This window comes from Primulina eburnea, chromosome 13 (assembly GCF_022965805.1).
Source record: "Primulina eburnea isolate SZY01 chromosome 13, ASM2296580v1, whole genome shotgun sequence".
NCBI classification, from domain to species: Eukaryota; Viridiplantae; Streptophyta; class Magnoliopsida; order Lamiales; family Gesneriaceae; genus Primulina; species Primulina eburnea.
Window position 1 is genome coordinate 25,895,107 of NC_133113.1, and position 122,882 is coordinate 26,017,988.

The window sequence follows — 122,882 nt, forward strand, 5'->3', positions numbered from 1 at the left end:
CAGTAGGTAAGTGGGGTTGGGAATGGTTTTATCACCTTTTGTTGTTGTTGGAGGAGGACAGGAAGTGGTTCCATCAAGATAGCCAAGAAGACCCGATCCAAACCATAGAGCTTTGAATTGAGCTTTCAATGAAACATAATTGAGCGATGTGAGTTTAAGGGGAGCAGCCGCATTGATTGTGATTGAGCAGAATCGGAAGGGACAATAGAACTTGATGAAAAAGTGGATCATTATTAATATTTTTAAAACCTACAGTATATTTTCTACTTTATATAAGAAAAAATTGTTTGAATTTAATTTTTAAACTTCAAGTTAAATAAGCATATACGTTTTATAACAAAAAATAGTTCTAACTTTATTTTTTAAAACTTCAAGTTAAATGAACATATAAATATGTGATTAGTGGTTCAAAATTTTCACTTATCGAAAAATTAAGAAAGTAAGAAAATAAAATATAAATCAAACAAAGTGAAGAATTTTGTTTTCTGCCATAAATTTTTTTATTGAGCAATAAGCCTTTTATAAGCAAATACACCAACAAAAATAAGCATAAAAATAGTAGAAAAAATAGAACACAAAACCATTAAATAACAAATATACAAAAATAATTATTTCTTGTAATACTTTGTTACTAATAAATAATGACTAAGTGGACAAATCTTTAACAATTCAACACGATCTCTCTCTTAAATCGATAAGGTCAACATCTGTTTAATAAGAGAGTTCTCCCTCAAACTTGTTATGTGGTGTGCTAATATCAAGTAGCTCCCTTAGTTTCTGAAATGCGGGCAATTTGAAGGACTTCGTAAACATGCCAGCTACTTGGTTTTTACTTCTGTAATAGATGAGATCAATTGTTTCATTCGTTGTGAAGTTTCTTAAAAAATGTTATTTCACATCAATGTTCTTGATTCTTCTATGTAGGACTGGATTCTTTGACAGTTTAATGGCTGAAGTATTATCATAATAAATTGCAATAGGATCATGTTTCTTGAATTTAAGCTCTTCAATAAATTTTTTCAACCAAATTCTTGACATGCATATGAAGTTGCAGCAACAAATTCAGTTTCAATGGTTATAAAGTAACAATGATTATTTCTTCGAAGTCCATGGAACAACGGTGGAATCTAAGAGAAAACATATATAAAAATTCTTTTCTATCATCTCGATCTGTTGCATAATCACTATCACAAAAGCCACCAATCTGGTGGTTGTTCTCCTTTATTATAATAGAGACCAAGTTCATGTATTCGCTGCAAAAATCGTAAAATCCTCTTGGTGGCTAAAAAATGTATTTCGGTAGGATTCTCCACGTATCTGCTTATGACACTAAAAGAATACATAAATAATATATGGCCTTGTCACTATTAAATACATTAAGCTTCTTTGCTTTTTGAACACATTTCTTTTGGGAATTAAAAATCTCATAAGTAGATTGAACTACTTCAATACCAAGAAAATAATGCTTCTTGCCAATTTTTTAATTTCATTGATACATAACTATAAATTCTTTCAAATAAAAAAATTCGAATACTATTAATATTTTTTTTTATGTATTCTTTCACACGAAAAAGTGGATTGTTATTCATATTTTTTAAACCTATAATACCATTTCTATGTTTTATAACTAAAAATTATTTGGACTTAATTTTTTAAACTTAAAGTTAAATAAACATATATATTTTATGACAAAAAGTGATTCAAACTTTATTTTTTAAACTTCAAGTTAAATGAACATATAAATTTGTGATTAATGGTTTAGACTTGATATTTTAAAGTTCAAGTTAAATGGACATACAGATTTATGGTTAGTATTTTTTAACATGCATTATATTTCTATTTTTAAAACCAAAAATAGTTCGTAATTAAAATTAAATAAATATATAAAATTTATATTTATCTATAATATTCATCCATACATTGTTAGTTAGCTAATATTTGATTTGCAAATGATTTCAATCTATAAATTTAGTTTTATTTTAAATTAAAGTTAAATAAATAAAAATATGTTGTTATCTTATTTATATTTATCTATAATACTCATTCATACATTGTTAATTTGTTAATATTTGCTTTGCATATGATTTCAATTTATAAATTTAGCTAAATAAATATTTGTGGATGTTGGTATTTTATTATATTTGAAATAATTGTGAGGTCATGACGATGTGAATAATTTTAGTTATTTATTTTTTGTAATAATAATAATAATAATGTATTGTGATTTCGTCGACTTATTAAAATGGACATATAATGTGTTAGAGTAGATGCCCGTCGAGCCCAAGTGTTGGCTGAGAGTTTATGTTGAAATTCTATGTATAAACAATCTTTATTTTAATAATATTTAAAATTAATTTTTGGCACATCTTTATCTGTATACACATGCTTATTGTATAGATAAAGTTCTTGAATATATAAATAGTAGAAAGAAATATGAGATGCTCATATGATGATTATCACGAAACTCATATTTGCAATACTGTATATTCTAAACAAATATGAGATGCTCATATGATGATTATCATGAAACTCATATTTGCAATACTGTATATTCTAAACAGTTCCTAGTCGATTCAGCCGCCGTTAAGAAGGATAAAGGCCGCTCGAGTTTGAGACTAGTATCTGCGATGTGAGTACCATGTTTCATTGGTAAGGTTCATTGTGATGTCTGAGCATGCAGATAGGTGCTCCTTGTAGAGTGTACTGAACAACCCTCCATAAAGGACTTTTCAAGTGGTTCTCACTTATCGAATGGAAACGTCCTAGTTTATGGTTGTACACCATTAGTCTTTATGACCCGGAACAACATTGAAATTCTATATGCAAGCATTGTACTTTGACTTGTTTACTGACTCTCATTGGGTCATCAGGTGGCAAGGTTGGGAGTTTTGTCAAAACATATAGGAGTCGATGCATTATAGTCGGGGATTCACCACTTACCTTTAGGTATGAATATCTTATGTGATCTCATGTGTATGTAGTTTGAAATCTCTGATCAGAGTGTTGGTAGTAATTATGAAAAGGGTTTCATATATTACATCATCGATACAACTACGACATGATACATAGTATCGATTCTTTGACAGCTCTCGATATACCAATTGTTGTCGAATTGGTCAGGATATATGAGATGAAATGACCATATTGTACGCTAACTATAATAGATTGGTTCTTGCAGGCACTATCATTTGATACCTAGAGAATCATGTAAGCAATGCTGCTAGGCGTTTAACATTATTGGTTGGATACTATCAGACTTGAGTTCTGACGTTCTTATTATCAAGGAGCTGATAAGTAAGAATAGAGCATTTGGGGTATGCTCATATAAGGACATGTTTTGTCCTGAATCACATTGAAATGTGAACCCACGGCTAGTTGTATCATTGAACAACTGAGGGCAACACAAGTACTAGCTTTCTAGATCCCGTTGAGAAGAAAAAAATAGTTCAATATGTTGAACGGCTAATGAAGGATTTTATATGCGCTAACAAAAATAGAAGTATGACTTCTATAAGAGGATCATGGGGAATGTAACTTTTAATTTGTGGAAGTGTTTCTAAATTAAAAGTTGGTCAAATAAATAATGTATTTGAAATTTGTGATTTTCATAAACATTATTATGGATTAAATTAAATTAACTCAAGTGTTGAATTAATTAAACACAAGTTGACCTAGTAGAGTCCAAATAATTAATTAATTCAAGTGTTGAATTGACTAAATAACATTGGGCATTGTAGAGCCCAATTAGAAATAATTATTCAACTAATGGGATTGAATAAAATCAAGTAAAGTTTAAATGATCTCAAATGTGTTTGAGATATATAAATAAAAGTCAATGAGCCTTGTAATTGTTACAAGCCCAAACAAATTGCATGCTTTTTTAAACTTCTAGTTTAATAAAGTTAATTTATATGATTGATAGATTGATAAATCATTATACATTCTTTATTTCTTTAATTGATACATAATCATCCATTCTTTCAAAAAAATGTCGAATAGTATTAATATTTTTCACTTATTTTTTTATTATGCATTCTTTCACATTAAAAAGTGGATCACTATTAATATTTTTTAAACCTATAATATATTTTCTACGTTATATAACAAAAAATTATTTGTCTTAATTTTTTAAATTTCAAGTTATATAAACATAAACATTTTGTAACCAAAAATGGTTCGTGCTTTGTTTTTTAAACTTCAAGTTAAATGAGCATATAAATATGTGGTTAGTGTTTCAAACTTTTCACTGATAGAAAAATTAAGAGAAGTGATGGAATAAAATATAAATCAAACAAATAGACGAAATTTTGTTATATATTTTCTTTATTGAGCGATGAGCTTTTTATAGGTAAATACATAAACGGAAAGAACCATAAAAATAGTAACAATAATAAAACCATTAAATAATAAATATGAAAAAATAATTATTTCTTGTAATACTTTGTTACTAATAAAACATGACTAACAGATTTTATTTGACAAGACAGATAACTAAATATTTGGACAAATCTTTAACAATTCAACAATCTCTCCCTTAAATCGGTAAGGTCAACATCGGTTTAATAAGAGCACTCTCCCTCAAACTTGTTCTATAGTGTGCTAATATCAAGTAGCTTCCTTAGTTACTGAAATGCGGGCAATTTGAAGGACTTGGTAAACATGCTAGCTACTTGGTTATCACTTTTACAATGGATGAGATCAATTGTTTCATTCTTTATTAGATCTCTTAAAAAATGTTATTTCACATCAGTGTGCTTGATTCTTCTATGTAAGACTGGATTCTTTGACAGTTTTATGGCTTAACTATTATCATAATAAATTGCAATAGGATCATGATTCTTGAATTTAAGCTCTTCAAGAATTTTTTTCAATCAAATAGCTTGACATGCACATGAAGTTGCTACAACAAATTAAGCTTTTGTGGTTGATAAATAAACAATTGATTGCTTCTTCGAAGTCCATGGAATAGCTGTTGAATCTAAGAAGAAAGCATATCTTAAAGCTCTCTTTCTATCATCTTGATCTCTTGCATAATCACCATCACAAAAAGCCACCAAATCTGATTGTTCTCTTTTCTTATAGTAGAGATCAAGTTCACGTGTTCGTTGCAAATATCGTAAAATCCTCTTGGCAGCTAAAAGATGTATTTCTGTATGATTCTCCATGTATCTGGTTATGAGAATAAAATAAGATATAAATAATATCCGACCTTGTCGCTGTTAAATACATTAAGCTTCCAACAATTGCTTGTAAAGTGTGTTATCAATCTTTTTTCTTCACAATAATTGTTTAGCTTCAAACCACACTCTATGGGAATACTTGCATAATTGCATTTCTCCATCTTAAATATGCATAAAAAAAATTGAACATATTTCTTTTGGGAATTAAAAATCCCATAAGAAGATTGAATTACTTCAACACTAATAAATAATGCATCTTGCCAAGATCCGATATATCAAACTTAACCATCATGGACTCCTTAAAATTTTCAAACATAACACTATAATTACTCATGAATATAAGATCATCAACATATAACTAAACAATGAGAATTTTTCCTTCATATTCAAAATTTGTACAAAGTGTATACTCATATAGACATTTTTGAAAACTCACCTTAAAAAAATAAGCCCCACGCTCGTGGGACTTGCTTTAGCTCATACAAAGCTTTCTTCAGTTTATATATGTTATGCTCATTTCCAAGCTTAACTCCATGGAAGAACGTCGATTTCACATCCAATTAGAAGATAGATCATGAATATTGCGCTGCTAAGGGAATTATCAATCTGGTTTTATCATACCTTGCAACTGAAGCAAACATTTCTTTATAGTCAAGTCCAAATTCTTGTTTGTAACCTTTTGCTACCAATTGTACCTTGAATTTATCGAATTTTCCCGTTTCTTTCAATTTACTCTTATAAATCCACTTCACACTGATAGTTTTTTGACCTTTTGGAAGCTCAGTCAATTTCCAAGTTTTATTTTTCTCAATGGATGCAATTTCAACATCTATTGCCTTTCGCTATTTTGATTATTTGACAGCATCTTCGAAAGCTACTAGATCACAATATGAAAATAAAGCAAAATAAAAAAAAAAAGATCTTCAATTTAGTCAATACCAGTTATCTCATAATCTGTTATCCATGTCGGTCTTCTTCTAACTCGTTTAGATCTTTGTTCATTTTCTATCTCAATTACTGAAATGTGTTGATTGATTGTTGATTGTTGCTTTTTGTTTGTTCTACGCAGATTGTGCATTTTCCAAAGGATGATGCATTTCTTCTCAATTTTCTCTATCAAAATCAGCTTGAAATTTCAGTATAATAGTATTTTCATCATCAAAAAGCTACTGAACATCATGAATATTTTTTGGCATTGCAATAGCTGACTCTGCTTATTCTCGTGTTAATATTTATTTTGTTCAACTTTGAACACAAATCTTTTTCTGTGCATATATTTTACCTTACTGAATTGTATCTCAACTGAGTTGAAATAAAGTGATTGTATTTTGTTAGCCCAAACCAATCATGCCGAAAATTTTACTAGGTGTTCATTCACTCCCTCTAATTCCTGGATGGTTGTTTTTGCTTTCTATGCATATTGGTGGGGATGACTATATCTGGCCACGAGCGGTGTTGAGAGCTGCGTGAAATGAAAGAATGAAGCACATATTTATAATCAAATTTCGAAGTATGAAACCGCGTAAGAAAAATGCGTTTTTCCTTTTGAAATTTCGTTTGTCAATAATCTGCCAACCTTGTGCAAATTTCAAAGCATGCCTTAATGCATTTATTGTTTGTCTGCCAACTTTCTCTGACATGACTTTGCCGACACTAAAGCCTTTTGTTAAAACGTGTTTTACCATATAGCAACTTTGGTCCAAAAGTTAGATAGTATAAATAGACTAGTTAGGAGCTTTGTACTGTAATTTTCAAAACACTCGCATAATAAAATTTGGTTTCGTTCGTGGAAGTTGAGAGCACCATTTCTCAATATGGTATCAGAGCCACTAACTGCCGAGTTCTGAGATCTTCAGCTCGAGCTTCGTTCTCTTGATTTTACCAATCAATCGAAGTGGATCGATTATTCTTTCTCTTTTTTTTCGAGATTCTACTCCCAAAATTTTTTTTGTAAATGGCCTCTACTTCTGCTTCACCATGGGGATCGAACAACAATCCAATTGATACATATGATCCTCTGTATGTGAATCCATCTGATACTCCTGGTCTTAATCTGATCAATGAGCAGCTTATCGGCACTGATAATTATGGAATCTAGAGCCGAGCAATGGTTATTGCTTTGCGCGCCAAAAACAAATTAGCCTTCATTGATGGTAGCTACTCTCGACCTGCACCTGGAGCCAATACTATTTTACAGTGGGAGCGGTGCAATGCTATCGTATTGTCTTGGTTAATGAACACTGTATCGAAGGAAATATTTGGGGGCATTGTGTACTCCATTGATGCAGCCACTGTTTGGGAGGATCTACGAGAACGTTTTGCAAGGTGAATGGTTCCAGAATTTTTACATTACATCGGGAGATCGGACAATTGGTGCAAGGTAACAGCTCTATCTCTGTTTACTATTCGAAGCTTAGGCAGTTGTGGGATGAATTCGTGTCCTTAGTTGTCTTGCCAACATGCTCTTGTGAAGCGGCAAAGAAATATGTGGAATATATCCAACAACACAAACTGCTCCAGTTTCTAATGGGATTAAATGATAGCTATGTACACATTCGTAGTCAAGTTTTGATGATGAGTCCCCTTCCCGCTGTCGCTCAAGCATTTGTTATTGGTTCTCAAGAAGAATCACTCAGAAGTATATTAAGTCACATGCCATCTCAATCGGTAATTCCTTCTTCTGGTTTCTTCTCTACACAAGATAGGAGGCATGGCACTTTTCGATGTGAATATTGCAATATGTTGGGACATAATAAAGAGAATTGTTTTAAATTGGTTGGATATCCTCCTGGCCATAAACTGTATAAAGGGCCAACTAGAGGGCTAAATCAAAAAACCAATAAGGATTGGAATGACAAAGGAAAACCAATGGTGAGAGCAAATATTTCATTGACTCCACAAGCTATAGTTGATCAAATTGGCACACCTTCTAGCACTGGAACTGGAAATTTCTTCACTCCAGCTCAATATGCAGCTATACTTAAGATGCTTGAGAAGGAAAAACCAGCGGATGATTCAGGTGTAGCTTCGGCTAACATGGCAGGTAACAGCTCCTCTTTTGGCTCTAAGTGGGTAATTGATACAGGGGCCAACGATCACATGGTTGGTCATCACACCATGTTGCGTAATTCTTTGTCGTATGCTGATGCCACGGGGTCCATTCAACTGCCAAATGGTCATACCACCAAAATCACTCATGTAGGACCAGTTGACATAAACAATACCATCACCCTCGACCATGTCCTCTTTGTTCATGATTTCAAGCATAATCTTTTATCTGTTTCCAAATTTACAAAACAACATCACTGCTATGTCACCTTTTATCCCAGTTTTTGTGTGTTTCAGGACCTCGCAAATAGGAAAATAATGGGGATTGGTAAAGATGGGAATGTCTTATATCATCTATACGACTATACAACTCAAGCTTTCACTCCAAGGATATAGAGCGTCATTTCAGTTCTTTAAATAATTCTGTACATTTGTATCCTTCTTTGTTTTCAGCTATAAATAATCATGTTTGTCATGAAAATAATGAAACTCTTTGGCACCAAAGACTTGGCCACATTTCTATATCTCGAATGAAAATGCTTTGCTTCAAAGCGATCATTTGAATCCAGCGATATCTTCCAGTTACTTCACTTGGATGTATGGAGGCCATATAACACACCCACGTACAATGGAGAGCGTTATTTTCTCACCATAGTGGACGATTTTTCATGAGCCACTTGGGTCTATATCCTACACTAAAGCTTGATGTGCTCCCTACTTTCAAAGTTTTTTTGCTTCTCATTCAAAATCAATTCTCTGCCAGTGTCAAATTCATTCGGACTGACAATGCCACTAAATTTTTCCAGGCTGAATGCACTACCCTTCTCAATTCGTTAGGCATTATTCGCCAATCCTCTTGTCCTTACACTCCGCAGCAAAATGGCCTTGTGGAACGAAAGCACGGGCATAATCTAGAAGTGGCTCATGCTTTAAAACTTCAGGCTTCACTCCCACACATATATTGGGGTGATTGTGTTCTCACAACAGTGTATCTTATTAACTGTATCCCTACTCCCCTTCTTGCAAACCATTCTCCTTATGAGGCAATATTTCATCGCACACCTTCCAATTCTCATTTGCGGGTGCTAGGTTGTTTGTGCTATGCCTCGGTGTTGCGTCGTGGGGACAAGTTTTCTCCTTGAGCAACTGCATGCGTTTTCCTTGGCTATTTATCTACTCAAAAAGGTTATCGAGTTCAAGATATTGCCACTCATAAATTTGTTTCTCGAGATGTTAAGTTTCATGAGTCAATTTTTCCATTTTCTCATACCTCTCCTCCTTCATATATTTTTCTTTCTTTGCAAGCCTTGTCTCCTGAGGACATTTCTCTTCCTTCCTCTTCTATTCCTGCACACATTACATCCCCAGATGCTTCCCTACCACCACATATTCGAAGGACATCCAGAGAATCTCGTCCTCCCATTTGGACTCACGACTTTGTGTGTTCCTCCTCACACCACATGCATTTCTCTCCCCATTCCATCACAAATTCTGTTAATTACTCAAATATATCTTCCTCCCATAGAGTTTTTCTGTCACACATTTCTTCCATCAAGGAACCACATACCTACAAAGAGGCAGTACTTGATTCCAGTTGGCAAGAGGCTATGGCCCAAGAATTAGCGGCATGGGATTCTAACCACACATGGAATCTTGTTCCGCTGCCTCATGGTAAGCATCCTATTGGCAACAAATGGGTTTATAAGGTTAAATATCATGCTGATGGACGTGTTGACCATTTCAAAGCCCGCCTTTTGCAAAGGGCTATACCCAACTCCATGGAATTGTTTACCATGACATATTTTCAACGGTGACTAAGATTACTATTATCTGTTGCTTGCTTAGTGTTGCTGCCATTTATAATTGGCCTCTTTATCAAATGGACGTTACAAATGCTTTTCTCCAAGGGGATCTCGACGAGGAAATTTACATGTCCTTGCCTTAGGGTCTTCGAAGTCTAAGGGGGGATTCTACTAGCCTTCGAAGTGAGAGGGAGATAGTGTGCCGGGTAACAAAATCCTTATATGGTCTCAAGCAAGTTTCGAAACAATGGAACATGAAGTTTGCTCAACATATGAGGCATGCTGGTTTTAATCAATCATCACATGATCATTCCCTATTTGTGAAAGAGGAACATGACTTCATAACCATTTTATTGGTCTATGTTGATGATATATTTATAACTGGGAATCATGAGCCTTCAATATCGAGTCTAAAAGAGTATTTGCATTCGAAAATAAAGATAAAAGACTTGGGAAATCAATTCTTTATGTCAATTCAACATATTAATGAACACTATTTTTATAAGTTCATAATAAAATTTTATTAAAATGAACAATTTATGAAATACAATAATCATAATGGTTCAAGAAAAAAACAACAATTCATCTATTTTTACACATAAATATTGGCAATATAATAAATTCAAGATTGACCAATCATACCTTTAAATAGAAGAAATTTTTTTGAGAGAGAGAAGAACCCTAGAGATGGCTTGAGATAGAAGAGAGATATCATCTTTTTCAAAATAGAAAGTCCATCAAAATCTTTGGTATAGGTGGAAGAATATTTTATATTTTCTGCAATTGTACATAAAGCTTCAAGGTTTGTACATGAATAATAAAATAAAAATCCTTGAAAATCCATGGATTTTTTGGATACCTCTTGACTTTTGTAGAGTTTTAAAAAGTCAAGTTTGAATACCACATGACTTTTTAAAACTTTACCAAAATCCATGTTGAATACCACTAAACATATATTAAAGTATTTTCTGGAAATTGAAGTTGCTCGGTCAAAGGATGGAATCTGTTTGAATCAAAGGAAATATGCCTTGGAACTCATCTCAGAAGCAGGGCTTGCTGGTGCTAAGGTTTTTAACACGCCTATGGAGCAAAATCTGAAGCTAACTACAAAAGAATATGATGACAACATTGGACAAAAGATTTCACTTGATCCATTGCTCGACGATTCTGGTTCTTACCGTAGATTGATGGGAGGTTGATATGTCTTACAGTCACACGTCCAGATATATGTTTTACCGTACAGTTGCTGAGTCAATTCATGCATAACCCTAAAACATCTAAAATGGAAGCGGCTGTAAGAGTTTTGAGGTACTTGAAAGGTGCACCAGGACAGGGAATCCTACTTTCTTCCTAGAGTTCACTCTCCTTGACAGTATTTTGTGCTTTTGATTGGGGCACTTGTCCTATGAGTAGAAGATCAGCGACTGGTTATTGTATCAAGTTGGGTGAATCTCTGATATCTTGGAAAACCAAGAAACAGTCCATGGTTTCAAGATCCTCGGCAGAGGCCGAGTACAGGGCAATGGCAAACACAACTTGTGAAGTGGTTTGGATTGTTGAGATTTTGAGAAACATGGGAATGAAATTGAAGTTCCGGTAAAGCTATATTGTGACAACGTGGCAGCGTTACATATTGCGGCTAACCCATTGTATCACGAAAGAACAAAGCATATAGAAATCGATTGCCATCTAGTTCGAGAAAAGATTCGGGACAAGCTAATCGAGACATCATATATACCTACAGATCAACAACCAGCGGACTTGTTTACAAAAGCATTGAGCAAGAGCCAACATCAATATCTATCATGCAAGCTTGGAATACTTGATCTATTCCATGCTTGAGGGGGGTGTTAAAACGTGTTTTACCATATAGCAACTTTAGTCCAAAAGTTAGATAGTATAAATAGACTAGTTAGGAGCTTTGTACTCAAATTTTCAAATCATTTTTCACATAATAAAATTTGGTTTCGTTCGTGGAAGTTGAGAGCTCCATTTCTCAATACCTTTGTTTGCAAATACCATGATTTGGGCACATGATGTTTCCCTAGCTCGTGTATAAGAGTTTATATTCAGTATGATCGTGATTGCTCCTATGGCCATTTTGTCGTGGTTGCCTGGGACTCAAGCTATGCAAAACAGGATCGTGTTCAATGCAGACTTCAGTCGTGGTATGCATATAGCTATATGCTCCTGACAAGGAAACTAACTGTGGTTAAATTTGGTTAATGAATAATATCCACTGTAATATCAAGTGTACCAAATAAGGTTCTTAATTTGTGTTGCCACCCTTCACTTTTCTTCTTCTTGAGTAAGTACGGCTTAAATATGAAGAATTTACAACACACTCAACTTTGAGGACTTCAATAAAAAAAAAATGGATAAGCATACGAGTAAACAACCATATATGAACGAAATGCATGTATTGCTCTTTATGTCAATGGCTTGAAGAACTTGTTAAAGGGGAATCAATTAAGCAGGAAGTGTCTCACATCCCTGATGCATAGTAGTTGGTTCCACGAGCGGATTCACATTTTAGAGGAATGAATAGCAACCGATCGAGTGTCTTCTCTGGGCAAAACCGGATATCGCGACCGATACTAGCAAGGGAGGAGATTACACAAACAAAGCTTGGTATCCATGTAACGTTTACCAACAGCGCATTTATTGTCATCCTTTGTTCATTTCACAAGAACCGGAAGCATAGAAATAGTATCGCATCGGCCGACACAACAAATTTTTTTTTAATGAAATGAATCCATTAAAATAGGTAAAAAAATTGTCATTCATAATACAACTACGCTAGAAATTCCCAGGCTGACAGAACAATGTTGGACCGTCCCCACTTAGCACACTTGCTGTAGCTTGGTTGAGGCCACTGCGCCACTGCTGCCGAGGTAGAGTTGGTCACCCTGGCTGCATTAGTTTATGTTCAGTCGACTTATTTTACACATTAATTGTTCATTGATTCCTTATTAGCTTGCCTAATTTTGTGGTTTATTGTTCGTGTGGCCAAACTCGACTAATGTTTAAAAATAATACTCAACAGTTGCTAATTTTTTTTATTTTAAGAATAAGAATATTGCTTGCCTGAATCTTTTGATTCTAGAAGACACGTTGAATCAAGATTTTATGATATGCACCAACAATATTTTTCATGTTATATAATTTGAATTTTTTGAAAACTTAAATGAGATTGCACTACGATCAGGCCATTGAAATTTATGAATACCATTTCAGAGATCATATAATACATAGGAGTCAAAAAGCCTCCTAGATTTCTCCGAAGTTATCTTACAAGGAGTGGGCCGACAATTATTATTTAATGAGAAAAAGTTCTTGTTTCTCCCTGAAACTAACGGATCACGTTATCCAAGCACAACAATCGACAAAGCTGCATCGACTGATGGTTATTTTCTTACAACAATCCATGAGTCGGCCAAATTATAACATACCTGCATATAGCCATACAGCAGTCTTAAATATCTCGTGTTCCATAGTCTATGCAAGAAGTTTTCAGAGTTAATAGCGCCGCCCGCCTGCTGTGGAGAGGAGAACACGCATCGGCCTTTTCCCCTTCTTCCCTGACTCATTCGCCTTTTTCGAAGTATCCGGGCTTTCCACAGGCTTTGTTCTGGAGGTCACGTTGGCAAATGACAAACCTACAAGAGAAAGACCAGCCATCACTAAAACCAAAATAACTTCAAAAACTAATACTACAACACCATGTATCAACAATTAAGCAAAGTTCATGGCATGCCGAGTATCAAATAATTTTTAGCTGGCCGGCTTTGCTAGTATTAGGTCCAGTCAGACGTGAAAAATATCCCGCTCAGTTAAAACTGATCCAGATTGCATCAACCTGGTAAATTTTTTATAATTATATTTTATTAATTTTTTCAAGGGAAAATAAAAACTAAAATAGAAAAAGAGATGTGACAACTTGAAATTTTTTATGAAAAAAATCCTAGACGATAAAAAAAAATGCTAGACGACAAATTGTACTTTCTAAGTATACAAATTTAAAGGAAGTATACAGAGAACACAAATTTTCAATTCATTTTAGGCTAGCTGGGTCGGCAGAATTTAATTGGATCGGATTTCACCAGTTTGGATCTGAGTTATGAGGAAACAAGATTAATACCAGGCCATCAAATCATTACCAGTTGTACCGGTAGACGGATTGATCTTTGCATGAGAAGAAGGCGGGATTTCCTCTGCCTTCAGAGCTGGTGAATCATGTGCAGCAGCAAAACCAAGCCTTGTCACGCCTAAAAATGAAGGCCTCTCCCCAAAAGTTGGTGGGCTTGAGGACACCGCAGTGTGACTTCCCAAAGCTATAGCAGGCAAGCAAAAACAAGTGTATTTTAGATGAAACGCGGATTCCATACCGTTTTACACGAAGGCAAAAGGTAAGCGTCCTACTACAAGAGTCGGTAATACTAAAGAATACAACTCAAGAGAAAACATCATATTTCGACATTGTATAACTACTATAGAATAACAGCAACATGCAACACTATTTTTAAAGAACAAAAAGATCATATTCGATGAACAATAAATCATGATCAAGGAGTTTAATATTCAACACAGGTTTTTTTGTTTAAAAAATAATAACAACACTGGCAATTACTATAGAATGTCAAAAAGACTTGGTAATATTGCTAAAACAAAGAGTCAAGGCAATTGATAGATTCATATTCACTCATCAACTAGTAACAACAGAAAAATCTGAACACTGTCTAAAAGACTGAAACTGAATCTAAAAGCAACATACAAGATCTCGGAAACAAAATTTAAGATATACATCATACATTGGCAATGTAACGATCCAGCAAGATCACACTCACCTTCAAAGTCATCCAAGGAAAAACTAGGTGAAGCATCGTACGAATAACATGGCATGGGCAAAAACTGAGAACCAGCAGTTTCAGCCTCAATTTTGTCCTTGATTTCCTTGATAAAGAACAGTAAAGTCACATACAAGAATGCACAATACAATTGTTTAAACAAACTTCTGAAAGCAAACTCAGTATGTAAATCATGGGCCATGAACACGTTCCTAATCAGGTCGTAGTTTTATTCAACTACTTGATGGCTCAAGACCCCCTAAAACCAAGAAAGAAAAATCACAGTGGGATATGCTCACCAACATAATACTAGATACAAGATGATGCAGCTGTGTGAAACAGCAGAAAGCTCAAAATCCAACAAATTATTTCCCAGATGTGAATTATAGAATGTGATACCTTCCGAGCAATTCGTTTCCTCTGCTTTTCTCTATTCTTGATTTCATCCATAAATGGAAAAAGGGATTCAGGAGGCAGTATCTCACTCAGATCAATTTCACAAAGCTGTGAAAATATACCAAAAAAAGGCAGAATGATGCAACAAATCAAAACTTGACTGAAAATAAGTTGCTCAGAAAGGAAAGGTCGTAAGAAATAGAAAAAACGATTAAAGAAAATTTAGCGAGAAACAAGCTCTTCTCCTTGAGAATCAGGAGACAATAAAAATGCATTCTTGCCAAATACCTGAAATGTCGTTGTCAAGGAGAAATGGCTTAAGAAGCGATAGCGCCTTCTCATGACATCTGATTGTGTGATGGTCTCCATTTGTAAAATTTTCCCAGTGATTCTGAAAGAGTTATTGCCAAAATCATTATATGAGATATCGAAATCATATTCTTCATTACGGTCGTAGAACTCCAAGTTAACATCAAGACAATTAGATAAAGCTTTCAATTTCAGAAGTCCATCACCAAACTGAAGCGAGAAGAATATGAATGTCTCCAAAAAGATAACCATACCAATTTCTCTAGTTGGTAATGTATACAATGGTGAATGGTCAATAGTTAGAATGACAGCCACGCGAAGACTAATCTCGGTCATTAAAATACAACACAAAAACTTAAAGACAAAGTAATCACATCTAGCATCCGTGAATTATTGCAATGATAGAAACTAACACCACATTTTGGAAACACGATTAAGCCCTTGATCAGAGACCTTAAGCTAGACATAATTCTTCTGTCACGTGCTTATTCTGGCAGGAGTTTTTATTTTCTATGCCACTGAACCAAAAATTTAACTTGGGCAGATGCATTCCATATTAATGGTCACCGAATGGACAAGTACCTGTTTGGAAGCTTTTCATAGCTACCATAATGGTGTAGAAGACACTTCATGTTGAATGGATGAAGGATAAGGTGCTGACCATCATCAACCTAGAAATTTCAAAAAAGGCAGAAAGAAGAACATTAAAATGATATATCGGCATTCCTCCAGAACAAATAATTTTTCAGGATGACCAACAGATTAGAGATTGTGAGGCCTTCCCCATTTTAATTTTAGCTATCTATGCTGATAGATAACAGGTAGATTTCCCCAACAAGATAAAGAGTTTTTTGCAGAAATTTTCCATTCCATTCCAAAAACCATCAGAAGAATTTGATCAAATGACCTGGTAGAAATAATAAGAATCCTCGTCTATATTTCCCTTGAAGCCATTAGCGCACGTCTGAGAATTATTGTCATTACGTGAAGATGATGATCTGTTATGACCTTCAAATGACTCATAAACATCTGCTACTTGAGTTAAACAGTGCTCAGCGACCATAATTTCTTGAATTGCATGTCTAGATGACCTAGACTCATCACCAGTAGCAGAGACTGTTTCCCAGTCAAACTCACATGCACCATTACTAGGATAAGCATCTGAAGTTGGTGGAGGTTCACACAAAGTTGAATTAGTCTTATTGGAACTAGAAACATGATGTGCATTCCAGTACTTCTTTCTCTGTTCCAACTGCTTTATTGCAGCGCAAACATATGGAAGTTTCTCAATGTCATCAACTAGGCCAGAATCAGCTCTGGCTATCCACCTATCCAGATCTGACATCGACTCTCTAACAGACTGTTCCACATCAGAAGTCAAGGTAAACTTCGAGAAGGAATCTACCATATCCTTGTCAAAATTAACACTTACATTCTTGAAAGAAGTAGTATATGAATCCTTTCGACGGGTTAAGAGCACGAAATTTACTTTAGCATCGATGTTGTATTGCTTGACATTTGAAATGTGTATGGTGTACAAATCTTTCGAACTAATCATTGTGAAGCACAAAGGGCACCTTTTCAAGCATTCACCAATATGATCATCTTCACCCATGCACAAATATTGCAAAATGCAAGGGAAACAAAAAATATGACCACATGAGGTTATCTGTGGACACAAGGGATCATCCAAACATATGGGACACTGTACCGGAAGGAAAGTGCGGTACTTCAAGCAAATGATATCCTCCCAGTGCAACATTTTGTCAGGGTCCATTGACTTAGTTGCATATTTCCCAGAATCTAGAACCACAAACTTGTAATTTGCTTGAAAAAACAAATCCTTATTATAAGGTTTCCTCCTGTGTTGCCTTCGTGTAGGAGGGCACTTGGGCTGTGGACGAGAAGAAGTGATAGGATCATAATGAAAATTCAACAAATGATTACCACTGACCATATGCGATTTTCTACCAGATGAATGCCCAGTGCTACCCGGGGAACTAGTAGATGCAGCACCCTGATGATCTTTTGAGGTAACAGACTTTTCAGATGGTTTATCATGATGCTCTGACAATCTAACCCCTGCCCAAGAACCAGTCTTGGGTTGAAACGCTTTTCCAACGTTCCCGTGAACTGGACTTTTCGCATTGATATGTCTCTCCCTTCCTTTCACCTGAATGATAGAGAAACCAAAGAGCATGTATTCTCATTAAAAGAGAGAGAGAGAGAGAGAGAGAGAGAGAGAGAGAGAGAGAAACAAGCCTAATTTATTCATAAACAAGAAAATTTCTATTTTTACAAACAAACCGGCCATCGCATTACCTCTTTGGAAGAATCAGCTGAACAGCCTGAAGCAGGAACATCTTCTCCTGAAGAAAATGGGAGAACTTTATGGACTTCCGAAGGCGATAAACAAACCAAGAAGGTACAGAGAAAAACTCACTAAAAAAGACTTGATATGCTCCAAAGGAGCCAGGCTCAAAGTTTATTTTGAACAAGATCGTTTTAGCTTGATATGTTACCGTATTAAACCAAGGTTGAACACACTTATGTCTGGCTAATACGTAAATCTCAGCACTTTAACCAGAATGCTAAAATATTGAAAAAAAGACATTAAGTACACGAAAAAGCTCAATCTATGTTCTCTAAGAAAACGAAGTGATCTTCTATTTGATTCCAACAAAACTTTGAAAAATTCGAACTTTACAGTCGTAAATAAAACAAATAGTTGATGGGACCACTTCAATTAAAATGGAGCAGCCAAAATTCTTAAGGTCCGTCTCGTATCGAACAACAAAAATCAAAGTCAATCTGGTTTTCAATAATGCACAAACATTAAAAAAAGGGGGGTTTCGTTTCCCGGCACCGACACAAGTGAGTATTGATTGATTCGAGTAGACAAACCTGAGCGATGGCGCGGCGGCGGAGGGGAATCTGGCAGAGAAGAGGGAGGAGAGACGATTCCATGATTGGATTCTGGAAGAAACGATTGCGAAGAGGAAGCCGAGGAGGGGGTTGAAGCTTGAATTTGGCAGGGCAAGATGGACATCAAATCAATGAAGGTTTCGATGAATCTTGGTTTTCGGCCTCTCCCGTATCTTCCTTCCGACGATGATCCTCGATATGTTTTCTTTAATTATATTATATTATATATATATATTAGATACATACGTGAAATCATTATTCGTCGGCTCGTGCCACGGAGGAGATTTAACATCTTATCTTATCTTTATTTTTCAATTTATAATCTAATCTTTTTTCTAAAAAATTTGAAGTTAAAAAATATGGATATTCAATTTAGAATTTTATAAATTATATAAAAATTTAATGATATTCAAAATAATTTTTTGTAAAATTTTAAAAAATCATTTGATATTCAACTTTAATGTTAATAACTCCATAAAAATTTGAAAGTATTCAAGATTTCAAAAACATTTAGAGGTTCTAAAAATTTAATTAAAATACAAACATTAAAGTATGAATGGCAATTATAAAATGTCAAATGTTTTGTTGTCTCCAACCTAAATATTTGGTTGGACTTCTAAAACTTAATAATCTCTCCACTAGACCTGGTCACGAGTGATGGTCCAGGTCAAACAAACCCAGGGTTTAGGGTCGGGAAAATCTTGATTCTCAATCGTACCCTTATGACAGTTACAGTCTGGGTTCTGAATCCGGCGATTTGGGTCGGTTCCAGGTCCAAGTTTGGTTCCCTTATATTTTTTTAAAAAAAAAATTATTAATTGCTACATTTAAAGAAAAACAAAAAAAAATGGAATTCGTAAGCCTAATGAATGGAAACTAAGCAAGAAAATTGAGAAAAACTCAAAACGATGGCACCGGGACTCCAAGTTAGAACCCGAACTCAAAACTCGCAAAGAAGCTGCTCGAAAATTTTCAGGCAACATGGGCCTGGGTTTGAGTAAATGGCTGCTCTAGTGTGAGGGGCGCTGCTAGGAAAATCCAGAGTGTCGCCCCGACGTATGGTACACTTCCTGGATTTCAAAGGTAGTGAAGGGTGTGTTGGAGGGCCCCAACACCCAGCTCACTGTTTCATGATTTTGTATTCTTATTTTTAAATTCAAGGTATTACATACAATAAAAAAAAAAAAGTTATTTAAAAAAATTGCACTTATATAGTTATAACTATATAAGTTGCATATGTATTCTTTTTAGATGTTGAGAAATTAAAGTTTTCGTAGTTCGCTTCTTTTTATATATTACATTTAGGAGTGGCGGCTCAAACACTCACATTTTCTCCTTTCATTGTTCCGAATATTCCGTCAGCTTCGTCTTAGTCTTTTTCATCACTTTTAACATCTTATGCTCAGGTAACGGCTTTTGACCAATCATTGAGCAAACATTGCGCTTCCAAATTTTCATGTATTAAGCTAAAATGTTTCTCATCTAATGTATTTTCTTTGATACTGAAAGTTTGCACCACTGCAACCGTTGAAATAGGACAATCTATAATTTCTTTTGTTATTATAGACAAAATTGAAAATACATGTGTTTTTTGCGACCTACATCGCAATATGTCAAAGATGTCATTGTTTGCATCACTAAAACCAAAAGAAATGGTAAAATAATTCTCAAGTTCCTGACTAGAACTTGAGGATCCTCGTGGATGTTTCATTCGTTCTCTTAATAAAATGTGTTTTAGTAAGTTTAAAAGTGTTTTTACTAGTGGATTGTGGTTCACGTGGAACAATTTGTCCATTATATTTATTGTCATATTCATTATAAATATCATATAAATGAATTCTAATAATAAACAAAATTAATAAGTTAGATGGAACTGTTTTCGTAATAAGGTCTAAAGAATCATAATATAATGTTAGCATTTCTTTAAACCATCTAATATAAATACAAGATCTAAAACAAAAGCATATAAAAATATCAGGAATTTATAAAAAAAATAGTTATCTCATTTTGTTTTCATGATATAAATACATTTGACCAAAGCATCATCACTTGATTTAATATGTCACTAAAAATGCACGCAATGTTGCAACAATATGTTAAAACTAAATGAGAAACGGAGAATAAAAATTCGATAATTGATCAATATCATCATTAAACACTTTTAAAATTTCACAAATAGTAGTGTATAGATCCACCGATTTTCAGACAAATAAATAGCACAAGCTTGAATATGATAATAAATCTTGACATTCAAAAAAGATAATAACAATTTATATGTTGAATTTCAACGTGTTAGAACGTCCAGTGCAAACTGTTTAGGCCTCACACCATTGATTTTTGCAAAATGCGTCTCATTGTTTCATAACTTGAGGATATGTCGATAGATAATGATTGTGTTCCTAATTGATTTAATACGTGATTTTGAATTTTTTAGTTCATATTGAAATTGAACGCACAAATTTAAAATATTACATGTGCACCTAATATGAAAATATTTACCACATAGTAATAGTTTACATATTTTAATAAGCTCACTAACTCTAGAAGTATTTGAGCATTATCAAAATAAACTGAAAAAAGTTGTGAAGTTAAACTATATTATTCTAAGTTCAGAAACATTTTTTGTCGTATGTGATTTAAAATATCTATATGCAAACTATTTTTTTTTTTTAAATGTTCCAAAAATTTTCAATCCAATGACATGCAATACTCATATATAAACAAATTTTCCGATGATTATTCCAATATCCGAACACGAATAAATTTATTATCTAAACTAGAAAATTATTTAGTTAATTTTTTTTTTCAACAACTAATTTTTTAAGTGTGTCTTTTAGTGTATTTCGTGTGATACATTTAATAGAAGGATTTGCAATTATTGAAAGTTAATTTTCAATAATTTCTCACAAAATCTAAAAGAAAGTTGTTCAATTGCACAATATCTAGCAATTCTTCTCCAAATTTAGATTGAAAATATTTAAATATTTGATCATCGTTACCCATTTGAGACGAAAATGCCGGCATTTGAGTTTGAGATCAATCAATATCAATTTTCTCCATGTGACTTTTATCGATGTGCTGCATTAAAGTTTCATAGTCACCACTTTGTTGAAATTCTTAAGTTTTTGAAAAATATTTGCATTTGTCTTGCAAATCACCGAAGGGAAGCGTCAAATTTTCGAAATATTTGGTGAAGTTATGATATGTGTGGCTAGGCACTGCTCAAGTTTTAGATATTGTCGCATTGCTCATACTTTCTTGACTTGGATGATAATATGTTTGTCGGGCCGCCTCATGTTCTTGTTGCTCTTCATCGGGAAAAAAATCATAGTCGTCAACATTGAAAGAAGGAAAATTGCGATCCTCAAACTCTGGCATGATGATATTTCCCTTCCTTTACCACTACTATTTGAACAAGTCATTTGTATAAAATTAAAAATGAAGTACTTAGAAAAATAAATGAACGATTAAATAATCAATAATCAATATTTTGATAATAGAAAAATAAAGCTTGAATTGAGAAATAGAGATTGAGAATTTAAAGAGAATTGTGTGAAAAAAAATGAAATGGGTGGAGGTATTTATAGGGTTGAAGTCAAATCTTTTTCCTAAAAAATATCATTGGTCGACCCGATGAGTTGACTGTTGCACAACGATCAAATCATCATGGCCGTTGATCATCAATGATTACATCATCGTGGTCGTCCATTTTTAAAAAATAATTATTATTATTAAATATTGTCAACTCTGATGGGTCGACAAAGTTTAGAGCCCAAAACTATAACTGGGCCATCTTTGTAGTTTCAGGTCAAATCCTTTGACCATGATTCAGTCCAATAACCACCAAGTCTAACTCTCACTCTCTCTCCATCCTGCTCTCTCCCTCCCATTCAAATCATATTTCAATTTTTTTCTCATATCCTTCTTCTTATTATCTTTCAATCACATTTTTACATGTAACTTAGTCGATTTTTTTTTTCTCTTTAAAATTTATCTTTGTTGGGCTGATTCTGATAAAAATATTTTTAAAATTGTTAATTCAATAATTTCTTACAATTTTAAATCAAATCCAAATTTTTTAAAATTCATACATTTATCATTAAAAAATTTATATATTTTAACTTTTTTGAATTTTGGCCATTCGAATTTTTGAATTGATTTTGTGATTTTAATCTATAATATATAAGATTAATTTTAATATTCAATAATAATAATAAATTATCCAAGAAACTACAATGTCATATAATTTTTAAATAATTTAACTATGGCACAACAAAAATAATAAAAATAAAATTGTTATAATTTATTTAAAAAACAAATGAAAACATTATTTTAAGCTATAATTTATATAAGAATTTATCAAATGATTTTTTAATAATATATTAAATGTTAGGATCAGTGGAAGTGCTTGAGAGGTGTGAATAAACACTTTACAATTTTTTTAAAATTCGAATGACAAAACTCTTCTACATCTCTCATTCTTTTATTTTCATAAGGATTCTACTAAAAATACTTTGATATTTTCAAATATTGTGACTACTTATTTCAGCCGTACTTACTATTCACCTTACTGAAAATCTTAATACTCAACATCAATACAACTTAAACAAATTTGCACAGAAACATTCTTTCTGCCAGTTACAAATACTCACACCTTAAACAATAAAGATTTGATACAAGGTCATAAGTTTGGGACAAGATGTTAGAATCTAGAGACTGATTAGAAAAAGATTGAATAAACTAACTAAATTCTCAAAATAATTTGGTTGGGCGGAAAAACTGAAATTGTAATTTTATCAATTAGACTTCAGTAAACCATAAGAAGTTGTATATTATACGAAAATAGGCTCGCTGAATTGGTTGAACAATATAATTAGTTAGGCTTGAGAATAGTTAGACTATCAAAACTATATTAAATGCATAAAACAATTGTTTATGGAGGTAAGGAGAATTAAATACTTATACTACTTACATTCTTTTTTCACATAAGATTCCACTATAAGATTTTGGTGATTACGAATAATTTGTAGCAACTTGCTTCAGCAAAGCTTATTCTGGCCTACAGTGACTCCTACTTAACTCAACACTTGATCAATCTGAGACTCTTACTATCGATTTCAGGTATTTCAGAACAAAATACACTTAATTCAAATGATTATCTATGATGGAATACGAACAATTAAGCGTGTGCTTAAAAGAGCTCTTGTTTGTTGGAATCTGAAAGCTTTTAATCACAAAATGTACAAGATAGATAGAGCTTGATTGTGGATTGTAGAGTTGGAATGTCTGCGCGACTTATTTATTTATAGGTTTCCACCCAACAGTCAAATTTTGAATCTAATATTCCATATACAATAGCCGTTTTGCCATGTCATCGTCATTTTTGAAAAATCATTTGATAGTACATGAAAGTATTGACATTTTTAATGGTTCAAAAAAGTTGTTGAAATACAAAAGATTTTATCTGATATGTAAATTGAGCTCTGATTCTTCAAGACATTTTTCTGGATAATCTTCATAGAATTGTCCACTACGAGCTTGACTGATTCAGTTAGCTGAATAGTCAGCATTCCTTGTGAAACAACGATCTTCGAGCTTGATGTTCACTTTGGCTTGGGAAGCCATTTACTCATTTTGGTAATTATGAAATTAAATATTTTTATATTCTCTAAAATAGTTACTCTAAGTGGCTCAAACTTAATAATATAAAATAATATAGATTCATATAACTCACTTTTACTCTTTATAAATAATTTTATATTTATATTATTTTTCTTTCAGTTTAAATAAATTAATTAAATATTATAAAAATTATGTTGTATATATAATTATTTTGCTCATGCAGTTTCATTAATAAATTAATAACAGATGTAAATGAACGATATTTATTATTTTATATATACAAATTATTATGCTCTCACAAATAAAAAAATAATTAATAATAGATGTAAACGAAAATATAAATGATAATTTTATATGTTTTAAAAAATTACGATGACTCCGTCGAAGTCAAACAAATAATCAAACTTCACACAGTATAAGCTCGTAAAATTTATACACAAAATTTATTCATAAATCCCAACTTTTTCATTCAGGCGATCGATCGATTCTGTTGTGTTGTGTGTAATTTGGATTGTTTGATCGATCGAGGGAGTCAGAGGAGGAGATGTCGAGTACGTATAAAGGGGACTTCAGCAACAGGATAGATTACGTGTTCAAAATCGTGTTGATAGGCGATTCTGCGGTGGGGAAGTCTCAGATGCTTGCGCGATTTGCGAGGAATGAGTTCAATTTGGATTCTAAGGCCACAATTGGTGTCGAATTCCAGACGCGAACTCTTACGATCGATCATAAGAGCGTGAAAGCCCAGATTTGGGATACGGCCGGCCAAGAAAGGTACTGATGTATCTTGTCGCGCCTTCATTTTTTGTGCTTTCCGTCTTCTAAAATATGTTTTCGTTTTTGGGAAGCTGTGATCTTCTGTTGCTATGCCCTTTAGCTTGTGTTTTCCTTTAAACCATAATTTGGTTATGGAGCGTGAGTTATTGTGAGTTTATTGGTGGAATTGATTTGGTTTGAGTTGGTGCAATTCTATGTCTTTCATTTGGATTGATAATCATTTTTCGTCCTCAAATAACTGATCAGTTACATACATAGATTTACATGGAGCTGCCGGCAACATGGAAGTGACCATTTAAGTTCTTAAGTTTGTAGCAGTATAGTGTATGTACTTTCATGAGTACCTGACATCCCAAGATTTGTGAGATTTGGTTACAAGTTCCTTGGGTGGGTTTCCATCTAATTCATATTAGTTTTTTTCTTCTTCAGTGTAAACTTTTATTATTAATACTGATAAATTCTTTGTTTGTATTACATGTAACCATATATTTAATAGGACCGTGAATCTTTCAAAACAAAGTATAAATCCTAAAGATAGGGAGCGATTGATATGACGTGTGATGCTGGTTTTTGTTCAATGTTTTTTAGCTAGCGGGGGGATGAGGGATCTATTATTTGTAAAAAATTAGTGGGCCAAGTATGTCAGTTACTCAGTTATATGTTTGAAAATGCGAAGAAGCCAAGTGTTAGGATGCTGGAAAAGATTTGGAATAAAACTAATTCCACTTGAATGCATTTGCCTTATTTAGTAAAATTTAAGGATTAGTAGGAAATTTTTTCCTGACAAAATGAATAGAATTCGAATACTGAATATGTCAGCATTATTCTTTACTCCACAGTGTTATCAAGATTGATTGAAAGATTTCCACCCCTATGCTACATATTCTTCGCGGTCATTTTTATTCTTTTGTGCTTTAGCTTTTCTTACTCATTCGGAGTTTTCCATGCAGTAATTCCTTGACACAGTGTGCTATGAACTAGAAGGAACCGAAGCATTAGAAGTAGTACTGGAAACTGTTCTGCTTAAATTTGAATGGATCTTTCATCAAATTATCCAATTCTATAAGATAAATAATATGAATCCAACAATGCATTTCCATCCTATTTCTGAAGTATTCTAGACTCTTAGAAACTTTAGGCCGTCTGAATTCCTTGAACTTCCATTGCCTTTTGGTCTTAGCCTACGAACATGCCTTTCGGTCTCAACTTACGAAAATCGCTACCATCTTCCTGTTATGTTGTAATTTATTTCGCAAGATAAGACTCGAGTAATGATTTTCTGTTTAGCTGAATTTTGTGTTAGAATTGCCCAAGTGGCTGCTGACATCCATTTCCTTGCAAGTAACTATAAACTCGCTAATTCAAGCAATATGTTGCTTTAGAGGTTCTTTTCTCTTCTTGATTGGGCATGTAGGTTCTCTATGTTTTACCACAGGGGGTGTGAGATGCAGGCTTCAACTATCTTCTCTGTGATAAACTTATAATGAATGCTCTGGTTCTCTCTCCTCAGGGGAGTGAGGCTGAAGAATCTATATATTCTTAAATATTAAGGGAACCAATAATGCAATGATTGTACTCGATATTCCTCTCTGTTTCACTATTATTTCATTTCATCCTATAAAGTTATTTTCTTTCTTTTGCTATATAAAATGCGCCAATTTTATTTAGGATATATTAAGACCATAACTGTATCTTGGAACTGGACCCCTGAAATTGAAATGTTTCTTTTATATGCTACATACTATATAGTTTACGTCGAAGTTTGTAATTCCTCATATTGGTGTAATTTTTGCCTTATGTAGCTACCAACTAGATTTATGTGAGTTTGATGCTATAAAAGAAATGATTCCGGTTTGACAGTGGAAGACCATATAGAGCTTTGATGTCCTTGCTCACTCTTCTATTTATGATTTTTCTTTTCTATTTTACTACAATTTTCTTTTGCAATTATCCTCCCTCCATTTTGGAGAGTGAAGACTATTGGTTGTTTCTCTCATACGCTAATTCTTCCACTCATGTCCGAAAAATGGATGACTTTAGGTATCGAGCCGTGACAAGTGCATATTACAGAGGAGCGGTGGGGGCAATGCTGGTTTACTGACATCACCAAGCGTCAAACATTTGATCATGTGGCTAGGTGGCTCGAGGAATTGCGTGGTCATGCCGACAAGAACATAGTCATTATGCTAGTAGGCAACAAAACCGACCTAGAATCTCTTAGAGCTGTCCCGACTGAAGATGCTAAAGATTTTGCTGAGAAAGAGAGCCTTTTCTTTATGGAAACATCTGCCCTTGAAGCAACCAATGTTGAGCCAGCTTTCCTTACGGTATTGACTGAGATTTATCGAGTTGTGAGCAAGAAAGCACTAATCGCAAATGAATCGGAATCTGCAGGAAATTCCGCGCTTCTCAAGGGAACCAATATCGTCGTGCCTGGACAGGAACCTATACCAACTAGAAACAAGTACACTTGTTGTGGAACATCATAAGATCAAGACTTCGACTTTGCCATGCTTTTCTACTACCATCTGTAGTATCACCTCATGCACGTGCCGCAACCTCAGGTTCGAGCTTTAAGCTTGTCAGAATCTGACGTATGATATTCTTCAAATGAAACCATTTTGTTGTCTTTGGTGTGCTACTTTTCTCCATGACCTATTTACTTTATCTGCTGACCTACAATACACATTGTATCTTTTTACCCAAGATTCGCTCTGAAATGCCTTTCGAACTTTACTTACCTTGTACTTCTTGTTACAGACAACAAAATCCTATTTTTGTAACGATGAATGGAATGATTGCTTTTGTATTTTTCATAAAATATTCTGTTCAGTATGTATGTATGGTTGTAGGAGTCCGCTCGCATAATCTTTTAGTCGTTGCTGTGAATTTTAGTTTGAACTGTTATGTTAATTGGCGCTGATCGACATGTGGGACATTTTCGACGTAAACCAATCACTCATTGTCATGGTTAAGTTTGTAATCCGAACAAAAAAATTTATTTGATTTAAATCAATGATTATATTGATTACTTTCCAGCACTGATTCTATTTTAAACTGGATAGAAAATGAATCGATAACAATTTGTAACATATCGAAAAAGCAAACATGAATTTTTCCAATATCGGATCAAGTTGATTCTTCGCACCATCGAATCAAAATTGGAATAATCAAGAATCAGAAATAAATCATGCCCCAACAATTTAGTTGTGGTTCCAACGTTATTGCTTCCAAATCAGGGAAAAAAAAAAACATGACTTGAATTTTTGTTCACGCATGGCAATCATTTATATTACGTGCGTACGATATGGATCATGGAATATTGATTAATCTATTTTTTTTTCCAACGAGATCCTACTCCATTGGTTAACAGTTGAGATACCAAAAAAAAAAAAAAAAAAATCTAACAGAATGCAATCAAATAATCAACCCCCTTGCAAGTAAAAGTACTGGTAGCATCATCGTAAGGGTAGCTGTAAGCACTTGGGCAAGCTTTCTTGAAAATCTTGGAATGACACGTCGGCTTGCAAAACCTGTGGACTGTTGAATTTCCCTCTGCAGCAGTACCGGTCTCTGTTGAACGCGATGCATGCACTCTTACAAACCACCATGCTAGCCGTCCTTGTGTTGAATGAGGCTTGAAACGAAAATTGAAAAATGGGCTCTCTTGTTGAACTAATAAATATAAAATTCAATATGCAAATAACAAATATACTAATAAATACATAAATATATCAAAACCAATATATTACATCAATAACAACTCAATAAATATTTAAAATAACTATATAAATGCTACTCGTCTAGTTTTCTAGAGGCGAAAATATTTATCAAATCTGTGTTATCCAATTGTCAGACCATTTCTTTCTCAATCGACAACATAATTGGCTCATTTAGTCTATCTTGCGATATTGTTAATCGAAGATAATTCTTGTAGAAACTACATTTGTAGTCTATATGATTGTAGAAACTACAAAATCAAAGAATTCTTTGAGTCAAATAACAAACCATAAAATGAAAGGACAAAGAAATCCTAAAAAACAATGAATTTCATCTTTCAACGGTCCATACATTCAAGCTCTATTCACAATTTATTTTATTCTTCAGACTATCCACTTATTAATTATGCTAGTCGCGCATTAAATTTATATAAAACTCATAATTCAATTATAAGTCATTAAAGAATTTAAATAATGTGATGTGTGCTGCAGTTATATATTTAATTAATATGATCTCTAAATACATTACAGTGCCCATATCGCAAGTAAATTTCATTTTCAGTGAGTATCTTTTGATAGATTAATCTAAAAATATAAATATAAATGTATTTATAAAGAAGTTTTGAAATAGAAATAAAGTATAGTTCATGAAGAAAATTACTTACCTTCAAGCTTAATAGTAGTAGAAAACTGTAAACTTTATTTGTTGAATAAGAACAAAATTAGGGTTGATATTTGGAGTGAGTTAAAGAACAAATAATTTATACCATATATATATTTATGTATATAAAAGCCCCTTATTGTGCTAGGCTCTGAGGCAGCCGTTTGGTTGGCCTCATAAAAGGTACGGCTCTGCCACCGTACTGCCAGTTCTTTGGGACAAACTCTGTTCAAAATCGGATATGCATTTTGACGGAAGAGCAGTTATCAGACCCGCGAACGGGAATGACCAAAATGGGGATGTTGAATCTGTCAACAAAAACGACATCATAGAATGAGGCTGGTGGAATTCCACCCTCACCGTTGCATTCAAGGACGTTGCCATAGTCTTGGCACGTACAATGGCCTTGCTTCCCCACGACATCAAAGATGCAGCCGGTTCGGCCCCAGAAGCGGTCAGACCATCCCGGTAGTGCGTCGATTCTGGCTATTTTTTTCGGTAGAAGCTTCAGGCCGCCGTTGCCTAACAAGGCCTTGTCGGCGTTGTGTTGGATCCCAGTGTCAGAGCAGGTGCCCAACTAGCAAACTTTTGACTTGGACTTTATTGATTCTTATATAAGAAAAATATTTATTTTAATAATATTTTACGCTTTTGTATAATTATGTCATTTACTTTATCTATATACACATGCAAGCTTGTAAAGTCATTGGATATACTCTAGTACCATGAAGTCCACAAGTCACGTAAATCATGAAATTCATTAGATGTGTACTGTAACTCTGAACTCTTTCTTAGTCGATTCAACCACCTAAAATAATGGACAAAATTTAATCGAGCTCGAGACTAGCATCTATGATGTTAACCCCACGTTTCATTGGTATGAGCGTGGAGATATCCAATAATACAAAAGGGTGATCATATGATGATTATGCTGAACAACCTTCCATCGGACTTTCCAAGTGGTTAACACTTATCGATTGAATAAATCCACAGTTATGATTGTACTCAATTAATCTTTTGACCCGAGACAACATGGAGTCTTTTCATACTTGCATTGCACTTTCATTCATTTATTGACTCCATGAGACTCATCAAGCGGATATGTTAGGTATAGTTTTGAAATACATAGGTGTCGATGCATTGTAGTTAGGGATTCACCGCTCACCCACGAATGTGCATATTCTATGTGATTCGATGATTTAATAGTTCAATAAATCTATGACTATAGTAAGACACGTACTTTAGAAATATGTATTTCCCAAGTTGCACATAAGGTGCCACTATGATTACTAAAAAATATATCACATCATTATTGAATTCATTTGCAACTCTCGATATACCAATGATTGTAAACTCGATCGGGATATATGAGTTGAAGGGACTGTACTATATGCTAACCATAACCTATTAGTTCTTATATGCACTATCATTGATATCTAAGAATAATGGGAAGTTGCTATTAGAAAATATTACCATGATTCAATGGGTGAAATGAGAACCGAGTTCTGACGTTCTTGTGATCAAAGGGTTGATGCACAAATGAGACAAATAAAGGTAAATCCATATATGAAAAAAATGTTATCTTGAATTACATGAGTTCTGAACTCATGGATATGTTGGTTCCACGTACGGTAATTTGAGATAATAAATATGAAAATAAAAAATAAATTGGACAACGAGATTTACGTGGAAAACTCCTAAAAATTATTAGGGTAAAAACCACAGCAAGATGAAAAGAATTCCACTATAATATTTTATGGTGTACAACCCACTCACTGTGTTCCCAAACAGAACACACTCTCTCTTAATACAGAAGAACAAAACATCTCACAAATCTTATAGAACTAAGCACTCAAATACTATAAGATAAGAAAAAACTCAAGGAAGATATGATATGAAATGAGGGGAAGGAGCTCTAAATAGAGCTCCTTGTCCGTGTGAAGACACATATAAAACGCGTCTTCTATCTGAAAATTCTTCATCAACTTTGCCAACATTGTTAAAATGTCAACAAAGCCCGCCTAATGCATTTAATGCATTTATGTCATTCTTTGTCGATAGGATAGTTATATTCATGAACCATTGAGGACCACACAAGTATTAGATTACGTATTCCCGTTGAGATAGTCATATCAAACATATAACTTATAAAAGAGTTTATAAATAGGTTCTATATTTAGAAGTCGTGGAAGTTAACTTCACTACTAATTTTGTGAGGAGAGTGCAACTACCTAATTTAGTGAAAGAGTTCCAAAACAGGCAACTACCGAAAATGAATCAGTGTAAATTTTGTTATTCAAAATTTTCACCTTACATCATAATAACTTGTTTTGTACCCTTGTCACATTACTGATATCTGATCGTCAATCGTGATTTTGATGAAGGCAGAATAATTGATTGTTTGATTAATTAAACTTATAGTTTTCTAAAACAATGATTAATAAATTTCTAATTAGTCAAATCATCCCACGAGCATTCGATAATGTTCTAGCATCTTATGGATAGATAATAACTTATATAATTCTATAAAATCTTTTCAAAATTTGATAATATAAAATGAGATATTTGACAAAGAAGAAACTCTTAGTTCTAGAAGGATTTATGTACAATTGGGAGATAATCAATATGTATATTCAAAATATAATAGACACATAGCACAACACAATCAAGAAAAACCAAGATTGTCAAGATTCTCTTCCCTTTACACCAAGATTTTGACCAGCCTTATTCTAGGATAAAAACCCAAGGCCGAGATTTCACTTTCCACCAGCCAAGCCACTATCGTCCAGCTGACCCGCCGTCAGACCGCCACTGCTCCTGTTGTTGGTTACTATTGATTCCGATGATTGAGTCTTAAAGCTAAAATTTGTATCTTTCAATCGTGGGAATAATAAGATGATTGAATAACAATGTACGATCACTTCCTACACACATTGGATAGTTGGAGCCAAACATTATACTCTTAAAGCATACGATAGTGAAGTCAAGTTTTGAATATCAAAAACAAAATGTTTACATTCCCACCGCATCTTAGATACGAGAAAACAATACTCCAACACCCAGACCATATGGTTTCTTTACATCTAATTTGCAATGTGAAAATTGCAGCATTCAATCATATGAAAGCTGGTGGAAAAATGAAGAATATTATAAAGTTTATTTAGAATATCATAGTTTAGTCTACGAATGATTTATTGTAATTTACTTTATTAATTTTTCTATTGTAGATACAAGTGTTTTTGGGCCGACAATCCTACCTTTTTTTGAAGAAAAATAACCACAACATTAACTCATAATGTCTTCAATAATAATTTCGATAAGCCAACAAAGAATGTATCCATTGATCCATTCTATATTCGAAGATGACATAATAGCTTTTCAAGCTAGGAGATTAGTCACTCTATTTGTAGTTCGTCTCATGTGTTGAAGGGAAATGAAGGTGTCTGCATCCATAAGAGCTTGGATCTCTAATGCAAGCATACCATTCAGTCCCAAATCTTCAACATGTTCATAAATCCAAACTTTTTCATTCAGGCGAGCGAGCGATCGATCTATATCATATCTAATGCATTTAATTATGCATTTTTCTTGGAGTCGAGTACTTAATATTTATATTTATCATAGAAATAAATCGAGACATAAGGGCACCCACATTGATTGGTTTGGGTGTTAATAACACCCATTAATTTTCGCCCACCAATGTGGGCGCAAGAATTAATAATCTTGGCTGATATGGCAGCCAAGAAATTCATCAGAATGAACGGCATTATTTCGAAATTTGCGACGGCTTTTCGTAAACCATCGCAACTTTGCGACGGTTTTTCGTAAACCGTCGCAAAGTGAAAAGCGTATGTTTTTTTTAAAAAAAGGTCGCTATTTGCGACGGTTTTTTAACACCCGTCGCTATGTGCGACGGTTTTTCAAAAACCGTCGCTAATTATCACCAACGGCTATTTTCAAACGGCAAAATTATGCACCAACGGCTACATTCGAAATTACTCACTATATATACTAATCAATTTCTACAAATTCATCCCACAACATTTATCTTTTCATATTTTTAAGCCAAATGGGTGACAATAGTCAGAACTCACAAAATCGACCTCGATTTGTTTCTTCTACACAATATCCACCACAATTTCCAAATTGGCCGTTTGTTTCAAATTTCCAAGGTTATGAAAATCCTTCGAATCATCCAAATTACACCTCCCGAGCTCCGTATCCACCGCCTACACCTGAATATTGGCAAAGTATAGGCAACCCAGATTTCATGCCGCCTTATTTTTATGGATTATATAATCCACAATCCACCAATATGCCAATCGAAAACGAGCCGCCAACTCCTACGTTTGTCCCAGAGACTCAGTTGTCCGACCGTGAAACACGAGTTGATCTCGAAAATGTGCAAAATGCTGATGTAGATGTTGAGGGTACGAAGAAGCGAATAATATGGAAAAGGAGGAAGACGAGCTACTAGCGAGATCGTATGTCACAATGAGTGATGACCCAGTCATCGGCAATGATCAAAAGGGGAATGATTTCTGGAGACGTGTTGCGGACTACTACAATGAAAATCCTCCCGCTGGTTCATCTCGGAGAGCTTTAAACGTGATTCGATCTCATTGGCACAATACCGTCCAAAAAAAGGTAAATCGCTTCAACGCAAATTATAATAGTGTTTACAATACTTATCGAAGCGGCCATAGTGATGAAGACATATTGCGGTTTGCATATGAAAAATATTGTGATGAAAATAATGGAGTTGCATTTAATCTGGAGCATGTGTGGAGAATCATGAAAACACGTCCACTGTTCACTCCACAGTCCGATGATCACTTGGTTGGTACAAAGAAAGCGAGAATCTCAGAGTCGGGGGCTAGCAACACCTCATCGAACAAAGATGCGAGTATTGATTTAGATATAAATGAAGAAGAGATTCATCCAATTGGTCAAAAAGCCGCAAAAAGAAAAAGGTAAAAACAAAGCAAAATCATCGATGGAGGATTTGACAACCAGATACGACAGTTTGTTCGAAAGTTTTACTCAGTATACAGACATAAAGAAGAACGAATCTGAATGGAAACAAAAAGAACTTGCAATATAGGAGATGAAAGCAAAAGCGGCTTTGAACAAATCTGAAGCTAAAAAGAGCAAATATTTGCTTAAGGAATACGAAATCCTTTCGAAAGACACTTTACAAATGACGCCGGAGCAGCTTATAGTTCATGAACATCTGTGTGACCAAATTAGAGAGAAATGGAATATGTAATTTTCGATTGATTTAATTCTCTTTTCAATCATCGTAATTCGTTTTCTTTGTATTTTGTGTTTTTTTTAAAGAGATTGTGTTGAATAATATTTTAAATAAAAGAGTCCAATTTTTTTTTCATTTCTTAATAATATTTTAATGAATATTGGAATTAAGTTATTTTTAAAATAATAATACTATTTATTTTTAGTAATATTTGTTGTAAAATTTTAAAAATATTAGAAAGATATTGAAATATTAAAAAAAAAATGAGTAAGTGGACAGTAGGACCCATAAATAATGAAACTTGAAATTAAATGAATGTGGGTGCGTGTTAATAATGGGGAAGTGTTAATGTAATGAATATGTGGCTCGTGGACCCCATCATTTTTGATGAGATGGAGAGTTATTAACATGGATTAATTCCGACGGATGCGGATGCCCTAGGGCACCCACATTGGTTGGTTAATGGGTGTTAATAACACCCATTAATTTTCGCCCACCAATGTGGGCGCAAGAATTAATAATCTTGGCTGACATGGCAGCCAAGAAATTCATCAGAATGAACGGCGTTATTTCGAATTTTGCGACGGCTTTTCGTAAACCATCGCAACTTTGCGACGGTTTTTCGTAAACCGTCGCAAAGTGAAAAGCGTTTGTTTTTTTAAAAAAAAAGGTCTCTATTTGCGACGGTTTTTTAACACCCGTCGCTATGTGCGACGGTTTTTCAAAAACCGTCGCTAATTATCACCAACGGTTATTTTCAAACGGCAAAATTATGCACCAACGGCTATATTCGAAATTACTCACTATATATACTAATCAATTTCTACAAATTCATCCCACAACATTTGTCTTTTCATATTTTTAAGCCAAATGGGTGACAATAGTCAGAACTCACAAAATCGACCTCGATTTGTTTCTTCTACACAATATCCACCACAATTTCCAAATTGGCCGTTTGTTTCAAATTTCCAAGGTTATGAAAATCCTTCGAATCATCAAATTACACCTCCCGAGCTCCGTATCCACCGCCTACACCTGAATATTGGCAAAGTATAGGCAACCCAGATTTCATGCCGCCTTATTTTTATGGATTATATAATCCACAATCCACCAATATGCCAATCGAAAACGAGCCGCCAACTCCTACGTTTGTCCCAGAGACTCAGTTGTCCGACCGTGAAACACGAGTTGATCTCGAAAATGTGCAAAATGCTGATGTAGATGTTGAGGGTACGAAGAAGCGAATAATATGGAAAAAGGAGGAAGACGAGCTACTAGCGAGATCGTATGTCACAATGAGTGATGACCCAGTAATCGGCAATGATCAAAAGGGGAATGATTTCTGGAGACGTGTTGCGGACTACTACAATGACAATCGTCCCGCTGGTTCATCTCGGAGAGCTTTAAACGTGATTCGATCTCATTGGCACAATACCGTCCAAAAAAAGGTAAATCGCTTCAACGCAAATTATAATAGTGTTTACAATACTTATCGAAGCGGCCATAGTGATGAAGACATATTGCGGTTTGCATATGAAAAATATCGTGATGAAAATAATGGAGTTGCATTTAATCTGGAGCATGTGTGGAGAATCATGAAAACACGTCCACTGTTCACTCCACAGTCCGATGATCACTTGGTTGGTACAAAGAAAGCGAGAATCTCAGAGTCGGGGGCTAGCAACACCTCATCGAACAAATATGCGAGTATTGATTTAGATATAAATGAAGAAGAGATTCGTCCAATTGGTCAAAAAGCCGCAAAAAGAAAAAGGTAAAAACAAAGCAAAATCATCGATGGAGGATTTGACAACCAGATACGACAGTTTGTTCGAAAGTTTTACTCAGTATACAGACATAAAGAAGAATGAATCTGAATGGAAACAAAAAGAACTTGCAATAGAGGAGATGAAAGCAAAAGCGGCTTTGAACAAATCTGAAGCTAAAAAGAGCAAATATTTGCTTAAGAAATACGAAATCCTTTCGAAAGACACTTCACAAATGACGCCGGAGCAGCTTATAGTTCATGAACATCTGTGTGACCAAATTAGAGAGAAATGGAATATGTAATTTTCGATTGATGTAATTCTCTTTTCAATTATCGTAATTCGTTTTCTTTGTATTTTGTGTTTTTTTAAAGAGATTGTGTTGTATAATATTTTAAATAAAAGAGTCCAACTTTTTTTTTATTTCTTAATAATATTTTAATGAATATTGGAATTAAGTTATTTTTAAAATAATAATACTATTTATTTTTAGTAATATTTGTTGTAAAATTTTAAAAATATTAGAAAGATATTGAAATAAAAAAATAAAAAAAAAAATGAGTAAGTGGACAGTGGGACCCATAAATAATGAAAGTTGAAATTAAATAAATGTGGGTGCGTGTTAATAATGGGGAATTGTTAATGTAATGAATATGTGGCTCGTGGACCCCATCATTTTTGATGAGATGGAAAGTTATTAACATGGATTAATTCCGACGGATGCAGATGGATTCATTCATAACAACCTTGGCAAAAAAAGAAGAGAACCAGAACCTAATCGTATATTTTGCAGAAGAACATGTGAAATAAAGTTCTCGAGCAATGAGGACGTAAATTTATACATTGGCTATGTTTGGTAGCCATGATAAGGGAATGATTATTAAATAATCATTCCTTATCTTGTGTTTGGTTCGTTTTTTATTTAGTTTTCAAGCCCTTGATTATGATTGAAAGCCCTCACTAATCAAGTTATTTGTGTGATTAAATATCACTCTTCAAAGGTGTGATAATGTGTAATTCTTGAATAGTGATCATGATAAGATTGTATATTGACCATAATACCCTTGAATTGTCTTGTTCAATATAATATGAAAATTAAATTAGTGAAAATTTAATAATTAATATAATATTTAAATTTTTATTATATTTTTAATAAATTAATTTCATATATTTTTTTATTTTCAATTATTTTAAAAAAACAATAATATTTTAATTATCACTAAAATTTAAAAAATTAATTTCATATATTTTTTTTATTTTCAATTATTTTAAAAAAACAATAATATTTTAATTATCACTAAAATTTATGTTACAATAAAATTAATATTTAAAATATTATTACTATTTTAATTATTAAAGTAAATGTATATTTACAAATTTATTTCTAATAAATATATTTAAATTAATTTTAATATATCCAATTATTTTAAGAATATATATTTAATTAGCATTTGGGCATTTTGGTCATTACAATAAAATTTACAAAATTAATCTATCATTTTAAAATCATACCAAATATCATGTTATTTATCTCACCATACTATTAATCCATATATCTCATTTTTTAATAACTCTAATTGTTAGTCATTTACTTATCCTATCACACGTATCAAACAGAGCCTGACGGGATTGTTTAAATCAGTACCAAAAGATAAATTAATTATTTATATACAAAGAATTTTGTAATTCTATCATTTTTCCTGATTAGTACTATTAAGAGAATGTGCATTAGTTTCTTGATTTACTTAAATTTTATTATTAAGTGCGTTGATCCCTAAGATAAAAAAAAATCAGTCGATGGTAGATATTCGAGATTGAGTTAAACTTCAAGTCCAAAAAAGATATGAATTTAGTTTGGATTTGGTTGATTTTTAATGCTATGTTTGGAAATAAAATGAAATTTCTATTTAGTAATTGGATTTAAACATTTATGTATTTAAAATGATCGGGCAAGAACGTGTCAAATCTTAAAGAAAATATATGATTATCAGTGATTTGCTCAATAAGCATATTATAATGCCCGAGATTTTGATTCTATTAAATTGAGATTATTGAATTTAAATAGATATAATTATAGACGGGCTATTACGAGACCAGATTGGCCAAAACTTATGAAGGGTGCAAGTTTTAGACATAACTGTTGGCGCCCGAGCGGTAGGAAATGACCGCCTGAGCGCCAGTGTTTAACAAGAAAAGTGCTCGGACAGAAAGTATGGCGCCCGAGCGCCAGTGGATATCAAATGTAAGTCTCGGACAGAGGGTTCCGCGCTCGAGCGGTAATGATCGACCGCCCGAGCGCCGCTTAAGAATTGTGAAAAGAATCCACGTTTCTTTTACATGCAACTTAGGATATATATACGTTTGTTTCCTTCAGAATAAACAAGAAAGAATAGAGAAAAGGTTCCTGTATATGTGTTGAAAATCCTTACGCCTTTTGTGAGAAATCCGTCCGTCCGAATTGTAATCTGACTTCAGTACTGCAATCTTATCAACGTAGGCTACAACTTGACGTAAGTTTTGCTACGTTTTGACATGCTTTGAAATTATGTCATTGTCATAATTGAATAGGATTCATATATGTTATTGATATGTTAGACATCGTAGAATCGAAGTCAGATTGAGAAACGGACTGATTATGGAATTTTTATGAATTTTTAGGGTATATTGATTTATACCAGACATATTTGAATCGGGACTGGATTATAGATCATATTGGATATTGGTTATGGATTGTAACTGTTATCTGGTGATGTTGTATTGACGGGGATATTGAGATTGTACCGTTATACCGTTGATTTTGAATTAAATCCAGATTGATCAGAGTTGTATCGATTTGAATAGCATATTGATATGAGATTATTTGATATTGTTATTGCCAGATAGACTTTGAGTTCATGACTTCGACTGAGCCGGAAACCGACAAAAGAAAGGTATAATTCAATGTGTATTGGGAGATCGACTTGAGTCGGTTTAGACTTGAGTTTCCCTAAATCACATACTTTATTTTATTGCATTGATATTTGCATGTATTTGATTGATATACTTGTTTTCTTGATATATAGATAGCAGGTATTCGATTACTTGTTCTCTTGATATATAGACAACATGTATTAGTCGAGTAATCTTATGACAGAAGTGCCTAATAGTGGTGGGATCGCCACAGGCACATTGCACAATGTCATGAGATAGTGTATTGGCGGTAGTGCCATAGTCTGTCACCGGATAATTGGCTATCGATGTGGATAGAATTATAGCTCCTTCTATTACTGGTGATCGGTACTGTATCAATGTGGATAGAATTATAACTTCTTCTATTACTGTTGATCGATGTCATATCGATGTGGATAGAATCAGAGTTTCTTCTATTACTGGTGATCGATACTATACCGATGTGGATAGAAACAGAGCTTCTTCTATTACTGGTGATCGATACTATATTGACGTGGATAGAACTGAAGTCTTTTCTATTACTGTTGGTTGATATGGAATGCCAATGTCTGGAAACCGGGATCTCTAGGCTAGGACTGAGTCTAGTATGAGTCGTGGAGTCACGAACATTGTCGACAGTTTGATATTGATTATGTTTCAGCTTTTTATATATATTGCTGTTATCTGTCCATGCTTTTATGTTTATCATATGATTGCATGTTTCGTTGATTTATACTGGGATTATATTCTCACCGTAATTATCCGGCTGTTGTCTTGTCTGTATGTGTACATGACAACAGGTGGGACAAGTTCAGGGTTGAGGAGATGAAGAGAGATCGTGATTAGAGTGGAGATTCCGGACTTGGATTAGAGATAGGGTTGGACCCTTGATATTAGCTGTTAAACCTTAGTTGAATAAATGTATGTGGTACATGATTTGTACTTTTATGTACTGAGATGTATATATGTTTTATGTCACTACGTTCCGCATTATTTTTAAAAAAAAATTTAGACGCTGTTTATTATACTTGATTAATTAGTCCCAATGACAAATAAGAACATGATTAGCGTCCGGGTCACCACACATATGGACCATGTTTCGTTTTATTATGAGAACTAGTGATTTTAAATTTTTTAAAAACATAAAAAGATGTTGTATCAAAATCCAAATTTTAGACCCACGATAAAATCCCGACGAATATTTGACTGGAAGCTTTAAAGGCTCATTAGATTGATTTGGTCGATTGAAGAAGTTAAAACTATGTCCGCGCACTTGAGGAAGGAGCCATGATCTATGATCAATGATCATAGAAGATGTTTCAAACCACCTAGAGGAATGCGAATAAAAACAAGCATATTGATCGGAAATAAAGAAAATAAACTCATCAATCAACAAATCAAGCAAAAATGATATGCATGATTTCTTCAATTTTAGTTCGCTAATTTCTAGTTTTTATCTAGTGTTTATTTAGTCTTAGCTTATATTTCTTCAGATTTTTTCAATTCTAGTTATAAAAATGTTGAATCAATTCATGATAATAGTATTAAATTTTTTGTTGTTCACAAGTTTTAGCGTCCGGGTCACCACACATATGGACCATGTTTCGTTTTATGATGAGATCTAGTGATTTTAAATTTTTTAAAAACATAAAAAGATGTTGTATCAAAATCCAAATTTTAGACCCACGATAAAATCCCGACGAATATTTGACTGGAAGCTTTAAAGGCTCATTAGATTGATTTGGTCGATTGAAGAAGTTAAAACTATGTCCGCGCACTTGAGGAAGGAGCCATGATCTATGATCAATGATCATAGAAGATGTTTCAAACCACCTAGAGGAATGCGAATAAAAACAAGCATATTGATCGGAAATAAAGAAAATAAACTCATCAATCAACAAATCAAGCAAAAATGATATGCATGATTTCTTCAATTTTAGTTCGCTAATTTCTAGTTTTTATCTAGTGTTTATTTAGTCTTAGCTTATATTTCTTCAGATTTTTTCAATTCTAGTTATAAAAATGTTGAATCAATTCATGATAATAGTATTAAATTTTTTGTTGTTCACAAGTTTTACTTCAATCATCTGATTCAGTTTTCTAGTTTTTGGCAGTTTATCGAGAGGATTATAACTAAGGATCGAATTGAGATCCACATCATTTGATCCTATTAAGTCGGATTTCACATACTTTACACAATTTCGTTTCTGTCACGTTTGCAAATTTTTGTGACAAACAAGTTGGCATGCCCAGTAGGACCATGCTGACAAGGAAGCTAGGAAACACTGAGAAAGTTGTAAAAATGTGCAAAATTTAGTAGATTTATGAACCATAGGAAATGAATACACTTGGTGGATATTTGGAATTGTGGACTTAAGATGTCTATAAAGCTTTCAATCGCTGAGAGAAATGAATGGATTACCCAACCACTGGGTAAAGGTCTACATGTATGATGAGATGAGATTGAATCTACTGCAGGATCAATCTGAGAGATTTTGAAAAAGTTCAAAAACATTTAGCGAAAGATGGGAATATGTATATTGTGAGCCAAAAATTTCTCGTGATTCTCATGATGTCAATGGAGAGGTACATGCAATGAACTCAAAGAGGCGAAATAATGCCTTGGCCATCAAAAGATGAAAAGAAATACCTTATGAGTCTGAAAGCAAGTGATCAATGGATCATTGCCAAGGATCGGAAAGATCTCAAGCAGGTGAAGTTCGTCACTTGGTTGTATCACCAGTTTTTTTTCCAGTACTCTACCACACCTGAGGGAAGATAAAATAGTAACAAAAAGCCAAAACGAGTTGTGTAGTGGACGAAAATTGCTTGTAATGCATACATAAAAGGTTACCAATAATTTTCTGAGTTAAGAGCTGATAAGGATCTTACTAGTCAATGAGTGTCCACAAAGAACACAAGAGAGCATGCCCGAGGGACTTAGTTTATCCCCACATCCCCTAGATCAACACAATCATTCAGTGATAAGAAGAAATAAATTTGTGAATGTGACAGACTCTGATTAATGAAAAAATGATGAAAAAAAGTGAGCACATAAATATAGATCCAAAATTTAGACCCAAGATAAAAGCCCAATAAATATTTGGCTCGAACTTTAAAGTCTTATTAGGTTTATTTGTGATGCGATTCTTCAAACACGAAAAGAAAACGCGCCCAAAATCCGAGTCACGCCCTCGATTCGATGGAATAAAGAAACGGTTGTGTTTTTCCGATCTTTGAATCAAGTAATTTGATAGGTGTGATAATCGCCTCTAGATCACGCGGTCTAGCAACAATTAATCAACGAGAGAAACAATCGCGTTTCAAGAGAATCTCCAAAGAACCCGCCCTTGGCAACCCTCGTGAAAATCGATCGACAAACGCCACAAAAGATAAATCTTTTGATAAGTTTGATTTGATACAACGCAAAAGTTATAACGAAACTTAAGCTTGTGTTGAGATAATTCTCAAAGGAATTTTCATAAACTCAATAATGAACAAAAGTTTAATTGTTTACATGGTAGTCTAGCTTATATATAGGCAACAAACCCTACCTATGAAAAATTGCATATTTAAATATATCAAATCTACTTTCCAAAATAATTAAAACTCTAACCAAAATAATTAAAACTCTAATTTAAGAAAAATATTCTCTCCAATTCGTAAAGGACACGGACCCCGTGTAGGCCTCCGGGTGAGGGTCCGTGTAGGCTCTGTAAATCTCAATCTCGAATGTATGAGACACGGACCCCGTGTACAGGTCCGTGTGCAGGTCCGTCCAGACTCGGTCAGCTTCTACTTGATTGTGATGCAACCCGAACCCTTCGAGCCTTGTTTCCAAGCTTTCATTGGTTGGATGAAGGGCAACATTCAACATGTTCAAGCGTCCTCTCGGGGTTGGTTCTTGAAACGCATAGTGGCTGGCTAGATTCATATCATAGTTGGTTGGAGAAGTTAGCCCTGCCTTCTTTTCCTTTGAGAAAGTTGAGCCACGATCTACGACTAATGATCGTGGAAGATGTGCCAAACTACCTTGAGGAATCATAACAAAAGCTGGCATAATGATATAAATATGGAGACACAACACATCAATCAAAAACTCAAGCAAATATGCTCTGGATAATTTCTTAAATTTTTAGTTCGCTAATTTATAGTTTTTATCTAGTGTTCCTTCAGTTTTAGCTTATATTCTTTCGTTTTTCAATTCTAGTTATAAAAATGATGAATCAATTCATGATGACAATATTAAATTTGTTTTTGTTCATGAGTTTTTCTTCAATTCTCTTATTCAGTTTCCTAGTTTTTGGTACCAAGGGAATTATGACTAACGATTGAATCAGGATCTACATAATTTGATCGTAGAAGTCAGATTTAACACATTTGGTACAATTTCGTGTCTGACAGGGCCCCAAATTTTCGTGATGAACAAATGCATTTTGACGTGATTGTATAATCTCTTTCTAGTAGTGTGGAGGCGAGGTCACCATTTTTTTCAATTTTTTTTAAATTTTTGATCACCTAATCTATGAGAAGGGAGACTCGAACTTGAGTCTACCAGAGGAACCGAATGTGAGACCAGTTGAGAATTTCTTTTAAGAACATGGTCACTTAACTCTACTTCATACCAAATTTTTCATTCTTTTCTTTCCAAATTTTAAATTCAATTTTTTGGGATGTGTGATTTCATTTTCTTCTTATTTCTTGGAAATTTCATTTTCTACTAGTATTTTGTGATATAAATTTTTTAAGTTACGTGGTTAAGAATGTTTAAGTGAGAGACCTACTCAAATTAGAGATTTCATGGGAAGCTTTCATGCATCAAGTTGCTGACGCTGTTTTGTGATCTGGTTGATCTATACAAAAAGAAATCAGATTTTGATTGATAAGATTAATATCTAATGGACTACAATAGCAACAAAAAGTGATAAGATTGAGTAACAAGAAACAACACCAACAATAACAATAAGAGACTCATATCCGAACTCATAAACATAACAACATGATCTATTGACATACAAATAGGTCCATGCGCACACATATCCAACACGCTGAACTGAGTAGCAAGTTCTGTTTTGTGTTGGCCATGGAATTATCATTATTATTAATTTAATTGAATGAAATTCTTCCAAGTGTTTTTTTAAAATAAATATAAATAAAATAAAATAAAATAATTCGAAGCGGAACCCATTGAGAGCCTCCTCTATATCAAACTCCATTTCGCGCGTAATCTGAAAAAGCCCTAATTCCTGGAGGAAGTACCTGCAATGGCGACGAAAGAGACGAGCAGAAAACAGTTATTGGAGCGATGGAGTGATATTGAGCAACAGGATGAGGAGGACGCCCCATCTTCTACTCATCCCCTCAGAAGGCGTCGTCTTCGACAACTCAAAGAACAATGGTATCATTTACCTTCGAAATTCTTCTTCTTTAACTAGAGTCCATGAAAAATGTAAAACTTTTCCAGGTTTTCAGATGCCTTCAGCTTTTTGATTCATTTACCAAAGGAAAATCACGTTTGGTGTGGTTATTGGGATCTTATGGGCCCTCTTCTGGAGACTTTCTTCAGTTATTTCAAGGAAGAACGCCATGGTTCTCCTCTGAAGCTTTTGTGGGATAGAATTTCTGAAGAGATGAAATGTTGCACTCTGTGCATTCACCAACATCATCAATCACAGGAGATGTATGGCACTGAATATGAGAAGACTTGCGTCAATCCTCTTCTTGATGTTCTGCACGTTCTTGATGAAGAGCGAGTAACCCAACACCTCAAAGATCTGAATGCTAGAATAGTGAGAGGAGAGTATGATCCGGCACATGATTACGGGGAAGTTGTTAGTATTTTGTTTGAGGTATTTTTCCATGATTCGTCCTGATTCTGCCCCTTTCTTTTAACTCAAGTTGGAGTGTTGATATGATTACGGGGAAGTTGTTAGTATTTTGTTTGAGGTATTTTCCATGATTCGTCCTGGTTCTGCCCCTTTCTTTTAATTTAAGATGGAGTGTTGATATGGGAAACTCTAGACAGGAGTGACCAAAGTTATTGTCAGATCTGAGTGGTGTCTCATATCATGTGTGTTGTGAAGACCTTGTTGTCTGTCTCGTGTCTTTGCCACATGGCCCTTATTATGAGATGTTCGTTATGAATGGCGATTTAATTCTTGAAGGGTGATAGTCAACTGAAATTGATCATAAAACATATATAAAATGGGAACCTGTCATCCACATGAGAACATACTGGGAGAATGAAATGCCTCGTAAATTCTTCCAGCAATGTGAAAGGTGAATCAAGACAAAGGCACTGCAGCATAAAACAAAAAGCCATTGAGATAAACTCAAGGTGTTTTCTTATTATTCAAGGATATAAACATGTATGATAAAATAGGACAACGAGAGAATAATCCCCAGATTGATTTCTGGACCTTAATATCAGATCAAATTAGAAAATCTCTAATTCTTCCTGATTTATGGTAATTTTCTAATTTATTAGAATGACATGAAAGTAGCTAGCAATCCCTAAATTATTGACAAATACTACCAATTATGAGAAGGATTGTGTAAAATGCCAATGAAGGATACAGAAAACAATATCAGTAAATGAGAGTTCAGATAACATTTTTTTGTTTAAAAATATTGGATGCCATTTGGTTGATGTAAGAGTTATAGACTAAAATCATTTTTCCTCTTCCTTGAAAGTTCTGAAAATTCTCCTGTCCTGTAACTTTTCCTCGCTCTTGAGCACCTGTTTCTATGAGTATCAAGAGATCACTTCTTTGATCGATTTTTTACAAAGAGAAAAATACACTTTTTTCGAATTCGGTGGACAGTTAATCTTTAGAAGTTATGCATCATTCCTATCTAATGGATTGAATGCTGTCCCAAGGTTACAGATTTTGCCTTTCACAGAATTTTGATGTATCATTTCCAAATATATTATTCACATATGTATCTTTTCAATCTACTTTATGAAAAGAAATAAAGCATCATACTGCCACCTTTATCAGTTTGCAGATATGGTAATTTTTTACAAATGAAAGTTTATCAGCATGACAGACTATTCTGATTGGACTTTAAACAATAATTTCTGCACCAAATTATCTGTGTGTTTTAAATTATTTAAACAGATTCGTCAATTGCTTCTACTGCAAGTGGGGTGGGGGTTTACATGACATTTTCAACTTGTTTGTTAAAAGTATTTTGAGATAGAACTTGCTGGCTAAGTATCCTGAGATAGTTACAATTCTCCTTGGTGCATTCTCTGAAACTCTTAAGACCCAGAGATTACCTGCAAATATTACAAGATACAACGAACTATATCTTCTCATTAGTTATGTTCTGATCCAGCTTAAGCAACTCTTATTAATTTATCCTACTGGTATCTATATCAAGTTTCATGGATTCAAAATGAGATGTGTTTCTTCTTCACTTGTCTTCTTAACTATTTTGGGGTGATGATTTTAGTGGCTAATGGTCCTGGGGATTGGGAATGGGAAAGAAAATTATTGACTCTCTCAGGTCTACTAATTTTGTTTTTTGGTCATATTGAACATTATAAATTAGTTATCCAAACAAGTTCTGCTTGTTGGGCTTGCATATATGAACTCTGGGTTTTCGGTCCATGATTAGAAAAAATACTGGACAGATATGGTTCTTCCTTTTGATCAGCTCAGATTGTATGTCTCAATATTTATTTGCCCTTGTTATGACTTTTTTGGACAACAGGTTTTGATGTTTCCCATCTTATTGGATGACCAATCCTTGGCTACCGAGTTTCAAATTTTTATTGAAGCAATCGATAATTCACATGAACTGAAACTGGATGGAAATCAACAGTATCCGGTACAACTTCATTGTGAAGCACTATCCTGTTTTCTTTAGGTTTCTTTTTTAGGATATACTTGTTAACTTTCTCTGTTATTCATGCGAAACTATCTTGTATATCTTTTTTTATTTGTTTGTCAGGGAGTATACATGTTGCTTTTTCTTAAAAGTAGAAGAGCACGATCAATAGGCCTTCGTTTGGCTGGACGTATGGGCAAATTGAGGTACCCTTTTGATGCCGATGTTCGAAACATGTCATGGCTTGAATTTTGCTGTCACATTGCACTCCACTTAATACCTTCACTAAAACCCATGTATCAACGGTCGTTGAAGATTTTTACATTGCAAGTATGTAATAAGATGATACAATAGCTTAATTTGGAGGAATTATTTCCATGAGACCATTTATTTATTCAACGTTTGATTATTTATAAACTAAATTAGTCTACTTAAAATAATAAAATTATAAGCTATAATTGGGATGATACGATAAATGGTCTCTATAGTTTAGATTCATTCTCAGTTCAGTCCCTCAATATATTCATGTGTGGATTTAGTCCTTAAAGTTTTTAAATTGGTCCTAAAAAATCGTCAACGTTAACTCGACGGTCAACATTTACTGTTCGAACAAGTTAATCTCACACATTAACTCGACGGTCAAAATTGACAGTTCAAACACATTAATCTCATGCATTTTATTTTTTACCCTCATATTTTTTTATAAGAAACTATATTATAGTAATTAATTAGAAGCAAATAATTACATATGACGGAGAAATAATCCTCATAGAAACAAATAATAAAGACAAAAACCCTGCTCAAATCAACAACATATATAACTTCAATCCTTCAATAAATCTGAAATCGAAAAGTTCTTAAACTCTGATCTTAATCTTGTCCCAACATTATTCCACCGACTCTTCTAGACAGTAAAAAATCCGTCTATTCCGCTCCAACCATACTGACAATCAAATACAATGAACTATCACCGTCCAAAAAATTATACTCTGCCTACCAAGATCGCATCCAAGATTTGCAGCAAATAGCTCGTGCAAAGATCTTGGAGCTACCCAAACCAACCTCATATCTTCCAAAGCTCTGAACCATAGACAACTCGTGAAAGAACAATGAATAACCAGATGATCCTGATTCTCCACCTCTTTCCAACACAACACGCACCAATTCGGATACAGAGCACATGAAGACCACCTATTTTGCATTATCTTATAAGTTTGCAGCTTACCCAACACCGCAGTCCATGAGAAGACTTGAACCTTTGGTGGGATCGGAACTTTCCAAATGACATTAAAGAGAGAAAATGAAGGAAAACTACTAATCGGAAGAAAAACTCGTAGAAAGATTTGACTAAGAATACTCCTGAAGGATCCCCGCCCCAAACCCTGAAACCATTCACCTCTCCATCAATCTGACCCCATCATCTTAAGAGCCTAGCAAAGAGCTTGAAACACCCCACTACTTAACACATTTTAAATCCAAATATAATCTGACATCAGCGGAAGCATTTAACTTTAAAATAAAAATAATTAAACTATATATACATTGCAAACATGTACTTAAAATACATACAATACATAATCTCAAACATCTAATTCAAATACCAATATTACATATAATAAAATACATGATATTTTTAAAACTTTAAATGTTCAACCCACCACAATAAAATCATTAACATAATCAAATAAAACTTTTCATTACAATAGCTATACGACTTCTCCTCCTTGGACAATCTGCTTCAAATCTTTTTATTACCTGCATCACATGACATTAACTGAAATGAGATAAAACTCAGTAAATAGAGAACTTTATATAACAAATACATATTTATATATGGCTTGGCTTGGAATATCGCAATGGCAATAAACATTAAACAATACCATCTTCAATGAACAATAATGGAAGAATCAATATAGATGGTATATCATAACATGAATTAAAGGAAATGAAACAATAGCTCAATGATCTGTAATCTGTGAATGTTATCTCTGTTAATATATATAAATATATATCGGACTGTGAGAGATAACCATGAAAGGAAATGATAGTCTGTAAAGGAGATGCTAAGAATTCCTCAAAAATTCTTGAACTTGGATGAAGATTTGGAAGAGAGAATTTTGGGGAAGAAGATGAGAAGAAAGCGTATGAGAGAGAGAAAAGGGAAGAAATGAAGATGGATCTCAAAACAATGCAATATAAATTCCTTCCCAACCTTAAAAGTGTGTTTTGAAAATGCACTTTCGCATAGAAATCGAAGGAAACGCACCCGCGCTCGTATGGGCAGCGCTAGTGCAGCGCTGTCCCGCGCAGGCAGCGCACCCGCGCTGCCTTGCCTATGGCAGCACCCCCGCGCTGCCTATGGCAGCGCGGGTGCGGCGCTGCCTTGCCTATGGCAGCACCCCCGCGCTGCCTATGGCAGTGCGGGTGCGGCGCTGCCATATGCCTATGGCAGCACCCCCGCGCTGCCTATGGCAGCGCGGGTGCGGCGCTGCCTTGCCTATGGCAGCACCCCTGCGCTGCCTATGGCAGCGTGTTACGGACCCAAACACATTGAGCCCAGAGATTGCTAAGCTAGCAGACCCAAGCCCATCAGCTGAAGGAATGAACAGGCCTAGGCCCAAAATTGTCAACGTATATTCTAGAAGAAGGAAAGGAGAAACAGGGGAAAGAAATGTATAAAAGAGAGGAGAGGTGTAGCTATAGGGGTATTCAGTTATCAATTATAGAGTGAGTCACTAACAATCAGTTAGTGGAGAGAGAGAGTGATTGTCACAAGAGTTGGTTATTTTCAGTAATACATTTTCTTTTGAGTTATTTTGTTTCGGAGATCCTAACAGAGATAATTTCCGGAGGAATCTAACAATTGGTCCGACCTGCCGGATTATAGGGAACGACGGGACACCATGGCCAGCACAAGATCGGAAGCCAAGATCGAAAGCATGGAGAAGGCGTTGCTAGGGGTGCAAGACAACATGTCACAGGTGCAAGGGAGACTGGACAATATAGACAGAGCTGTGGAAGGGTTGTTAAGCCTGAAAGTAATGATGGAACAGATACTCAAAACACGAGGGGGAGCAACGGTAGTGAGCAATGAAGGGGGAGGACAGCCAGGGGATGAGAGCGAGGCGCACGGGAAAGAGGAGAGTGCAGCGCGACAGGTAGGGGAGAGGGAAGAAGCGGCCGAGGAGGTGAGGATGGCACTAAAGAAAATTGAATTACCGGTTTTCGAAGGGGAAGATCCAATGGGGTGGTTGGGTAGAATGAGCAGTACTTCGAAGTTCACGAAACACCAAGGGATTGTCGGCTCAAGTTAGCTTACATTTGCATGCATGGAACCACCGTACACTGGTTCCGATGGATGAAAGTAAGAATCCCAAACATAGGATGGGATAGATTTGCGGAAGAATTGATCAAACGCTTCAGTGGAATTGATGCCAACCCTTTTGAACTAATGGCATCGTTGAATCAAGAGCAGCAGTCAGTGGACGCTTACATCGAGCGTTTTGAGATGTTGATTGCACAACTGGGTGAGGTCCAAGAGGACCAGAGCCTCGGCTATTTCATGAGTGGATTAAGGGAGGAGATACGGCGGAGGATGATTGTGCACGTACCTCGAACGGTGGATCATGCGATGATGCTGGCAAGAGGGCTGGAGAGGGAGTTGTACGGGATGGCGGAGGATCGAGGAAGAAATAAATTTGGGTTGGGCTTGGGAAGTGCGGTGAAACCAGTGGCCAATATGGGCTGGACAAATCCGACCCCAATGCAAGAAAGGGACTGGAACAAGAATTATCCATCAGCCCATAACAATATGCGGACATCAAACCCAGGGAACAGAAAACACGAAGCCCACCTACACCACAATCTTTTGGTGGTGGGTCTCGGGGTTACCCAGGAAGCGGTGGTGGAGGGATGATGATGAGAGTACCCGACCAGAAGAACCGTGACGGGAGAGTGGTATCTCATCAAGAATTCTTGCACAGGCGCGAAAAGGGATTGTGTTTTAGGTGCGGAGAACCCTACCATCCGATGCACCGTTGTGCCCACAAAACTTTGAGGGTGACAATTCTAGCATAAGATGAGGGGGAGGATGGTGAATGGGAGCAAGTCGAGCTGGAAGAAAAGAACGAGGAGGCGAGGCGGGAAGTAGAGGAGATGGGAGAAACCAGAGCAGAATGCCACATCCTTGAGTTACCGTTGTACTCTGTCAACGGCATAAACCACCCGCAAACATTGACAATGAGGGCGAGGGTGGCTGGGAGAGAAGTGGTGGCGATGGTAGACAGTGGCGCGAGTCACAACTTCGTTTCAAACAAATTAATAGCCCAATTGGGGCTCGTAGTTGACAGTAATGTATTTTTTGGGGCGTGTCTTGGAGACGGATGTCGGGTGTCGTGTCAAGGGGTGTGCAGGGACTTGGAGGTGGATATGAGGCAATGCCAAATTCAAATTGATGGATATCTGTTTGAGTTAGGGGGAATTGACATGATTTTGGGGGTTGATTGGCTTCGTACATTAGGGGATGTTTTGTTGAATTGGGACAAAATGGAAATGCGATTTAGTTGGCATGATCAAACGGTGACTTTGAAAGGGGACCCATCCCTTAGTAGGTCTATGGTATCCCTAAAAAGGATAGCCAAAGTGAGTGAGGTCGAGTTCTATGGAGCAATAGTATTCAAGGGGAAGGGAGAAGAAGGCAGTGAGACAGAAAGAGGGGGAGGAGAGGAAGCAATGAACAGCCTGTTAGCCAACTATGAGGAGGTATTCCGTGAACCTTGTGGATTACCTCCTAGGAGAAGCCAAGATCATGCTATAAGTATAAAAGAGGGCTGCGGACCGGTTTCAGTAAGACCCTATCGTTATGCTCACCATCAAAAGGATGAAATTGAAAAGATGGTGAGGGAAATGCTCACTTCAGGCGTGATACAAGTCAGCAATAGTCCTTATTCGAGCCCCGTCATATTAGTTAAAAAAAAAGATGGGAGTTGGCGTTTTTGCCTCGATTACCGGGCATTAAACGATATCACCATTGCTGATAAATACCCGATTCCAGTGGTGGAAGAGTTATTTGATGAGTTGCATGGGGCAACACATTTTACCAAGCTGGACCTCAAATCTGGATATCACCAGATTCGAGTTCAAGCTGCCGATGTGCATAAAACAGCATTTAGGACTCACGAAGGCCACTACGAGTTCCTAGTTATGCCTTTTGGGCTAAAAAACGCATCGGCAACGTTCCAAGCTACCATGAATGAGGTATTCCGCCCTTATTTGCGAAAATTTGTATTAGTTTTCTTTGATGATGTTTTGGTTTACAGTAAAGGATGGGATGATCATATGCAACATGTAGAAGTGGTGTTGAAGATACTACAGCGACACAAATTGGTGCTAAACAAAAAAAAATGCCAATTTGGATTAAAGCAAGTTGAGTACCTGGGGCATGTAATCTCGCCTCAGGGTGTAGAAGTGGACCAGAATAAAGTTGAAAGTGTGGTGCATTGGCCACAACCGCACAACACAAAAGGGGTGAGGGGGTTCTTGGGGTTAACGGGGTATTACCGGAAGTTTATCAAGAACTACGGTAAGATCGCGAGACCCCTAACCGAACAGCTGAAGAAGAATAACTTTGGGTGGGATGAAAAAGTTCAGGGAGCTTTTGAGGAGCTTAAGCAAGCGATGGTGACTGCCCCGGTGCTGCGAATGCCCGACTTTTCTAAGGAGTTCGTGATAGAGTGTGACGCTTCAGGAGTGGGAATAGGGGCGGTTCTGACCCAGGAGGGTGGGCCGATTGCTTACTATAGTAAGGCCTTGGCAGAACGAGCTTTGTCTAAGTCGACATATGAGAGGGAATTAATGGCATTAGTCTGGGCGGTGCAACATTGGCGTCACTATCTTCTGGGACGCAAATTTGTGGTACTAACTGATCATAAACCCTTGAAGAATTTGTTGCAGCAACGTATATCAACGCCAGACCAGCAATATTGGTTGGCTAAGTTGCTGGGTTATGAGTTTGAAATAAAACACCGAGCCGGGGCAGACAATGGGGCAGCAGATGCCCTTTCTAGGTGAGAAGACATGGGGGGGCTGAATGCCTTAACAAAAACAGAGTGGGTGGGAGTTAAAGAGATTCAGGAGGCAGTGCAAAATGACCCCGAGTTCAAACACATCATAGAGAATGTTAAGACAGCTCGTGAGAGTATCAAGCACTACTCACTGATAAATGGGTGTTTACTCTTTAAAGGCAGAATAGTTGTTCCTCCAGCATCGTCATGGATTTCCAAGTTGTTGATTGAATTTCACACCACTCCTATTGGCGGACACTCGGGGGCCTTTCGAATGTATAAACGAATTGCGAACAATTTCTTTTGGCCAAGAATGAAGAAGGATATCTACAAGTTTGTGTCCGAATGTGGGGTGTGTCAAAAACAAAAATATGAAGCCGCGTCGCCAGCTGGGTTGCTGCAACCTTTGGCAATTCCAGAAGCTATTTGGGAGGACTTGGCCATGGATTTCATCAGTGGGCTGCCGAAATCACAAGGCTATGAGGTCATATTAGTGGTGGTTGACCGTTTATCCAAGTACGGGCATTTTCTTCTACTTAAAAGGCCGTACACTGCCAATTCCGTGGCAGAAATTTTCACACGCAATGTGATCAAATTACATGGGGTTCCAAAAACAATCGTCAGTGACAGGGACGCAGTTTTTATGAGTTTATTTTGGGCTGAGTTGTTTCGACTACAAAGAACCCAACTCAAGATGAGCACAGCTTACCATCCAGAGACAGATGGACAAAGTGAGGCTCTGAATAAATGCGTGGAAACATATCTGCGTTGTTTCTGCTCCGAACAACCCAAGAGCTGGTCACAATGGTTGCATTGGGCAGAATATTGGTACAACACATCATATCAAACGGCAGCCGGAATGACTCCTTTTGAAGTGGTGTATGGAAGGAAACCTCCTACTTTGACTAAGTTCCTACCAGGAGAAACGAAAGTACCTGCTGTGTCACAAGCACTCATGGACAGAGATGAGCTGTTGAGACAGCTCAAATACAACCTAGAGCGAGCTCAACAACGAATGACCAAATATGCCAACAAGAAGAGAAGGGAGGTTCAATTTCAAGAAGGCGATGTGGTGTATTTGAAACTACGACCACACCGCCAAAATTCTGTATCAACGAGGGTGTTCCAAAAACTAGCAGCAAGGTATTATGGGCCTTACAAGGTGCTAAAAAGGGTGGGACAAGTGGCTTATCGTTTAAAGTTGCCCGAAGGGTCCAAAATACATCCAGTATTTCACGTATCGTGTTTAAAAAGGGCAGTGGGCAGAGATCCTAATGAGGTTAAGTTGCCTAGTGAAGTAGACACAGATTTGTTTCTCTCTTTCGAACCTGAAGCGATTTTGGCTGAACGAGATAAGAAAGTAAAGGGAACCACAGTCCGCCAGTTGCTGGTCCAATGGAAAGGCAGAACAATGGAGGAAACAACCTGGGAAGACAAGGATGATTTTGCAGCACAATTTCCAGGATTTCGCCTTGAGGACAAGTCGAATTTTGAAGAAGCGGGGCATGTTACGGACCCAAACACATTGAGCCCAGAGATTGCTAAGCTAGCAGACCCAAGCCCATCAGCTGAAGGAATGAACAGGCCTAGGCCCAAAATTGTCAACGTATATTCTAGAAGAAGGAAAGGAGAAACAGGGGAAAGAAATGTATAAAAGAGAGGAGAGGTGTAGCTATAGGGGTATTCAGTTATCAATTATAGAGTGAGTCACTAACAATCAGTTAGTGGAGAGAGAGAGTGATTGTAACAAGAGTTGGTTATTTTCAGTAATACATTTTCTTTTGAGTTATTTTGTTTCGGAGATCCTAACGGAGATAATTTCCGGAGGAATCTAACACAGCGCAGGTGCGGCGCTGCCTCGGCAGGACAGGGTGCGGCGCTGCCTCGCCCATGGCAGCGCCCCTGCGCTGCCTATGGCAGCGCAGGTGCGGCGCTGCCTGCCCAGCAGCGCTGCCGCCCGCACCGTCGCTCTCCTAACCCCGCCTAAACACCTATAAACATCTTTTCTCCAATTAATATCAAACCTTAACTTAAACCACTCATTTCTTATGAATTATAACAACCAAACTCCTTCTAAAATCAAGCATAAAACCATCTCCCAAAACTTGACCATATCAATTTATGAATATCCCATAACCATAACACATGAAATCATTGATCATAGCAAAATAAAAACTTGGGATATTACAATCTCCCCTCCTTAATAAAATTTCGTCCCCAAAATTACCTACTGTCGAATAGATTAGGATAACGATGCTTCATCTCCTCTTTCGGTTCCCACGTGGCCTCTTCAATCACTTGATTTCTCCATAGAACTTTAACAATGCCAATTTCTTTGTTCCTTAATACTTTAACCTTACGATCAAGAATTTGAACCGGCATTTCATCATAACTTAGGTTAGGCAAAAGCTCCAATGACTCGTACCGAAGAACATGAGATGGATTAGCAATATACTTACGAAGCATAGATACATGAAATACATTATGAACTCGGTCCAAGTCCGGTGGCAATGCAAGACGATAGGCTCGGTCTCCAATCTTATCTAGAATTTCAAATGGTCCAATGTATCGAGGACTTAACTTACCTTTCTTGCCAAATCTCACAACTCCTTTTAGAGGAGCTATCTTGATAAAAACATGATCACCAACCTCGAATGCCAAAGGCCGTCTTCTCACATCGGCATAACTTTTCTGTCTAGACTGAGCTGTCTTCATTCTTTCTTGAATTAACGCCACAACTTCTGCTGTTTGTTGAACCAACTCAGGGCCCAACATCTTTCTTTCACCTATCTCTTCCCAATACAAAGGAGATCTACACTTTCTTCCATATAAGGCTTCATAAGGTGCTAAGCCAATGGACGACTGGTAACTATTATTATACGTGAATTCAACCAATGGCAATTTGGAATCCCAACTCCCAGGGAAATCAATTGTGCAAGCTCTTAACATATCCTCAAGAATTTGAATAACCCTTTCTGATTGCCCGTCGCTTTGAGGATGGTAGGCGGTGCTAAAGGCTAACTTCGTGCCCAAAGCTCGATGTAAACTTTTCCAAAACTCTGATGTAAACCTTGGATCACGATCTGACACTATAGATACCGGTGTACCATGAAGTCTCACAATTTCCTGAATATATACCCCGGCATATCGATTCATAGAATATGTTGTCTTGACAGGAAGAAAATGCGATGACTTGGTCAATCGATCTACAATCACCCAAATAGAATTGAAACCTTTCTGAGTCCTTGGCAATCCAACCACAAAATCCATTGTGATGTGTTCCCATTTCCATTGAGGTATGGGCAAAGATTGCAATAATCCCGCCGGTCTTTGGTGTTCAATCTTAACCTGCTGACAGGTTAGACATTCAGAAACAAATACTGTAATATCTTTCTTCATACCTGGCCACCAATAAAGACGTCGAAGATCTTGGTACATCTTAGTACCACCAGGATGTACAGAGTATGGCGCCGTATGAGCTTCTATGAGTACATCTCTGCGAATGTTATCACCTATAGGAACACATATTTTACCTCGAAAAGTCATCAAACCATCACGATTCAATCCAAATTCAGAAACTCCTGTTAATTCATTGTTCCTTTTTAACTCCAATAACTGAACATCGGACTGTTGTTCCTTCAAAATTCGATCAAACAAAGTTGAGCGGAGAACTAATGTAGACAATCGAGCCACTGTCCCTGAAGATACCAAATTTATCTCATTCCTTTGTAAATCAAGCAACAAAGGTTTAGGAATCATAGCATTCAATTCTGAACTTGACTTGCGACTCAAAGCATCTGCAACCACATTAGCTTTACCAGGATGATAGCTAATGGTGCAATCATAATCCTTGACAAGTTCTAACCATCTCCGCTGCCGCATATTCAATTCTTTCTGTGAAAACAAATAACTCAAACTTTTGTGATCCGTAAAAATTTCACATTTCTCGCCATAAAGATAGTGTCGCCGAATCTTTAACGCAAACACCACAGCTGCTAACTCCAAATCATGAGTAGGATAATTTTCTCGTAGTCCTTCAACTGACGAGAAGCATAAGCTATCACTTTTCCATGCTGCATCAGTACAGCACCTAACCCCAATTTTGAAGCATCTGAATAGACAACAAAATCTTCAGTACCACAAGGAAGTACTAACACAGGGGCAGAAGTAAACTTATTTTTCAACTCTTGAAATGCTTGTTGACATGCTATAGTCCACTCAAACTTGACTGACTTACGAGTTAAACTCGTCAATGGCAATGCTATCTTTGAGAAGTTCTCTATAAATCTTCGATAATATCCAGCTAAACCCAGAAAACTTCTCACCTCTGAAACTGTCTTAGGAATGGACCATTGTTTAATAGTTTCTATCTTAGAAGGATCTACAGAGATTCCTTCCTTAGAAAAAATATGGCCCAAAAATGCCACTTGTTCTAACCAAAATTCACATTTCTTGAACTTTGCATATAATTGTTTTTCCCTCAACAATTGCAACACAATCCTCAAATGATCTCTATGAAGTTCCCGTGTCTTAGAATAAATCAAAATGTCATCGATAAAAACAATGACAAAAGTATCCAAATACGGCGAAAAGACACGATTCATTAAATCCATAAACACTGAAGGAGCATTGGTTAATCCAAAAGACATCACCAAAAATTCATAATGTCCGTACCTCGTTCTAAAAGCAGTCTTTGGTATATCCTCATTTCTCACCTTTACTTGATGATATCCAGACCGAAGATCAATCTTCGAGAACACTGTTGCTCCTTGTAATTGATCAAAAAGATCGTCTATCCTTGGCAAATGATATTTATTCTTAATAGTTACCTTGTTCAATTCCCGATAGTCAATGCATAATCGCAATGATCCATCCTTCTTTTTCACGAATAACACTGGAGCTCCCCAAGGTGAGAAACTAGGACGGATAAAACCTTTATCTAATAGCTCCTGCAATTGATTCTTTAATTCTTTCATTTCAGTTGGAGCCAATCTGTATGGAGCCTTAGAAATTGGGGCTGTACCTGGAATTAAATCAATAACAAACTCTACTTCTCGATCAGGTGGTAATCCAGGTACATCCTCCTCAAATACATCATGATAATCCTGAACCACATCAATGTCCTGTAACTGTATTCTACTATCCTTTCTTGTATCCAAAACTGAAGCTAAGTAACCAACACAACCCTTATGCAACAATTTTGTGGCTTGAAGGCAAGAAATAATAGGGATACTTAATGAAGAGGTAACATCCCACAAATAAATCCTTCTCATAATCATCTGCTAAAAATTTTACTGTCTTGCTAACACAGTCAATCACAGCACGATAAGCAGACAACCAATCCATACCCAATATCACGTCAAATGCAACCATTGGAATTACAATTAAATCTGCATACAACAATCTTGATCCCATCAACACAGGACAAGCCTTAAATATACTATTTGTCCAAATTTCTTCTCCAGAAGGCAACACAATATTAAATTCAACAGGCACCACAGTAGGTTCAACAGATATAGTATGCATAAACTTCTCAGATATAAAAGAATGTGTTGCACCAGTATCAATTAAGGTAAGTGCTTCTTTGCCCAAAATGAAAATATTACCTGATATGACTGAAGCATCAGGATTTGCACCCTCTTTTGTCATCGTAAAGATTCTGCCTTGAACTTTTCCTTTTCCAACCGAAAGAGGACAATTGTATACTGTGTGTCCCATTTCCTTACATCTATAGCAACGACCGCTTCCGATTAAACATTCTCCTTTGTGTGGCTTTCCACACTTGGGACACAATGGTCGTTCACTATCTGTAGGAGGCAAAGGAAGCCTACTACGCTGCTCCATCTTGCCTTTGCCTTTATAACCTCCTCGAACATTTACACTTGAACCATGACCTTTAGCTTGAAAAACTTGTCTCCTCAACTGCCTTTCCTTCTCTATCTCTTGCTCATCATGTTCAGCAAGTAAGGCTCTCTCCACAATTTCTTGATATGTCCCTACCTTGGACATATGCACATCCCTTATAATTTCGGGCTTTAACCCACGAAGAAAGTGTTCACCTTTATCCTTGTCATTCTCGGCAATAAACGGAACAAATACACAACCTTCTTCAAATTTCAGTATGTACTCAGCAACAGACAAAGAAGTCTGTCTTAACTCAAGAAATTCTTTCACCTTCTTGGCCTTAATTTCCCTTGAAAAATATTTGGCATGAAACAAATCTTTAAACTCGTTCCACTTCAGTTCTTTAACATTAACAGTCACTTTGGTGGCTTCCCACCAAATACGAGCAGCCTTAACCAACATAAACACAGCACAATCAACCTTCTCCTGATCAGTGAATTTCAAATAGTCGAGGATGGCTTCCAAAGCTTTGACCCATTCAAGAGCTACTAATGATCAGGACCACCAATAAAATCAGGAGGGTTCATCTGCCTGAAACGATCATAAGCATCATTTTCAGAACTGTTTGTCGTGCCTTGAACTCTTTCTTGAACTTGACTTTGGATCGTCGTTTGCATAGTCAATAACTTTTGAATCTGTTCACCATGAACCTTAGCTTGCTCTTGCAATAACTTAGTGAATTCATCTACTACACGAGTAGTCTTGTCTGTGGGAGGGGTACTATCATCCCCTTCAACATTCTTACGCTTGGGAGGCATTTCCTATACATATGCTCACGTTAACATGGATAGGATGAAAGAATACGTCAATGGCAATGAAATAGAATCAACTGTCAATGTTAAAATCAATAGATGCGGGATCGAAAACATACCAGATTGTCCTAGGCAGAAGAAGTCATATATGGACCAAAGAACTTTGCTCTGATACCAATTGAAACACCACACTACTTAACACATTTTAAATCCAAATATAATCTGACATCAGTGGAAGCATTTAACTTTAAAATAAAAATAATTAAACTATATATACATTGCAAACATGTACTTAAAATACATACAATACATAATCTCAAACATCTAATTCAAATACCAATATTACATATAATAAAATACATGATATTTTTAAAACTTTAAATGTTCAACCCACCACAATAAAATCATTAACATAATCAAATAAAACTTTTCATTACAATAGCTATACGACTTCTCCTCCTTGGACAATCTGCTTCAAATCTTTTTATTACCTGCATCACATGACATTAACTGAAATGAGATAAAACTCAGTAAATAGAGAACTTTATATAACAAATACATATTTATATATGGCTTGGCTTGGAATATCGCAATGGCAATAAACATTAAACAATACCATCTTCAATGAACAATAATGGAAGAATCAATATAGATGGTATATCATAACATGAATTAAAGGAAATGAAACAATAGCTCAATGATCTGTAATCTGTGAATGTTATCTTTGTTAATATATATAAATATATATCGGACTGTGAGAGATAACCATGAAAAGAAATGATAGTCTGTAATTTGTAATCTGTGACCTGTGAATGTTATCTCTGTTAATATATATAAATATATATCGGACTGTGAGAGATAACCTATGGATAGTATCTCTGTGATATATGAAAATATATACCAGACTGTGAGAGATACTCTTCATGTGATTGGCCAATGACATGGATGAATTACTATCATTCCTTGGATTGAAACATATGAAATTCATTGGGACAATTGAACAAACACTTGATAAGCACAATAGCTTGAAGCATATGAAATTCATTGGGACAATTGAACAAACACTTGATAAGCACAAAAACTTGCTAGCTTCTTTATCAAGGATTCTTGGATCAATGAATATATAACAACAAATATGGCAATAACGAAACCATGAAAGAAGCTAGACATCAATAAAATGGCTTGGATACATATATATCATGTGAGCACAAGGAATAACCTCTACTTACAACCCAATCAATACTTGGTTGCAAAGATGACCTCAAAAGAATCCCTACAACAATAAACACCATAAAAACTATGAATTAACACCATATATACTTGGATCCATCAAGTCAACGCAACCCTTCAACCCAACAATTTCTTGTAAAACCAAAGAATAACTAAGCTCTTACCTTGTAGCTTGCACCTAGACTAGGAGATGCTAAGAATTCCTCAAAAATTCTTGAACTTGGATGAAGATTTGGAAGAGAGAATTTTGGGGAAGAAGATGAGAAGAAAGCGTATGAGAGAGAGAGAAAAGGGAAGAAATGAAGATGGATCTCAAAACAATGCAATATAAATTCCTTCCCAACCTTAAAAGTGTGTTTTGAAAATGCACTTTCGCATAAAAATCGAAGGAAACGCACCCGCGCTCGTATGGGCAGCGCTAGTGCAGCGCCGCACCTGCGCTGCCATAGGCAGCGGCGCTGCCTCGGCAGGGGCAGCGGCAGCGCAGGTGCGGCGCTGCCTGCCCAGCAGCGCTGCCGCCCGCACCGTCACTCTCCTAACCCCGCCTAAACACCTATAAACATCTTTTCTCCAATTAATATCAAACCTTAACTTAAACCACTCATTTCTTATGAATTATAACAACCAAACTCCTTCTAAAATCAAGCATAAAACCATCTCCCAAAACTTGACCATATCAATTTATGAATATCCCATAACCATAACACATGAAATCATTGATCATAGCAAAATAAAAACTTGGGATATTACAGAGCTCAACTTTCATTCACTTCCTCGTCCCTAAGATAAATAATATAGAAAAAGAGTATGAAGAACCCTCCATATGGATAAAATTAAAAATAAGCTTTAAAGTTTATTATGAATGAGGGAGATTCACATTGTCATATGTTTAGATGGGAAAAAGTTTGTCGACCGAAAGAGAAAGGTGGATTAGGTCTTGGGAATATATGCTTGAGAAATACAGCTTTAATGGGAAAATGGTGGTGGAGGTTCAACGTTGAAAGTGATACGCTAATAAAGAGTAAGTATGGGTTACAAGACAATGGATGTGATGCGGGGTTGGCTAAGAATGTGACTTTTAGATGTCCGTGGAAGTTCATTTCTACATCGTACCCGACTTATCACCGACTACTGAGACTAGTGGTTCGAGGGGAGACTAAAATCAGGTTCTGGGAGGATATTTGGTTGGGGGAATCATCTCTCCGGGATTTGTTCCCTTCTTTGTTTCAGCTATCTTTGGTTCGTAATTTGCCTATTTCATATTTTACTTCTTTTGATTCTTCGTCACATAACTTTTCTTGGGACTTGCATTTCCGTAGATCTCTCCGTGAGGAGGAGACTAATCAGTTATCTTCGCTTTTACTCGTTCTTGAGGGAGTTAGATTGGTCGAAGGGGTTGATGATTTTCGACAGTGGGAGGGGGATCCGTCCGGTAGGTTCACAGTCAAATCTTTTTTCAACTCATTTTTCACGAATAGTAATGGTCCACAAGAGTTCAAATTTTTCAATATCATTTGGAAAATACCTATTCCGTCAAAGATTCAAATTTTTTCATGGACAACAATCCTTGCAAAATTACCGACATCCGAGGTGATGCAAAAGAGATATCCTAATTGTTCTCTTTGTCCGAACTTGTGTGTGTTGTGTCGCAAGCATGGGGAAACACAAGATCATTTGTTTATTCATTGCAAGTTCACTCATGCGTTGTGGGCCAGGGCTTTGAAAGAGATGAGGCTGGTTTGGGTTGTGCCGAAGACAACACAAGATTTGTTTACTACGGATCTGGGATATATGCTTGGCAAAAGAGGTAAATTATGGAATTAGTTGGGCGGTTTGGTTAGAGAGAAATAGAAGAATTTTTGAAGAATTAGAAGAAACAGCGGAAGAATGTTGAGGAAAAATCAAGTTCACAACAACAACTGGATTCGGACAGATAAAAATTTTCAGGGATTGTCTACATCAGATATTTTGAGATATTGATCATATGTGTATTGTTAAAAACTAACTAGTTTATGGCTGTGGATCACTAGTCCACTTCTTGTACTGTAAAATTCTCATATTAATAATATTATTATGTTTCTTATAAAAAAAAAGCTTTAAAGTTTATTATGAACCTCATATAACTGAAATAAAATAGGATAACCTTAGAATAGAGAGTACTGCATTGTTTCCCCTGAATCGGTTAAAGCCAGGAATGATTTAAAATTATTGATGTAATCCCAAAGCTTTGAACACAACCATTGTGTACTACCAAAATCTGCTTCCAACAGATAACTCGCATTTCTAGTTCTTTCTGTTAGACAAATTGAAAAACCTCCACTACCCATTCTGATGAGAAACAGTTTCTGCTCAACCTTAAACTTTCCCTCCAGACGATCAACGAAGGGATCGCAAAACCCCCTCAAAGGCTGACTGCCCATCCAATTCGGAATCTTCTCAATGGCGGCTTCGAGAGTCCCCACTGACAAGTCTCGGAAAATAACTAAAGCAGCTAATGGGGGGGGAGTACCAAAGCAACGACACTATAGGACTGAATACATGGCAGGGATGAGGCTAGGCCAAGAGGATACTGGGAAATCTATGTAGCGAAAAGGAAGAAGGGAAGAAAGCAGGACAAAAAGGGGAACCGACGCTGGCAATCGGAGAAAACTTGCCGGCGCTAAAGAGACTGGCAGAGGCTAGAAAAGAAGGGAAGGGGTCAACGACAAAAAGAAAGGGAGGGAAAAGATAGAACCCGGAAAGTGGTTGTGAAAACGAAAAAGACCCTCGTCGACAGCCGACTGCCCACCCTATTTAAATATTTTGACGTGGTTTGTGCATGGTGTTCACCTCTTCCACATGAAATAAAATCAGTGAATAAATATAACGTTGATTGATCTTAATAAAGATTAATAAAATAATGAATAACACATGTAATTCAATCTCATAATCAATCAAAACTCGCCAGTAATCCAGTATAGCTTCAAGTGATTTCCAAAAAAAAAATATCCTAGATGCTTAACTAATACCATAAACTAAAAAATAAAATTTAAATAGAGTGCAATTTATTTTAGATATAACAAAAATAACAAACAATCTCCGCACAATCAGTGGTGTTGAACAGGAATGCATGGTATCCAACCATAGGCATTTGCAAATTAGATCAATGTTTGATTTATTCTTGTGTTTAATGCAGGAGATCAACAGATTTGGATCCATTGCAGAATTTGATAAAGAAATGCATCTTCATATTGCAAACAGAAAACACAGCATCAGCTATTGAGACATCAAGGCCCAGGGTGCAGCTAGATCGAATTACAGTATGGCTTGGAATGAAAGCATTGTAGGGAGCAGTTGGTGACTTGGTGTTTACTTTCTCATTGTGTAACTCCATCCTTTTTCTGTTTGTGACTAAATATCTTGATTTCGCACTTTGAAGGGTTGGGTTCTTAGAACCTGCTGCATTCGAGGAAGGGATTTTAGATCGTTATCCCGTTTTCCTAAGTATTGTGCTGAACAATATTAGCGATGATTCATTGGAATGTTCTCATGCTGTTAACTGCATGAGACTACTATTTGAAAAGCTTGGTATCTAATTTTTTTCTCTGTTTGATACTTTTTTACATCCAAATTTTCGGCATTAAGTTTTTAATGGTTTTCTGCTCAGGATGCAAATTGTGGTTGAGGGCTACATTATCTCCCAGTGTTATGAGGAATACTCTTCTTGGTCAGTGTTTTCATACTCGAAATGAGAAAAGCCATAAAGAAATTTTTGATCTTTTCCAGCCATTTCTGCAGGCATGTTTATGGGTTTACTTTGTATGAAGTCATTAAAAATTGTGTTTTCCTCTCTCTTTTACTGTGTGTTTAATGCCTTGGTGACTACATGGTGTGATATGCTTTATTACTAGTAAAGTGTGATCTTTTCCTTCTAGTCTCTTGAATCATTGCAAGATGGAGAACATGAAAAACAAAGAAGACATTTCCTTTACTTTCTGCTGCATCAAGTACCGATGAGTAGTAATTTCAGCATATTGATGAAGAAAAAAGCTTCTCAGGTTTCTGTTCGATTCTCTTCATGATCTTAGCAAAAGCAGGCTGTAACGTGAATCTCTCAGATTTTTCCCTTGTGTATGCAGATAGCGGTTCTCATTGTTCTACGAGGATACAGTATGGACCCACCTTCCCCACCTGCTGAATGTGCTCACATGTGGTAGGCAACTCTTGCAGCGGGTTTAGAAGCGTTACTTTAAGTATGCATGTAGAATATTGGATTATCTCTATCAAGATTGATAGGATTATCATCAAATCAGCTTATCTAGATTGATAAGATCTTGTTCATTATCTTTTATATTTGATTAGTTAGGATTAATATTATCTGTATCTAGTTATCCCTTTGTTTTAGTTTTTTAGTTAACTTAGGAGTCTATAAATTCATTGTATCTAACCATTATTTGAAGTGGGAATAATACAAGTGAAGTATTTACCTTTCTCTTTTCTCTCAAACTACATGGTATCAGAGCTAACGAGAAAGAACAAAATACAACATGGCTTCACCATCCGTTCCTCCAACTTCCGAGGCCACACCGACCACGACAACAGTGGCCGAACCCTCTTCCCTTCCCATAACGAACCATAAATTACACGGAGAAAACTTCCTGCAATGGTCGCAATCCGTTCTTATGTTCATTCGAGGAAAAGGGAAAGATGATTTTATCTCTAGCGCAGCGATATGCCCCGCTGCAACAGATCCGAAATTTAAGGTGTGGAATTCAGAGAATAATATGATTATGTCGTGGCTAATCAACTCGATGACAACAGAAATCGGTGCTAACTTTCTCTTATACCGAACTGCGAGAGAAATATGGGATGCGGCTCACGACACCTATTCTTCCAAAGACAACACATCTGAACTATTCGGCATTGAAAGCACCCTTCATGACCTCCGACAGGGAGACTCCTCTGTCACGACCTATTTCACTGCCCTTACTCGACATTGGCAGCAACTCGATCTCTTTGAAGTCTACGAGTGGAAATGCCCAGACGATGAAAAATGTTATCGGGCAATAGTTGAACAAAAACGAATCTTCAAATTCTTACTGGGTCTTCATAGCACACTGGATGACGTGCGTGGCCGTATATTGGGGACCAAACCAATACCTTCTCTCCGTGCAGTATTCTCGGAAGTACGCCATGAAGAAAGTCGGAGAAAAGTCATGATAGGATCGCAACAACCTATTTCTACCACTGATGCTTCAGCACTTACAGTGCATAGGCCCCCATTTCCGCATAATGATCTCCCTGGTGCTGCACAATCTTCACAACTCTTCAACAACAGCGGGAAATTCAGACAAAGCCGCCCATGGTGTGAAAAATGTAGAAAACCCAACCACACAGTGGATACTTGCTGGAAAATCCATGGAAAACCAGCTGACTGGAAACCGGCTCGAGAAAGACGAGCAAATATGGCTGTAACAGAGAATCAGCCCCATGAACCCCAACCTTTCACAAAAGAACAACTCGACATTCTCCAGCAAATGCTCAGCCAAACAAATTCACCACAAACCTCATCACTTGTTAGCACTGGTAATGTGGTACATCGAGGTATATCTTCAATTGCTTTACTTACACAACATGAGTTATTAGACTGTTGGATAGTTGATTCTGGAGCCTCGGACCATATGGTGGGAAATTTGAAATCCTTTACACGGTTTAGTCCTTGTAAGGATTCTCATTCAGTTCGCATTGCAAATGGCTTATGCTCCCAAGTGACTGGTTATGGTTCAGTTCAGCTAACTCCAGATATTTTCTTGAAATCTGTGTTATTTGTACCCGATCTAAAATGCAATCTCTTATCAGTGAGTAAGCTCAACAACGATCTCAAATGCTCAACTAAATTCCTTGCTGATTCTTGTGTTTTCCAGGATTTGGCATCGGGGAAGATGATTGGCAGTGCTGACCTTTGTGGTGGATTGTATCTCCTAAAGATGGATGGTTCCAAGAGAAGATTGAATAAGTACACCACCAATCCGCCACCCCTTATTCCTTTATGTTCTGTTTCTACTTTCAATAAAGACAATGAGATCTTGTTATGGCACTATCGTCTAGGACACCCGAACATTTTGTACCTAGGCAAAGTATTTCCATCCTTGTTCAATAATAAGAATTCTAATTCTTTCCAATGTGATATTTGTCAATTGTCCAAGCATACACGGTCCACCTTCACACCACAAAGCTACAAACCATCAAAACCGTTTTCACTCATTCATAGTGATATTTGGGGTCCCTCCAGTGTGACAAACATTAGGGGTACACGCTGGTTCTTATTGTTTGTCGATGACCACACACGTCTGTCATGGGTTTTTCTAATGAAAGACAAATCTGAAACATCCAACATATTCAAACAATTCCACACCATGGTTCAAACTCAATTCTCTACCAAAATTCAGATTTTACGTACAGATAGAGCTCGTGATTACTTCAACACTGTTCTGGGTGAATACCTGCTCTCTCATGGCATTATTCACCAAAGCTCATGTGTTGACACTCCTCAACAGAATGGCGTGTCCGAAAGGAAAAACCGTCATCTCTTAGAAGTTACACGATCCTTGTTGTTCACGAAAAATGTTCCTAAATGCTATTGGGGAGATGCCATTCTCACAGCAGCCTACCTCATCAATCGAATGCCCTCACGGGTCCTCAAATTCCACACACCTATCCAAACGTTCCTTAAATGTTTCCCCAACTCACACCTAGTTCATGATATTCCTCTCAAAGTGTTCGGGTGCTCTGCTTTTGTCCACATTCACTCTCACAACCGCAACAAACTCGACCCGCGTGCTGTCAAATGTATTTTCCTTGGGTATTCCCCAAACCAAAAAGGTTACAAATGTTACTGTCCTACCTCAAAGAAGCTGTACACTTCCATGGATGTCACCTTCTTCGAAAATGACCCTTTCTATCCTAATTCTACACTTCCGGGGGAGATGTCAAATACAGATACAGAAGTGCAGAATTGGGATCCCATCACAGAATACCTTGAACCAAACATACTCCACACTGAAACAGAAACACCTTCTCCCGTGAGTAGCAACCCTCCTATCTATAATGCCCAAAATCCCATACAACCGATTCAGGTGTACTCTCGACGGAAACAAGACCATCAAAAGAGTCAAGATCCAACACAAATTCAGCCTGCTCATGAGTCTTCCACGACACCAAATTCAGGTAACCTTGAGCATGATATTCATACATTGGAAAATGAATTGGATGACAGACCGATTGCTTTAAGAAAAGGAGTTAGAACATGCACACAACACCCCATTGGGAAGTTTGTCTCTCTTGAACGTTTTTCTCCTAATTATCGTGCATTTCTATCACACCTAGATCAGGTACAGATTCCATCAACTATTGATGAAGCCCTCAAGGAACCTAAATGGAAAGTTGCAGTTTTAGATGAGATCAAGGCACTTGAAAAGAACAAAACATGGCGTATTGTTGATCTTCCATTTGGAAAGAAAACAGTTGGTTGTAAATGGATATTCACTGTCAAACACCTGTCTGATGGAAGCATAGATCGGTTCAAAGCACGTCTGGTAGCCAAAGGGTATACACAATCATATGGTATTGACTATCAAGAAACATTCGCTCCTGTAGCAAGACTCAATACCATCAGAGTTCTATTATCACTTGCTATCAACATGGATTGGCCATTATACCAACTTGATGTGAAAAATGCATTTCTTAATGGAGATCTCGAAGAAGAAGTATACATGGACTTACCTCCTGGGTTTGCATCAGCGGCTACAAAGAATAAGGTATGCAAATTACAGAAGTCATTGTATGGCCTCAAACAATCACCTAGGGCATGGTTTTTCCGGTTTACCAATGTTGTAAAGGGGGATGGCTACACTCAATGTCAAGCTGACCACACGCTATTTGTTAAACATTTGGAGGGAGGCAAGATTACAATACTCATTGTATATGTAGACGACATTGTCCTCACAGGGAATCACGAAGAAGAAATGACCCGCGTGAAACTACATCTTTCGAAAGAATTTGAAATGAAAGATCTCGGGCAACTTAGATACTTTCTTGGAATGGAAGTAGCAAGATCATCCACAGGTATCTCAATCTCTCAAAGAAAATATGCTCTTGACCTTCTGAAAGAAACTGGCATGATAGGTTGCAAACCGGTTGATACACCCATGGATCCAAACATAAAAATAGGAAATGAAAAAGATAGTTCCCCAGTGGACAAGGGAAGATATCAAAGGCTAGTTGGGAAACTAATATACCTATCACACACACGACCAGATATCTGTTTTGCTGTGAGTGTCATTAGCCAGTTCATGAATGACCCGAGGGAAGAACAAATGAATGCAGCCTACCGAGTACTAAGATACCTAAAGGGGACTCCTGGACAAGGACTACTGTTTAGAAAAACCTCCAACAGAACAATCAAAGTCTATAGCGATGCCGATTGGGCAGGATCACTCACAGATAGACGATCCACGTCTGGATATTGTTCATATGTATGGGGGAACTTGGTGACATGGCGAAGTAAGAAACAAACAGTAGTTGCTCGGAGTAGTGCAGAAGCTGAATTCCGATCGCTAGCACATGGGATCTGTGAAGGAATGTGGCTCAAGAGACTACTGTATGAACTAAAGATAAAAGAAAATCATCCCGTGGAGCTTATGTGTGACAATAAAGCAGCCATCAGCATATCCAAGAATCCAGTCCATCATGATCGAACCAAGCACATTGAAGTAGATCGACATTTTATCAGTGAAAAGATTGAAAACAAGATAGTGGTGTTGAATTATATCCCTACTCAATTACAAGTGGCAGATATTCTAACAAAAGCACTCCATAGACCAAGTTTTCAAGATTTGTGTTTCAAGCTAGGAATGATGAACCTATACGACCCAGCTTGAGGGGGAGTGTAGAATATTGGATTATCTCTATCAAGATTGATAGGATTATCATCAAATCAGCTTATCTAGATTGATAAGATCTTGTTCATTATCTTTTATATTTGATTAGTTAGGATTAATATTATCTGTATCTAGTTATCCCTTTGTTTTAGTTTTTTAGTTAACTTAGGAGTCTATAAATTCATTGTATCTAACCATTATTTGAAGTGGGAATAATACAAGTGAAGTATTTACCTTTCTCTTTTCTCTCAAACTACAATGCAGACTAGCTGTGTAGATTTACCCGAGACGGCTGTTCCATTCCGGATCATTAATTTACGCTGGTGTTTTCACTGGATAACGTTTATGATATTCGTTTTATTTTCTGTTTCCTTGCGCATTTCTCAGGGGTCCCTCCATTGTGTCTTCCCTGAAGGATTTATCACTTCACAGTTCCCTTCGACAACCTGCAATCGATCTTATTCAAACTGTTATCATATCTGATGCTTCTGCCTTTCTGTCCCTGATTATGAATGGTCAGTTACATTCTGGTGATACACCAGTCATACCTAATTATTATGAGTATGATGGTGAAGAAGGTATTTTATCTGCTCTCGATATTAATGAGAAAGATGCTAGTTGTTGGAAAGAATTTACTCTCCAGCATAAAATAGTTTCACAAGTAGATGGGAGTTGGATGTGTGTACCAATGCTATGGTTTGATGTTTTTGCTGAAATAGATCCCTCGATCCTTCCGTTGTCATTCTCCAAGGCTGTTTTTTGGGCATTATCTCGGTTTTCATTGATAGAGCCTGAGAATAGCACCGTAATGACTCTTTCTCTTAGAAATTGGTTGGTGACCTGTGCTTCAGAAATTTCTTATCTGTTCGGGTGGAAGGTTCCCTCTGGCTGTGACGACGGTGGGGGTGGAACAGAGTCCAAAAACTCTATCAGAATTTCAACTATGTGTCTGCCTTTGGTTAGGACTTTTAAGAGGTTAGTGCCTTAATTGCCGAGATGAATTATTGAAGCTTTTGTAGCATGAAAATCATACTTTGGTGAACACTGCCTATTTACACTCTAAATGAGTCAGTTCATAGATTTCACACAATATAGGACTCTATTGCAGGTTCATGACTCACTACGTTGTTCGGATGGAGCAAGGTCAGCTTAGGAAGCAGTGGACCTGGGAACCAATGATGAGCGATAGTTTGATTCTCTTGTTTGTTGATCCCAATGATGTAATTGTTGTTTTCCTTAGTTCCTTTTTATGATTGACCATCTTCTCTATACGTGTGACCTCTTTGTATTTATATTTGCCTTTTTTTTTGCCCGTATAATGTCTGCACGGTTGATTAAGTCTAAAGTTTGTACCCAAATTTATCTGATTGTTTCAGAGTGCTAGACAAGTGGCCAGGCTTATCCTTGAACAAGTTTCGGATGTGCGTGGTCTCACCAGTGGTCTCCAATTTCTTTGTTCTACTCCGTTGTCATTGTCAGCTCTCCTTTTGGGTTTGAGACATGCTCTGAAACTAGTAAGATGTTGCTGTGATAATATTATTTTCTGTTGGGAATAAGTTTGTGCAGGTGTTAAAAGATCTCTTATAGTAATGGCTTGTGAATCGTGCCGAGATAAAGGTCACACAACTTGCAATTACGTATATGTTTATATCTATCTGAGTTGCGAGGATTTTTTTTTTTGGAATTCTGCTTTTTTATAGAAGTAGTGGAATCTGATTTACTAAAATTTGTTATTGCTCATGCTATACCCTTCTGTTTTATTGGCTCACACTGGTTTTCTGGTTCCTTGTTCTTTTTCAAATTGTCTCTTCTCACATGGTTAAGTGTTAAGATATTTAAGAGAACCCATGAAATGATCACTTGTTTGACATATTCTCACTGTAGTTTCTTGTGAGTCACAAACCAGTAAGAAACCATGCAGTTTGGGCACTGATGTATTTTACTTCAACATTTTTTCAGGTCCAGTTGGATACTGTTCTGTTAAACTTTCAGACTTTACATCACCTCTTCTTCATCTTATCTAAATTGCTCAAAGAAGGGAATTCATCTGTACAGACGGTATCTCAAAATCTTTCAGCTGTTTCAGATGTTTCAAAGATCTCTATGCCAGGTGGATTTTTAAAGCAACCCTTGTTAGATTCTTTGACCACTGACTGTGATGAATATCCATCAATTATTTGTTCTACACTGTGGAAGAAATTTACCCGCTTGCTATCACAAGTTGCCTGGCCTGCAATTGTGAAATGCTTGGATGGAGGCAAAACATTTATTGATCACACAGCATCTCAGGTCTTTGAACTACTGTTTAGCGATACCAATTTTTAGTATGTATTGTTAATTCAATTGTTATTGTGCATGACCCTGAGTCTGTTATAGTTGCTATATGGATATCCATGGTTTTTGTCGCTCCTGAAGATAAATCCTTTCTCAGTTCTTTGGGAAAAGCTTTTACTTTAAATTCAATGCATCTATTGATATTGAGGCATAAGTGGTTGAACATGAAACTCCATGACTGCTCGTCCCAGTGATGAACATATTCTACCAATAATTAATGTCTTCACTTGTTTTTTGCGCTGTTGATGCATGCTATAAAATTTTGGTTTATAAAACTTTAAGGAACATATTTTTCTTTTTTTATTCTGCCGCATGCAGAGTGAGATTCCTTGAACCTATACTACATTTATTGTTTCAGATGATGTGCATCCGTCTTCTTGAAGTCATTCCTGTTGTTTTTGAAAGGCTTCCCAGAAATTATGGGACAATGGTGGAAACTTTAGATAATTTGAAGTGGCTCCATGATTTGGTTGATTGGGGGAAATCATCGCTTGCTGTGTTGGTTCGATATTGGAAACAAACATTGGCTTCTTTGCTTGGTCTAATCAAAGCTTCCTGCAGTAGTAAATCTGCTTCAGTAATCAACGACATTGAGAAACTTATTTTTTATGGTATCCTTTTAGTTTACCCTTAATCTTTCTCTTGCTTTTTATATTTTCAATATTGTTGAGAACACGACTATTGTGTCTTTAAATGGAGTGCAGAAAAATTTCAACAGATGATGTGAGTAAGCAAGTGGCCTTCCTTTCTATTGCATTATTGGATGACCGTCATTCAATGAAGAGCACGGGTCTCAAATCGAAACATTCACTATCTGAAGATTCATTGAATAGGAGAACCTGTTCAGTGGAGGATTCTGAAAATTTGATATTTGATGAAGCGAAGGCAAGTGTTCTAGATTCTGAAGCATTGACTAAGCGGGAGAGAGGACATGCCATAATTCTTTCTGATGATGAGAAAGAAGTAGAGATTTCTGAGACTCATAGTCAGTCAAGTCAAAGTACAACTCATGATGATTTCTTTGGTGCTAGTGTTTCCGGAAGAGTACCGTGCTCTGACCTGAAGGAAAATTATTTCCGCAACCCTGACAGTTCAATGGGTTCTCCAGAGACTTGTCATCAACTAAGTTCTCGTACAGTTAATAATATTACTGAGAAAATGAGCTTAGAACCAATGGAAGGCAGGCAGTCACCTGTATCACCTGGTAAATTAGAGCCATCAGATGTCAAAACAAAAGGAAATAAAATTGAAGATTGTGTTTCCGATTCTTTCTTATCACAGGACAATCCAAATTTGAAGAACTCATCTGATGAATTTACCAATTCAAAGCAATCTGATTCTGACGCATCTAAATTATGTTCCAGTAATTCTGCTAGCAAGGTTCAGCATGGTTTGAAAAAAACTTTTAAAACAAGTGAGGAAGTCCTGAAACAGGTGGTATGTGATACTGATGTTGACACATGGCAGTTTTCATTTTTCAAACCATCAAAGCGCCAGCAAGCTCTGACTACAAAACCAAGTGCTTCTGGCCTAAAACGGCAAGTCATCCAGCTTGCCTTACCCGTGGAGAACAAACATGGCTTGAAAAGGCTGGGTGGTGAAGTGAAAAGATTTAATCTCCCTAGACTTGATGACTGGTATAGACCCATCCTAAGATCAGATTTTTTTGTAGATGTTGGATTGACATCTGGAAGTAACAAAGACTGTGAAAACAGGAGCACACTGAAGAAAATCCCTGTTTGTTTCCAATCACCTGATGAATATGTTGAAATTTTTCGGCCATTTGTATTGGAAGAACTCAAAGCTCAAGTGCAGAATTCCTTTCAAGAGATGTCTTCTGCTGAAGAAATGTGTTGTGGAAGTTTATCTGTGCTGTCAGTTGAGAGAATTGATGATTTTCACGTTGTTCGCTTTGTACATGATGAAACCAATTCTACAGGATCTAAAATCTTGTCGGACAATGATCTTATTTTACTTACAAAACAACCTCTGCAAAATTCGTCAGGAGATGTTCATGCTATAGGAAAGGTATTCCTTACCCAAAATGCTGTAAACTAAGCAGTTAGGTTCTTTATTTGGGTAGGCATGTATGATCTGAGTGGTTACCTAATATAGAAGGCGAGAAAGAAAAAGAGGGTTTCAACATGGCTTTCAATTAATATCACTGACTCATGAAAAAACTTTAGTTTACCAATATTCATATAGAGGATTAACATAGTTGCCAAAGAGTAATTCAACCCAACCAAGTTTTGGCCCTCGCTTATGAGCACGATATTGGCATAATATTCTCCCTATTCTCTATCAAGGGCCATCTGCCATCTCAAGTCAAGTCACAACATATCCTTCTATGACAAGCTTACATCACATTTTCTAAGTCCTCATGTACCGTTTTAGTTGCAGGAGCTATTATGTCTAGAATCTTTTTTACACGCTTCTACCCAATCATATTTCTGTAGTTTCTGAAATTCTTTTTGATTTTCACCAAAATAAGTTGCAGAACACTTTTGTCTGATGGATCATCAAATTGATAACACTAAGTTATCCTTCCTTTTCTTTACATATCAGTTTAGAAAATATATAATTTGTAAAATTTGATCCAAATTGCAGATTCCTTTTTTTCGTTGTAGTTTAATAATATTTTTTTATGCTTATCGATGGGTAGGTTGACTAATTCTCTTAAATCGTATTGTTGAAATGGTTGGTTAGCATTTTGTTGATGGTTTGTGAATCTTCTACACAGGTTGAGAGGCGTGACAAAGAAAGTAAAAAAAGGTTAAATATTATAGCCATCAGACTCTATATGCAAGGATGCCCTCGCCTCAACCGAGCCAGAAAGCTTCTTACAGAACGAAGCAAGTGGTATGTTAGTCGCATCATGAACATCACCCCTCAACTTCGAGAATTCCAGGCACTTTCATCAATAAGGGAAATACCTTTGCTTCCAGTTATCTTGAATCCTGTTAATCAACCTTGTTGTCAATATGAATCAAGAACTGGGAATTTCAGTAAATTGTCTCAGCCAATGCAGCAAATTATTAAGTCATCATATAATGGCAGTCAGTTGCAGGCTATTAGCGTTGCTATTGGTCCATTTGACAAGGACTTTGAGTTAACTCTTATACAGGGTCCTCCTGGTGCGAATTTTTAATTTTCCACTTTTTTCTCATTTTTTTTTTGCTCTTTGTTTATGTATCAACTAGTTCATGCATTGATACTTGCTTTGAAAACCCCCTTTTCCACCAGGAACTGGAAAGACCCGTACGATTGTGGCCATCATTAGTGGCGTGCTTGCTTTCTCTCAGGTTAAAGATGCCAAAAGATGGAGAAATTATGACCAAGTTTGTGTCAGTAGCTCTAGCACTAACCAAAGGATCAGCCAGTCTGTCGCAATTGCGAGATCCTGGCAGGATGCTGCATTGGCTAGACAATTAAATGAGGAAGCAGAAAAGAATAATAAAATTATGAGAAGCCGCAGTAGAGGCCGGATTCTCATTTGTGCCCAATCCAATGCTGCAGTTGATGAGCTAGTTGCAAGAATATCCTGTGAAGGTCTTTACGGCTGTGATGGACTAATGTACAAGCCATATCTTGTGAGGGTGGGTAATGTGAAAACAGTCCATCCAAATTCGTTACCCTTCTTTCTCGATACACTAGTTGAAAACCGCCTGAAGGAAGAAAAAGGCCACAAGAATGACGAAAAACAGAGTGGAACTAGTGCCGACTCTTTACTGATCATACGTACTAACCTGGAGAAGTTAGTAGACAACATAAGATACTATGAAGCAATGCGGGCTAACTTGCAGGAAGGACATCCAGACTCAAAAAATCTGGTGGAAGGAGGGTATTCAGATACAGTGGAGTTGTCTGATGAAGAACTAAAAGAAAAGCTGAGGAAATTATATGAAAATAAAAAAACATTATATGCAGATCTTGCCAACTTTCAGGCAAGGGAGAGGAAGGCCAGTGAAGAAATCAGAACCCTAAGAAATAAATTTCGAACAACTATCTTAAAGGAGGCTGAAATTGTGGTGACTACACTTAGTGGCTGTGGTGGAGATTTATATGGGGTGTGCTCAGAATCTATATCTGGCCATAACTTCAATCATTCATGTGAGAGTTCTTTATTTGATGCTGTTGTCATTGATGAAGCTGCTCAGGTACTAGAATCTTTCTCTTCTTCTTGTCTTATCCTTGTTCTCTATGTTGATTTGTCTTTTGTCTACCATTAATGCTTGTTTATCTTTCTTTTCTACCTTTTGAAACTCTGCTCCAAATTTTTTAATTTTTTAATCAAGGCGCTGGAACCTGCCACTCTGATTCCTCTTCAGCTCCTAAAGTCGAGGGGAACGAAATGCATCATGGTAAGCAGTTGATGAGTATTTGTTTCATCTTTGTTCAAGAATGCAAGGTATCACTAATGTGGAATTATTTTCAAAAGGTTGGTGATCCGAAGCAACTTCCTGCTACTGTCCTCTCTACTGTTGCCAACAAATACCTGTTTCAATGCAGCATGTTTGAAAGGTTGCAGAGGGCCGGCCATCCAGTGATCATGCTGACCCAACAGGTAGTTTGACTTTAACATGATATTTTTATGTGAAGAAAACCTTTTTCCTTTTTCTACATGCTCTAGAAGTTCATATTTTTTCAGAATTGCTACCTTCTGGACTTGATTACGTAAGATTAACTTTATCTTTGTGCCTCATTTGATTCATCTGTACTTTTTCTTGTTGGGGAAATTAGAAGATGAAGAGTATCATCTTTAAGGAAAAAAATGTCTGGATATTTTTGGCAAAAGGATCACCTTTATCTCGAGAGCTTTGATTTTTCGCGAGTATCCTGAGTCCTGACTGGGTCCTTCTCGTACGATGGAAGAGTTGCTATACAATGTTCATAGTAAACTTTTACTGGATGAACCTTTGGTGGTGTTCACAAAATGACAAATTTAAAGGCCTCTTAGTTGATTCAGACTGAAATGCTGATGGTGGATGTAGATTGTGGCCTGTCATGTAATCCTTGGCTATACCCGAGTTTAATTCATACCGGCGAGCTTGTGTAAATGAAAACTTAGTAAATTACAGGAATGTGAACTTATAAATTCTTTAGGGTGAACAGACTTGGAGATACAGGTCCCATACTATAAACTTACCAAAGAAACGTGCTATTCATTATTTAGCCCATTTCACATTGAGGTGGAACAGGATATCATTTATTTAGTTCTTTTTGTGACCTCTTCTGGTCTTTTTGTCCTTCATAGGTTTTTGTTCTACTGTTGCCATGAATGCTTATCTCACTCCAACTCAGCATTTTTTTTAAAAAAAAGTATCTATGAAATTTGCAGTACAGGATGCATCCGGAGATATGCAGCTTTCCTTCTTCACATTTTTATGAGGGCAAGCTACAGAACGGAGATCAGATGTTCGGCAAAGCTGCATCCTTTCATGAAACTTTGTGCCTGGGACCCTATATGTTGTTTGATATTCTTGATGGGCGGGAGACACGTGGTAAAGGTGCAGCTGCATTGTCTATATACAACGAGTGTGAATCTGATGCTGCAGTTGAATTGTTGCGATATTTTAAGAAAAGGTATTTTTCCCTTCATGTGATCCTTATCAGTGACCTGTAAAAGTAAAACCTGGTATCTTTGACAGGTATCCCTCAGAATTTCTTGCCAGAAAAATTGGAGTCATTACTCCTTACAAGTGTCAGCTATCACTTTTGCGATCACGGTTCTCAAGTGCATTTGGATCTTCTGTCACGGCTGAAATTGAATTTAATACCGTTGATGGTTTTCAAGGTCGAGAGGTGGACATCCTGCTACTTTCTACTGTTAGAGCAGCTGGGTCTTCCTCTGAGAAAACTGGGATTGGCTCTAGCAATCTTGGATTCGTTGCTGATGTTAGACGGATGAATGTTGCTTTGACTAGGGCGAAACTTTCATTATGGATTTTTGGCAATGCGAGAACATTGCAGACAAATCCTAGTTGGGCAGCTCTTGTGGAAGATGCAGGACGAAGAAATTTGATTGTATCAGGAAGAAAACCCTATAGTTCGATGTTTAGGTCCACTTTGGAGACAAGGCCAAATTCAGGAAATCTCACGAGTATTTCTGGTCAGGTTGGAGCAAGTTGAAAGCTCCAGAGCTGTAAGCGGACGTGTGAATACAAAGAAGAAGATTGTGAAGCATTCTGCTGAAAGGAAGAGAAAATATAATAATACGGTATCAGATATTGCCTGTACTATAGGTGAAGATGTTTCTCATGCAGCAAAAGATGCTGCTATGAACAAAAAAAACAGAGTCAGAGATGGAATGAATATCCCACTGGAAAAGGTTGTTGCAACTGTTGCACTTGAAGATAGCGATGACAAAGTAATGAAGGATACAAAGTCGATAGTGGAAGAAGACCAAGAGAGCACTGATAAAACCAGTGACAGGCGAATCAATGTGGTGAAAGAAACAAACAGTGACAATGTAAGGAGGCGTTTTACTAATTCTGGGAAGGTAAATAGTGGAAGTCATAAGCAACCAAAATATGTATCTGACGAAATGTGTGTAGAAACTATTAAGCACGATAAGCGACCGCAGGAGATGAAAGTAGGCACATCGCATTCTGAGATTAGCATTAAGGAGCAGGATGAGAAAGGGGCTTTTGATCGAGTTGAAATATTAACAGATTCATTCACAAAAAGGAAACAGCAGCGTGAGGCTGTTGACGCTCTCTTGTCATCAGCACTTGTATCTTCAAAGAAGTCGGACTCTAGGCGGAAGGAGTATTCAAAGAGGACTACTTCAACTTCCAAGGATAATCTTGTTAGACCACAGAAACCTAGAAAAGGTTAAGTGATTAGCAATCCCACCGCCTTGTGTTTTTAACAAAACCATCTTTTTCGTGGATGGGAAATGAGCTTGAATCTATTTCTCAGAACTACCAACTGAGGCAAGTGCAATCCCTTAGCATCTTCATACCTCGAGGACTGTTTCATGAAACACCAACCAGTAGATCATTATTTTTTGGTTTGTACAATTGTATTTTATGATATCATTTTTTTTTAACAATTTCTCTCTACAAACGAAGTTTCCTTGTAATTGACGAGGGCATTTTGTACAAATACGTGGGTAAATGTAGAATCTATTTGGAATATTAACACCACCAATTCTCTTTCTGCTTCCCTTTGCTTTGTATATCTTATGTCATAAATTGATTATCTCTGCAATCTGTATTCTAAAATCACCAAAATAATAATCATTTTATAATTAATTCATACACAATATGCAGAATAGTAACAAACGATGCATCGAAAAAAAACGAAATGACATAAGCATATCCGAGTCCAAAAATTCGAACTCAAATGGTCAAGTAATGAATGTTAATAAAACAATACGAATAATGTATAAAAGGGTAGAACATCAAAGAAATTATCATCCATTCTTGAAATACCATTACGTTGTTTTTGGATCGAAGAATTCAGCGGATTGGAATTTTCGACACTTGATTATTGCTCAATCCTCAAGTTCATGAGTTTCAATTCTTGATTATTTTTAAAACTGAAATGACATTTGAAATCCATTTTCTATCAAATGACTTGATCCAAACCTCTAGTCTCCATGAAAACTGAGCAAATAGTCAAGAAAGAGATGCTGAAAAGATGTGATCACTAGTCTGTTGTAAAATGATACTCTTTCCAAACTAAAATACACAATCAATACTTGATATATGACCAACTCCTACACTCTACATCTTGAAATCTTTTCTCAATGACAAATTCTTGAACTAGTGTGTAACGAATTCCTTTATCCAAATCAAATTCTTACACCCGACGAAATGTTTTGCGGACTTTGTCCAAGAGTGCTTCCCTGCCAGGGAACGGATTTGCCACTGGCATCACTCTGTAAGCGTCCTCATTACCCACACATGGCTCTTGTTCATTCCCGGAACTTTTGCCCAATTTCCCACCTCCGCCTGTCTCTGTCTGCAACGGCGGACGGCTCACCCTCGTCCTTCTTCTCCCACCTCCACCACTTCTTACACTTTCCTTGTCTGGTTCAACACTCGTACGAGGAATTCTGCTCCCTTTGGACGTTCCCAACAGCCCAAAATCAATCTTACTCCACCCAACCTTATCATTGTTGTCCCACCCAAACCTCTCGCTCATTTCCAGCAACACGGACACACTGGTGTTGCCCGATGAGGAAGAACCCACATTGTTCCCATTCAGAACATTCTCCGCCAACTCCCACTCCACACGGTCTCTGTAAATCGAGTCCACAAGCACCTCGTCCGCCAGCTTCGCCCATTCTTGCGTGTCTCCGGCTCTGAGATTCTTCGATACCCATCTCAGATAGCTCGATGGCAGGCTCCCTAGCATTTTCCCTTTGTATTTACCAAACGTAATCAACCGGTCGCGTGCCGGGATTTTCGAAGCTGACATTAGAAAACAGCCGCCGCTACGGATTCTGGTTACTGTATGGGAGTTGGAAATTGAAATAAATTTCGGCGGAATCGACATTGACACCAACTTCGAGCTTAAATGAATCATGTTGGATACAATATTCTCCGAAAGATTGACTGTAAAGGCCCAGAAAAAAATATTTGAATCGAGTTAGCAAGGTGGATTTTTTGTTTTGTGATCTAACTCCAACCTTATCTTCATCAATTTATTATTATTCATATTTTATTTTTGACTTTTTATATTTAAGAATGGATCTTTTGTTAAACAATCGTACGAATCTTTATATGTGAGATAAGTCAATCCTATCGATATTAACAATAAAAAATAATATTTTTAGCATAAAAAATATACTTTTTCGTTGATAACTCAAATGATATATCCGTCTCACAAAATACGATACGTGAGACCGTCTCAAACAAATTTTTGTCTATATATAATTGGTTTTACCAAATTAATATATTTATATTGTCTTCGATTAAACGTTAAGTTACACATTATATTTGAAATTATATAAACATTTCAAATACATTTTAATCGAAAAAAACTCTTTTAAAAATATAGTTGATATAACTTTGTAATACGTAAATTCTTCTAGTATGTATAATATTTTTATATTATGAAAGTTTTTTTCTACCATTTTTAAAAAAAAGAATACTACCTTTTTAAAAATTCATATTTTTTTAAAGTTTTGGAATATTTTTGTTCTTATTTTCATATTATTATTTTATTTATTTTGGAAATCTCATCTTGTTTTTTGAATTTAGCTCGTTTGTAGGTAATAGTGGGACATATTTGTGATGTCTGCTGGCAATGTTATAAATGAGATAATGTTGCCGAAATTTTCTCGGCACACTATACTATTGAACGTTTCTTTCACTTGTCCTAGAGTTAATGAGACACGCCTAGTACACTCATATTTTGAATATGTTCCTCAAAAACTCTAACAGGTAAGCTCTTAGTAAATGGATCATCAAGATTTTCCGCGGATGTTATCTTGCAGTTGTCACGTCTCTTTGTTAACGATGTCTTTTATTAGGCGATACTTTCGTTCATGTATTTTCCACGTTAATGTTTTTGGGATTCTTTTGCATTTTCAACTGCTCCAATTTTATCTTAATAAAGGACTTTGATGCAGAAGAGACAACAAAAACCTTTTTCAGCTAAATAGCTTCTTTCTCTGCTTCACAAGTCGTTGCATACATTGCTTCCATTGTGAAATCAACAATACAATATTGCTTGATACTCTTCCAAACAACGGCATCAACACCTATCGTGGACACAGATTCGGATGTATGCTTACAAGAGTGTAGCTTAATAAAAAAAGAATTAATATACACATAAGTGCCAACTCAAGAGCTGAATAAACCAATATATATCTTCTAGTTTTACGAATATATATGAGAAAATGATTTACAACAGTCCAGTGCTCTAGTCCTAGATTTGACTGAATCTACTAACAATCCCAACAATGGTCGACTCCTATAGCTGAAGCATAAGAAGATCTTTTCATGTATTCCAATTCACTTGGAATCTTGGGATTGTATTCCCGTGACAAGTGAATTCGATATCTGAAATGTGATTGGCCTTTCTTGAAATTTTGCATTGAATACCTCACCAATATTTTATCTATATATAAAGCTAGGGACAAAGCAATCCGCTTGTTCTTCATATCTCGAAAGATTTGGATTCCTCGAACATATTTTGTTTATCCAAAGTCCTTCATATCTAACTGTTGAGCCAAGCATTGCTTAACAGATGTCAACACCCCCACATCATTTTCAATTAGTAGGTATCATCCATATATAAAGCGATAAAAGTTACCATGTCATCTAAAACTTTTTTATAGACACAAGACTCATCAGGATTTTGATCAAAATCATAATATTTTTTTTACAGTTTTATCAAATGTGATATTCCAAAACCTAGACGCCTACACATGTCCATATAAATGTTTTCGTCAAGATTCACAATAAGAAATGTTTTACATCCATTTGTCATATCTCATAATCAAGGTGATCCACAATGGATAAGATGATCGAAATAAACTTTATCATAGCCATAGGTAAGAAGGTTTCCTCGTAATTGATTGCTTCTTGTTGGCTAAAACCTTTAGCTGCCAATCTAGCTTTAAAGATATCCATTTTTTTTTTGGCCTATTCCTCTCTTTGTTTGTCAATATGTTTTACCCCTTCAAGCATAACTACGAGATCCAGACAAAGTTACTGTACATAGATCTCATTTCTGAATCCATAGCACTCCTCCATTGGCGAATGTCTATATCTTCCATAGATTCTTTGTATACGATGGGATCATCCTGTTGTTCAATGGAGACTATCTCTAACGACTCTCCAAATAGCAAGTATGTAGAAGGTGGTCGAGTGACCCTTCCACTACGTATGGGTTGTGGAGGCTCTTGGTTGATTGGAACTGATTGTTGTTGTTTCAAATTCTCTCCTTCATAATGTTCCATATTCTCTACTTTAGTATGAGGAGGTGATTGAACAATATGAAAATGATCTTCCACCATTTCAGTCGATGGAAAACAAATGGACAATGTTGGTAGAAATGTCAAATGTGAACTCATACTGAGTAGATTTAGTGTTGATCTCTAGAGCATATTACTTAACAATCTACTGCAAAAGAAACTTACTATTTATTCACGCTCTTCTATGTTGCATTTGTAGTCATAAATATATTCTTGTCTTGAGGACTACAGAAGTAATATCATATTGTCCCCTTAAGATATCCCACAAACATGCTTATTTTTTTTACATAGCTTGTGTCAGATATATTCTTAGAATGGACCATGCTCAATAATTATATTGCAGTTTTAATAGAATATCTCCTAAATGATGTACTAAATTAGAGAAGCCAAACAATCTAACTATGACCAAAATGTTCCATTTCTCCTTTTAGTTACAATATTGTTTTGAGGAGTTCCTGGTACGTTCAATGGGTATAAGATCTCATTCTCTTATAAGTATGTTATAAAGTTATTAGATATATACTCAACACCTTGATATGATCGAAGTGATTTTATTCTCTTACTCAATTTGTTTTCCACTTCATTTCTGAATTCCATGCAATTTTTAAGAGCTTCATATTTGTGAGTCATTAGGTAAACATAACCATACCAGTGAAAAAATGATAAATTACTCATATTCATCTCTAGCTTGAATACTAAGTGGTTCACATACATTGTTATGCATTGATTCCAAAAATTCATTGGTCCTAAGTCCTTTAGATTTAAAGGATCTCTTAGTGACTGTAACTTCCAAATAGTATTCTCATACAGCCAAGGATTCTACCTTTAGTTCACTTAAATGATCATCATTTACCAACATTTGAATCCTACTAAGTTTGACATGACCAAATCTCAAGTTCCATAAATAAGTTTCATTAAAAGGAGATAAATTTTTCGTGATACAATGAGTTGTCAACGCGTTTTAAGACATACAAATCACTACTCTGATATCTCTTGCATACATGGAATTTATTCAAGGTGATATCGACAACCATTTGCGAAAAATGGACATAATATCTTTGTCTAAACAATACATCAACATAAATTTAATTTCTCGTGATATCAAGAACATAATCACAATTTCTCGAAACAGATCAAAAATAAAGATAAACAACTCTAACAACGTTTACAGACACAATTGATCATGTGCCAACCCAAAGAGTATGATTTCCTTCATTGATCTCCTTGGTTACTTGGAATCCTTACAATGTAATACAAATATGATTAGTGGCTCCATAATCTACAATCAAATTATCAGTTGAATCAACCACTAAACAAGACTCGATAAAAGATAACTCACCACCACATTGTTGTTTGGAAGCTAGGTATTCTTGGTAGTTTCTATTTCAGATATTCTACTGTCCACAATGAATACACTTCAATTAGGGCTTGCCATCTATCTTGACTTTCTTTGCCATTTTCTCTAGATCTTTTTTGTTGGGATTTATCCTCTTATTTCCACCTTACCTTTCGATTTGAAATAGGAAGTCCCACAAGAAGTAACAACAAGTGTATCACCATTTTTAGTCTTAAGAACACTTTCAATATTTTGGAGTTCCTTCACCAACTCAGTCAGGTACATGTTCGATTTGTTCATATCATAACTAACTTTGAACTGTGAGAACATCTCAGAGAGAATCTCAAGAGCCATGTCAATCCGAGTCTCCAATTTGATAATAACCCATAAAACCTCAACCAATTTAGATTGAGCAATAAATGCAAGCATATGATCCATCACAGACGTCTCATGCTTTACGCGCATGTTTATAATGGTTCCAGTGACTTGCTGTGTCTAGCTTCCTTGATGCTCAAAAATTTCTTGAAGGCTATCCATGATTTTAGTAGCAGTCTCCATATTTTGATGTTTCTGTTGCAATGTATTTGAGATCAATCCCAAAATGTAGCAACAAGTCATCTCATCATAACATATCAACTTTTCATAAGCCTCTTATTGTTCTGTCATGGACTCCAACCTAGGCTCCAAAGGTTCATGAGCACAAATTTATTCTTCTACGCAATATAACATTTTCAATCAATTTAATTTTCTCCAACTAGTTTGTTGTAAGCCAAAAACATGAACAATGAATTGCTAGTCATTTTTATGACATTTAAATAAATCAAATGTGCTATGCAACAATAAATAACATGACGTGTTTGTTGGGTTATCGTTTTTTCGTGTCCAAATCACAGCGTAAGTTTTAAAAAAAAATTTGACATTCAAAATATTATTTGGACACTTGTATGATTTAAATTAAATAAACACGCACGATGTTCAATAATATACCTTTAATGAAATTTTTCACTTGGCATCAACTGCTCCGGTATTAACGGATATAGCCCTTGTTGTAATTCTCTATGTACATTCTTCAAATCTTCTTTCTCCAATCCTCTATCAAGTCCACGAGTGAATCGATTGTCCATTTTCTAAATTGCACAAAAATATTTAGAAGAATTTTTTTTGAGATCAAAAATTAAAAATTGCTCAACCCCTAAACCCTTTCTTTTTGAAGTGGCCGAAATTCTTGAGGGAAGGTGGAGAGGTTTTTTCGAAAATTATGGAGAGTGGAGGCTAGGGTTAAGAGCCTCTCTACTATATTATCAAGCCATGACCTAAAATTCCATAAAAGTATATTTAGGTTCCTTAATTAAACTTAATGAGCTTTGTTAATTAATTGGACTAGTCCAACTAATTATATTAAAGTCTATTGAGAACTTTAATTATTTAATATGTTGGACTTATACTTCTACGAGCCATTAAATATACTTCTTACTATATTTAATTTAATATTTAATAATTCACAGTCTTCTTTGAACGGTATGCATCAAAAGGTGCATGTATGCTTCTTAAGGGATGCAATTTTACCTTAATCAATCGACTTTATCGAGAAAGACTCAACCTTTGAGTTTAATAATTTAAATTCTCAAATTTTATAAATTCAACTCCTTCAATTTATTCTCTCCAAATTTTAAATATCACAAATTCAACTTCTTGAATTTCCTATCTCATGAATTCAACTCATTGAATTCATTTTCTCAAAATTTAATTATCATAAATTTAACTCATCGAATTTACTATATCATAATTTTATATAAATTCAACTCCTTGAATTTATTTCTATCTCAATTTAATCATCACAAATTCAACTCTTTGAATTTACTATGTCATAATTTTATATAAATTCAACTCCTTGAATTTATTTTCTCTTAACAGGAACAAATGATCAAGTGCTTGTGTGACCCTCAATAATTCAGTGATATAGCTAGTCGCGAGTTCATAACTATTTGTGATTCAGGACATTTTTCCTTTATTCGAACTTACCCTAATTCACCCACATTTCATGCACCAACATTTGATCATGAGAATGTCAGAAACTATTTTTCTGATTAAACTCATCGTTATGGTAAGAGCATCTAGTAGTATCACATCATGATTCTCTATGTATCACTAATAGTGCCTACAAGAACCAATCAGTTATAATTAACGTATAATATGGTCTCTTCATCTCATATATCCCAATCGAATCTGCAACCATTGGTTAATCGAGAGTTGCATATTAGATTCGATAGCTATGTGAGACAATCATGAAATATTCATAGTGTCATCGCATGCACAACTAGAGAACTCATTCTCTAATGTACATCTCACACTCTGATCAGAGAATGTGAAATTCTTTTTCATTTCCACAGTGACCAGGAAATTGGATCTAGCCATACGAAGAATGCTTGGTTTCATGCACTTTTATTTCGATAGATCACATAGGATATCCACACATATAGGTGAGCGGTGAATTTCCAACTACAATGCACTGGCTCCTAAACATTACGCAATTGCACCCAACCTCGCCACCTTGTGAACGTTGCAGATTCGGTAAACAAGTCAAAGTACAATCCTAGTATGTAGAGCCTCAGTGTTGTCTCGGGTCGTAAGGACTAACCATGTACAATCACGACCACATATTTTTCCTCTCGATGAATGATAACCACTTGAAAAGTCCAAGGAAGAGTTGTTCAGTACAATCATCGTATGATTACCATCTATATGATTAGACATCTCCATGTCTTTACCATGAAACACGGTACACAACATCATATATGCTAGTCTCAACCTCAAACGAAATTTATCCTTATTTTTAAGCGGCTAAATCGACTAAAAACAAATTTAAAATATACAATTTTTACAAATGAGTTTCAAGAAAATATAATCAAGGACTTTATCTATGCTGATTGCATGTGTATACAGATAAAGCAAAACGAAACCAAGAAAAGTTAAATTATATTAAAGTAAAGATTGTTTATTACACTCGAGTCAATAAATTCCCTAGTTAATAGTTACATCACATGACATTTACTCTAACAGTATTATACATGAAAATGCATGAGTAGACCCAAAAACTACTACAACACAACAATTACCTATAATCCTATTTATGAGAAGTAAATATGTTTTATAGTTAGGTTGTGACTCTCTTACTAAATTCATTCAATATATCTAGCAACACGTACAATATTTATTTAGAATCGTTTCATTTTGGCCATCGAAGATATTACAAGAAAATTGTATAGCAAATTTGTACAATATCATTGAATCAAGTACCCAATTAATTATGTCACATACAAGATAAATATTTAATTTTACTAAAAAAAATATTATTATAATTGGTACAATCAAGTAACCAAAACAAGATTGAGAGTGGAGACATATGTTGGCCAAGATTGAGAAAACCAAATTAATTATAACACTCAAAGGATTATATATTCTCTTTGAATCGTGCTTAACAATTCTCCGCAGCAACTTCACCCTCGAGACTTTTTCTTCTCTCAACTCAAATTATTGAAACTTTTTATTGATTACATTACACATGCACACACTTGGCACACACCAACACAAGCTAGCACACATCTATGTGCGTACAAAAATTCTACATGCATCGACACATGTGACATTATAGTCTAAATAATTTATTCTTACTCATATAATTTATACTAGTTTTTATTCGAACTATTGACGGGACTTGGTCGAACCCAATTAAATTAAACTCCAATAATAATTTTAATATAATCAAATTATGATTAATTAAAATGATTATTAAATTTATTTTGCTTCACTGAAATACAAAAATTATATCATCAATCTAATTGAAATTACCAAAACATAAAATCAATAATTACAACCGACTTAACATCTTCTCTACAAGGCTCATTGGAGCAAGTTTCCCGATGACACAAAGACTTATGTTCGATTACAATACATTCAATGCAAGAAAAAATCTGATATAATTGAAATTTTTGTGTGTATTTTCACATAAATGTTTATCTAATTATATGTTTTTTTTCTTTAGGTTATCAAGTTCTTGTACTATAGAATAATGACAAAAACTTGTGTGAGACGGTCTCACGGGTCGTATTTTGTGAGACATATATCTTATTTGAGTCATCCATAAAAAATTATTACTTTTGACACTACGACTATTACTTTTTATTATGAATATTGGTAGGAGTAACCGATCTCACATATAAAGATTCGTGAGACCGTCTCAAAAGATATTTACTCTAGAATAATACTGTAAAGATCAAATAATTATTACTACGCCACAATTAAAATGCGTAATTTTATTTTTTTTATATTCGTGGAAGCACGAAGCTTCACACTAAGCGACGAGTGGTTGTAGGTGAAAATGGATCGGGCTACTAAGATCATGAATATGAGAAAAAATAACGTGCATCAATGCTAATGTTGTCTCATATCACCTCAATAGTCTTATCATTATTTTTGTCATAGAGCATAGACATGGATTTTGATCATCTGCTGTGGCACAACATGTGTTGTGCTTTTTTTACGCAAGATGATCAGCTGATCATCTGGTATTGTTGTTATGTAATTTTTCAAATTTATCTGACACTATGTGAGGTCTATAAGATGATTAATTGATCATCTCGTGTAAAAAGTGCATCACACACGATGCTGTGTTTTCAACCACAGCAGATGATCCAAATTCGCATATACATCTTACTCATTAAGATCTGTCGTCTTATTTTATAGTTCAAGTAGCCAATCAGATAAAACAATATAACGTAATCAACTTGACGCATGAGAACTTTCCAAAAAATCAGTACTACTCTTATCTATACACGTTTAGTCCAACATAATATACACATATAAACAAACTAATTTATTTTATTAAAGATATCATTTATTACATAATAATAGGACTTGACTAAGTAATAACATATGTCCATTATGAATTCTGAGACCTAGAAAGCAATATAATTTTCTGTAAAAAATATATTTATATATAAATAATATTAAAAATAAATCGCAAAAATTATTCCCATAGATATTATATATGTAATAATAACCACAAAGCCACTCCTATCATTCACTGTTTAGCAGAAGTGCACCAATCACAGCGCAATTCCCTTTTTCTCCTCCTCTCGTAGTTTCTCTCGATCGGTGATCGAGGTGCGAGTTCAGATTGGATCGCATAGGGTTGCTGAATCGCCTATCGGATCTCGTTAGTCCGGACTTGGTTCTACCGCTGATTGTTCGGTTTTGGATTCGATCTGTTTTGTTTGAAATATGCCGTATGCGTTCGGAGGTCAGTTGACAACCTTCGAGGATGCCGAGAAGGAAAGCGAGTACGGCTACGTTCGGAAGGTTCTTCCTCTTGCTGAGATTGCGCTCTGTTTAGTTCATTTTACACATGTTTAAGTCTGCTTCGACTTTCTTCAGATCGTTCTGATAGTTGATTCGTCGATTTGGAAATTGGAATGATTTTTTTACTCGTGCTACAAGTTACTTAAGATTTTCATTCAGTTTGTTTGTTATGTCGCAGTAATTCTGTTCATTTTACTTTGAGTGAGTTACTGCTGTTTTGGTTTGGAAGTTAAAGTTGCTGTCTTTAGTGGTGCTTATCCATGATCCTAGTTGTGACTATCCTAAACTGACTTGTTTAGATTATCTTTCCATTTTGTAAGAGTGTTGACCGCACTTTGTTTTGTGCGTATGATTGGTTTTCAACATCTGGTTGGGTAGACTGTCTTTGTATAGAGAGAGGCAGCGACTTTATATAGGTTATAGAGATACTATTGGATTTTACTTTTATAGCCTACGATGCACAAAAATGAGAAAATTGGGATATGTTTCTTGCTAATGACGTTATCACAGTAAAGTTTTAACACTCTACATTGACAAAGATTTTCATGTTAAAATAACACTAACATTTTTTATGGATTATGCTTTATTCTTTTTCCATAGGTTTCTGGACCTGTGGTTGTTGCTGATGGAATGGGAGGAGCTGCTATGTATGAACTAGTTCGTGTAGGACATGACAAGCTTATAGGGGAAATCATTCGATTGGAAGGAGATTCTGCCACTATTCAAGGTTTGTGTTTTGATTTCTTCATTTCATTCTATCCTTTCCATCGGCTTTTGCGGCTTTTGTTTTCTTTTGCAGCATTTAACCTTTTTCAAGACTGCACCCTCTTTTGTTATCTCATAGACCACACCATGCTAACCCCCTAACAACTCTTCAAGTCAAACAAGGATAGGAGAAAGTGCAACTTCTCCATTTTCTCCTTGTCTAGGTTTTAAAATACTAATAAATTATGGTGTGTGATTATTGGTTGTGGGTTGTATGTTGTCTTGTTTCAGTATATGAAGAAACAGCTGGACTAACGGTGAATGATCCTGTTCTTCGTACACACAAGGTTCTAATATGACATCATTAACTCCTAGATTTTGAGGTGTTTGTTATTTTTCTGTCAACTTGCTAACGTTTCACCCAAAAACCTTTTACAGCCTTTATCTGTGGAATTGGGTCCAGGAATTTTGGGAAATATATTTGATGGTATCCAGGTTTGTAAATTTTTGCCAATTTCAAAATTTGAAACTGTTAAAGCATTGTCATAGAGCAGCTGTTTTTTTATCGTTCAGTCTGTGAATGTTGCCTAATGGTGCCTTTTTCCTTTCTTGGGGTCAAACACTCAATGCAGAGGCCTCTGAAAACAATTGCCATAAAATCTGGTGATGTTTATATTCCTCGTGGTGTATCTGTCCCTGCACTTGACAAAGATACTCTTTGGGAATTTAACCCAAAGAAAATAGGTCTCTGTTATCTATCTTTTTTTGCTATTTTTGTTTAAATTCAACATTGTTTTGATGCTCAAATGAATTTTGTTTCTTGATGCACCCTTGATAAATTGTCTGGTATTGCATGGCAGGAGAGGGAGATCTTTTGACGGGTGGTGACTTATTTGCGGTGAGTTTGGCAGAAATATTGTCTGTAGAAACTGAATATTCTCCCAATAAAATGCTATGGATAAGTTTATCAGTCTTTTTTTATATATATTTGTGCAATAATCTCTTTGCAGACTGTATTTGAGAACAGTTTGATGCAACATCATGTTGCACTTCCTCCTGATGCTATGGGAAAGATATCCTACATTGCACCTGCTGGTCAGTATTCATTGAAGGTTGGCCCCTTGCCAAAACAACACACCATGGACGTATATGAATCCTATTGTATTTTTTCAGGAAAATATATCAAATTCTAATGCATTAAGTTGTCTCTTATTGCAGGACACTGTCCTTGAGCTCGAGTTTCAAGGTGTAAACAAGAAATTCACCATGCTTCAGGCAAGCCTTTTCAATCGAGGAATATTTTGAATATGGGTTATTGTGTGAATTAATATAACAAGCATACTTATTGCAGAGTTGGCCTGTGCGTACTCCTAGGCCTGTAGCTTCAAAACTTGCTGCTGATACTCCTCTCTTGACTGGACAGGTGACCAATTACTAGTGAAATAGTTTTTCAAACTTTGTTTCCATTGTTTACATTTTTTTTACTTACTTATCACTTCTGTTCACTCAGCGTGTTCTTGATGCTCTATTCCCCTCTGTACTTGGTGGTACCTGTGCCATTCCTGGTGCATTTGGCTGTGGAAAAACTGTTATTAGTCAGGCACTTTCGAAGGTGAACTTCATTGATTTGCATAATTTATCTCATTTTTTTTAAAAAAAATTGTCGAGCTTAAAATTTCATCACTTGCAAAACTTACTTGCTTCTGTCTTCTTCCACTTATATAAAATGCAGTATTCTAACTCCGACACTGTAGTCTACGTTGGTTGTGGAGAAAGAGGAAATGAAATGGCAGAGGTACACAGTTTACTACGTTGTTAATAGGCTCTTGTGGCATCATGAAGGGTTTAATCTAGATAACAACTACAGGTGCTTATGGATTTCCCACAATTGACAATGACACTGCCTGATGGTCGAGAGGAATCTGTCATGAAGCGTACAACACTGGTAGCTAATACATCAAATATGCCTGTGGCTGCTCGAGAAGCTTCAATTTACACAGGTAACTGAATATACCATCAGTTTGTGCTCTTGATGCATCTGTACCTTTGAAATACTTATGATGGTATGTTATCACATTCATCTAGAAGAAATTGATGACCTTTCTTGAAAGTAAAATGGAAGTGAGTTTTGCAATCTCTATTGAGCACCCTCCCCCAAAATATTTGCTGCCAGTAGCTGAATCTTCTTTTAAGGTTGATCAGCTATTCGTTGAGGTGTTATTCAATATCCAACATAGAGGTATCAACTTTATTACTGCTCAAAATCATTTCTTTTGCTCGAGTTGCGCCAATTTCTAACTTGCAGCCAGAGTACTGTTTCATCTGGGTGAATTATGTATCTGGTGACACCGAGTGTCACCTCATTTCTAATTTTAGTATCGTCATAGTTACTTGACTGCATCATTCATCCATGCAAGTTGTTTAGTTCTAGGTTTTCGATCGATTATGGTTCATAATGAATGGAATATATATGCAAGTATGTAACTATGTATCTTGATCTTCTCAACCCCTTCAAACTACTGTAGGGACTGACACTTGACATACATCGTACTTGGACCTGTTTAGAAATTTTTATTGTTTATTCAGCGACCACTTTTCTATGCAATTCTTATCTTTGACAATAAAGTTGTTAATGTTGTAGCTTACTATTAAGAATAACTTGTGAATGCCCAGGAATCACCATAGCTGAATATTTTAGAGATATGGGCTACAATGTCAGTATGATGGCTGATTCAACTTCTCGATGGGCAGAGGCATTGCGTGAAATTTCTGGTCGTCTGGTACGTATCCTTTTGATTGCTTCAGCGTGATTTGAATTATTGCTTATTTGAGCATCACTTCTCTGGTTGTGGGTCATGAGTTATCAATCGCTATAGATTATTGTGGATATTTGATATTTAATCCATGCTTAGCTCGACTACAGGAGCAATCCCAAGTTCAAACCTTAGTGGTTCTGAATATCATGTATACTGGAAATCGAACATAACTTCAAATGCACCAAGGTCAATGAGTAAAAACACTTTCTCGTACACAATAATTATTTGGCAGGATTTTTTGTCTGGTCTGCATCCCACGTTGAGTTTAGTCATATGAGACCGGCCCCTCTTCTTCTCACTCCTACTTGGAAGCTTCTTTTTGTGATTTATGTTCAGATGTGCTTCTCCTCGAAGATAGTCTTCGCAGCCAATTTTAGACATCTTTTCCCATGGTTTTCTCCTCATAGAACACATTACTTGTCACCTCAATTTTAAGAGAATAGAGGGGAGACCTAGCAAGTAATTCAGAAACTTAATTTATTAGTCCAGTTTCATTTCAGCAAGTTCCAGTTGTGTAGAGACGGGATTGTGTGGTTGTTATGCATTTGGCTGTGTTATGATCTTTCTAGTACTGACCTTCTACTTTTTACAGGCCGAAATGCCTGCAGACAGTGGATATCCTGCTTATTTGGCTGCACGTTTGGCATCCTTTTATGAACGTGCTGGTAAAGTTAAATGTCTTGGTGGACCTGAAAGAACAGGAAGTGTCACAATTGTTGGTGCTGTTTCTCCTCCGGGAGGAGATTTCTCTGATCCTGTTACATCTGCAACTCTTAGTATTGTACAGGTAATATAAAGATTCATTTTATGTTAACCATACTATACTCTGTACACTCTCACGTGTTTCTGTGTTTCAGGTTTTTTGGGGTCTAGACAAAAAATTGGCACAGAGGAAACATTTTCCTTCTGTAAACTGGCTCATATCTTATTCTAAGTATTCTGGGGTATGATTTTTAAATTAATCAAATATTGTGCAGTTTTATGCCTGTTTCTCTGCGCATGATTGCTCCTAAATCCTGATTTTTTTTACTATGGTGATTTTTTTTACTTTCAGGCCTTAGAATCCTTTTACGAGAAGTTTGATCCAGATTTTATCGATATCAGGACAAAAGCTCGTGAAGTGCTGCAAAGAGAGGATGACTTGAATGAAATCGTGCAGGTTTGTGCTGTTTTTAGTTCTGAATGATCTTTTTCATGCCACTGATTTTTATTTTATTTTTATTTTTTTCTTTTGGGTGTGGGTCGAACATGATTTAGTTGTTTTCTATGATTCTGATGGGCAGTAATCAGTCTAAGTTGCTAGTCTTTAAGACTTGATACATTTCTCCACTCTCCTGTGAGAATATCATTGTGCAGTGCTAAAGAATTGTTAACATGTGAAAAGCAATTCCCATCACATTCTGTGTTCTATTACTAGAATTGAGATTATTGTATCTTTTTCATACGAGGCCATATCCTTACTTTTCTAAGCTCTAATTCTGCTCTTCCCCATTATAAGTATTATGTGTTGACTAGCGGTGTTCAGAAACTGAACCAAACTGTTTGGATTGGTTTCAAAATCAACCAAACCGTAAAAAGTAGTTTGATTCAAGTTTTGGATAAAAATAAATCAAACCAAACCACGTACATTAACATAAAAAAATCATGTAATAAATTTTGTTAATTTATTGTGATTTTTTCTTAGATATAGACATATATTTGATTTTTAGTTTGTATTTTGTTATTAGCGAGCTTTATAAGAATTTATTTATTGCAGATTTGATCCAAATAAACATAACTACAAACTCTAAATATTTAGGTTTTTCTATAAGTCGCAAAATTCTGTAACTTGTATAAATATTTTAATATATGGTTTTTACTTGTAACTATTCTAGTTCACGACTAAACAAAATGTTCAATTAACTTCTTTCAAATGTCAGTTGATATTTTTCTTTCAAACTACAATGTTAATATTTCATGCTAATTCACTATAAAATTTAAAATTAGTTGTCCAAACCAGACCATACCAAACTGAAATTCATGATTTGGGTTGGTTTGATTTAGCTTGGTTATAGAAATTTCTTGGTTTGGTTTGAAATTTCGTAAAACTTATAAATATTGTTGGTTCTAATTTTTATCTAAAACGAACCAAATCGTAGTTTGAACACCCTTCAGTGTTGAGCAAATTTTTTATTCCAACCGGTAATAAATACGAGGCTTGTATTTAATTGAGTTTATGCCATGAATTCATGATGAGATTTTACCATACTATGAATTTGTTTCTTTTCTGAACTAAGTTCGGTGGATAAAACAACCTTTTTAAGCATGCATGTTCATTCAGTGAATGCTCTTTTGGTTTTGCTTAGCAATACCAATCAACTATTGCAATCGAATTCCCAGCTTTATATCCTTCCTATGTCTTTCGGGAACATATTGATGCCTATACTTTTGTGCAACCGCATTCAATTCCTATTTTTCTCCGAATGTCTGATACAGATTATTATCTGTATTACCCTGATATTATTAACTGTATTACCCTGATTACATTAGTACTATTAAAACAATCAAGAAGTGACGATTAGATGCAAGAACAGAAAATTAACGGTTTGAATTATATTAGTTTTATGTGATGGAATTGTAATTTAACTGAGTAGTTTTGCTTCTTGCAGCTTGTTGGAAAAGATGCTTTAGCTGAGTCGGATAAAATTACCCTGGAAACTGCAAAACTCTTGAGGGAGGACTATCTCGCCCAGAATGCATTTACCCCGTTAGTGCTTACCTATATATTTCAAATTCATTAGTGTCTTCCTCTCAAATGGTTGACTTTTTAGAGCCATATGTGTGTTTCGTTGGCGACAGATACGATAAATTTTGCCCATTCTACAAGTCAGTTTGGATGATGCGCAACATTATTCATTTCTACAATCTGGCTAATCAGGTAAAACTAGCAACTTGCAAGCACGTTTATTTTACTTATCCTCGCTCCAAAACTTCTCATTTTTGTGTATTTTACGAGTGGTCTTTGCTCTATTATGCCTTGTGAGTGATGATATTTGTGTTGATAGTATGTGATTCCAAATGCAGGCGGTGGAGCGAGGAGCTGGTATGGATGGACAAAAGATAACTTACACCCTCATCAAGCATCGCTTAGGAGATTTGTTTTATCGTTTGGTGTAAGTCTACATGTGGCCAAGGGCGAAATGTTTCGCTTTTACGTGTAAATATATGTACAAAAACTCATGTGTGGCTGTTAATTTCGAGCTTTTGTCTATTGCATTTATGCAGTTCTCAGAAATTTGAGGATCCGGGGGAAGGAGAGGAAGCCCTTGTTGCTAAATTTAATAAACTGTTTGACGATTTGACCGCCGGTTTCCGCAATCTCGAGGATGAGACCCGGTGATGCTGAATACCTCGGTCCCCGGTGATGATGAATACCTCGGGCCTTTATTTACCTATTGAATTATGGTTCCGTGTGCCTACTTTTATATTGTATTTTCTTTTGCCTGGGATTTTTGGTGTTTGTAATAAGAAGGGGTCGCGACGAATATTTGTATTATTCTTTTTCCTACTTGAATAAGTTATAGCTCTGCTGGAGTATAAGATATGATCTGTAACATAAATCTGATTACGGCTCCTATTGTATTTGTTTATCTCAATCTAGGTACTATTAAATATTAAATTGTTAGTAAACTCGGAATGCTCTTCATAAACGCATTGATCTATACCTAAATATTCGAGTAAACTTTAACACATGCTTACATCGCATCACGTCGTTGAGGTAGGTATATATACAAGCATTATACTTGATAAACATGATGTTTGTGTACTTGTGGCATATACCAAGTTTAACGGCCACTTGGTGCTAAAAGAACCATCCTTTTCATGCTTCCAAACGAGTATATGTTCACATTCTTCCGTTGATGTAACCATTGAAAGTAAAGATATTAATGTAAATATTTCATCCCAAAGTTTTCTTTTAGTTCAAAACGATCAATACGTTGAATCAGAATAAGTGATTGCTGATATTCGCGCATGAACCTCTACTTTGAATTTTATTTGGAACAGTAGGAACCTTACGCATATGATCCAACAACATTTAACACGAAAGCACGGAAAATCAAGTTCAACACGGAGATGGTTGATCCTTTTTTTATAGTATTCTCAGATTGATCACCAGTTATTTCATTAACGCTTGATCTTTCTGTTGAAACACCTAGTCCGCTGCTCCAGTTTTCATTGTAACAAGTAGGATTGGATTGTAGCAAAGCAAAGGATGGGTAAGGGTGTTTTCAGTAGCAAAGAAAATACAATGCATCATCGAAGTCGATCCCAAGTACTTGAAGAAGGAAATAGCTAGCTCGAGAGATGCGTGAAGCTTGTCGAGCTCAGAATTCAATTATTTTCAATTTAAGCTTCAACATAACACTAGTTGTTAGCTTCAATTTGCGTGCAGTGGTAGGGCCAGAATATGATGTGGGGAGAAGGATCCGAAATAGAAACTCTCAAAATTCCAGGAAGAACATGATCACTTTTCTCTTCTTAGAGCGACCAAAACGGAGGGACAATTGTTCCCACCTCCCCTCGTTCCAAAAAGAGAAGAAAAAAATCCAACCATCAAGTTATGTTCATGTCAATTCAAGAATAAGACCATTAGGGATGACAATAGATAGGGTATGGGTCGAATTTCATACATCCATCCTCATACCCATTTATTAAATTCATCCACATAGTCATCGGGTATTGAATTTCATCTTCATCCCCATACTCATCGGATTATCGGATACCCATACCCTTCCCAAATATCCTATTATCATATACAATTGAATTTTTTTTAAAATTTAAATTGTTTCAATGAAGTTATGAATATTTAAAAAATTATTTAAATGAACAATAAGAAAAATTATTAATGATAAAAATTTACAAAATAAAAGTATGCAATTTAACAAAAAAATATAGTAGAATTTACATCATATCCAAAAATTCATAATTCAATTGATTAATCATCTATGAGCTACCCCTAGTTTAATCATATGTAAACATTATTACCTAAAATCAAACTAGATCGGTTTATCTCCAAACTAATCGTACATGTCTTCATCACTTGACGTTGTAGAAAGAATACAATGAACTACGGAACACATGTCTTCATCTCCGAACTAATCATACATGTCTCCGAACTAAGGAATACGATGAACTATAATCAAGAAATAAAGTATTTTTCAATTTTTGAAATCAAACATGAAATAAACTTACCAGTGGAGAAGATGAGAAATTGAATGAAAAATAAAAGAGTGGTAAAACCTTGAAACGTAAAAGTGAAAGTGAAAGGGAAGAGAAAAGAAAAAGCACCAATATACTCGGATTTGAGAAGATGAATCTTTAATATAAATAAATATAATTACTACATACATACATACATACATACATACATATATATATTTATATATATTAATTTAAACGGGTAATCGAGTCGGGTGTGGATCGGATTATATCAAACCCGTCTTCCATACCCGAATCCGAAAATCCCCATACCCGATTACCCTATTATTTAATCGGGTCTAAAAATCCCTCCATACCCTCTTCTATTCGGGTAGGGTATCAGATCTTCCAACGGGTTCGGAGGAAAATTGCCATCTCTAAAGACCATGCCTGAAAACTTGCACAGGAATAGGTCATTACAAGAAATATTATCCTTATCCTTGAGCAAGTAAATTGAGGAAATTTGGCTAGTGTGATTGATTGTAATTTCATTTTTCTAAAGCTTGAATTATTTTTGCTTCATAGTGGTACTAAGCGACGATCATAATGAATTCAAAGTAATAGCAGACTTGTGGTTTACTTCCCATTGTCTTTAGCTTTTTTAAAGGGGTACTTTTCCGGGGGTTTAAAAAATATTAAAATATCTTCAAAAATGATTATTTTTCAATAAAATTTTTGTCAAGCTCTAGCCTGCCAGATTGGAACAGGTAGGAAACCTGGATTGAACCGGTTCTGTCCATCTTCAAAGCAGAACCAGCGGGTATGAATATGATTGGTATCATGTCTCTACCATCTTTAATTGTCATTTCCTGTATCATGTCGGACATATGCAACACTACGAAACGAATTTTGAATATGCGTGGTGATAACTGGTAGAAAACTAGAAAAAGGTTGATATTCGAGCATAAATGGGTGCAAAATTAAGAAGATACAATTTGTCCTTGCATAGTTGCAACACAATAGTATCACACACCTCATGCTAAGCAATGAGAAAAATAAAGTTTAAAGAAGCAGGACAGATCATCATACAAACGGTTCCATAATACGAAACTTTACTTGAAGGGCAAAGGTCTACAACAGGTGAAATCGCATATGCTCTGGTTTGATTTGTTACTTAGCCAGGGCCAACTTTTGGAATGTCATAATGTTCACTCATATTAGCAAGATACTGATTGAAATCCTGAATGCGATCCCGGTGTGATTTATTAGATGTCTTAACCAGCTTATGCGAGTCGATTTTCTCTCTTTGTTCTATATAGCGTCTCTCAGCTGGGGTGAGATGATCATACCAACGAGTGGAACTTTCATCCCCAAAGGTTTTTGCAGCATCTTCATCATTTAAGTCAGCTAATTGCTCTGAAATCCCAGCAGTAAGTGAGAAATTTAGTAAAGCAGGGATAGATATTATAAAAAGCAGTACTAAAGAGTAAAGAGTTAAAGTGAGAAAATCTACACCTCGAAAGGAAAAACAAATAGCAATTTGGAAGCTGATACATTCATACACCAACTTACCCTTTTCAAAGAAATTGGAGATGACAATTTGCATTATAGATATTGTAAACATAACCGTAAGACGATTCAAACATTTGCACAAGACCAACCATATGCCTATCATTATGACTCACTTCATAATCAAGCAATGCAAAGAAAATTCGAGCTAAATATTTTACAGTATCAGGAGCTTTTAGGTTTGAGACAACACTAATAGCAGATATGTCAACTAAGATTCAAGTACCAAAAGTTTAACACAGCTTTTGCGGATGTACCAAAAACCACTGCAAATCAGTCCTGGCTATAAAACGTATCAAGATAACAAATTAATAATCTTTCTCACGAGTATCCCTCCCCCAGGTACCTTCGTCACAAGTTATTGGCATGTACCAAAAACCACTGCAAATCATTCAACTATAAAACGTATAATGATAAAAAATTAATAATCTTTCTCATGAGTATCCATCCTTCCCCCGAGGGCTTTCCTCACAAGTTATGGGTTGCTCCCTGACAATGAAGGATTTTGGGGAACTAGCGAAGGGGTCATTAATCCACAGACGGAAAAAGCATGTTTTCATCTCTTATATCACGCAAGCATGGAAAAAAATGTTGCCATATGGTGCCAGAAAATTTAATTAATCAAACTAACTTCCAGATAATTCACTCTCAATGGCTTGAGGAATTTGCTCGTATTCCTTCTTTTGCTTCTTCTTCTTCATCCCACTCGCCTTCACATCCAGAGCCTTGCCCTTAAGTTTCAGCTTCCCAGTGACAACATTATCATATGCAGACATCTCGCCTGCCAATAGGATTAACTAAAATGTCAAATCTTCAGACAATAATCAGCTACAAAGTTCAGATAATCCCACATTGAAGGTACAAAACGAGTGAGCAAATGAAACAAAGATGTATTTACTTCAATCGTGCAGGAAGAAATTATTTCAATCCGTCCCTCCTAATTAGCCTACCTGAAAAAAAGTTAAAAAAACTGCGAAAAACAGTAATTTTTTCAAAGTTTGGTAACAGAAAAACCAAAATATATGAGAACCAAACAATAAAGAGATCTACTTTACTTAAGAAATCATTATTCAAATTTGTATACAAAAACTTATTTGTTCTCTAAACATATTAGAATCAAAATGCATAATAAGTTCTTTCATGCAATCAAATAAATAAACCTCGGTTCAAATTAAAATAAAAAAATAGCCACACAAAATCATTACTTTTAAAAAGAGTATTTCCCAAGTTCAAACTTCATGGCCTTGCAATACCTGTAAATCCCAATCAATTCAAGTTGAGCACTGAACTCCCAGCAAAGTATATTTCAGATACATATCATATGGATTTTCTTGCTGCCAATTTTTCAAAAAAACCTCAATTCCCATAATCAGAGTCATTACATCCAACAATTCACCCCGATGGACCCAAGAATTTTGTACCGAAACTTTAACGTCTAAATAAATTTTTTTAAAAAACTTGTGTAAATACCTGTAAAGCGTTCCAGATGACGAAGAGATCTGCTGTGTTGGGATTTTGCTAAATTATTGAAGACGACGATTTTGGGGGAAAGGAAGAGAGCGTCTCTGGGGTTTCATGAATGAACAGGATTGCGAAACCTGGAATCGATTATTATCTATATACCGTAAATTTATGATAATAGAGTCCTTATTTATTTTTGTTAAAATATTTTTTTTAAAAAAATATTTAATAAAAAATCAACTAAAAAAAACCTTCAAAATACATAATTTTACTCATGGAACTAATATAATTTTTATATTTTTTTTCATATATGTTCTATTTTTTAAATTTTCTCATATGTTAAGACATTATAATTATTTTTTTATGACGTGTAAACATGTAGTTTTTAATTTTTAGTGTACACTGGGTAAACTCACAATCTAACGTAATAACTTGTAAATTATGTTAGTCAAATAAATTATATTGATAAAATTATGTGTGACAAGCTCGCTTGATAAAGTGTTGGGTGGAGAATCGAACTTTTAACCATTAACTAAACAATCACACCCTCTCAGAGGCTAAATAATAATGTAAATATAATGAATTTTTTTTAAAAAATATACTGTCGGAAAATTTAATATTTAAGTTCATCTTTTATTATCTGAAAATTTGAGAATAAAAAGATATTAATAAAAATAATACATAGGAGATATGAGATAGTGAAGAAGAAAAAATGAGTGCTCTTGGAGAAGGTAACTTAAGAATGATTTATTAATATTACATAAATGACATTCCATAATAAAATAGAGGGATTTTAAAATCTATAACCAGAGTGTTCATATATTATTAAGTATTAAATATTATTTAGTGTTATATCTGTCAAAATGGCTAACAGGACATGTCAAGAAATTATCAACGCAACTTGTTTATTTAGCTGGATGAGATTAGTCACTCGACATAATTATGTTTATATTTAGCTGGATGAAAATTTATATTTTTTTAGACGAAATATGTAATATCATTATCATACATTATAATGTTAAATTTTTTAAATATTTTTATGCTTATTGATATTTATCCTTTTATAATAACTAATTTAGAAAATTTAAATAATGTTTAAAAACAGTGAACAAATATATTTGAAAAAAAATTAAGATTTGTAATCCAAACCAAGCCAAAACGAAACCTTGGTTTTGTTTTTAATCATTAATGATTGAGTTTGGTTCGTGATTTTTCAAAACAGATAATGTCGGTTTAGTTTGATTTTTTTTTAAATCATAAATGGAATCAATCTGGTTTTGCTCACAGTTAATTTTTAGTCATGTATCTTTGTTGAATCAATTATAGTCTTGTAATTATGTTACGATGATTAATTTTAGTAATTCTCATAAAAATCATGTGATTAAATGACTAATTGTTAGAACTTTTCAAATTCGCAATCTTGATTTTGATGCTAACAAAACTTGTTATCATATTACTAATAATCTATGTTAGTGCGCAGACAGCTAAAACTGAACTAATCAGTTTACGAACCCACAACTGAAGCTATCGGAAATGCCAACTGATTGCCAAGACTAAGTCAGTCTAACTGGATCTTCAAACAAGCAGTTCAGTTGATTGTCTAAACTGATAAGTGAATAAGCAGAAAGACCTCAAAAGCTTGACCAGCCGATGATGTGTTCAACTGACGAAGAACCCAGCTAACCAATTCAACTGAAAGTGTGAAATCAGTTCAACTGATCAATCAAGTGATTTCACTAACCCAACTGAAGATCAATTCAGCTGACCAGTTTAAAACATCAGTCGGAACCTTTCATTTGCAGATCAAGACAAGCTTACAGAAAATGGATTCCAGCTGTGCGAGAATGTAAAAAGTCAGTGTCCAGTCAAAGGACAATAATGAACGTTGCATCTTCAGAAGGGCAGTAAAAAAGACGAGACACAAAGTCCAAGAAGCCGATTCAAATGCAACGGATACAATAAATGAGTCTCACTGTACGATCAGCTTTTCCCGCCTATATAAAGAGAAGATCGGTGAAGACTCAACAAGTGAAGTGAAAAAGATATATGAGAGTTGAGAAGAAAAACAAAAAGGACACGCTCAGTTGCATACCAGCTTTAAGAAGCACTTAAACCCAGAGGGAACTTTTCATCGTTGTATCAGCTTAGACTAGAAGCCACTTTCCCTCTATGTGTGAAAAAACATCCTTGTTCAGTTCTCACTTACACACTCACTCTAAAAATGCAGTCTTGCACAAAGACGTTAAACTTGTGTATGTAGTCTTTGACACATACACGTTAAAGAAGTGTTGGCTGGAAGGTACTGCTTTTATTCTTAGCTAGGAGTTCGGTTTAGGCAGTAGTGTAAGTCCTAGCTGAGTGGGTTTGTACAAAGTGTTTGTATAAATCAAAGTCTTCTAGTAGAACCTACCCGAGGAGGTGGAAAGGGTAACGTAGGATCAGTTGAAGTCTCCGAACATCCATAAACATATCTTGTGTATTTAACTGATTAACTATTGCTTTCAAACTGTTTTCATAAGTTGGAATATTCTTCAGTTCAGTTGTCACCATAACTGAACTGAAGAATGCAAAAACTAATTTGTATTCTTTCGGTTAGTCAGTTTAAATAAGTTAAAATATTTTCTATTATATCAGTATTCTTCACGAAGGATTACTTCGAGTTTCTTCTGCTTAGTTTAAACCAAACTCGATTTAATTAATCGGTGTTAATATTCTTAGAACACGAGCCACTGCAGCTCATTGGAGAATGTAGTATTCGAAAGCTTTCGAAGGCACTAACACACTCGATCTTTCACTAATATCATCGTTAATTTTTATATATAAGTTATAAAACACACATGCATGTAGGAGTATTTTTTTTAATCACACAGTTATAAAAATTTAACAATGATAGTAGTCGTTTAGTTACATGATTTAAATGAGAAATACGCAAATTGATCCTTGTAAGTTACAAGATTATAATTGATTAAACGAAATATATGTGACTACTAATATCATGCCACAATACATGCAAAACAAAAATTGTCATTTTGGTATAAAAAAGACATTATTGATTTGATCTTGTTGCTCAAAAATTATATATATTATGTCATGTCATGTTTTGTTCTTTGAGCATATTACCTTTTAATATATATATATATATATATATATATATATATATATATATATATATATATATATATATATATATCAATGTATGATCTTGTTTTTGTTCATATTAATAATTTTTCTAATGATAAAGATAGTATTATTGTAGATGAAAGTACTTTGATATTTAGTGTTGCTACTTCTTCTTGTCTTTCTAAGGTTATGTACGATGGGCGAGAAAGCATTTCCTTAGTCCCCCAAGGACCGAGGAAACAGCATGCAAATGTTTTTGTGTGTGGTCATGTGGGTGAACCCCGCGCAAAAAGCTTCCATGCGGTGAAGCCCATCTTTTTTATTTTATTTTTTAAAAATAAAATAATAGACGGTGAATCAGAAGATTGTTCATCATAAAAAATACAAAGTCCGCGAATGTTTTTGTGTGTGGTGTGGGTGAGTCCCGCGCAAAAAGCTTCCATGCGGTGAAGCCCATCTTTTTTATTTTATTTTTTTAAAATAAAATAATAGACGGTGAATCAGAAGATTGTTCATCATAAAAAATACAAAGTCCGAGGTCACGATTCAGAAGGAGTTAGGATAAAACTAGTTAAGAAGGATCTCGAGAAACTAGGTGTGGGGACCCGGACGCTAATCATAATCATAATCGTCATTGAGACTAATTAATCAATTATAAAACAGGGTCTAAATTTTTTTTTTAAATGCGGAACGTAGTGAAATCAAACTAAAATACAACTCAGTATAAAATAAAAGTACAAGTCCTGTACCACAAACATTTATTTAACCAAGGTTTAAACATCTAATGTCAAGCGTTCGACCCTATATCTAATCCAAGTCCGGAGCCTCCACTCTAATCACGATCTCTCCTCATCTCCTGGACTCTGAACCTGTCCCACCTGTTGTCATGTACATATACAAACAAGACAACAGCCGGATACTCCGGTGAGAATAAATCTCAGTATAAATCAAAGAACATGCAGTCATATGTTCAATACAAAGCATGAAACAGATAACAGTAATACATATCAAAATCAGAAATGTAAACAATATCAATCTGTCGACAATAATCGTGACTCCACGATTCAGACTAGACTCAATCCTAGCCTAGGGATCCCGGTGTCCAGATGTGGCATTCCTATATCGACAAACAGTAATAGAAAAGACTCCAGTTCTATCCAAGTCGATATAACCAAACATCCAGTGTCCAGACGCATCCGTCATAGACTATGGTCTATCACCATATCTTGTGACATCGTGCAATGTACCCATGGTTACCTGCCACTATCAGGTACTTCTGTCACAAGATTACTCGTCTAATGCATGCTCCTATAACTCCATAGAACAAGCATTTAAATCATATCATTAAACACAATGATAAACAAATAATAAGTATGTGATTTAGGGAAACTCAAGTACATCCTACTTGAGTCGATGTCCCAATACACATTGACTTATACCTTTCGTTGCAGTTTCGGTCTGGAATCCAAACTCTGTCAATCCCTCAATCTGACAATGGCAATACCAATAATCTCATATCAATATACCTTTCAAATTACTAACAATCTGATTAATCTGGATTTAATTCAAAATCAACGGCATAACGGTACAATTTCAATCTCCCCGTCAATACCCCATCATCAGATAACAGTTACAATCCATAACTCATATTCAATACAATCTGTAATCCAACCGTAATTCAAATCTGTTTGGTATAACTCAATATATCCTAAAAATTCATAACAATTCCAAAATCAATCATTTTCTTAATCTGACTTCGATTCTATGATGTCTAACATGTCAAGAACATCATATATGAATTCCATTCAATTCTGACAATATCATAATTTCAAGACATGTCAAAACGTAGTAAAACTTACATCCAGTTGTAGCATACGTCAATAGGAACTCAATACCGAAGTCGGATTCAAAATCAGACGGACGGATTTCTCCCAAAAGGCGTAAGGATTTTTAGCTCTTTCACAGAAACCTTTTCTCGATTATTTCTTTCTTTCCTTCTTCGTAAATCCTGCAGGATTCGTATATATATATATAAATATATATATATATATATATATATATATATATATATCCGGTTGCATGCATTTGATACGTGTCATCTTTCATGAATTTCGGTCGACGCTCGAGCGGTAATAAACTACTGCTCGAGCGCGGTATCCTCTGTCCAAATCCTTCCGGATTGCACATTGGCGCTCGGGCGGTCACAAACTACCGCCCGGGAGCCACTTCCTCTGCCCAACACATGAGCTTATTGAACATTGGCGCTCGGGCGGTTATTTTCTACCGCTCGGGCGCCAATAGTTCTGTCCAAAAATGCACCCTTCATATGATTTGGCCAATCTGGTCTCGTAATAGTCCGGTTATAATTATATCTATTCATAATCAATAATCATCTCAGATTACGATAATTAATTTCTCGGGCATTACACTAGGTCACCTCAGTATAGAAGACATAGATGGGAAACTGGAGACCACTGTAAACTAGGTCTCGAAAGAATGTATAGGAACCCTTTGAGAGTTGATAAAATCGGTCCGAATGACCAGAAATGATGATGCAATAGTTGTAAGGAATGGATCCAAGGACCTAGATGTGACATCTACTAATTTTAAATAATGATAAAAAATTTTAAAGCTAATACGTAAAAATTAAATCTAGATCTATAATCTAGATCTATGCATGCAATACTGCTAAAAATTAATATTTTTAACATTAACAATAATCAACCAACAGGAAACACTACGTTTAAATAATAAATAAATCGTCGAACCTTGACTTATGTTTTAAAATAATACGGTAAGAAACGTGTAAAAATCTTCAAAACCACCAACATAGTAAAATGCCCAATAACGTAATAAAATAAATGAATAAAAATATTCAGGTCTACTCCTATCTCATAAACATGATGTGCGGAAAATGTGGTCATTTGGTTCATGTGCGCACATCCAGCTTTGGCTACTCAGACTTCGGCACCTCCAGCCTCTTCACCAACATGTACACATACATCAATCACGCCTAGTGAGTCTAAAGATTCAACACACATGTATCGTTATAACAACTACATATACATAGCACACAACAGTGAAAAATAACATAATTAAATACATTTCATGAGCTTAAAAGCGTAAGCGTAAACATGTCGTAAATTAGCATAACGTGTCAAAACATGTCTCATAATATCATCATATACGTATACATTTTTTTTAATTGATTCAGTTCATTAGTTGTGACTTTCGTATTATCATGTCAGTCGATGGATCCATCTATGTGTAACCGCGGCATCAGGCGGCGGGTACATCAGCGAAATCATTACCCGTCCACTCACCCATGGCCTTACATGTCATCGTGTCATCATATTAGTCACAACCAACTCTCATCCTTCAAAACATATCATCATATTCATCACTTAAAAATCCATGCATATATGAAATTTTTTCTTAAAACCAAACATGCAGCGTATTTTTCATATTTACATAAAAATTCGCATTCAAGATAACATATATGTTTAAAACATGTCAAAACGTGTTTAGGGCGCTGCCAAGGCTAAAAACTCGCCCGGTGCAAAATGGTCATTTTGATCCTGGAAACCCAAAATGATCGTTTTACCCTTGGACCTCTAGATTTCGACCTGAAACTTATCAAACTCCTTAAAACATCCTAAAACATAATTATAAACGTTTCTTAGACGTAAACTCCAGCCCGATTCAAAACTTATTCGATTCGTTTTAAAACTTGGACCAGGGTCACAGTTTTAATCTGAATCAACCCGAAACTTAATCAAATTATTCTCAACTCAAACCATCACTTAATAATGCGTAACCATGCCCCTAATAACCCATTTCAGACCACCAAGAACCCTCGAAAAGTCCCCTGTCCCTTACTGAATTTTTCTGCAACAAGGATGGCTAAACCCTAATGCACCATAGTTCGAATAACCCAACCCTAGCTAGACTCTAGGCTGAACCATCCCTGAACTAGTCCATCCTAGGACCCTGACCAGCCCGAGGACTTTTTCCCGGACCGAACTAACCACGCCCTTAGCCCCCAAACTCGCAGACGTGCGCAAGCATCCATCCTAAACTACATTCGAACCACCCGAGAGCACCACGTCCTTCAAGCAGCTTATGGACCATGGCTAGCCACTCAAAACCCTCTCCTAGCCCTGTCATGACCCAAGGGGGTCAGCTCCTTGGCTGGAAACAAGCCATGCACGGCTGCACCCACTAAAACTCTCGATATCCCCAAATCAAGCCTTCAGTGAACCCAACTCGCCTAACTACCCTTCCCTTCGACCAAGCCGTGACTCCAGCCCTTAGGACCCTTATCCCTTCATGTGTTCAGCCCCATAACACACAGACCAACAGCCCCTTACACCATCTATTCGAGAAAAACGTGAGTTGTATGCGTAATATCTGGATTTCATGACAAACCGAATGCATAAACGATCAAACATGCAAGAACTATGAAACCTTCGACCCTGGCATGCATATCAGCATATAATTACAGCATGAATGATGAGAAAGGAAGATACATAGTGTGCCTTAACGTTTATAGGCTCACAAACTTGAAAATACACGCGTCGGACAAACATCGGAGGAGTAGGGAGGAAACTTCCTTGAAAACTTGAAAGGGTTTTCGAGAAAAGCTGCTGGTTGCTGCTGTATGTTCAAAAGAAGGCTGCTGAATGGAGGGAAGGGGGCGGCCACAAGGTATTAAGTAGGGTTAGGGTTTTTCTTAAGTGTAGTTTAGTTTAATTAAAATGTGTACTAATGGGCCTCAATTAAAATAAAAAAAATTTGAGCTCATTTATCATTAAAATAAATCCAACAAGTCCAATAACACTCCAAAAAAAATATTTCGTTTAGGTATATTTTTGAAACTATTGCCCGAGCCCTCAAAAAGTCATTCGAATCGATAAAATTTGCGTATTGGTTAAAAATACGACCGGGCGATTAAAAATACCCACCAAGACCCACTTTTCGAAAAACACCCTTAAAACACTTCCTATTAATTAATTAAAATTAATCATTCAATAAAAATATATTTCCTCAATTTTCCCCGGTCTCCATTACTCGTTCGAGCGCGAAATACAACCTAAAACTATAATGCATGAAACTTTTAAAATAATCACGAAATAAACTCTAACCATGCAATAATCATGCATTGCATGCATAAAAATCATTAAACACATATTTTAAATAAAATCCTAGATTGCATGCATTCAGGTTACGTAGTTCGAATTTCCTAGACCTTACACTATAGATCCTCGTCAGCCCCGTGGCACAGGGTGCTGTCTGAAAACCATGGAGCACCCTGGATGTCAGTACCCTTAGGAATGCAAGAAGGCGGGACCTGGGTTTTAGCTTTAGAAGCTTGTTTCATCTTGCCCTTAACCTTCTCCCAGGTAGGAAAAGGCCTTGAAGCTTGGGGTAGAGCTGAGGTTTCGGGTTTTTTGAGGGACTTGCTTCAGGAGGAAGATGGGGTAAATTTTCTGGCAGCAACAGTGGATTCAACAGTTGAAACTCGATGGGTATGGTCGGAGCTCCATCCCATGGATTCATATTCCGACGAACAGAGATCATTAACTCTAAAGGTGGAAGAAGAAGTGCGAGACATGTTTGAAAGAAAAGGAAAACGAAAACTTACGAAGGATAAGAAGAGTTAAGAAGTGGCCGGAATGACATAAACAGTCTGCCGGAGACAACACAGTTTACCGGAGTTGCAAGAAAATGAGATATGAAGCCAAGAATGCAAAATCATGAAATGTATAAGAGCGATCGGTAATTATAATATGCGAGAGGAACGATCCACATCGATCTTGTGTTGAGTGGATGAACAAGATACACCTTGGAAACTGAACTGAGTAACAAGCAAATTCGAAACGGCGAGTAGGGTAAGAGAAGAAACAACTGACAGACACATGTCCTTTAAACCGCAGAGCTTACGTCACAATCCCGTTAGCTCTAAACCACCTAAAATTTAAAATTTAAAATTTATTTTTTTCTCCGCCCAAGTTCAAGTTTGACTACTCGGAACAACGAGTATAAATCTAGTCGGACTATTCAAGGAGGGAGTGGTGATGCCTAGAAAAGGAGGCATGTCATCCTTGGACTCGAGTGGAGGAAGAAAGACCAAGAGCCCAAGCTAGTACCGTGAGACCAAGAGGAGACCGAGCTAGAACTACCCCGGGTAAAGTGACCGTCTACCCAACCTCGACCACCATCTTTACCCCTAGCATATAGCTACCCGGGAAACATGATAGATCTCTAAATGCTCATACAAGCCCGCCTCATATTCTTAGTCAAGAGAGACACGAAAAACTAAGTCAACTAATCATGGCCCTCTCCACCAATAATCGCTCGATGTGTTCTCCCATGTCCACGAGATCGTGCCGAGGTTGAGATGTAGTCCACGTTCTCACATCGTGGCCTATATCCGAGTATCTTGAGATGGTCGCCGTCTTTGGAACCCTATAAATACCCTCAGCAAAGGTAAATTCAGGTAGTGTAATTCACTCTAACAAATACTTGTAACTCACTAATAAAACACTATATTTTCCTTTGCCTGAATACTTTACTGACTCGAATATCAGAATGGCCACACCAGAAAATTTTCTAGAGTCCCACTAACATTTTCATGTTTGAGTATGTGCAGAATACCTGAACTGGTTTCATCATACAAGTTAAGAGTAGTCATAGAGAAAGGACACACTCTAGCTCAGGAACCAACTCACCCAATTTTCCCGGATGCCATCAGTTGCCAAAGATTTATCTCACACTATGGTAGAGATTATGAGGATAATTTTGTTAAAGTATCATTTTCTCAAATCCAAGATGCAGCAGAAGTTTAAAATTTCAAAGAAATTTTAGTTTTGATAATCCAAACATTTTTGGATGTCGTATGATTCAAATACATGCATAGGATTTTTAGAGTTATTGTATTTGTATTCTGAACGTAGGACACCAAACTATTCCTGATTTCAAGCAGAGATAATATTTCTTGTAAATCTCTACGAACAATCTATAGGAAATTGTCTTTCTTCAATCTCCAAGAATTGGGTCTACGATTTAAAGTTGTCTCTTTTCTAGCTCGCATTAGAAAACTAGAAAATATTTGCGTTGAGACGAGATCATTAGAAGAGGACGAGAGTGAGGCTGCACTGTGGCTGGCGGCGATGCACGGTATCGGTGGAAGAGTCTGACCACGAGTCACCTTTGGACGGTTGGTTGTCGAGTGATATGTTTTTGTGTGGAGAGAGAAAAAATCTAACATCTTAATACGACATATATTGTTATATTTATAATTTTTGTAGACTAAGTTAGAATCATATTAGGACTCTAAATTAGAATCCTAATATGACTATGAAGATTGAAACATAACGGGACTCTTACTTTAGGTTTTCACCTTGCCAAAAATTTCCACTATGTTTCATTATCTAAACCAGACATCTACTAGTTGAAGTTGTATTAGAATTCTCCAATATAATTATTCAAATAATACATGTCGAGTTATAATCTCATGCTGTATTTTCATCTTTTGACAATACACGAAATAACTAAATATCTATTAATTAATTACTTTTAGTATGTTCTAGAATATTTCATGATAATTTCACATTGTATTCAAAAGTACTTAACTAATATTTAATTAGCGTATTCTAAATTTACTAATTAAAAAATTGTGATTCCGTTATAATCCTGATCGACTATCAAACAACGTCGATTTGACGAGGATGTGAATCTCGTAATTACAATGAAATGTAAAAATCTCGATCTCTTTTCATAGACTCGTTTTTTCAGGTTCCTATTTTGTAACTCCTTAATTAAATTAGGCAGTTACATTCTCCTCACAAAAATAACAGTCAAGCTAACTTCCACAACTTTCAAATATTGAATACACTTATAAACTTCTTCTTAAGCAATATGTTTGATATCCATCAAACTTAATCATCAAATTTAATTATTTGAATTTGAATATCTGAACGTGAACATATAATTCAATACTTCTGTGACCCTCAGTGACTAAAGGATATAGCTAGTTGTGGGTTCACAAATTTATATGATTCAGAAAAACATTTTTCATTATTCAAGATTACCCTAATTAGCATTATGAAAAGTTGTTTCCTTAGTTGCACATATTATATTACTACGATTTCTCAAAGATATATTATATCATTATTGAATTCATTTGCAACTATTGATATACCAATAATTACAAATTCGATCGAGATATATGTATTGAAGAGATAGTACTGAAGGATCGATTGTGCTAGTGCCTTCGAAGGCATTTCGAACACTATATTCTCCAATGAACTGCAATAGCTCGTGTTCTAAGAATATTAACACCGATGAATTAAATCGAGTTTGGTTAAAACCAAGCGGAAGAAACTCGAAGTAATCCTTTGTGAAGAAGACTCTTATATTAGAAAACATTTTAACTTGTAAACTAAATAACTGAAAAAGGGTAGATTGGTTTTTGCATTAATCAGTTCAGTTATGATGACAACTGAACTGATGGATACTCCAACTGATCCAAGCAGTTTGAAAACAGCAGCAGTTAAGCAGTTAAATACACAAGATATGTTTATAGATGTTCAGAGACTTCAACTGCTTCTACGTCACCCCTTCTACTGCCTCGGGTAGGATCCACTAGAAGACTTTGATTTATAAAATACTTTGTACAAACCCACTCAGCTAGGACTTACACTACTGCTTAAACTGAACTCCTAGCTACGACTGAAGCCAACACCTTCCATCCAACACTTCTCTAATGTCTATGTGTCAAAGACTACATACACAAGTTTGACGTCTTTGTGCAAGACTGTATTTGAGTGGTTGAGAGATTTTGTGTGTGAGAACTGAACAAAGATATTCTCACACACTGAGAGAAAATAAGCTTCTTGACTAAGCAGGTAACACGTTAAAGTGTTCTTCTGGGCTGAATGCTTCTGAAAGCGGATGTGCAATGTGTGTGCCTTTTCTTTTCTCTCTTGAAGAAGCCTTTTGGATTAGTATCTCGTTCTTTTTCTTCAGATTATTCTTCTTATCTTTGTTGAGTCTTCACTGATCTTCTCTTTATATAGGAGGGAAAACTGATCATACACAGAGACTCATTTATTGTATCTGTTGTATCTTGAATTCGTTTCTTGGACTTTGTGTCTCGACTTTTCGACTGCCCTTCTGAAAAGTTTTGTCTTTAATGCTCTGATGCAACGTCCATTATTCTCCTTTGACTGGACAATGGATATGTACCTTCACGCACAGCTGGAATCCACTAAAAGAGTTTGTTTTCATCTACAATTGAAAGATTCTGACTGATGCTTCGAACTGGTCAGCTGAACTGATCTTCAGTTGGGCTAGTGAAATCGGTGGACTCGTCAGTTGAACTGATTTCACTCTCGTTTAGTTGAACTGATCAGATGGGTTTCTTCATCAGTTGACACTCCTTCGGCTGGCCAGGCTTCTGAGGTTCTCTTGCTGAATCACCTATCAACTGGACAATCAGCTGGACTGCTCAATTGACATAGTCATTTAGACTGATTCAGTTTGAGCGATCAGTTCAGTCTTCATCTTGCGATGTAAACATCTCGTTAATAATCCAAGCTTCTGCACACTAAGGTAGATTATTAGTAGCACTAATTAACAAATTTTGTTATCATCAAGATCAAGATTGCGAACTTGAAAATTTCCAACACGTACTGTATTCTAAGCATAACATACTGGTTCTTGCAATCACTATCATTGATACCTAGGAGATCATGGTACGATGCTACTAGACGAATATCTTACTCTGGCCAGAGATTCCTTGCATCATTAACTCATTAGATCACATAAGATATTCACACCTGTAGGTGAGCGGTGAATCCCCAGCTACAATGCATCGGCTCCTACGTGTGTCGAAACTACATCCAACCTCCCCACCTTATGACCCTCATAGAATCGGTAAAAAAATATAAGTGCAGTGCTAGTACGTAAAACCTCCATATTGTCTCGGGTCAAAGGACTAATGTTGTACAACCATAACCGAGGAATAATTCACTTGATAAGTGATAACCATCTGAAAAATATGAGGGATGATTGTTCAGTGTAATCATCATATGATCGTTCATCTGTATGAATAAACATCTCTATGCACATACTAATAAAACACGGTGTTAACATCACAGATGTTAGTCGTCGCGCGATCTTTATCCTTGTTTTAGGTGGGTGAATCGACTAAGAACGAATTTAGAATATACAATGCACTTCATAACTAATTTCATGATTCATGTGACTTGTGGACCTCATGGTACTTATAGTATATTCAATGACTTTATATATGCAGCTTGCATGTGTATACAGATAAAGTAAATGTCATAATTGGATAAATCGTAAAATATTATTAAAATAAAGATTGTGTTACACGAGAGTAAATAAAGCTGAAGCTACAATTTGGCTCGTTGAACACATGTACATATTCTAATAAATTTTCCTATGTTACAAAAATTACTTGTGTTTTTATAGTTGTAGTCGTTGTATCAATTTGCTAATGGCATATATACATAAGATGGATATTAAAAATGCCTCGTTAGATGGTGATCTTCAAGGAAAACTTTAGACTATCCCTCTCTTGGTGTTTCTCATAACACCAGACAGATTTACAAGCATAAAATGTAAGAAAATTGTGACCCGTAAAATAAACGTGTTGAAAATGACGACGGTCATTGCCAACAATTGTTGAAAAATTTGTGCACGGCAGCCTCAAATTTTGAACATAGATATGCGTATACAAATTTGGTTTGAATCTCGAGCTCCCAAAACACTCGGTGATGGTATGAGTGTGCCTATAAATACCGAAGGCATTGAGGTCCCTAAACACACAATCTCATACAGAAAATACATTATCTAAAGGAGTGTTGAAGTATTTAGAAGGCTTCAATCGAAAAGAAATCAGAAAGCTTCAACAAATTTTCAATGGCCGGAGGTAATTCTCGATCCGCTTCCGCATATATTTTTTCATGTTCATGTATACGTAAAAAACATGATTTTGAGAAAAATTCTGACATTTGGTATCAGAACAATGATACTTCTGCCTTTTTTTTTATTTGCGTGATAAGCTTGAAGTTTGGATATGAACTTTAAGAAAGTTTACGTACCTGAAAATTTCTTCGGAAAATTTCTTCACGTTGCACTTCGGAGTTCTCGGATGAGATCTTGAAAATTGTATAAATTTTCTGAATTTGAAAATTAAAGGAGAAATTTGATATATGGAGAGCAAATTTTTTCGAAAGAAAATTTGCGAAAGAACAATTACAGAAGAACAGATGAAATGAAATGTTATACAATCAATAATTTCAACGTTCATTGCATTGTAATAATTGAACGACAAGGGTCTAATTGAATGAGAGGAGACCCACATGCAAGCTAAGTCTTCAATTATAAATCTCTTCAATTGATTGACGGAGGTTATTAATTTTTTTTTTTTAAAAAATTTATTAATTAAGTGGGACCCACATATATTGATTGTGCATGTGTGATGTGTCGGTTAAAATATATGTGTATATATATATTTATTTATTTTATTATTTTTAATAATAATAATAATAAATAAATAATATGTTATTAAGTTATATGTGTAATTTGGTATACATATAGCATTTGGTTAAATAATTTGTACACATTAAAATATTTCCAAATTCAGTGCAATTTTCAATACATGTTTAGAAATTATTTTTGCATGTTAGATAATGTCAAAAATTACGGATAAGTGTTTGATTTGTACATGCAAATTTAATATTGTGTTTGCATTTATTCTTGAAATTTAAATGCAAATTGTATTGAAAAATATTTTTGAAAATCAATATTCACATTATGTTCATATTAAATTATATTGAGATGAACATGTCAAGTAAGATGTGAACATAATATGATAAAATATTTCAGATATTCACAAATGAACAAATAATCCTCACTTTATCACTACTCTGATAAAAGAGAAAAACTGATGAGGAGCCCACATTTTTATGTAAATGTGATCCTCACTTTATCACTACTCTGATTGAAGAGAAAAACTGATGGGGAATGTAATTGTTCATATTAAATAAAAATGTGAATATAAAGTTATTTAATATGAAAAATTTTGGCTTATAAAGATTCACATAAATGTGGATAATTAAGTTGAATAATAATTATAAGGTGACGTAAGAAAACATGATCTGAGGGAGTTCTTCATAGACCGATTTAAACTGCCTTGACTAGCCACTGGTCTCCCTGAGGAACGTTGCTCTGTCCAGGAGTTGGGTATTTAAAAGGCCTTAGCACTACATATCTTTCCTGGGAGCACTCATGGAAAGTGTTGATTGCGAAATAATTATTATATAAAGCATTAAGTAAAGCCAAAATTTTGTCCAGTGAACCGTATAATTTTAAATAATTGAGGAATAGCCACAACATCCTTAATTATGAAAAATTATGCATTAAGTGGATTTGGATCACTAATGGACATCAATTGTAATTAATTATATAAACATAATAAAATTTACTCCACATGGATTTTTATTATATTTATATAACTAATTAGGTTAAAATATCAAATTATATTTTTCTTAATTTACCCACAGGAGTTAAGGAAAATACATTTTGATAGTTTTATCATAAAGTTAGAGAAAAATCTTATTGAATTAAAATTTTAGCCCACAGGCAAATTTTATGTCACTAGATTTTTCAAACATGAATTACATTGGTAAAACATGATATTGTCTCAAAATTTTAAGCATATGATATTTTGTGCAGTTATGCAACCTGCGATTTTTTCTGATATGAAATGTGACATTCCCGAACTAAAGGGCGACAACTATAAAATATGGAAAGAAAGAATTCTTCTTCAATTAGGGTGGATGGATATTGATTATGCTATACGGAAAGACGAACCATCTGCTATTACTGAAAACAGCATTCCGGATGATGTTGATCTTTATGAAAAATGAGAGCGATCTAATCGACTCTGCGTAATGTTCATAAAGACCAAAATCTCTGCTGGTATGCGTGGTTTTGCCGATCAGCATAATAATGTCAAAGAATTACTGAAGGCTATTGATGAACAATTTCAGTCTTCAGATAAGGCACTTGCAAGCACCCTAATTATGGAATTCTCTTCATTAAGGCTCACCAGTGTGAGAGGTGTGCGAGAGCACATAATATAAATGCGGGACATAGCGGCTCGACTAAAGACACTTGAAATGGAAATGTCTGAAACTTTTCTTGTGCACTACATTTTATGCACTCTTCAACAACAATATGGACCCTTCAAAATTTCCTACAACACACATAAGGATGAATGGTCGATTAATGAATTAATGACCATGTGTGTTCAAGAGGAAGGAAGGTTGTTGATGGAAACAAGTGATAATGTCTTTATGACTACACAAGGAAAATTTAAGAAACAAGCCAAAGTCAAGGGAAAAGGGAAAGGAATTAATAATTCCACCCCAACCTGACATCAAGAAAGAATCCAAGTGTTTCTTCTGTAAAAAGACGGGACACATTAAGAAGGATTGCAATAAATTTAAGGAATGGCTTGAAAAGAAAGGTATTCCTACTTCCTTTGTCTGTTATGAATCTAATATGGTTAATATGATTTATAACACACGGTGGATTGATTCTGGTTCTACAATTCATGTTACAAATACCTTGCAGGGTATGCAAAACCTAAGGAAGTCAATAGAAAATGAGCGAAGCATCTATTCAGGAAACAAGATGTCTTCGTATGTGGAGGCTGTTGGGACTTGCTGTCTAATGTTGAATAGTGGTTATATTTTAAAATTGGAAAAGACCTTTTATGTTCCTAGTTTTTCTAGGAATTTAATTTCAGTATGAAAACTTGTACCTTTTGGTTATTCATTCAGTTTTTGGATAAATCAATAAATTTGTTTTATAAATCAAATCTTATTGGAAATGGTACAATGGTTGATGGTCTTTTCTCTATTTCTTTACAAAATAATAACACCACTATACATGTTCAGGGAGGTATTAAAAGATGTGTTATAAATGAAGATTCCTATATATTATGGCACAGGAGATTGGGACACATCTCCATAGAGAGAATTAAAAGATTAGTAAATGATGGAGTACTTAGTACTTTAGATTTTACTGATTTTGAGACTTGTGTGGACTACATTAAGGGAAAGCAGACCAATAAGTCTAAAAAAGGTGCCAAGAGGAGTACAAAAATATTAGAAATCATACATTCAGATATTTGTTGTCCAGATATGGACATGCAAAGTCCGAAATACTTCATCTCTTTCATTGATGATTACTCATGATACATGTATATCTACATGCTTCATAACAAAAACGAAGCACTAGATATAAAGGCCTAAAAATCCTTTCTTTGAAAATTTGCGGGAAATTTAAGATTTTTCTTTTAAAATAAATGGAGTGCCTCATTCATACCAAAAACTGATAAAATGTTTAACGTTCAAAATAGCAGCGGAAGAAATTATTACTTGCCAAAATAACAAGTTAAAGTATTCAACAACTGATAAAATATCTGAGCATCAAAAGAAAATGGCAAGTGCTGAAACTGAGGTCCTCGGGTGCCACTACTGCCGACCCAAGCTAGCTCACTGGTCCCCGCCCTCGATCCCAACATCATCAGTACCTACAACAATCAAGTCTAGTGAGTCTAAAGACTCAACATGCATATATCGTAAATAACGAGTAAATAATATAGTAAAATTTCATGGGATAAAAATATCATGTCATGAGGCATACGTGAAAATAACTTGTCATGAGCAATTATAATACGTGCATAGCTGAACTGAAAATCATAGTGAAACTGTTTGCTCCTTAGAGCCCTGTACTGAAATAGCTTGTAATAATTTTCTGGTGAGATTATGGTCTATGCAAGTGGTCCCTGAACTGAACTGAACTGAGCTGACCGATACTGGGACCGGATTTAATACTGATAGTAAAGTGACCACAAGCAATATCGCATAAATCTCAAAAATTTGTATTTTATGCACGTAATATAATGAAATAGCTGAATTAAATATCCTGTACCCATTTACTGTTTGGATTGGATCGCTCCCAGGCTCGCTGCAACCTAAATATGCCATGAAAAATATGCAATAGATTTATGGCACCAAACTATGCAATAACCTTCAAAAATGTGACAATTACGCCTACCGACTTCGTATTTAATCATCACTCCGAACCAACCCGAACCAACACTGAACCATCATGTAGTCATGATTAAAATACGCCTAAAATGATAAAATAATGCTCCTAAAATGGTGAGGGCCGAAATCTAGGTGAATGGAGGCCAAAACATGAAACGCTCTTTCGAGAGTCAATTTGGCACATCGCACCGTAAATTCTCGTACGACCTCAAAAATGATCCGAATGACGAACGGTCAAAAACATGACCTTTCCAACTCAATTAGGCATTGTCCACTCCAAGGCCATAGGTTAAAAGCCAACCGAGAACTCGAACGAGCCACCGAACCGACGCAGCAAGCTGCTGTCCAGAAATTCCAGCAGCTGCACTTGGGTTGCTTGTGTCGTTTGAGAGGCTAATGGCCATTGGGGCTTGAACCACCGACCAAAACCTCTTACCAACATCCCAAGGAATGATTTGAACCATGGCTATGGGCCCTAGGCCAGCTAAAATTCACATCACACCATAACTCAACCGAAGGATCCAACCGAGAACACCCTTGTATGCGCAAGGTGTTTCTCTTCGTTTGCTGTCATGGATCGCCCCAGGGGCCATTTGATTGACCATGGTACGATCTAGACTTCATGGGGCATGGTGTGAACCGTGGCTAATGGTAAAGAACCAACCAAGATCCACACTAACACCATACGACTCAACTACACTTGCTAGAAAATCAAAGGGGCCGAGAAAGGGGAGGGGCTGTTCTTGCGTTTGATTTTAAAACCGATGCACCATGGACCAAGTCACCAAAAGGGCTACTTAGTCACGTCATAGACATGCTAGGGAAGTGATCTAACCATGGCTATAGGCCTTGGGGCAGCCATGATCAGATTCATACCCATTTGACAGCAAAACTGAATTTTCGAAGACTCAAGTGGCAAGCATGGAACGTTGCTGTCATTTTCGTGTTTTCCAGCGTGCATGGGGTTGAATGAGTGGTCCAACATGATCCTAATGCATCCTATTACATGTCTAGATGTCGCCTTGGGAGCCTCGAATCGAACCAATACCTGAAACCATGGAAACAAAAGAAACCGTGAAGCTTGTCATGGAACCGAAAATTCTGCATGTTTAATTTTCTGAAAATTGTTGGTACATTTCGGTTTTAGCATGAAAGTGATGATCATGAAATGTAAAAATAATGCTAATATGGCTTGATTGGAGAGTCAAGGAAAAATATATGCATGCCTGGTTTCGTTTTGAAAGAAAACGAAAGAATGAGACGATCCGGCGCGGAGGTGGTGGAGCGCTTTCTTATCTTGCTTCTTGCTCGATTTTTCTCTCTTATTTTCTCTAGTGCTAGCCACGATTTTTCTCTCAAAAATATGGTTAGGAGAGATGGAGATCCAATAATAAAGAGATACCAAGGGTATGACCAAGTCTCCTCTTTTTAAATTTTGAATTTGGTTTTTCTTACATGCTAGATGTAGGTTGATTATGATCTAATATTAATTAATTAAGGGTGATTAATAAATGAAAAGATTATTAAGTTAATGGGTGGCAAGGAAAGGGTCAAAGGTGAGTTGGCATAGACTTGTTGTCTCACTAAGGGGGGTGGCCGAAATTCACAATAAAATGAAGGGAAATTGTTGTTTAGTTACTAAATTTATACCCCTTAAAAGCCTCACTTATCTTTTAAATAATTTAGTGAACTAACCCCTTAATTAAGGAACTTAAATGAATTTATTTTCTACTCACCTCAAATAACTAAAATAATTCCTTAAACTTCCTTAATAACTTAAATGAACTTACTTGGTAGCTAAAATAAATTCTGGAAATGTTTCTGAATCTTAAATTTTTATCTCTAAACTCCAACTCCAGTCCGGCCTCACTGAATTAACTGAAATGATAAAAATTAAACTACTACGGAAAATAATTAAATTAAAGCAAGGCATTTAAATACTAATGCAATAAAATCATTTTAATTTAAATATTAGAATTATGCATGGCTTATACGTAGTCCAATTTACGGGTTCTACACTAGAAGTCTTTAAGGTTTTTAAGGCTGAATTGGAGAAGCAATGTGGAAAACATATTAAGATCGTGAGAACTGATAGAGGTGGAGAATATTATGGTAGATACACTGAGAATGGACAAGCACCTGGTCCGTTTGCGAAGTTTCTCCAAGAACATGAGATTGTTGCCCAATATACTATGCCTGGTTCTCCGGACCAAAATGGTGTAGCTGAGAGGAGAAACCGAACATTATTGGACATGGTGAGGAGCATGTTAAGTAGCTCAAAACTTCCTAAATCCTTGTGGACTGAAGCTCTTAAGACAGCTGTGTATATATTAAATCGAGTTCCAACTAAGGCTGTCCCAAAGACGCCATTTGAGTTATTTAAAGATTGGAAACCGAGTTTGCAACATATACGTGTTTGGGGCTGTCCTTCAGAAATAAGAGTTTACAACCCACATGAAAAGAAACTGGACCCAAGAACTATAAGTGGATATTTCATTGGGTATGCCGAAAAATCCAAAGGGTACAGATTCTATTGTCCATCTCACAACACTAGAATTGTGGAACCAAGAAATGCAAAATTTCTTGAAAATGACTTGATTAGTGGGAGTGATCATAACATAATTTTTAAGAATGATCACGTTAATGCACAACCCTCTTATTCAAATGACAGATTGGTCGTTATTCACACCCCTCAAGACCAAATGGGTGTTAGACAACCAGTTACTGAAGTTCCACAAATTGCTGATGAAAATCCAGTAGATCAAGTTGTCAATGAAGAACAACAAGAAATTGTTGATCAACCAAACAACCTTAGGAGATATACTAGAATAAGGAGATCAGCAATATCTAGTGATTATGTTGTGTATTTACAAGAATCGGGATTTTAACATCGGAGCCGGAAATGATCCTGAAACGTTTTCACAAGCCATGAGTTGTAATGAGTCAAAACTATGGTTTAATGCTATGAAAGAAAAGATGAA

The 122,882-nt window shown here is 35.7% G+C and overlaps 8 protein-coding genes across 11 annotated transcripts; 5 read left to right on the top strand and 3 right to left on the bottom strand.

Annotated features, from left to right (window-relative positions):
• Positions 1-13,223: 13,223 nt before the first annotated feature.
• On the bottom strand, positions 13,224-18,731 carry LOC140808812 (uncharacterized). 2 transcript variants are annotated; one of them, XM_073166097.1, is made up of 9 exons: positions 18,487-18,731; positions 17,905-17,951; positions 16,490-17,755; positions 16,165-16,253; positions 15,562-15,664; positions 15,277-15,381; positions 14,878-14,983; positions 14,200-14,364; positions 13,224-13,689 (listed from the first exon to the last, which is right to left on the bottom strand). In XM_073166097.1, exons 1-9 carry the CDS (start codon positions 18,629-18,631, stop codon positions 13,550-13,552), a joined length of 2,166 nt encoding a protein of 721 aa, XP_073022198.1. In that variant the 5' UTR covers positions 18,632-18,731; the 3' UTR covers positions 13,224-13,549. The 2 variants fall into 2 exon arrangements, with proteins under 2 accessions (XP_073022198.1, XP_073022197.1); XM_073166096.1 differs by having other exon boundaries at positions 14,191-14,364.
• Positions 18,732-24,525: 5,794 nt separating this feature from the next.
• Positions 24,526-27,745, top strand: LOC140809220 (ras-related protein RGP1-like). The gene is given in 3 exon segments (XM_073166750.1): positions 24,526-24,903; positions 26,947-27,004; positions 27,006-27,745. Coding segments are annotated over 3 exon segments (678 nt in total). The 5' UTR covers positions 24,526-24,673; the 3' UTR covers positions 27,396-27,745.
• Positions 27,746-33,780: 6,035 nt separating this feature from the next.
• LOC140810397 (glutathione S-transferase T3-like) lies at positions 33,781-34,263 on the top strand. Its single transcript, XM_073168263.1, has one exon. It carries the CDS (start codon positions 33,781-33,783, stop codon positions 34,261-34,263), a length of 483 nt encoding a protein of 160 aa, XP_073024364.1.
• A 1,392-nt stretch (positions 34,264-35,655) lies between these two features.
• On the top strand, positions 35,656-36,318 carry LOC140810399 (glutathione S-transferase T3-like). The gene has a single exon (XM_073168265.1). It carries the CDS (start codon positions 35,656-35,658, stop codon positions 36,316-36,318), a length of 663 nt encoding a protein of 220 aa, XP_073024366.1.
• An 8,114-nt stretch (positions 36,319-44,432) lies between these two features.
• Positions 44,433-79,442, top strand: LOC140810401 (uncharacterized). Its single transcript, XM_073168266.1, has 21 exons — positions 44,433-44,632; positions 44,699-45,083; positions 46,954-47,070; positions 47,194-47,276; positions 64,194-64,340; positions 64,437-64,585; positions 64,665-64,795; positions 64,933-65,055; positions 65,137-65,210; positions 70,324-70,911; positions 71,045-71,156; positions 71,313-71,450; positions 71,896-72,225; positions 72,629-72,892; positions 72,970-74,298; positions 75,011-75,404; positions 75,514-76,427; positions 76,566-76,631; positions 76,709-76,834; positions 77,609-77,853; positions 77,919-79,442. The coding sequence occupies exons 1-21, from the start codon at positions 44,499-44,501 to the stop codon at positions 78,397-78,399; spliced, it is 6,330 nt and encodes a 2,109-aa protein (XP_073024367.1). The 5' UTR covers positions 44,433-44,498; the 3' UTR covers positions 78,400-79,442.
• A 634-nt stretch (positions 79,443-80,076) lies between these two features.
• Positions 80,077-80,775, bottom strand: LOC140810402 (uncharacterized). Its single transcript, XM_073168267.1, has one exon. The coding sequence runs from the start codon at positions 80,773-80,775 to the stop codon at positions 80,077-80,079; it is 699 nt and encodes a 232-aa protein (XP_073024368.1).
• An 8,824-nt stretch (positions 80,776-89,599) lies between these two features.
• Positions 89,600-97,087, top strand: LOC140808823 (V-type proton ATPase catalytic subunit A-like). Its single transcript, XM_073166109.1, has 20 exons — positions 89,600-89,897; positions 90,498-90,624; positions 90,894-90,949; positions 91,041-91,097; positions 91,235-91,346; positions 91,463-91,500; positions 91,613-91,714; positions 91,821-91,877; positions 91,954-92,025; positions 92,113-92,214; positions 92,335-92,397; positions 92,470-92,602; positions 93,276-93,382; positions 94,011-94,205; positions 94,276-94,362; positions 94,473-94,577; positions 96,067-96,164; positions 96,257-96,335; positions 96,482-96,570; positions 96,683-97,087. Exons 1-20 carry the CDS (start codon positions 89,820-89,822, stop codon positions 96,795-96,797), a joined length of 1,872 nt encoding a protein of 623 aa, XP_073022210.1. The 5' UTR covers positions 89,600-89,819; the 3' UTR covers positions 96,798-97,087.
• A 2,466-nt stretch (positions 97,088-99,553) lies between these two features.
• On the bottom strand, positions 99,554-101,787 carry LOC140810562 (uncharacterized). 3 transcript variants are annotated; one of them, XM_073168409.1, is made up of 4 exons: positions 101,636-101,773; positions 101,064-101,115; positions 100,797-100,946; positions 99,554-100,012 (listed from the first exon to the last, which is right to left on the bottom strand). In XM_073168409.1, the coding sequence occupies exons 3-4, from the start codon at positions 100,939-100,941 to the stop codon at positions 99,771-99,773; spliced, it is 387 nt and encodes a 128-aa protein (XP_073024510.1). In that variant the 5' UTR covers positions 100,942-100,946; positions 101,064-101,115; positions 101,636-101,773; the 3' UTR covers positions 99,554-99,770. The 3 variants fall into 3 exon arrangements, with proteins under 3 accessions (XP_073024510.1, XP_073024511.1, XP_073024509.1); XM_073168410.1 differs by having other exon boundaries at positions 101,017-101,115; XM_073168408.1 differs by lacking the exon at positions 101,064-101,115 and having other exon boundaries at positions 101,636-101,787.
• Between the last annotated feature and the right edge of the window lie 21,095 nt (positions 101,788-122,882).

Bases quoted from the DNA above. Each gene is read 5' to 3' on its own strand.
- LOC140808823 (XM_073166109.1), top strand. From the start codon at position 89,820: ATGCCGTATGCGTTCGGAGGTCAGTTGACAACCTTCGAGGATGCCGAG. The intron at 90,625-90,893 runs GTTTGTGTTTTG...GTCTTGTTTCAG, and splicing joins AGATTCTGCCACTATTCAAG to TATATGAAGAAACAGCTGGA. The intron at 94,206-94,275 runs GTAATATAAAGA...TCTGTGTTTCAG, and splicing joins CAACTCTTAGTATTGTACAG to GTTTTTTGGGGTCTAGACAA.
- LOC140810399 (XM_073168265.1), top strand. From the start codon at position 35,656: ATGCCAATCGAAAACGAGCCGCCAACTCCTACGTTTGTCCCAGAGACT.
- LOC140810402 (XM_073168267.1), bottom strand. From the start codon at position 80,775: ATGTCGATTCCGCCGAAATTTATTTCAATTTCCAACTCCCATACAGTA.
- LOC140810397 (XM_073168263.1), top strand. From the start codon at position 33,781: ATGAGTGATGACCCAGTCATCGGCAATGATCAAAAGGGGAATGATTTC.
- LOC140808812 (XM_073166096.1), bottom strand. From the start codon at position 18,631: ATGTCCATCTTGCCCTGCCAAATTCAAGCTTCAACCCCCTCCTCGGCT. The intron at 16,254-16,489 runs GTCATTTGATCA...TGAAATTTCTAG, and splicing joins ATTCTTATTATTTCTACCAG to GTTGATGATGGTCAGCACCT. The intron at 15,665-16,164 runs GTACTTGTCCAT...TAACTCTTTCAG, and splicing joins TATGAAAAGCTTCCAAACAG to AATCACTGGGAAAATTTTAC.
- LOC140810401 (XM_073168266.1), top strand. From the start codon at position 44,499: ATGGCGACGAAAGAGACGAGCAGAAAACAGTTATTGGAGCGATGGAGT. The intron at 64,341-64,436 runs GTAGGGAGCAGT...CGCACTTTGAAG, and splicing joins TGGCTTGGAATGAAAGCATT to GGTTGGGTTCTTAGAACCTG. The intron at 65,211-70,323 runs GTAGGCAACTCT...CGCATTTCTCAG, and splicing joins GCTGAATGTGCTCACATGTG to GGGTCCCTCCATTGTGTCTT.
- LOC140810562 (XM_073168408.1), bottom strand. From the start codon at position 100,941: ATGTCTGCATATGATAATGTTGTCACTGGGAAGCTGAAACTTAAGGGC. The intron at 100,013-100,796 runs GTTAGTTTGATT...CTGGGATTTCAG, and splicing joins TGAGAGTGAATTATCTGGAA to AGCAATTAGCTGACTTAAAT.